Below are 144,179 nucleotides of genomic sequence, written 5' to 3' on the forward strand. Positions count from 1 at the left end.
CTTGCCCTATGGGCATACAGGCTTCTTGCCTCTGTTGGGACAGCAGCATCCACACACTTCGGTGGTGGCCGCTAGCTCCTCTCTCCCACTTTCCTTGGTTTTTGATTCCTCTCATCCTCCTCTCAGTTAGGGAATGAGCACAATCGATTGCCAACAGGAAGGACTTCAGGCTTCTGGCCTCCTCTCTTAGCGTCTTTGTCGGGTTCTTTTGGCTTTGAGCCATCCCCTTCCATTGTCACTTCGGACTCCAGGTCCGTTGATGATGAGCAGACGCTCGTGGGGGCTCCGGCCAGCTTCAGGGTTGCGCTTGAAGCTGCCGCGAAAGTCACTTCACGCTATTTTCCGGAAGAAGCTTCGTCTTCGGCCACGCCTTCGGCGTCCGGTCCGTCGGCGATGGCTGATTTCCGGTTGGCAAAGAGGAAACAGCTACTTCCGGTTTGAAAAATCACCTTTAGTAGCTTTTCACCTTTCTCGCCTCTTCGCCAAGCCCCCTCTTCGGCAGGGGGTTGCCTCCAGCGTCTGTTCCGTTGCTGGTTCCTCATGGTTCAGCTCCGGAGCTGGCATTGGAATACCTTGCCGCTCCTGCGCAGGCTTCCTCCTTCGTGCCCTTAGCAGCTCAGAGGAAGTTGCCTTGGCCAAGGTCGTCTCGAAACCTTCTGTTGTCCTTTGCCGGTCCGCGTGCGCCGTTTCCGGTCACGCCGGAACTTCTTTCGCTTCTTACGAAGCCGTTGAGGAAGGATTCTGTTCTGCCGCTCTATGAGCAGACTCTCCTATTCTCTGAAGAAGGGGGCTGACAACTTTTGGAACTCAGTTCCATTTCCGAGACTCTCCTGCGGGCGCTTTCTCGCGCTCGGGCAGATTCCTTGGCGCCCTTTACTCTTAGTAAAGAGCAGGACGCGGAGGAAGTGTTCTCACTCCTCTCCACACTTACAAGGGTGAACGAGGCACAGATGAGGCTGTCCTCTCTGCACTATTTCCATGCGGTCTCGTGCAGAAGGGACTTGTTTCTTGCCCACTCCCGGTTTTCTGAGGAGTCGACAAGGAACACTCTCAGATCGTCATCCTTGGTGGACGGTCTCTCTCCGGCAGCCTGGCCTCTCATGCCAGAAGCAGGGGATTGAGACCAACAGAGAACAGCGGTTCTCTTCTTTTGAGCTTCAAAATCTGAAAGCTGCAAAAGCAGGCCGCTCCTAAGCAGGCTATACCTAAGCGGACTCAGCCTAAGCAGCCTAAGTCCTCAGCTCAGGTGAGATTGTTTCTTTCACAGCCGTCATAGGTACGCTGGGTTTTTGGAACAACAGCTGGCCTTAGGGCTTCGGGGTTTTTAGCCTCAGCTGGAGCAACAGCCATTTCATCCGTTGGCGGTGGTGGTTGTTGCTTTCCTTGTGCTTGTGGCTTCGGGCTTCGACATTCTTTCTTTTTCCCAGCGTATGGGTGCTGAGAGGTCGATTTCCGTTTAAAGGGGGGTTTCTGCCTTTGGGCTTTCCCGTTTTCTCTTTGCCACGAGCTTCTGGACTTGGTCCTGGTTTGTCTTTCGCCGAGTCTGACTCTGTCTTTCTCTAGCGATCAGACGCGTTCTGGTGTTTCGTCCAAACTTAAGGTTCACTTGAGTTGGCCTCGGAAGTAACATTCAGATTTTCCTGAGGGTGCATTGTCTGGGCAATGCATGTTTGAGAAGTCATTCTTGGCTTGTCATTTTTTCTCAGGTTTTTTGGCTACTCCTCCCCTTTTGGGCAGAGGTCTAGTTAATGTTCCAGTTTTCTCGGTGCTGGCCTCTAGGCCAGCATCTTTTTTGGCGGCCGAAACTTTTGTTTCTTACTGTACCTGTGTACTTTGGGTACTTTGGTACAATGGCCGGCCTACGGGCAGCAAGGCTCTCGGCCTTAGCCTGTGTTATAGTCTCCTGCCCGTCGTGTTGCGACTTTGGCATTTTGGTTCTTGTGACTGCGGATTTCGTCTCTTCCTCTTCTCCATCATGCTTGCATGAGGTGAGTTGGGACGATTTCTGCTGGGTTGGGCTTCCGGCCTGGTCACCCTTTTATCACTTGCAACTATGACTATTACGTTTTTCTCCTGAGAACTCTGGTCTCGGGAGTCTGATGGCTGGTTCGCTTCACGGTTTTCCGTTTTTCTTACCAGCCTCGTTCTTTCTGTTTCGGGTTTTTTGATTCATTTTCAATTACCTACAAGCAGTCTGCTCTGCGAACACTCTGGCTTTTGTCATTTTGTTTCCGGTCTCCGGTCACATTAGGATTTGGCCACTGCGGGTCCGCATTTCCGGTGCTTACGCACTACCATAGGTCGCTTCATCCTCATTTTACCCCTCTCTCTGCTTTCGCAGGGATGGGTAGGGGACGACTGGTGACCGTCTCCCTTGAGTTTTGCTCATTGAGTTGGACTCTGGTACTTGGTACTCAGGCGTCTCTCTCTTTCCCTTTTTGGAGTTTGGTCACTCTTCTGGAGCTGACTGTTCTCTCAAAGGCCTTTCGGGCCTCACTCCATCCCAAAGTTTTCTTACTTTGGCATGTTTGCCTCATGGTCTCCGTGAGGGTCGGTCCTTTTCAGGGCTTAGCCGGCAACCTTACGCACGGATCTTTTCCAGGCCATTAGCATTTCCTTCCAATATAAGGGGGGGGGGGGGCAGCTTGTCCTTCCCTCTACTTGGTCGGGTTTATCCAAGACTGGGGTCCTTTTCCGGACTGTTTTACGGTTCAGAAGATTGGAAGAAGTGCTGGGCACAGCTTACTGATGTTGTCTTTCGCATTTCTTGCCTGAGAGACATCTCGGCTGTCAGTCAGGTTGGTTCTCGGTCCGTTTTCTGTCTTTTGGCAGTGGGCCAGTTCCTGGCAAGGGTTTAGAGTGAGTCAGAGGTTTCTTTCTCACGGGATCCTTTCCTGACTTTTGGCAGTGGGCCAGTTTCTTGGCAAGGGATTTTCTTTCCCTCCGCCTTGTCATAGCTTTATGCTATCTTTCCCTCGGCTCGGCCCGAGCTCATTTCCAGGGCCTGGGCCTCCTCCTTGGCCTTTTTGGTCTAGGAGGTTGGATGATGTCCTGCGCACAGCTTCTGGCGCTAGGATTTTGTCTTATCAGGTTCTGCAGACATTGCTGCCCTCTGTCAGGATGGGTCTCGGTCCATTCCTTCCTTGGCGGCAGCTGGTTTATGTCTCTCCAGAACTTTAGAGTGAGTTTGAACTTTTTTGATCTTACCCACCACCTTGTTGGAGTTATCTGCTATTATGTGATTCGGAGTAAGAATATGTAATTTAATCGAAAATTTTTAATTAAATTTTCATTTGATTAATATCCCACCTTCCCCGCTTTTAGTTTCTATGTATTCTAGAAGTCGAATGAGGATATCACGTGTGGGTTCAGTAGCTGTGACGTAGTGCACGCTACGGGAGGTAACCCTAGGTGGCAAGTTTGCTACTTTTTTGTTTGGGTTGCTTCCCTTATACTATGGACGGGATAGCGTTTTCAGACACCTTAGCATCTCGACTGCGTCAATGCTATTATGTGATTCGGGTAAGTATATTAATCAAATGAAAATTTAATTAAAAATTTTCGATTTACATGCATACTGCACAAACTCACTATCATCAAAACATGTGAGTATATATTTCACTGAACATATCTTGTACTTAAAGGGGAAAGTGGCAAAATTTAAACCTTGAGTAGAGCGATGTACACAGAAAGACTGAAGAAACTAACCCAAAACAATGAGCGCTTCTGCTGGAAACACACTTCTCCGGGTTTACCGCTAGGTGGCGCACGAGAATCAGGCCTGTTCTAGCGGCGCGCCCGCAATTTCGCTTCGCTGCAGAAGGGTAACACAGTCGTGTCACCGGGACACAGCGGCAGATATAATATTTTGCGGAAGAATGCCGAACAAGTGTTGTGTAGTGAACTGCAACAAAGCAAAGGGATTTCAGTTTTCCAAAGATGTTGAGAGGAGAAAGCGATGGAAGCAGGCCACAGTCATATTGTCTGTGTGCTTTGCAACTTCAGGAACAACGTCGTGTCTAAACATGCATAATGTTTGTTCTTGTTCTTTTAGTCAAATCCAAAGCTATTATGTTTTATGCAGGCATGCTCACACTGAGGTAGACGTGTCCTAACTTGATATGACTGCGTACTTTTCTTTCTACAAGTACTGCATAATAGGGCCTACTACAGTCATTTGTGTTTTCTTGAGAAAATCACAACTTTTTTTTCACATCTGTTTCTAAAGGCATCTGGGATAGTGGTATTCACCTGAACATCATAGGGCACAAATAAGCCCTGTTGCACTTTTTTGTTCACTGGTTATATGAATGCAGCTGTGGATCAATGTATTAGTGATACTAATGGGTAAATTCCAAAATTCATTATCATTTGAGTAAAGAAATGAGCAGAGGTTATTTAGTATATGTGTGAGTGTGCTATTATATATGTGTGACTGTTCACAGTTCAGTGTACATGTGTGTGCTCATCTATGCAGGTGTGAGCCATTGTGACTGACCAAATATCTGCTGCTAGCTGGTACTGTTTAGTTTGTGGTCACCACCACAGAGCCATAGTACCTGGAATGTCTGTGTTTAGTCAGTATGTGATATGGCAGGCTTTAATCTGTTTGCCAAGATATATTTCATATACTGAGTGATGTATAATGGTGCACATCACTGTTGTTCACTTTTTGTGCTGGTCTGTGTGTTTTGTTTAACTGTTGGTTATTACTGTACTAGTGATTAATCAACTGAAACTTTACACTTACATTTGTCTGTGTGTACAGTTTATTTTATGCATTGATTTTGTGAGCAGTGAATACTGAGTCTTGTGCGTGTGCTTATTTAGTTTTTTATATGCATTAGTGAGTGAGAGTTAAGCCTACTCTATAAATCAGTACATCTTCAGTGCTTTTTCTTGCAAGATTACAAGGATATATTAGCTATTCAGTAATTCATTCAATGCTCAAGTTAAGATCAAAGTGATTCTTCACAGATTAATATATTCTGCCAAATAGCACTACACAGTCTTATCAATCTGATTCTGAATTCATACTCACATTTTTTTTTAAACGATTGCAAAATGATTGACAGTGTGTTATGCATCCTCCTGATATTTCATATACAGCTAATGGATAAAGTTGAATTGACCGATCAAGTTCAGATAATAATTTTATCTTTTGCTGCAAACTGCAACAAATATCATTATCAGAAGTCTGCCCAAACACAAAATGCCATCCATGCATTGCACGATTCTTCGTTCATTTATCACTCTCATCACACACAGACATTCACCAATTCGTTCAGGCATAATATATGACACTTTATTCATCACACAGTGACACAAGTAAACCATGAACAACTGAAACTAACCTGACCTGCAACAACTCTTAAATTTAAAGAATAGGGGTTAAAAATCAAGGGTCTGCCAAACCCGGCAAATGCAGTTGGCAGCCCAGAGATCCATAAGTACCTCTCCCAAAGATGGTACTTTTCGGCTATATATACAGTTTCAAGCTGTTAGGACAACTTCTTTGAATGTGTGATTGTATAGTTTTTTGGGGGACACTGAAAGGTAGCCTCGTCAGGGGACAACTATTCAAATCCATATCCTTATCATTTTGTTTCTCGATTGAGAATAATCATTTATAGATGACTATTATTCATTTCCCTTGTTGGGGTGTACTTGTATGTACTGGTGGTTGATTATCCAAATATCCTCTCAGTGATTGAGGCTTATGTGAGGCTCAGTGATTGTAAATTTCTCTGTTCCTTTAACGGGTTTATCCCGTATTTTTATGTGTACTAATGGTACAGGTAGATGTGGGGAGTGATGTAGTTGTTTGTTCAGCCCATCCCATAGAACTCCAACCTGAAATCACACAATGGGTATGGAATTAATGTGTGCATATTTAAAATAAATGTTCATATGTAAACTCTACAAGCAGTAGAGCTAATAAATATATATACTAAATATAGCTGAATATTCTAAATATTGTCTTCTGTTATATATGTTCTGGGACAGTCCAACCCCCCTCCCTCCCCCCCCCCCAATCAAAAAAACAATTTCTCAATGCATCACTGGGCCATGACAATGACTCAATGACTATTCATAACTAAGTAATTAAGTTGCTAAGTCTGATTTTCACAATTTTAATTTTAATTATGATTTTTTTGTGTAGCAACGTGTCTGTATCTGCATTACATTTTAATTCAAACTAAGTCTTATCACACAGTGGAGGGAACATGACAGCTGATCGGTGGGAAGTGGAGTGGGAGAATATTTCACGAACGTCTCAAAACATGCCCACTCAGTCAGCAGAAGAGTGCCACTATCATAGTAATGTGGGCTAAATTTTAAACAAGAACCTTTAATTTTTTCCGCAGTAATTTTCTCCAAACTAAGCCCAAAATAAAGGCTACAAAACCGTGCCGACGTCAGTCTCAGTCAGTTTCGGCGATCACAAACTGACACACACTTGACAGAAATCACTGAACTTCAGTCTGAAGCAACTTTGAACTCACCTTTCAACCAAATCTGCTTTCCGACCCGAAGTTCGTGCATCCCGCTGTCGCAGTTCAGCTTTCAACTCGGACAAAGTCCAGGAACCATACGGCCTCGACATGTTTTGATGCGAAAAAAGTAAGAAGTGTCGAACTGAGCGTGGAGTGAACGAGTCCAAAGCGAAAGCGTAGATAGCGGACAGGCGGAAGTAAAAGCGAGTCCTGGTATTCGCGCGCCCCCAGCGGCGAAGTACCGAAGAGTTATCCTTCTTTGCCTAGCAGAAGCGCTCATTCTTTTAACATTTTTATTAAGCTTTAAAAACAGGATGCATCCGAGAACATTCTATAGACAATGCATTTTATGCAATAATAAATTGAGAGGCCTTGAACACTGAATAATCCCTGAACCCACACTACTGTCAGAAAAGTACTGCAAAGAAAATAAGATTTTCAAAAGATGACACTCACAGGAGTACTGTTACACCACCTTGACACAAATAGGGTGTGGGGGGGATAGCTCTGCTCTGAAATCAAGAGCACCCTTTCACTGCAAACTGAATGAGATTTTCATCAAGACATCAGGGGCCACAGGAACTACCAGTGAGAAAAAAGAGTAAACAACGCATGTCGCTTGATTTGCCATCTATCATCTGTTAAAATGTTGCTGGCTAGCTGTGCTCTTCATTGCTCCATTTCCCCCAAAAATGTGTGCTTTTTTGGTCTAGTATTTTTATACCTCTATGGGTTGCTTCTGCCTTTTTTCTGTTGACAATTGAACACCCTGTAGAAAACAACACTTCTGACCAAAAAAAATAGACAATGCTGCAGATAGATATTCTGTTTACAACAGATTGATTAAAGAATGAATTTGTAGAAATTGTGACCCTAAATACTGAACTGACAGCAAAGAAGACAAAAAGTGTAGAGTTCTTTTTGTGCAACACTAAAACATAACCTTGAATCATGCATTTCTGTTACAGCACGTTCTTTAAACTTATCTTTCTTTGTGCACCCATACTTAATGTCTTAGTAGTGAGAAAGGTGGGGTGAGAAATCCTGTGTATACATCTCGTAGCAAATTCAAATTTGACTTCTTTTTTTTGCACAAGGAAAGAAACAGACACAGTAGAAAAGTCTGGGTTTTTTAAACACAACCATTCTACACACATCAATCTGTACATTATTTTTCCCTGTACTTTCATGACTAGGAACATCATCACAAACTTAAAATGGAAGCAAACCCCAAGCTCAATGTGCAAAAAGCCCAGATCTATACCTACATTATGTTAAACTATGTGTCTACTCTAATGTCACCATAACCTAAAACATCTTTCACACTGTTTGGCGATGAATATGATATCTCAAGGCACCATGAGCAAACACAGAACAGTATACTACATGTATATCAAGCAAGGTAAAGATGCTACCATCACAGAGTCAATTACACTTCAATTATGTTCAGTCATTTATTTTCCCTTATACCCACTCAGACCCCTTCTGTGTGAGTGGGGGATGTGGATTCTGCAGGGGTGCATATCCTGTAGAAAAACTGCAGAGTTTAGTTAGATGGATTAAAATTCATGGACTTTAACTTTCTACCCAACCTATGTTGACCCAGTTTTTTTTTAGCCGAGACCAGCTGTGCTGCAGCAGGTCACTCAGAATTGAAGTAACTGGGAAGTCACTGTGTATCAACACGCTGGAATGCAGGCATTAAGATGGACGTTACAGGAAGCGACTGAAGGTAACAGTCTGAGCGGATATATCCGTTCCTGGTCAGATAGAGCCATATGATACCTGGGAGACTGGGCGGGGATATAGCTCAGTCGGTAGCGCGCTGGATTTGTATCCAGTTGGCCGCTGTCAGCGTGAGTTCATCCCCACTTTCGGCGAGAGATTTATTTCTCAGAGTCAACTTTGTGTGCAGACTCTCCTCGGTGTCCGAACACCCCCGTGTGTACACGCAAGCACAAGACCAAGTGCGCACGAAAAAGATCCTGTAATCCATGTCAGAGTGCGGTGGGTTATAGAAACACGAAAATACTCAGCATGCTTCCCCCGAAAGCAGCGTATGGCTGCCTAAATGGCGGGGTAAAAATGGTCATACACGTAAAATTCCACTCGTGCAAAAAACACGTAGTGTACGTGGGAGTTTCAGCCCACGAACGCAGAAGAAGAAGAAACCTGGGAGACAATGAGTTAAACCAGACCCTGCAGAATAACCACCTCCACTCACGCAGAAGGGGTCTAAGAAGACCAAAAGCAGGTGCATTTCCTGTATACACATGGGTGCATTTCCTGTAGGAAAACAGATCACACTCAGTCTTGTGTCCTAAGACTGAAGTACTGCTACGCCGATCTGAGTCAAGGCCCACCCCTACCTCCAAATGAGAGCAGATGTCGAATACATGTATCGTCAAATTACAGAGAAGTCTGTGTGAATAAATCTTCAGAAACTATTGAACTGACTGTGCTACTGAACGAGATTGAACACTGTGACTTTGCTGCTGGTGAACTACAGTGCACACGCCTTCATCACCAGTTATGCCTGTTCCATTCTCGTTCACTCCTTGAGTTCTTCCTATTCCACCACACATACACACACCACCACCACCTTTCTCTTTCACTTTCTTCCATGTGTCTTACAGTGACACTTCAGTGGACCCCCTCTTTTAACTCGTTGTCTCCCAGGTACGGATATATCCGTACCCACTCATATGGCTCTATCTGACCAAGTACGAATATATCCGCTCAGACTGTTTGCTTCAGTCGCTTCCTGTAACGTCCATCTAACGCCTGCATTCCAGTATGTTGATACACAGTTACTACACAGTTACTACAATTCTGAGTGACCTGCTGCAGCACAGCTGGTCTCGGGAGAAAAAAAAACTTGGTCAACATAGGTGGGGTAGAAAGTGTTAAGACCTGATTTAAGCCTGCAACCCCTTTCTAAGACCTTGCTTTTCAGATTTTCTGTTCACAACATTGTAAATGTAACTCCTTTCTTAGATTCCTTTCTTTCCAAGTCCTAAGTTTCTCAGTTTTTAAGAGTTAATAAAAAGGGGGTTCCACTGTATCATACTGTTTCTGTCTCTCAGTTTCTAGATAATCTTTCTTTCTTTCTTTTTCTTTATTTGGTGTTTAACATCGTTTTCAACCGTTCAAGGTTATATCGCGACGGGGAAAGGGGGGAGATGGGATAGAGCCACTTGTTAATTGTTTCTTGTTCACAAAAGCACTAATAAAACAAGAAGAGCAAACGCTCGATCGAGTCACTTTCGCAGTTCTGAATATTATATGAGGCATCAGATGGACAGGAAGAAATTGCTATTCACAACACAATGAGTCACGTTCACATAAAATTTGAGCCCGGTCACTTTTATAGTTTCCGAGAAAAGCCCAACGTTAAGTTGTGTGTTGCCGAACAGAAAAGGCTAGTTATCTCCCTTGTTTTTCTGATAACGTTCGTAAAAGGCTACAGATGTAAATACTTTGATGTAAAGAATAATCCTACAAAGTTTCAATCACATCCGATGAACTTTGTCAAAGATATAAAATGTCTAATTTTTCCTTTGACGCTGACCTGTGACCTTGAAAAAGGTCAAAGGTCAACGAAACCATCGTTAAAGTGTAGAGGTCATTGGAGGTCACGACTAAACAAAATATGAGCCCGATCGCTTTGATAGTTTCCGAGAAAAGATATAAAATGTCTAATTTTTCCTTTGACGCTGACCTGTGACCTTGAAAAAGGTCAAAGGTCAACGAAACCATCGTTAAAGTGTAGAGGTCATTGGAGGTCACGACTAAACAAAATATGAGCCCGATCGCTTTGATAGTTTCCGAGAAAAGTCCAACGTTAAGGTGGTGTCTACGGACGGCCGGCCGGCCGGACAGACTAACACTGACCGATTACATAGAGTCACTTTTTCTCAAGTGACTCAAAAATTGCTCCAGGGGCTTGCAACGTAGTACAATATATGACCTTACTGGGAGAATGCAAGTTTCCAGTACAAAGGACTTAACATTTCTTACATACTGCTTGACTAAAATCTTTACAAACATTGACTATATTCTATACAAGAAACACTTAACAAGGGTAAAAGGAGAAACAGAATCCGTTAGTCGCCTCTTACGACATGCTGGGGAGCATCGGGTAAATTCTTCCTCCTAACCCGCGGGGGGTGTTTCTAGATAAAAACTATTACAGAATTTCAAAAGTGTAAGAAAATGGGGTTGCATTTCATGCAGACAAAAGCCTGTAGCTACTACAGAAAAGATAAGCAAACAAAAACAAATTCAAAACCAACAGAACAAAAAATGCATTCAAGTAGAGATATGAGTATGTAAAAACCCTGAGCTAAAAAGTAATTAAGACTATGCTGTTCTTCTCCAGATACAATAACCACAATAACGAAACATGTTTCAAGTGGATAACCAAGCTTTTAAACTGACATGAACTTGTGTGTACTTATATGTTGCGCATTCTTCATCACAGACAACGTGGGTATCCATATTATAACATTCCAACACCACAAAGGTTACAATCCGCACCAGTATATCCACCAATCATTTTCTGACTAGTCACATAAATATGTTCCCATCTTTTTCACAATCTCTCACATTCACTCATCAATCAATTCTCATAGAACCCTCTTTCATATAGTAGGAATGAGCATGGGCACTTTCATACATAGATCTGTTACTTCTCATTTATACTTTATTACTTACCAATTATGCACATCTCACTCCAAACAATGGAATCAGCTGTTATGACTTTTCACTTCAGGGACCAGCTGACACTGTTTTGAGACGGTTCCTGACATCTTTACTTTCTAAATGTCAATCATATTCCAGATTTACACTTGAAACTGAACCATACTACCGTTATAAAAATGAATCATACCTTGCATTTACAGTTTGGACTCTGGTTCACATTATTCATTTACAATGTGAATCATTCTTGGCATTTGCAATTTAACTGAATTGATGGGCGCAGTGGCATGGTGGTAAGACATCAGCCTCCTAATCGGGAGGTCGTGAGTTCGAATCCCGGTCGCTGCCGCCTGGTGGTTCCGGGCACTTCCGCCTGCACAGGGTTCAAATAAAGGCGACCCAAACAGCCACGCACTCTTTGTAGTTTGTCCACTTCGTTCGTGTCCTAGTTGTGCTCTAGAGAACACCACATGGTGTCAGAAGTGGGGTACTCTTTTCATATACTTTGTTTTTGCGACGGGCATCAGTTCCTCTTGGCTAAACTGAGTGGAATGGCCTGCCGTTCGAACGGAATGAATGATTCAAATTTTTGTGGACGCCACTACTTTGTAACTTGCGTGTAACAAACTGCGCCTGTCGGCTATAGGTTGATTTTTTCGGTAAAAGAAAAACAAAATTAGTAAGATTTATCTCTACTAATTAGATAAATCAGCCCTGATACTTCGTTCTTCAGATTTGACAACTCTTACGAGAAGAGAAGCACATAAATTGCTCAGGACGATCTTTTGAACGGCGGTAGCGCATTGGATACAACATGGCAGCAGCTCCGGTAAAACAGTTCACAGCGAATGTCACCGCTCCAACAAAACTGGATGTCAGCGGCAATCTCGCCACTAACTGGAAAAAGTTTCGACGTCAATGGGATAATTACTACATTGCCAGTCGTCTAGCACTAGAGAATGACGCAGATGGAAACGAAACGGCGTTTCAGTGTGCAGTATTCCTTGCAACCATAGGAGAAGATGCAATGGAAATTTATGAAGGTCTCAAGTTTGCCACTGCAGAAGACAAAAAGAAACTCTCAAAGGTGTTGCAAACGTTTGAGGATCATTGCGTAGGCCATACAAATGAAGCTTACGAATCATACCAATTCCATTCCCGTCGCCAAGAAGAAGGAGAGAGCATAGAAGCATATCTTGCGTGCCTCAGACAACTTGCAAAAACATGCAACTTCAAGGACGAGGATAGGATGATAAGGGACCAAGTGGTCATGGGAATCCGAGAGGATACACTGAGAGAGAAATTGTTGGAGAAAAGAAACCTCACAGTGGAGGACTGTCTGGATACGGGCAGAATTCACGAGAAATCAAGGCAACAGCTTCAGTCCATGGCAACCAACAACCATACCCAAGTCAACAGGGTCAGATCAGATCGTCAAGGACAGAGACCGTCTGACTATAACCAAAGGAAGAAGTACGGAGAAGAGAAGCACTCCAAGTGCGGAAGATGCGGAAAATCCCCTTCACACAATAGACAAGATTGTCCAGCGAAAGATGCAGAGTGCAGAAAATGTGCAAAAATAGGACATTACGCCAATGTGTGCAGAACAAAAGCAGGAGTTAGGTACGTGGAGGAAGAAGATGAAGACGAAGCCTTTCTGGGCACAATTAGGACAGAATCAGTCAACCAGATCGAAGATGACAAATGGCACGCCAAAATAAAAGTCAACGGCAGGCTCATGAACTTTCGTCTCGACACGGGAGCTGATGTCACAGTTGTGCCAGATCGATGGTTCCGCAAAAACTCTCCTCACATCCAGCCTACCGAGAGGAAATGTACAGCTGCAGGGCAACTTCCGCTCACTATTCTCGGGGAATTTAAGGCAACCCTAGAAACGGAAAAGAAATCAGTCACCGAGAATCTGGTCATCGTGAGGGATCTGAAGGAACCACTGTTGGGGAAAAACGCATTGGAAGCATTACACCTGGTTGAACGCATCTACACGGTTGATGCAGATTGTGAGATCAAAGAGAGCTACCCAGAGCTTTTTGAAGGCCTAGGCAAGATGCCCAACAAATACACAATCAGAATGAAAGACAACGATTCACCCTTTTCCATCTCAACGCCTCGACGCCTTCCATTGCCTCTGAGACAAAAGGTCCAGGAGGAACTAAAGAAAATGGAAGAAGATGACATCATCAGACCGGTAACGAAGCCAACAGACTGGTGTGCACCAATCGTCGCCGTTCCCAAGCCAAATGGCCGAATCAGGCTATGTGTGGACTTCACCCGGCTCAATGAGAAAGTCCAGAGAGAGAACTTTCCACTGCCAACGACAGACCAGCTTTTAGCAAGGATTTCAGGAGCGAAAGTCTTTTCAAAGCTAGACTGCAACAGTGGCTTCTACCAAATTCCACTCGATGAGGAATCTCAAGAACTCACTACTTTTATCACACCGTTTGGGAGGTTCTGTTTCAAGCGTTTACCTTTCGGGATCTGTTCGGGCCCAGAAATCTTTCATCGAGAGATGACACACATCCTCGCCGGGGTACCGGGTGTCATTGTTGACATTGACGACGTTCTCATTTTTGGGAAAGACCAAGAAGAACACGACCAGAGACTCAAGATGGTTCTGCAGAAACTCAAGGAGGCAGGCGTCACACTCAACGAAAAGTGTGCCTTCTCACTCCACACTGTCAAGTTCTTAGGTCATTTTATATCACCGGAAGGCATTGAGATCGATCCTGCGAAAGTGGAAGCCATTACCAACTTTCCCAAGCCAACAAACATCACAGAGTTACGGCGCTTTTTGGGCATGGTAAACCACGTTGGAAAGTTTGCTCCAAACCTCGCGGAGACAACAGAACCCCTCCGACAACTTCTACACAAAGAGAATGATTGGATCTGGAATGAGAAACAGGAATCTTCATTTCAAACTCTGAAGCAGCAGCTGAGTTCCGCACCAGTGCTTGCTCATTACAGTCCTGAGAAGCCAACAAAAGTGTCAGCAGATGCATCTTCCTTTGGCATGGGAGGAGTTCTTCTACAAAAGGAAGAAGACGAATGGAGACCCGTCTTCTATGCATCAAGAGCCCTCACTAGCACGGAACAAAGATATGCACAAGTGGAGAAAGAAGCTTTGGCCATGACTTGGTGTTGCGAAAAGTTCAGAGACTTCCTCGTTGGACTATCAAGATTCGTGATTGAAACAGACCACAAACCCTTGTTAGCCCTCATGCAAACCAAGCTACTGGACGAGTTGACTCCGCGCATACAACGCTTCAGAATGAGAATGATGCACTTTTCCTACGACGTGATCTACACATCAGGAAAGAATCTCACGACTGCCGACACGCTGTCTCGGGCTCCTGGGAGCGTTCCTGCTGAACAGGATCGCCAAATGGAGTTTGAGACACAAATGCATGTCCAGCAAGTTATTGAGAGTCTTCCAGCGACGGACCAGCGTATTGAAGAAATCAAACTCAAGCAAAGCACAGACGAAACCTGCAGCAAGATCATCGAATTTTGCAAAGTAGATCATTGGCCGGAACATGCAAAGAAGAACCATGTGCTGAAACAGTATTGGACAGCAAGAAACGATCTGACAGTCGTGCAAGGAATTCTTCTCTACCAAAGTAGACTGGTTATTCCCAGCGAGATGAGAAAAGATATCCTGCAACGTCTTCACGGAGGTCATCAAGGCATTGTCAAATGCAGAGCACTTGCCAGAAGCAGCGTCTGGTGGCCAGGATTGTCCAAGGATCTGGAAACAATGATACAAAACTGCAGCGTTTGTGAGAAGGAACGAGTTCTACCGCTAGAGCCTTTGAGACCTAGTAGTACACCTGAGTATCCATGGCAACGCATAGGGACGGATCTGTTCGAATGGAAGGGTCACCAATATTTGCTGGCTGTGGATTACTACTCGCGCTGGATTGAAATCGCTCACCTGACACAGACAACCTCTTCCGCAATAATCCAGCATCTGAAATCCATCTTCGGTCGCCAAGGAATCCCAGAGGTAGTCATCTCGGACAACGGTCCCCAATACAGTTCCCGAGAGTTCGCCAAGTTTGGTGAAACATACGGATTTACGCACATAACCAGCAGTCCGCATTACCCGAAAGGGAACGGAGAGGCGGAGAGGGCAGTGCAAACGGTAAAACACCTCTTAAGGAAAGCCGAAGACCCCTACTTAGCAATGCTGAACTACCGAGCTACCCCACTCCAACAGGGATACAGCCCAGCAGAATTATTGAACGGAAGAAAACTCAGAACTACGATCCCGACCATGAGTTCCCACATCCCCAATCACCCAGACGTCGACAAGTTCAAGGAGAAGGATCATCAGCTGAAAATGAAACAAAAGGCATACTTCGACAAGCGTCATCGTGTTAAAGCCTTGTCTCCTATGGATCAGCCAGATCAACCAGTCTGGATCAAGACTCCTCGTGTGACCGAGGGTTCCGTCATGAACTCTCAGCCAAATCCTCGGTCCTACATACTTCAGACCCCAACTGGAAACCAACGACGAAACCGACACCATCTCCGTAAACGCAGTCTCCAGCCTTCTCCAGGACCTGGGGACATTCCAAGAGCAACGTCCCTCCTGCCAGCTCACGCTGCAACTGAAAACGATGTGTCACCAGGAAGTCAGCTGCCTCCACCGCCACTGCCGTCCACTGAGGAAGAGACAAAGGATACATCGACTGCAGATGCCCCTACTGAAGTCATCCGCAGCAGAGCCGGTCGGATCATCAAGCCGAGAGAAATTTGGGATATGTGAATGAACGCTAACGCTCACTCCAAAGAAAGGGAGATGTAGAGTAATCGGATTCTTGTAATCGGTTTCGGTATTCAGTCACCGGGCACTTCCGCCTGCTCAGGGTTCAACTAAAGCCGACCCAAACAGCCACACGCTCTTTGTAGTTTGTCCACTTCGTTCGTGTCCTAGTTGTGCTCTAGAGAACACCACAGAGAGTGGAGATTTTTCCAATCTCCCAGGTCAACTTATGTGCAGACCTGCTAGTGACTTAACCCCCTTCGTGTGTACACGCAAGCACAAGACCAAGTGCGCACGGAAAAGATCCTGTAATCCATGTCAGAGTTCGGTGGGTTATAGAAACACGAAAATACCCAGCATGCCTCCCCCGAAATCGGCGTATGCTGCCTAAATGGCGGAGTAAAAACAGTCATACACTTAATACACCAGAATCTTCAATATGCTGAAGGTGGGTGTGAACTAGAAGAAGAAGAAGGTCACATGTACACTTCCAATCATGTTAATGTTTTCAGGCACTTTTCTTTTTAACTGCTAGTCATGTTTCGCATTTACACTTCCAGGCACACCTCAAATGTCCCAATTCAAGTCAGGTATGCCTCACATTTATAACTTAACTGCCAGTTTCGCTCCACCTCAAAACTCACTTCATTAAACAGGAATTACATCTTACTTCAGTCTGCCACCGGTTATCATGGTCAACCAACAGGAATTAAATGGAAATGTTCATATTTCATTCTTCTAATTGTCATTTATACTTCTCGTCGTGGTCAATTAACAGCAATTATATGGATATGTTCATACTTCACTCTGCCACCTGTCATTTATACTTCTTCTCTTCATCAAAGTCAACAACAGGTGTGTCTGTGGCCGTCTGAGACTGCAAAGCAGCATTGTCACCCACAGAACTGTGGAAGTCAGTCTCACTCTCTAAACTGTCCACCTCCCATTTGTCCGTTGGGAGGAACCACTCTGTGGTCTGGTTCTCCGACACGGGGGAAGGAGAGAGGTCTCTGTGCAAGCTCCCTAGCTGCCTGTCTAAGACCGTGTCACTGACAGAGTGCAGGTGCCAGCCAAGTTCATGGTCAACACCGTCCCCGCCGTTTGCAAGGCCAAAGTTCGTGCACACCGTCTCCATGGGAGGGAAGCTGGGCCCCACACTGATACTTCTGATCCGTTCAGCGTGCTTCAGCGGGCTGCTTCTCTCCGAGCCCTGGCTGTCTCTGGGCGGGGGGTCGTGGTTGGCGGAGACGTCCTTCTTGGCGAGGACCTGGGAGTCGATGTTGCAGGGGTTAGTCTGATTGCCGTTATCCTGCGCCTCCTCCAACAGACGCCACGCCCAGCTGAGCAACAGGATGGACGTCAGCACCTTGGTGCATACCAGGCTGGAGGGAAAACACACATTTGTCAGATTTACACACAGGAAGGTCAGCATTTTGAACCCTAAATGGCTTAGTGGGATTTCTTTAAAAGCAACCTCACTGTGTATGTGGAATACAAGGCACAACAGCAATATGGTACTTGCATCCTAGAATACACAAAAATATGAGTTTCAAGCCTTGAAAACCTGACATATCAAATGTAAATATGAATAATTTTTACATACAGCTTAGCAATTTGATTCAGCTAATGATTGTCAATGGTCTGAGCTTCTGCCATAATCGTTCAAAAAAGTATGATGACTTTAGATTCTTTGACTTGCAGAAAGGCACCAGAGTGTGCATGCAGGCACACTCACATGCACACACCCCCCCTACACACACACCCCCCACCCCCCCTACACACACACAAACACACGCACACACTTTGTCCTTCAGAGCTAAAACCAGAATTGTATTTTCATGCACACACACACAAGGTGAACATTCATTTAACAGAAAACAAGCATGTAAAGTATCTGAACTGACCAGAGGTAGAAAAGAGCCAGCAGGAGGTATGTGAAGATACCGGTAAAGTGTATAGACTTGCTACACATCTGGACCAGCACACAGGCCAGGGGGATGGGGGCCAAGCCCAGTCGCCGACACACCTGGTCCGAGTAGTCCGTGTGAGCCTACAACATAATCATGGGATTATCACCTCGTATACAGTGGAACCCCTCTCAAAAATCTCAGAAAATCAGGTCTTAAAAAAGAGGGAGTCTTACAATGGAGGTCTTCTTCTTCTTCTTCTTCTTCTTCTGCGTTCGTGGGCTGAAACTCACACGTACACTCGTGTTTTTTGCACGAGTGGAACTTTACGTGTATGACCGTTTTTTACCCCGCCATTTAGGCAGCCATACGCCGTTTTCGGAGGAGGCATGCTGGGTATTTTCGTTTTTCTATAACCCACCGAACTCTGTCATGGATAACAGGATCTTTTTCGTGCGCACTTGGTCTTGTGCTTGCGTGCACACACGGGGGGTGTTCGGACACCGAGGAGAGTCTGCACACAAAGTTGACTCTGAGAAATAAATCTCTCGCCGAACGTGGGGACGAACTCACGCTGACAGCGGCCAACTGGATACAAATCTAGCGCGCTACCGACTGAGCTACATCCCCGCCCGCAATGGAGGTCAATTTACAGAGGTGAACAGAAAATCAGGTCTTAAAAAAGAGGGAGTCTTACAATTTTTTTTTTTTTTTTTCATTTTCATTACTTTATTGTCCCATCGCTGGGAAATTCGGGTCGCTTCCTCCCAGTGGAAAGCTAGCAGCAACGGAGTCGCGCTACCCAAGTGTCTGCGTGTTTAGGTGTATTCAGCCACCTGCACTTATGGCAGAATGACCAAGGTCTTTTATGTGCCATTGTGATGACACGGGGGTGAGACATGGATTCTGTCTCTGGGTCTGCACATAAAGTTGACCCGTGTCCGTCCCGGCCCGAATTCGAACCTGCGACCTTTCGATCACAAGTCCAGTGCTCTACCAACTGAGCTACCGGGCTGGAGGTCAATTTACACAGGTGAACAGAACATCTCAAAAAGCAAGGTCTTACAATGGGGGAAGTGTAATTTTTGAGGGTCTTGACAAACGGTGTTCCACTGTACACTAATGCATGGTATTGGTAAACTAGATTTAGATTTTCAGACAACTTGTTTTCAGGTAGTTGACTAACAAGAGGATAACCCCTTCTATTCCTACTCCTCTCTCTTCATGGTCTAAGTATTCAATACATTTTCATGCATGCTCATGTTGCATTTAGAGTTTCAACAACTTGTTTTCAGGTGGCTGACTGACCAGAGGATAACCCCTTCTATTCCTACTCCCCCCTCTCTTCATGGTCTAAGTATTCAATACATTTTCATGCATGCTCATGTTGCATTTAGAGTTTCAACAACTTGTTTTCAGGTGGCTGACTGACCAGAGGATAACCCCTTCTATTCCTACTCCCCCCTCTCTTCATGGTCTAAGTATTCAATACATTTTCATGCATGCTCATGTTGCATTTAGAGTTTCAACAACTTGTTTTCGGGTGGCTGACTGACCAGAGGATAACCCCTTCTATTCCTACTCCCCCCTCTCTTCATGGTCTAAGTATTCAATACATTTTCATGCATGCTCATGTTGCATTTAGAGTTTCAACAACTTGTTTTCAGGTGGCTGACTGACCAGAGGATAACCCCTTCTATTCCTACTCCCCCCTCTCTTCATGGTCTAAGTATTCAATACATTTTCATGCATGCTCATGTTGCATTTAGAGTTTCAACAACTTGTTTTCAGAGGATAACCCCTTCTATTCCTACTCCCCCCTCTCTTCATGGTCTAAGTATTCAATACATTTTCATGCATGCTCATGTTGCATTTAGAGTTTCAACAACTTGTTTTCAGGTGGCTGACTGACCAGAGGATAACCCCTTCTACCACATGCTAAGAACTTATCTGTAACCAAGAAAGCCCTGCTAAACTTGGAATACAAACCACAGAACATGCCTCCAGTAATGTAACAAATATTACCGGTGTTAGGAAACGCTACCGTTGCTGAGCTTTGGTTCAGTTTTGTGTGTTGCATGTAGTTGACTTATTTGTACTTTGTGGGAAAGTACCGATATTATATTTTGTAAACACAATATTTATGCTTGGACGAGAATGCAGGTGAACTTTCTAGTCCTGTCAAAACAAGTTGTTTACCATGCTGTTTTAGTCGTGAGTTCGTGGCGTTCGTTCGGATTAAGTGCGTCGGCGCTTTTGATCTACGTCACAAAGAATGTCGCTGTTCTAGTCCATGCACGGCTCGTATAATGTAGTTGTATCATGTTCGGTCTGGAATATTCTCGAGATTGAGTATTTACTATATATGCCAGCGCGATTTGAATGTTTAAAAAGCTTCTATTTGAGTTCTGCTACGATGTGCAGTTGTATGTATTGAATGCTGAATAAATCCTCGAACTCAATTTGACGAGTTGTTTTCTGTTGCTGCGAAGACGGGCGACGTAGAATAAAAGAACACAACTATACGACGTTTGAGAACTTGTGGCATCTCAAGTGTCGTGTAACAATTGCTGCTGGTTATCCCTTTGGCGTGGTGCCTCGTGCTCATTTTGAACACGCACCATTTCTGTCTGAAGCTCTAAACGCTTCGTCTCCATTTCTATTTGGAGCTCTAAGCGTTTCAGCTCAATTTGCCTTTCTCTTTCTTCACGCTGCGCTTGTCTTTCTTCACGCTGCGCTTGTCTTTCTTCACGCTCACGCTGCGCTTGTCTTTCTTCACTCTGCGCTTGTCTTTCTTCACGCTCACGCTGCGCTTGTCTTTCTTTTTCTTCTCGCTCACGCTGCGCTTGTCTTTCTTCACGCTGCGCCAGCAGTCGTGTCTGGGACTCGACGAACTTCGTCAACTGCTTGCCTTTTAGTCCCAGTTCAATTCCTTTTCCCCAGAACTCAGCCATTCTGGTCTTTTCCGGTGCGTTCGTCTGTATTCTTTCACAGCCCCGAACGTAGACGAATGTAGTCTTCTAAAAGAACACAGTCTCTACTGCACCTCCGATGCTTCTCTCGTCGCTGTTCACCTTCGTAGACGCAGGCTGCCACCCTCCTCGTCTAACGTGACGGCGCACTCTGCTCACGATACGTACACGACGTACCTCAGTCGTATTTCGTAGTATTAATGCACTTGCCCCGCGACGAAGTCCGTCTCGTCCAAACGGCAGCTAACCTCTGTAATCCCGATACACTCCGGCGTCGCTCACCGTACCGAGCTGCGGCGATTACCAAACTCTTCACCAGTCACACCGAATCCACGGTTCCGTAGTCTCAATACTGATCCCTCAGGATACACCCGATTGATGGCTACCTCCTGTGACTGTCTTGACACTGGTCCTTGTTACTGGAAAACCCTTGGCGTTAAACGTAGATCCTTGGCTTGGCCCCCAATTGTTACACGACACTTGAGATTGCCACAAGTTCTCAAACGTCGTATAGTTGTGTTCTTTTATTCTACGTCGCCCGTCTTCGCAGCAACAGAAAACAACTCGTCAAATTGAGTTCGAGGATTTATTTAGCATTCCATACATACAACTGCACATCGTAGCAGAACTCAAAGTAGAAGCTTTTTGAGTCACTTGAGAAAAAGTGACTCTATGTAATCGGTCAGTGTTAGTCTGTCCGGCCGGCCGTCCGTAGACACCACCTTAACGTTGGACTTTTCTCGGAAACTATCAAAGCGATCGGGCTCATATTTTGTTTAGTCGTGACCTCCAATGACCTCTACACTTTAACGATGGTTTCGTTGACCTTTGACCTTTTTCAAGGTCACAGGTCAGCGTCAAAGGAAAAATTAGACATTTTATATCTTTGACAAAGTTCATCGGATGTGATTGAAACTTTGTAGGATTATTCTTTACATCAAAGTATTTACATCTGTAGCCTTTTACGAACGTTATCAGAAAAACAAGGGAGATAACTAGCCTTTTCTGTTCGGCAACACACAACTTAACGTTGGGCTTTTCTCGGAAACTATAAAAGTGACCGGGCTCAAATTTTATGTGAACGTGACTCCCAGTGACCTCTACACTTTGACGTCTGCTTTGGTGACCTTTGACCTTTTTCAAGGTCACAGGTATGTCTTGAAGGAAAAAAATTGAAATATCATATCTCTGAAACTATTCATCGGATTTGATTCAAACTTTATAGGATTATTCTTTACATCAAATTATTTACATCTGTATTGTGTTGTGAATAGCAATTTCTTCCTGTCCATCTGATGCCTCATATAATATTCAGAACTGCGAAAGTGACTCGATCGAGCGTTTGCTCTTCTTGTTAAACATTCAAATCGCGCTGGCATATATAGTAAATACTCAATCTCGAGAATATTCCAGACCGAACATGATACAACTACATTATACGAGCCGTGCATGGACTAGAACAGCGCCATTCTTTGTGACGTAGATCAAAAGCGCCGACGCACTTAATCCGAGCGAACGCCACGAACCCACGACTAAAAAAGCATGGTAAACAACTTGTTTTGACAGGACTAGAAAGTTCACCTGCATTTTCGTCCAAGCATAAATATTGTGTTTACAAAATATAATATCGGTACTTTCCCACAAAGTACAAATAAGTCAACTACATGCAACACACAAAACTGAACCAAAGCTCAGCAACGGTAGCGTTTCCTAACAACCGGTACATCTTGTTGGGAGACAAATACCCTGACAGTACGCTCCGTCAACCAGGAGAATTTATAGTTTTAATAACTCTTCTGCACACACATAGAAGCAGAACATCTCTAAGTTCAACAGAACTAGAGATTCTAATTACTGTCTATAACACACTAGATATTTCGCTCTTTGTGACCGAGAGCAAATATCCTTGTGTTGTATAACAAATTTTTTTTTTTAAAAGGACTATGTAAAGTGCAAAGCAAACTCTATAAACTCACATATTTTTTTTGACTCGTCAGAATGTCTTGTGCCAGATTTAATTTAAAGGTGCGGTAAGTCTGCAAAGAAAAACGCGAAAAGATGATTAGACCATGTAAAGATCATACTGTATTTCACAAAAACAATAAATCTTCAAATATTTGAAAACAAGCCTTATTCCAGCAAGTGCTTGTAAATATTTTGAACAGAAGTATTTGTAAAAACATTAAAAAATTTAGACAGATATATATATACAAGTATACAGACAGCCTGATAAACTGCATGTACTCAGAGTTAGATACGCATGTTTAAAAGATGTGTTCATAGTTGAAAAGTACTCACATCTGCTGAGATCTCATTGAACTTTGTGATGAAAGCGTGTTTCACTGAATCCACAAGTATCTCGGCAAGTATCACATAAACGGTGTCTGGCAGAATCTCCCACGCTTGATCTAGTAACAAAAATTATGTTAAAAATCATTCAGAAGGATGCAGATAATCTTAATATATAGAACCTCACACACACACACACACACACACGTGTAACGCACATACTTGCAACATCAAAAATAGATAATGATAGGTTAATAAATCTACACTGATCTACAAAACTAATAGTCTTTGTAAATATTTTGACATTATCCACTGAAGTAAACAGTCTCTCACAGTCGACATGAAACTTTTTAAACCAAATGTTTGCCTCGCATTGAGTCAGGAAAATCCTTACCAGGGTTCCAGTTGAACTCCGTCATGTTGCGGATGAAGACGACAAAAAGCAGGACAGCTAAATGAAAACGCTCCTTCACGTCACTGCAGGAAATCTGTAGTAGATTGTTCTTGTCCATTCTCTTGAACAGGTTGCCCTTGATCTCCACAAACTGAGGATCAAAAACACACACAATAAATGCATAAACATCAAGAAAATCTGCGTCTATTCAAGCCATTGCAAAGCCAGTTTTTGTGTTTCTGAAAGAGTCAAGTTCTGACAAACTCAGCATTGATGTTTGACAAATATAGCTTTGTAAGAATTATAACAGGCTTACACAGCTATTCAAGCCATTACAAAGACAGTTTTGGTGTTTCGGAAAGAGTCAAGTTCTGACAAACTCGGAATTAAACTTTGACACATTCAGCTTTGTCAGAATGGGAATAGGCTAACATTACAAGCGTGCAGTCATATCTCTTTAAAATTGTACGTACACAAGTGACAAAGGTGTTACTTACATTATTAGATATCATGATGGTGAGCAGAGATTTGTTGTGTGAATTGAAGGCCACATTCAGCACTGTCGCCTGGGCCAAGATCACCATAGTGTGCAAAACTTAAAACAGTTAAGAAAAATATGTGTGTGTATTTGTGTGGAGAGGAAGGACATAACCACATACCCAACCGCAAACACATGTACACACACAAACAAACACAAAGCCAGACAAACAGACATACAAATACGCACACGCATGAACATGCAGACACAATCAAAAAGCCAGACGAACAGACACAAACATCAGAGATGAGATTCCCTAAAAGTGTTTTGGGAGGAAATTATTACAGACCTGTTTACCCTTACGATTTTGGCGTAATTTATTACGATTTTCTGCAAAAAATACGCCATTCCGCTATCCGTGTCAAGACTACGATTTTCATAAATAAAAAAAAATGTAAAAAAAAAAAAAAAATTTTTTTATCAATTCACATGTTTGGCATTGTTTTTTTCAATGGCAAAATGGGGTGAAAAGGCACAGGACTGACCAGAGATCATGTCTGTCTGATGAGACGCTGGAGAGCCTTATTCTAGTGGTGAAGTCTCGCCCTCACTCATTCGGCAAGCGCAAGTACAGTAGAGAAGTGCTTGACACACTGAAAAAGGCCTACTACGAGCAAAAGAAAAAGAATCAGTGATGCATGTGCTTTTGATGTGATCTTCTTTGAAATTATGATGACTACAAAAACTGACTGATGTGTTTTGTTTGTGAATGATGGATATATGTGCATGATTGCGTTTCGCAGACACAGTTGTCATGTGCGTTGTAATTGGCGACGAATGCTGGATGATTACTATTTTTGTGCCAGGATTACTATTTTTGGGGCTGAGCATTACTCCAAAACACTTATGGGGGTAAACAGGTCTGTTATTAGGCGGGTGTCTGGTGGCCGGTGAAGGCCCCCAGTGGGGTCCAGGGGCAACGCCCCTGGTGGGGGTCAGGGGGCTTTGCCCCCTGAAACTGAAGATTTTTTGACACTTTGACCACAAAAAAAGACTTGGAAATGAGTCCGAGCAGTAGAAGCATACAACATTTTGTCAGTCATATGTGCAAAATTTAAGTAACTTTAGCTCAGGAATGTTCACAAATTTTAGAAACGGCACAATTTACTTGCACAATGACCAATGGTGCTCGTAAGGTATTGATAAAAGAACTGGACCTAAATAAATTGCTTGAGTGCCATACATGATGTTAGCTGAAGAAGTACTAATAGTTTAGAGGGAAGTAAACTGCGGTCACAATTGCACCAGAGAGAGAGAAAGAGAGAGAGAGAGAGAGAGAGAGAGAGAGAGAGAGAGAGAGAGAGAGAGAGAGAGACCTGTTCAAATGAAGAACCCAAGGTTTGGTTTGTTGACCAAACCTTGGGTTCTTCATTTGAACAGGTATGTGTCTCTCTCTCTCTCTTTCTCTGCTGCAATTGTGGCCGCAGTTTACTTCCCTCTAAACTATTAGTACTTCTTCAGCTAACATATGGCACTCAAGCATGGGTTAGATGATCTTTAGTTGTCAAATGGCCTTTCAGCGTGGTATTCCTGGTAGCTGAGATCAAATTTACACCACGTGCATCTTGCCTTTCCCCGAACAGTCAACTTTTTAATAGAATTTCCAAGTCGGAGCGACAGTTTTCTCCCGCGTAGTTCAGACGTGACGATTTCTTCCTGCCATTTCGGAACCCACTTATTCTTCACACCCTGGTCGATCTCCGACGCCAAAACATGTTCGCTTTCCGTCAATGTTCTCACCGACGCCATCTTTGTTAAGCAGGCTAAAGCCAACAGCTGAATCAGCCCGTTTATGAATTTTCGGAATGAAGACACTCGGTGAAAGGGAAACTTAGTCCCAAATGGAAAGTTTATATTCGGGTCGAAGGTCCACTTCCTTCGATACGGAGGTTATGTTGTCATTATTTTATCGGAGATTTGATCTGGAAAATCGACTTTAGGTTTGTAGGTAGGACTTTACAGATCGAATCCAATGGAACCACAACAACTACTCTACCCCCCCCCCCCCCCCCCCCATTTTTCTCAACGGATTTTGACGATTCAGAAAAATGGTCCTGGGAACGAACTTTTGGGCGGAATTCCGCCAATTGGCGGAAGAATCTCATCCCTGAAACATGCACGAAAGAATGCGCAACAATGAACAAGAGGAAGAACTGTTAAAAAAAAAAAAAATCTGCTGCCTCATTTATCATGCTCATTATTTTATTGTCACTGGTGTGACTATGCTTACAGCTATTAGTATTATTGTAACAAGTATAAACTTTAGAAGGTTATACAACATATGGTCAATACTCAGACCATTCTTCTTGCAGAGTTTTACTGCTCTCAAAAAGGATACGAATGTAGCCAAGCGCCAACACGAAGTGAAAGACAACAAAAACATAGCGGCGCCGTTTGCGTCCTGGTTCAGTGGCCGTCCAGTAAAGCGCGTCCAACATGTCTTGTCCTGCTCCTGACACCAGACGATCAGCCAGCTGTGAAAGAAACATTCTACACATAAAGACAGTTATTCAACGTACAGGATTTAGCTTTAAAACACACATTTGCACACACACACTGTTATAATTCTCTTTATGGTTTCATCAGATCATGTAATTATAATACATGTAATAATAAATAACTTTTCTATTGCGCAAGTCACATTAAATGACTCCATGTGCGTTACAATTTCATTTTAAAACAAACAAGTTGTGTTCAGCAAAAACAAAACATTAAGTCAACCTGTCGGCCTGAAACTAAATCAACTAAAATTTGACTAAATGTAAAAACAAAAAATCAACAATAGTACAAAAAGCATACACATAACTGAATAAAACAAAGCAAACAGGGCTTACCTAACACGGATAATAAAACACACACACACACATGCACATATCCACACACACACACACTTTTATCACTCACATCAAGCATGTTGTAGAAGACATAGAGCTTGATGACGGCCTGACCGCGCACAAGGTGGTACATGCGTGACGTGTCGATGTAGTCAATGACGAAGCAAGACAGTCCCAGCAGCAGCCCCTTCAGCAAGTCACACATCTGTGCCGGCTGCAAAAACTGCGGCCACCTTCTGCTGCGTGCCTCTTGAAACCTGTATGTGTACAGAGTCAAAATTACCTGAGGATGACATGCGAGACATGCATGATAACGGGGATGAAAGTTAATACATGTATTTTGAAATGGTTGAAATCAGGCAAATCTGCCGGGAGACTATAGGTAGCTCTGTCTTTTTCAAGTTTGTTCTATGATTTTCACCCCCTGGATGGTTTACACATCAGGAAAACCATCTGGAAATCACTTTTAAACTCAGTAATTCCTGATATCCTGGTTGGAACTTTCATCCCTTTGATAATTTATTTCAATTATCATTGGTGAATTTCTAACAAGTTAAGACGCCCATGAATCGCTGCTGGTGACAATAATGCTTAAAGGAAAATCCTTGTCATTATTGATATTTTTCAAATTTGGATATTCAGGTTTATATCTATGATAAATATAAAAATGATGTATAACATTTCCCCTGAAAACAGGGTATGGCTGCCTAAATGCAGGGGAAAAAAGGCCAAACACGCCAAAACCCTCTCGTGCAAGAACATGAGTTTCAGTGCCTGAATGAAGAAGATGCATTCCATTAATAATAATAATTGCAAAATTAGCCAACTTAGCAAACAAAGCCTTTACATGTATGTAACTTCTGAGACATGTGATACACGAAGAACAACCTTGGCAACAAGTAAAACGTAAGAAACAACATAAAAATGCCTACACTACAGCTGTTTTTGTGTGTAAAATGATTGCCTTTTGTTGCATGTGGAACAAAACTCACAAAAGTGACATATATATATAAGTTAGAAAGAGTCTCCTTTCTAGACATTTCAGTCAGTCTGAAGGATGGATACCTTCAGACTGACCTGTACTCTAAACCTACCGACAGCCATGCCTACCTGTGCCAAAACTCGTGTCACCCAGCTCACGTAAAAAGAAATTTGCCATACTCACAATTTCTGAGACTCAGAAGACTCTGCTCAGAAGAGGAGCAATTTCAACAAAGGTGCGATGAGATGGAGAGACAGTTTTTTGCCAGGGGGTACAGCAAAAAGACTGTTAAAGATGGCAGGAGGAAAGCTACAGCTAAAATCAGAAAGGAGACTCTTTCATATCGCAAAAAAACTCCCACAAACAGAGTCCCTTTCGTCATCAATCATAACCCACTCAACCCTCCCCTCGGCCAGTGGTTGCATGGTTTACAGGAAAGCTTGATCAGCGAGAGTGAACACATGAAAAACGTTCTGCCTGAAACGCCCATTTGTGGGGAGAGAAACTGTAAGAGCATACGCAATATCCTAATGCCGACAGTTCTTCCTCCTAAACACGACAACAACCCTGGGTGTTTCAGGTGTGAGCGTAAAAAATGTGTCATCTGTGAAAAACACTTGATTGAGTCCACCACATTCAATTCATGTAAAACAGGTGAAACTTTCACTCTCAGAGAACACTTCTCTTGTGACACCAAAAACATTATCTATCTCATTTCGTGTAAAAAATGCCACAGTGCCCAGTACGTGGGGCAGACTCAAAACAGTCTCAGAGAAAGGTTCTATCTCCACCGCTCACACATTGGGAAGAACACAGGTACTCTTCTCACAGTGCACTTCAACCAGCCCGACCATTCTCTCGGTGATATGGAGTGCATTGTGATCGAAAGAGTCTTTTGTTCGACCCGGGATGAGAGGTGGAAAAGAGAGTCTTTCTGGATTGCAAAATTAAAAACTTTGGTGCCGAGTGGACTCAATTCTGATCCGTAAACACTCTATTACAGCTTTCGTTTAGACCATGCAATGTGTGTGTGTGTGTGTTAGTGTGTGTGTGTGTCTGTGTGTGTGTGTGTGTGTGTGTGTGTGTGTGTGTGAATTAGAGAGAGATAGAGAGAGAGAGAGAAAGAGAGAGAGAGAGAGAGAGAGAGAGAGAGAAAGAGAGAGAGAGAGAGAGAGAGAGAGAGTAAAAATTTGTCGTCGAAGAATGTTTTGTCGGAATGTTATCAAAAGTTCATGAGCATGAAGATGTCTAAATCTTAGTGTATCTTCTCTATTGATCTTCGAATTCATATAGTTGAGATACATATTGTTTATGTATTCTGTCCGAAGGGTTAAGTGTTGTATCTTTATGCAAACCTTTGGCATAAACAAATGTGTTAAAGTACTTACGCATTTAATTGAAGAGACATCAGAATGATACTTTTGCCTGTTCACGGCACGAATAAGTATCCATTTTGTTCGAACTTTGAAATTACGTCATCAGCGACGAATACGTCACTACAAGATACGTATACCTTTGACGTAATAACTTTGGAATTCGCACGTGTACATTTGTTTTGATTACAATCAAAACGAAAGATCTAAGCTTGAATGTAAATTTTATTTTTGAAATATTTGCTTTGTGATTCGTAACTAAAATAACCATGGTATTGTGTTGCTTAGTAATTGATGCATGAATTGGCGTCTCGCAGAATTACACGCCCCTGAGGAAGGCCTGGCAACAGGTCGAAAATTTGGGCTGCCACTTGACATTCTTTGTTTGGCTTTTCTTTTCCTTGATTTTGTTATATATATATATATATATATATATATATATATATATATATATATATATATATATATATATATAATGTATATTGATTTGAACCTTTCATTGACCCCCCTTCTCCCTATCTCTCCAGTTTCCTGACCTTTCCAATTGTCCACTCAATAAAGAAAGCATATTATATGACAATGGAGTTTTATGCTTCCTTGCCAACAGGGGTTCCCGTATGCAGTACACCTGGTAAAAAGAGTATTTTATGTGAATACGTGGACCAGATGTGAACGCGGTATAATGTAGAGTGTGTGTGTGTGTGTGTATGTGTCTCTGTGTGTGTGTGTGTGTGTGTGTAAGTTCTTCTTCTTCTTCTTCTGCGTTCGATGTTGTGTGTGTAAGTGAGTGTGTGTGTGTATGCAGTTCTGTTTGCACTCTGTTTGGTTGTTGTGTCTGAATGTACTATGTATTGAATGAACTCAAACCAAGATATATTCCTGTGTAATGCACATGGTTGAAATAACATTTTATGTCTTATGTCTTACACAGCACAAACTCACATGGTGGATATCATGGCACAGGGGAATGAAAACATGTGCATTGTAGCTATCACCACCCTGAGGGGCAGGAATGCCGTGAAGAACAGAAAGGTGTCCACACACTGCAGAAAGCCAAACAGGCAGAACTGAAACAGAAAAAATCAAATGATGATACAGTCCAACCTGCCCTGGAGACCACCTGTCCATAAAGACCACCTGTCCATAAAGACCACCTGTCCATAAAGACCACCTGTCCATGAGACCACCTGTCCATAAAGACCACCAGAGTTTAGCCTGGAAGAAAAACACAATGGGACATTTGTCCCCCTCAACCAAATTCTCATGGGACATCATAGACGAAGGCAAGAAGCGCAAAGCAGGCCAGATGCTTTAGTCGAAAGATGCAAAATAGTTGTATTGGGTGCCATATGATGATATGCGAATGTGCCAGTGTATCAGGTTAGTGTGTGTGTGCGTTTTTCCTAAGGTCTTTCCGAACACTGTACTCCCGTGAACAGTTTGCATGGGGTGGCGCAGTGGTACGTAATCTCAATGCGCCCTTTGACGCACTAAAGGGAATTCCAATGGGACATTTTGAGATGTTATGTGCCAATGGCGCAAGGCGCACTAATGAAATGAAACCCTGGACCACCTGCCCATTAAGACCATCCCAAAGGATCTCCGACGGTTGTGACGACTATATAAATCACATGTCTAAAGAGACCACCTGTCTAAAGAGACCACCTGTCTAAAGAGACCACTTTTTCTCAGTCCCTTGGGTGGTCTCTTTAGACAGGTTCGACTGTAGTACAATTACTCAAAACAACTGATGTTCAGTATTCAACAACAAAAAACAAATGGAAGTAAGTGTTCTAAATGCATACGTTATATGAAGTCTTATATCGCGCGCGTATCTCCAGACTCGGACTCAAGGCGCAGGGATCTATTTATGCCGTGTGAGATGGAATATTTTACACAATACATCACGCATTCACATCGACCAGCAGATCGCAGCCATTTCGGCGCATATCCTACTTTTCACAGCCTATTATTCCAAGTCACACGGGTATTTTGGTGGACATTTTTTATCTATGCCTATACAATTTTGCCAGGAAAGACCCTTTTGTCAATCGTGGGATCTTTAATGTGCACACCCCAATGTAGTGTACACAAAGGGACCTCGGTTTTTCGTCTCATCCGAAAGACTAGCACTTGAACCCACCACCTAGGTTAGGAAAGGGGGGAGAAAATTGCTAACGCCCTGACCCAGGGTCGAACTCGCAACCTCTCGCTTCCGAGCGCAAGTGCGTTACCACTCGGCCACCCAGTCCTTCGTCCACATACGGCATGTGTAATAGAGTTTAAGTGAGAGTTGTTTGGAACCAGTCTCTTAGCACCTGAGAGAATCAGAATAGCAAGCATTGAAATAAACAAGCAACTTTCACCCTAACAAAAATCTTCCCCATCACCACAAGAAAAGAAAACATTTTATTTTGCTTGTTTGTTTGTGTATTTCCTAAGATAAAACTTGACCTTTGATGTTTTCCTAGCACGAACATTGAATATTTACTGATATTTTTTTTTATCACTAATCATATCACTAGAACATTATCAATGAAGAAGTTTACCAATGTACTTCTTTATTTGTAAACATGTTAAAGCTAATCTGAAAAGAGTAATAGCAGCAGCAAAAAAAAATGTATTCGCCCCAAATTCATTTTATCGCCCATACCCCTTATGAGACAACTAGGAGGAGAAGAGTTCCAAACTATTACGAAATCTCTTGGTTCCAACTGTTACAAATCTCTTAATAAAATGCAAGACTGCATTTACAACCCCTCACTCCTCAGTGTGGTTTCAATTCCATGGTTAAAAAAATGGGCTACTTTTTCTCTCTTCATTGCCTACTCTCTCTCTCCCTCTCTTCCTACCTTTTCCAACTGGATGGGTGTGGACATGAAAGTGTAAACACGCTCCCTTCGCTCCTCATAATGACTCTCGTCGCCGGACAGGTAGTACCCTCGGGTCAGCTCAAAACCCAGCAAACTCAGCACTGACTTATCTGGATGAAAACAAGAGGTTATGAGTCTGACAGGGGGAGGGAGAGAGAGGGGAGGGGGAGAGACAGAGATAGAGAAAACTGGGGACAAGAGAGCAGGGGTTTTGTTTTTGTTTTGGGGCAGTTTCTGTGTTTGCTCTGAACAGGAAACCCACCGATAATATTAACTTTTCTGTTTGAGTTGATGTAAAAAAAAAAAAAAACACCATCAACACATCTTTTTTTTCTGGGGATAAACGTGCAGGGGGGGGAAGAGAGATGAGGATGGTTGCATGTGGCCTGGAACTTTATTTTTTCCAACATCAAAATGTTCTTATCTAACATCGAATTTACACTGCTTCCAAACTTTTCAGGAACCCTTCCCTGTGTGCACAAGTTTGACCTACAGCTGGAATTGCGTCCCCTAATACATTCCCTTTCAGTATTAGTGCACAAACAGGTCAATGTCAATGACCCCATGCAGCTGACATTTAAAGTGCAATGGCCAGAAAGTAATCCATGACAAAAAGACACTAAAAGGACATCACGCCCTTATGGGTAATTTTCAACAGCGAAAGAGGATCAAATCTAAGAACTGAGAAGGTGGTAAAAGGAACATATGAAAGTCAAAGTTAGGCGTGTCCCCGTATCAAAACACTGGATTGTTTTGACAAAAAATAACAATATGGGTCATCACTCACAAGGCTTCATCCCTTGCTTGCTGCACCCAGGAACGTCTCCTGGATTTGGCGGAGGCTTTGCTGAATCGTGTCCGCCGTTGGAATCCAACTTGAGCTCTTCGCATCTGCTTTTGGGCTGATCGCCGTCGGCCTGCGGTCCTTCTGTAGGTGACACATTGCCACTCATCTCCGTCGTCCCATTTTCGGACTCGGAGCAGCGCGACCGATGGCGCAGTCTGGGAGGGATTTCAGACTTGGTGGGCAGTTTGCTGCTCACTTTACTGGTTTGAATTATGTCGGCCATAACGTCAATGACTAGTGCATGGTGTGTAAGGTTGGATGGTCCGAGAAACTCTCTGAATTACGATTCCGTCTGCTACAGATGACCATCACCTCTCATGTTTGGCAATTACACCTTTTGCAACTCCCAGCCCGAAGAGTGAAGAATAAGCTACTAGAGTAATTCCCCGTAACATCGAAAACAACACTTCCCCTGCACAGACACTAAAGTTCTGCGTGCGTGTGTGGCTGCTGATGTGTACAGCTCGTGAATGGTGAGATATTCCCGAATTCAACCCCCAAGACACAGTCACAAACCTTTCTAACAAAAAACCGGTGCTGCTGGCTAGAGACTAACCTGTGAATTTAGTATGTATACACATTCGTGATGCAGTAAAGTGTCAGTAAATTTGCTACCAGAGTCAGCTGCCGAGCTGGTTCTGAAGTAAGACGACACGGTTTATGTTGAGCCGACAAACAAGAGTGCAGCAAATCAGATTACAACATAAGCAGAATAAATGCTGAATGCTTAGTCTACGGTAGAGGTTTTTTCTCCATAAGGATGTGCATATAAATATGGCTCACACTGGGTTTTTTCAAATGATTTACAGCAAAACAAAATCAAGCTTCTTCATTTTAAAAATGTATTTTTCCCTCTACTGTCATGTTACAGAGTGATGTGGGGCTGAGGCTGGACATAGCAGTAAGGAGTGAATGAATCGTCATGCTGGTGAACTTTGCCCTCAGCACCCTTGGCACGCAGATCAGCTGTGACAAAGTGAGCAGTGATGGCTATGAGCCAGACAACTTACTTCAAGCTGGGGGAGGGTGGCGGCGCCAGGGCTTCCTTGCGGAGCGTTTCATCAAACCTCCAGTCACTCTAACACTCACGTTTCCATGCCCTGTGCATATCAGCCACATTGTTTTAGACCCACAAGTGGGAAGCCAGAGGTCTTCAGCTATTGAGATTTACACAGCTACACGCGGCATAACTCAAAGACAGTTTGGGAGTACAATAAACCACAGTGCTCTGTCCGAACGGACGGTCACATTTGATGGTAACAGAGCTGCAGAAGGCAGCTGTCATGTGTCGCAACCTGAGCCAATATTCAAAAAGGCAGCATTCATCCGCTGTTCAGAACCTGGTCGCATCTGCTTCAGCAACCTCCGTTTCCGTGGCAACACCTCATCAAGGAACACAGAGTCAGTTGACATATGCCCACACAGGTGTGAGCTCCGCCACCACCAAGGTGTCATGTTAGCAGCTGCAGAATTTCTGTCAGTTCGGATCGTGGGGACCATCAATGGGAAAGTCGCTGCTGTTGGACAACTGGAAGTGTGGGGTCTGCCCGCAAGGTCATGTCCTGCGAATGTCAAAGGCGACATTGTACAGAGGTATATGACGGCGAGTGGTTTGTCAGTGCAGCAAAGTTCTGACACCAGTAGTTTGAAGGCAAACTCTGGAGAAACAGAACACAGTAGCAGTTCATCACACACAAAACAAGGAGATGGAGCAGCAGGCACAGCGTCAGTGCAGGACAGATCATTTAGCGGAGCATCAGAACATTGTCTTGACAAGGCTGAGAGCAGTGGAGTTGACATTCCAGAGGAGTTCCTGGATGAACTTACATGGGAAATGATGTCCACTCCCATGCTGCTGCCAAGTGGTCACTCAGTCGACATTTTCACTCTTGACAAATTCTCAGATGCTGAGGCCACATATGGAAGACAGCCTTCAGATCCCTACACTGGGTTGACATTCACAACCACACGAAAACCAGTACTAAACAAAGCTTTAAAAATGCGTATTGATCGATTCCTTTCTGAGCATGCAGATGAACCACTTCTCCGAAGTGTTCCTAGAGTTTTAGGCAAAGCCCCACAGGTTTTCTCAAATACGGTTTCTATTGACCAAAGTGGAGGAAACCTGGTTTCAAACATTGTTGATAAAAATGGACTCAGAGGTGTCAAACGCAAGTCTGCACATGAGTCACATGTGAATAGCTTGCAAACAATTGTAGGTGTGAGACAGCAAAGTTTGGGTTCTAGCGAAAATACACTTAGAGTCAGCAACGTCTCTCGTACCAATGTAAAGAAAATCAAAACAGAAAGAGAAGGAAACATGCACAACAGTAGTACCGGCAGCTCTGCACAACTACACAGCAAATCTGAGCCAAAACCAGACAGTGGCACAATGGGATCAAAATCTAGTTGTCCTCAGCTAGGGAACTGCAGTTCAGCCCCACCAAATAATACATGTACCCCTGTGCCTCAGGCTAACAGCAGCAGTGAATCCCACGAAGAACAGTTACGAACCAGTCTGTCAAGCTCCCTGTCATCAGTACTGCGCAGTCTGCCTGCCTTTAGTTTCACCCCTACTTCAAGTCAGCAGATCACAAGTCCTGAAGTACCCATGCCAGATCAACAGTGCAGTGTGTGCAGAACTCCGCTAGCTCAAGATGCCAATGGACTGGGAAGGTCAGAGCGTTTGGCGGTGTACAAGTTTCCGTGTGAACATCTGGTGTGCAGATCATGCTTGACAAAAAGTGGAAACACAGGTGGTGTTTTGTGTCATATGTGTAAGAAGCAATTTACGAGAGCTGACATAGTGCGAACACATGTTTGATTCTTGCAGTCTTACACTTAAAGTTAAATACACTTAGAATAGACGATTTTCGGACATAACTCTGTCAGGTTTGTATGGGTTGTGAAAGAGTGAGTACCCTTGCTTTTGCTCGGACAAATACTGACATGTGCTTCCTGTACACGTTTTTGAGACACACCCCCTGGCTAGTGACTGGCTTACAATGTCACGTGGGAAACAATGTCGCGACAATACAGGCCAGTCACTAGCGAGAGGGTGTGTCACAAGCACGGATACACAGAAAGCCGCACATGTGAATATTTGTCTGAGAGAGTTTCTGATCAGGAAAACAAAAGTTTGTTTCAAGGCCCCCAAAAATTAGGGAAGGTAGATCTGACAAATTTCCAATTTTTGTTACGATCAAAGTCTTCTTTTATATAAATTACCCAGGCAAATGCGGCTCTGTTTTGGCCAGAACTCGTACAAGCTGTGTCCCCTAAATGTCACTGAAGAGTAGATTTCCTCATGAAGTCTGCTAAATGGAGTTTTGTAATAACATTTTGCATTCATTTTTTTTTTTAATTTTCAAAAGTTCGATGGTTGGGAGGACAAAAATAGGATCAGTTGGGGAACCAGAAACATTGAATGTTTTTTTCAGCTTCTATATATATATCTATATATATATATATATATACGACTTGTGTCTGTCTGTGTGTGTGTGTGTGTTCGCGATGCACGGCCAAAGTTCTCGATGGATCTGCTTCAAATTTGGTGGGCATATTCAGGTAGACCCTGGACACAACCTGGTCCATGAGAATTTTCAACACGTGCTCTCACCGATTTTGGTTTTTCTGTTCATCTTCCCAGATCCATTCACAGTAACTCTTCCTTATCTTCTCCAGTGTTTTGCGTTTATCTCCCTTCCTTCGTGTGGCGTCAATCCATATTCCCGTTACTATTTTTAGAAGGTCACTGTCCACAACGCTTTCATCCCGGCGAAGCCGGATATTCCCGTTACTATTTTTAGAAGGTCACTGTCCACAAGGCTTTCATCCCGGCGAAGCCGGGTATTCTTCTACTTCTTCTCGGCCTTGGCTCTACTTCTTCCCGGTGAAGCCGGGTATCCCGGCAAAGCCGGTACCCGGCGAAGTGGGTAATCATCTAGTGCCGGCCGGGAAGAAGTAGAGCCGAATACCCGGCTTTGCCGGGGGTGAGTGGCGCACCGTATGCCCGCTTCGCCGGGTACCCGGCTTTGCCGGGTGAGTGGCGCACCGTACGCGATTGACGCCACACAAAGGAAGGGAGATAAACGCGCAAAACACTGGAGAAGATAAGGAAGAGTTAATGGGAATGGATGTACAGAAAAACCATAAAAACCAAAATCGGTTCAGCGCTGTGCGCTGAGAGCAAATTTTCATCGACCAGATTGTGTTCGGGGTCTACCTGAATATGCCCGCCAAATTTGAAGCAGATCCATCGAGAACTTTGGCCGTGCATAGCGAACACACAGACAGACAGACACACACAAGCCGTATATAGATATAGATGCAATATTTATAATTATGGTATCTGCAAACAGTGGGGATGGTTTCAGAGTGTTCAAGAGTATGTGGAATTTTGAAGATGTATCAAATACCGTGCCTGTTTGTGTGTTGTAAAACTCATAAACATGATTGTATGTGTGTGCATTGTAAATATGACCTTGCAGAGGCTGTGTATCAAATTAAACCAATGCGCACATGCAACTGTATTTCATGGGATATTTGTGTGTGTGTGTGTGTGTGTGTGAGAGAGAGAGAGAGGGGTACTTTTGGAGCGAAGCAAACAAAAGTTGCATGAAGCGAAATTACTATATTTAGTCAATCTGTAGAACTTGCAGAATGAAATTAACAGACTGCATTTTTTTCTCTCACCAAAACAACATGGCTTTGTCCCTCGCAGCCATGCGCCAAAAACGCCCTGAACGGGTTCATGAAAAAAAATTTGCAGAAAGTGACAAGCCAGTATAGAGCAGTGTAGTGCATAGCTCTTCACAGGAAAACACTTTTCTCTATTCTTTTCAACTTTCTGAGCTTGTTTTTAATCCAAATATAACATATCTATATGTATTTGGAATAACAAAATCATGAAGAATAATATGTAATAGTTTTTGTATTGATTAAAATTTTCAGATTTTTAATGGCAAAACTCATTATTTAATTTTTAAGCTTACAAGCTGAAATGGAATCCCATAGTCCAGGTTTCGTCGAAGCTTACTTGATCAAAAATTCAATCTATTTGATAAAAAAAATGAGGGGGTGACAGTGCCGCCAAAACATTCACCAAAAGTCTGATATGTCGTCTTCAAATACTTTTTTTTTTGTAAATAAAAAAAACACTGTCTGGGGATTATCATTCTCAGGAACTCTCATGTAATGTTTCATGAAATTCTGAATCTTTCTACACACTCACACACACAGACCCATACACCACCACTCTCGTCTGTATTCCCCGTCAATGAAACTATGAAATGATCTTATGTTGAATCATAGATGTGTATGGATATATATGGTTGAATGTAACAAAAACAACATGCAAACAAGCAAGAGCATAATGCAAGGGAAGTAACTGCAGTCGAGTTGGCAGTGAGCCAGATTACTATTTAGCTCCCTTGGCACCTTGATCAAAAGCTCGATCAGTCATATTGATTGTTGTGCAGAACCTTTTTGCCATATTACACAGAATTCTAGTGTAAATGCACATAATTGTTGCCTTGACAGTTTTCGTATTGAAACGTAGTGGTTTTTTTTAAAGTGTTTTGTTTGCCATTCTTATTTACCCTAATAAATACATGCATGGTTCATTTTTATGTAGTACAATGCCGGACTGTGGAGAAGATGCTGGTGCAGTATGAGGCAAAATAGCAACGGGGGGGAAAAAAAATCTCAAAACAGAAAATTGAGCAAAAATGGTTTAAAAATAAATTTCTACTAAATGAAACTGTGGAGCTCAGTGTTTATAGCAATTTTTCGATTATTTGCTGTTGTATCATTTACTCCATTTCTACCGTCTAAACAAAATTTACTGACAATGACATGAGACCACGATAATTGTATGTTTAAGTTTAAGTGCTTTGTTCATGCAGTCACTCCACCAGGCACGTCAGTGTTCAAAGAACTTCAGCGATCATGACCAAGCCAGCTTATAAAAAGGTAAATGCTTAGTGTTTGCACTCTCCTTCTCAATCGCTCATTAGGCATTTAGCGCGTGCCATGCGTGATGGAGAACCGTGTCACAGCTGTCAGCTGCCACTCACCTGTCGCACACTGACGCGCACTGACACTTCAGCTCCGTCTGCGCATGCGCAGAGCACTACCCCCCTCCTTTCCAAATGTTTCCCCCAAGCAGACAGACAAGATGGCCACGTTAAAACGAAGCGATATTCTGCGGAAACACGCAAACAGAGGGCGGCCACCCAAACCCGAAAAAGAACGACAGTTGAAGCAGAGAGCTGCGTATCAATGGCGGGATGCTCGCAGAATATATCTGGCTGCTTCCTTCGAAAGGTGGAGGAAACTGAGAAGTCGTCTGCAACTAAAAGATTCGAGCCTCGCTTGGCATTTGCTGGAGACTCACGACAAAGGCTGTTACGATTGCAGGTACAGTTTCAGACTTAACACCAACATATTATCCTCAGATAATATATTAAAATTGATTACGAACTCGGCTTAATTGTAAGGTGTGAAATTTGATTGATGTCATCTGGTTTTTCGCGATTCTAACTGAAATGAAGTTGCGAAGCGGCCAAGCATGACCCAGTTTTTGGCCGTGGCACGCCGAATCCGCAAGCGGGGAAATTCCTTTCGTCAACGGCCATCTTTAAAATTTCAGCTTCTTGTCTTTGTTTGAAACGGGATCAGCGGATGTTGTGCTGTGCTGTGTAGTATGCTGTGTGTTGTATTGTTGATGCATACGACTATGTGTTAGCCCTGACCGGATGGTGTCATTTGATCTGTCATCAGCTGTCACGTTCCTGTGTTTTGAACTGGACCTCAAGACAGTCACGATCACGTGATCCACCTTATTAATAGTAATCAAGAGCCGAGTCGACTTGAAGGATCATTGCGTAACACTTCCATCACTCAAGCAAGTTTCCTGATGTCTTACTATATGACTGGACACAAAACCGGTCTCAGTGTCAAACAAACACTCTCTCAGTCTCAACACTCCTACACACATAGTGACATACATTTTACTTGTAAGCAAATTTTGCTAGAGCTCTTCTACTTTGCCAGCAGAAAAATAGAACATGTAGCTATGCACTGATAAAGTGTACAAAGACATGTATATAATATAAAACAAGACCTTAATTAAATATAATTACATCTGTTAGTGTTAATAACACTGTTATTACCCTTTGTAAATAAATGTGCATTCATTTAATAACTATCATCATAAAACTGCATTGCGGTTTGTATGGTATTGGTAATGGCCCACTGGAATCTATTCACTGATTCAGTATGCTTCACACAGGTAATGTTGGCCTGCATAGAAAGTGATATTACTTACAACATCGATCAGAGTTCAGACTATTGTTTCTTTGAAAATATCTATAATTGAAATGCGGGCTCAATTACATTCTATCATCATGCTGGTGGTGTTAAACAATAACAGCTGGTCCTGTGATTACATTTCTGAGTTTGGAGTGGTGGCATAGGGTAATTTGTGAGCATATGTGTTAAGATTTAAGTTCTATGCGGGTTTGTGCACAAACTACTGTCAGGTTTGTGCACAAACTACTGTCGGGTTTGTGCACAAACTACTGTCGGGTTTGTGCCTTACTATCCTACCAACTTTTTTTCTTCTCTTTATCAATCAGTCAATCAATATGAGGCTTATATCGCGCGTATTCCGTGGGTACAGTTCAAAGCGCAGGGATTTTTTTTAATGTTTTTTTTTATGCAATTTATATCGCGCACATATTCAAGGTGCAGGGATTTATTTATGCCATGTGAGATGGAATTTTTTTACACAATACATCACGCATTCACATCGGCCAGCAGATCGCAGCCATTTCGGCGCATATCCTACTTTTCACGGCCTATTATTCCAAGTCACACGGGTATTTTGGTGGACATTTTTTATCTATGCCTATACAATTTTGCCAGGATAGACCCTTTTGTCAATCGTGGGATCTTTAACGTGCACACCCCAATGTAGTGTACACAAAGGGACCTCGATTTTTCATCTCATCCGAAAGACTAGCACTTGAACCCACCACCAAGCTTAGGAAAGGGGGGAGAAAATTGCTAACACCCTGACCCAGGGTCAAACTCGCAACCTCTCGCTTCCGAGCGCAAGTGCGTTACCACTCGGCCAGCCAGTCCATAAATATATATATGGGTTCCTTTATATTAAATTATATCATATGGGTAGTCAAGTGGAACTTCTGAAAGAGTTGCTTTCCCTTGTTTTCTCTAGCTTTTCCATGGGAACACCGAACACTGAATCAAGCTACTTGTGATATTTTAGGCCATTCACTAGCGAACAGCGTGTCTGTGCAAATGCAAGCTGCGACACTGACAATTTGTGAAAGTGAAATCATGTGGACGACTGACATCCCGGTGATGATGAGCTCATCTGGGCTTTCTACTTTGTCCGCTGAATATAGCGCTCTTTTCTGGCAAAAGTAAGCACATCGGAGCTGACACTCGTCATTGTGGATGCGATCTTGTCCCTCAGTGCACAGATTGAGTGAATTCCTGTGGAGAAGGCACGTGCAGCTGGACCCATTAAGGCCTGTCCAGACACTCCAGGCTGACCCTGTCCACATTTGACTTATGCTCAAAACGGTCCCGCTGGGCGCGCCGCGGCGGGCTATGATCGCGAAGCGTTATCTGCAGAAGAATAGAGCGTGTTCTAATTTCTCTGACACAGAAATAGAACGACGGAAATTTGACCAATCAGAGAAAACCAGAGCGATGACGTCAACCGTCAGATCGAGTTGGATTGTGGGTAGACCCTAAGTATCTCTTCGACACAGATCGGCGAACTTATCGATCTATACAGAAGCCACGAATCCCTGTGGAATACATTTTCCAAGTTATACAAAAACAGGGACGCAAAGTTCGCGGCGTGGCAGTCGATGCGACTGTCACTGTTTTGTATGTACGCAGCCATCTTTGCAAATTACCGCTAGCGTGTTGACCTTCCTGTCAGGTGACCTTGACGCTTGCGCTCCACTGATACCGCGTTGTGAAAAAAGTCGTCGATGTGTGGCCACTCGGCAAAATCCCGCGCGACGCACAAAACGGCCTGCGGCGCATATATAGTGTAAAACGGCGTCCAAGTCTGGACAGGCCTTTAAGCAACAGTTAACTAACGTGCAGCTTTACTCAATGTTTGCAAGGAAAAGCAACTGTACAATCACGGCGGAGTTATTTCTGGAAATTCCCAATTGTCATAAATTTCTGACCATATTTGGCTTCAAGGATGTATTGCTGGAGATAGACTGGGGATTGATTGAGAGAGAGAGGCAAGAGTGTGTGCATGTAGAACGATCCCCACTCCCAGGCAGCTACTGGACAGATGGTTATGAAACTTTGCATGTGAATTCTTCCTTCAAGAGTGATAATAAACATCCAGACACTTTAAAAAAAAAAGTTTTACCCAGATGTGTTGTGCTTGAAAATATGCTCAAAAATAAAGAAAATGCATTTCATGTAAATTTGGTTCACTATTGGCTACTTTTACCAAGACCAAGTCAGCACAGTCTCAGTCAAAGTGTTTTGGCCAGCCTAGAAGTACTAGGACTTCTAGTCATGGTGACTAATGCTCCATTGTGTTTATTTTCAATCTTTTACTTTTAGGCAGGCAGATTCACAGAATGTTATGAAATCTTGAAGTTTTACCATTTTTCAGCTGGGTACACTTTGCATGAAGGGTTTATCCATTACTTGAAAAGCTGCTCACGCTGTTATTTTAATTTGACAATTTGCTTTGAATCACATTTTGAATCACATATTGTGTAAACTTGCTCTTGGGACGGAAGGTAGCTTAAATTTAGCTTGGCATACTACAGAATTCAATGTTTGAATAGCAAAGCTGACTTCTGTAACATTCTGAAAATGAATTCTAGAGGAATATGTAGTTTGCTGATAGATATGTAACACAAACACTGAAAAAGAACCTGATTTTAGGTTGCCCAAAGATTCAAACTAGAGAACAGAGTGCACACTTGCACTTGTAATTCCTTGTGCTGTTGTCAGTTCAAGGACTTGTCAGTGTTCATACATTATTTTGATACTTTTGGGTAGCTTTAAGTTATTCCAATCTTTCGTTTGTTTGATGTTTTTCTATATCTGTAGAGCACAATTTCAATAAGCTGAAGCTGACAGTAGTAAACTTACGGTATACACCTCTGTTGCAGCTTACAAGGCCTGCTTGAAGAAGAGAGCAGTTTGACAGAGCCACAAAATGACTCAGCCAGCAAAGACCCGTCCAAGTTCCACCCGGCGATGGTGAGAATGCTGCGGCAACTGTGCCACACCTACCTCAACTTTGAGGACTGTGTGGAGCTGGTGGGGCTCGTCTGTGTGGAGAGGGACCACAAAACTAAAGAAACACACAGCGTCAATGAGCTGGTGAAGCGAGGACTGTTACCGAAGCAACGCACGCACGAGCGACACCAGACTGACCTTGAGGCCAGTGAGGCCGACCTTGTAGCTGCTGCGCTCAGTCGATGTGAGCGTGGGGAGGAGAGTAACGGTACAGATGTGAGCAACAGTGATAGCATGCATCAAGAGATCTGTGATGACGAAGCCAGCATGAACTGTGATGAGGATGATAGTGATAATGATGATGATAATGTTGCCAATGGCACAAGTGATGAACTGCATTCTGCTCAGGAATATGGTCAGGGAACGAGTCCTTGGGATGGTGTTGCTGTTTCTGTGGAAACACCAGTGGCGGTGTCTGCATCTACCAGTACAACAGAGCCACAGAGTCTTGTTGCAAACTCCTTACCCCAAAAACAATTTGAAGCTTTTTCACAAAGTGAAGACTCTGGGTCTGCCAGGGCTGATCAGGAAACAGTGTCGTCCCATGTTCATCCTTATCACAACTACGATGAAACTGACCACTCGGCACAGCCAGGGTTAAGGTTGCATCACACGGACCACTGCGACTCGCCGTCAAGGGATCTCAGGTTTCAGGGGTCATCTAGCCCCTGGCACACGCACGACCCCAGCGTCGCCTGCAAGACAGGCGAGTCGCACAAAGTAGTGCTGTCTGACGACGGCAGAGTTTCCCACGTTGTGCATAACGGACCTGCATCAGGACAGGTGTATCGTATTGACCTGTCCAACCATGAGGAGAATAGGGCGGAGACAGGCGGGGGACCTGCGGTTGACATGGGAGAGGAGTCGCAGGGTGGCGTTGGAAGCAGAGACAGGGCGGCGTCCATGGAATCCAACGACAGCTTCATGGAGGTGGGGATTGTGTCTAAGATCCACCATGCCCAACAGCTGCTTGCTTCCCCCCCACCTTCTCCCAAGTCTGACCCCTCCCACTCCGCAGATTCCCAACCCTCCTTCCCTCCTGCCACCCAATCCTCTGACTCCTCCCATTCCTACCCTGAACACCCTCCCCCTCCTCCCGTCCACCCCGCCCACACCTCTGTCATCAGAGAAGTGTTTAGCCCTCAGCGTAACACTGAACTGAAAACTGAACCTGCCCCTCCATCCTCAGGGGAAGAGAGGGCAGAGCCAGAAGAGGCTTTGCCTGATGACCGTGACCTTCCCCTGGACATGTCACTGGTGAAGGACGAGACTGACAACCCCCTCGAATCACATGAAAATGGAGGGGAACACACACGGGATAGGTATGATAATGGACATTTCACTTTCAGGCATGCGATTTTGGGGGTAAACTTGTAAATAAAAAAATATATAAAAGTTTACTTCCCTTTTGTTATTTGATATCGTAACATCGCTCTGCCTCATTCTGTTTGAGATTCTAACTGATACTTTCGAGGCGACCCTGTAACAATGTGTGTGTTTGTGTGTTTGTTCTGTTTAAACCAGTCTTGATCTAAGGACTAAGTCCGGTCGAGAATAAAAGCTGGTTCTTGTATATATATGACTGTGTACGTAGGTGTTAGTTGGAGTGCCTTAGAGAATGATGAGCATATGACTATGAGCTTGCGGTGATCATCCTTTTTTGAGGATGAAAGTCGCTTGTTCATTTCAATGCTTGTTATTCTCTCAGGTGCCAGAAGAAAAGGTTCCGTACATCTCTCGCTTACTCTATTACACATGTCGTATGCATTAAGAGCGATTACTTCCCTTTGGTTATTTGATATATAAAAGTTTGACAATAGTCGGGGTACATGTACTTTGTGTGTGTGTGTGTGTCTGCATGTGAGTTTGTCAACTGAACCATATGTAGCATTAAATCGTCAAGCATCTCAAATGTTTTTTAACATGCTAGCAAGAAGAGCACTAAGCTGGTCTTTTTGTTAAATTTGCAAGTATGGTGAATGGTCATTTTAATGATCTAGCAGTGAATGGATACTGTTACAAGTTCATGGATAGAGGATTTACACCTGAAGACAGTGTTGTCTGAACTTCAAACAAAAACATCAGCAGTAAAGACGGCGCTTCTGCATGTGCACAGCTCCCCTTCAAATCAATATAAATTAGATAATGAGAGAAAAAAGGGGAAAAAATAATTTTGCAGTATTCTACAGTTCATTGCAGTAATTTGCATTGTTAAGGTGTTGCTAACAATGATAGTATATTTACTGTGTTGCTATTATACTTATCTTTTTCGTTGTTTTTTTCATTTCAGTGGCAGACAAAGTGCTGATCAAAACATTTACAGAGCTCATGGCAAAAGCTCCAACAGTGCCCAGGTGAATTTTACTTATCTTTGTTTTAACTCCTTCAAGATTATTGTTGCAGATGATGAGAATTTTTATCAATTTTGTAGGTGTATAATTTCTTTCTTAGTGATGTACAGGGAGAAAATTGTAAACATGCTTAAAGGCACAGTAAGCCTCCCGTAAACCATCACAGATACTCCATCCTGAACTCAGGTCAAAAATGAGTTACTTCCCTTCAACTGGCGATAGCCGTGGAGCGATGATTGTGCGTTTTGGCGCTAGACCTAACTTTTCAAATCTAAATAATAAATTGACAGCTTGTTACACAAACATTCTTTAATCATAAAAGAATTATTTTTTCATCAAGACAAGATCAGTAAAATTCGAAGTTTTGAAAGTTTGAAAAAAGAAAAGCCCGGAAGCAGGGTTACGCAAGGTCGTGGTTTTTGTAGCAGACGACGGTTTATAGGCAGTCAAAAGCCATCGCTCGAGTTCTTATGAACCACATTTGTTTGTTTCGTGAAAAGTCCGAGGTACATAATTACGTGCTATTGCGGATAAGCTCACAGCGAGCCGCAGTCAAATTACAAACTGACGACTGCATTGTGAAAAAGGGAAACTGGATCACACAGGTTCACGATGGCTCAGGGGTAAGATAAACCACGCAAAAATAAATTCTTTGAAAATTGCTCGCTCTTTACGTAGGGCACCTAGGATGTTCCCGTTTGGTGAGCGTTCAAATGGAAGGGTGTTTGTACTGTGTGTAAAAGCCTGACAGTATCTGTGATGGTTTACGGGAGGCTTACTGTGCCTTTAAATGCAAATTTGTGACTATGAATAGCACTGATACTCATCATTGTCATCATCATTAAAATCATTGTGATCATCAAAGATTTTGTGAACCACCAGAATCAAAGCTCAAGGTTGACCTTTTTTTCTAAGACTGTGACTGTGTGAGTAGCAAGATGTTTGTGATTATTGACATCGTAAAATCTGTAGAATGCAAGATATCCTCAGCATGAAGTGTATGACTTTGTCACTGTTAGGCAATGTTGTAAAGTGGCTGAATGTTTGTTTCAGGATGACTTCTCCCCCTCGGCCTCACCCCCTACGACTACAGCGGACGACTCTCAAATGGGGAGCCACGAACTGCCTCAGCTGCCGTACGCAGCGTCCTCCATGCAGCTGCTGCAGCACTATACAGACCGCATCCTGCAGCAGCAACAACAAGTCAACGCTGACCTGTCTGCGCTTCATGCATCTCACGCACAGCTTTTGGCAGCTGACAGCGATGATTCGACGAGAGCTCGAAAGCGAAAGCTGTCGGACCTGGACGATCGAGACGGTGAGGGTGGGCGTGGCAGCATCCCGTGGCCGCGGAAAGACATGACACAGAAAGAGGAGTACCAGTTCCTGGAGATGGACCCCTTCATGGACTTTGCCGAGATGTCGCGTCTCTTCCCCAACATGCAGCAGCGCACGTTCTACCGCTGGAAGCGACGAATCAAGGACCAGTTCATCTGCGTGGAGCAGCAGCCCGGCATCACCTACGCCCAGTTCTCCCAGTACTTCCCTCAAGTCAAAGATCAGGTGTTCGACCACTGGAAGGGCCTCATGACCAAGGGACACCGTTTCCTTGGCGACACTGGCAAACCGAGCATGTCGCTGAGCGAGATGAAAAGCCTGGCCAGCAGTGTGGCAAAAGCGACCAGCAGGGAGGGGGAGGGGTCTGCGAGCCACAAGGAGGGGGAGGGAGGGGGGAGTGGTCACCATGAGGACTACATCTCACAATACATCTTCCTGCAGAAAAATCTCAGTCTGGACGCTGAACAGTTTGCACAGGTGAGACTTTGTTTACATGATGTGTTGTGTGTGTTTCACGGTTGTTAAGAGAAGTAACCAATACTTCTTTACCTATGTCGCTTGGCTGAAAATAAAGTGGTTCTCTTCCAGTAGCCCTATGTTTAAAAAAAAATTCATATCTATTTTTTATTTTCTCTGGTTGTACTACTTAGTACTATTAGTCACTAGTTTGACAAAAATGGTGGGTTTAAAGTTTGCTTGATAAGGCTGTTTTGTGCTTTCTTTTCATTTGAAATACAGTTTTGGCGAAGAACTTTCTAAGTTTGATGTTGAATAGGTGGTGTGAGTTTTTGAAGTTGTTTGTGTTTAAGACTAAGAGTTGCATTCTGTGATTCGCAGGTATTTCCCGAAGTGCCTCAACAGTTGTTTTACATGTGGAAAAAGCAGATCTTTGCTGACTTCCTCAAACTCCAGGCAAACCCCAAGGTCAGTAAACTAAACAAAACAAAAATTAAGAATAGAAAGAGTATCAACATCTTGCGTGTTCGCAGTGTGTGTGAAGCTGTGATGACTTTATGACAATGTACTCTGATCAATGTTCTCTGCTTGTAGGGTGTCCATCTTCTTTTTTTTCTTCAGCGTTCCAGAATTTTCTGGTTACCAGGGATGTCGTTGGGCGTCGGACATCGGACATAGACCGATTAAAAGGCTCAAATGTCCTATTCACTTAGCCGCATAGCGGTCAGATGTCTTATCGTTTTTAACTGAGCGCGGTCATTGTCCGATAAGAACTCCATTCCTTCGGACAGCGCGTTATTTGATAATTTTCCTTTCATAATAAAAACCTTCAAAAAGTGACCGAGCGCTCTCGCGTACAGGTGCACTGAAGTTGTGCAGTGCAGATCTTGCGTTTTCCGAACCGTTTGCGGTATGAGCTGTTTGCGTACATCCGTCTTCTGACAGCACGCTAAAGTTAGGAGTACGGGAGACAACTTCAACTGACCAAGGCTCGCGTATGCTTTAATTTGCTTTCGGTTAGAGTTGAAGCGCACGGCATTGAAAAAAGCTAAAGCCTGCCAAACAAACAAAAAAGCTGAACACGTTTGGCGTTTCAACGGCATCGTGTGCTACATTAGGGCCAAGAAGAACATGGGAAAACACGGCTAGCAATAGCATAATTCCAGAAAATGACAGCGCCAATGATAGTGTCGCCGCTGAAACCTCCACAATCATGGAAAGTAAAGTTTCGTGACTTGAAGATGTACGTGTCGGTACAACAGGACATTCGCACAGACAGTCTTTTAATAAGGTTAACTATTCATGTTGACCCTGTTTAGTACTAGTCGGTTAGAATTTGACAGCAAAGAGACCATCTATATAGGTACAACTTTTGTTTTGTCGAATATGTCAAGAAAAAGCTCTATCAGGAAATCATGCAGTTTGTGTGCCAATCAAAGTAAGAGTGCTGAAGTTTTTGGTTGCTTTTTAGTTTGTTTGTTTCTTTTTTGTGTGTGTTCTGTTTGAAACAAAAGTGATAAAACAATATACGCACACAATGTTGGTGCATATAGATATGTGTGTGTGATCATGATTTTGTGTTTTGCACAAAATTATAATGTCCTATTAAAATGTCTGAAAGCAGTCAAATATCCTATTGATGCCAAAGAGCTCAGGACATTTGTCCTATAGGTATGAATTTGTGGCAACATCCCAGGGTTACGTGTGAGCTCGTTTGCCCATTTCAGATTTGGGTTCCCCAAACTATACTCTGAGAGCATAGTCAGCTTCACTCCGCTTTCGTTGAGTAGGCATGCTGGGTATTTTCGTGTTTCCATAACCCACCAAACTCTGACATGGATTACAGGATCTTTTCCATGCGCACTTGGTCTTGTGCTTGTGTGTACACACAAAGGGGGTTAAGACACTGGCTGGTCTGCACATAAGTTGACCTGGGAGATCGGAAAAATCTCCATTCTTGACCCACCAGGCAGCAGCGACCGGGATTCGAACTCACGACCTCCCGATTAGGAGGCCGACGTCTAACCACCACACCACTGCGTCCGTCTAGGGTGTCCATCGAACGCTGAAGAAGAACTGCTTGTAGGGTGAGGGTGGGAAGGTTTTACATGTTTTGCTTAAAGTTTATACTGAATCTGTTCAGAATAGAGGAAGACACATTGTCATTATTTATTTCACTTTCAGTTTGACTAAAGTGCTTTGACTCCTGGTAGACTCAGCAGTTGTATACATGTATGTGTTTATGATTCATGTTTTCTTTTACCTGCAGCTGACGTACCAAGAGTTCCGGAAGCAGGCGTCTGTGACGCAGGACGTATTCTCACTGTGGAAAGCTCACTTAACGCTCATCAACACCTCCACTCCCCTCATATCCACCTGCCCCAGCCTCGTCCCCGCCCCCTCCCCCCTCACCTCCTCCACCCCCACCCTCCCCCCTGTCAGCCTCCTAGCCGGCAGCAAGGGGGTGGGAGCGGATTTAGCGGCCTGGTACGCCAGTTACGCCCCATTGCTCGGTCAGATGGCCATGCCGTTCTGGTCACCGCTTAGCATCATGTCCAGTCCCCCTCTCCCCTCCTCGCTCCCCTCCTCGCTCCCCTCCCTCAGAGACGGCTCCAGTCAGGAACGAGAGCATGATCACGATTCAGTCCCCAGGGACCAGCCGTCTACGAACAAACAAAGCGATCGAGACAGAGTCAGGCGAAAGTCGTCCAGTGAGTCGTCCAAATCCAAAGACACAGAATCACAGAGCCGAGGCGACAAAGGTGCCGAGCCTGACAGCCCCAGCCCCCACACGAGCGAGGGAGGGGAGGGGGTGGTGGGGCACCGGGGGAGGAGACAGAGCCTGAAGCCGGAGCACTACTACTATCTGATGAATCCCGACACCCCCTACCTGGCCCTAACCCATCTCTTCCCTGGCGTTTCTGCACAGCGATACGGCCGCTGGAGGCGCAAGGTAAGTCTAGGAGACTTGATTTGGTGAAGTTGTTTCAAATAGTCAAACCTGCCCTGGCGACCGCTTCTTGATAAAAAAGGATCACCTGCCCATGACGACCACCCCAAAGTAACCCCAACGAGACTCTTTCCTATATCAATCACCTTACCATGACGACTACCCCAAAGTAACCCCAACGAGACTCTTTCCTATATCAATCACTTTACCATGACGACCACCCCAAAGTAACCCCAACGAGACTCTTTCCTATATCAATCACCTTACCATGACGACCACCCCAAAGTAACCCCAACGAGACTCTTTCCTATATCAATCACTTTACCATGACGACCACCCCAAAGTAACCCCAACGAGACTCTTTCCTATGTCAATCACTTTACCATGACGACCACCCCAAAGTAACCCCAACGAGACTCTTTCCTATATCAATCACCTGCCCATGACGACCACCCCAAAGTAACCCCAACGAGACTCTTTCCTATATCAATCACTTTACCATGACGACCACCCCAAAGTAACCCCAACGAGACTCGTTCCTATATCAATCACTATACCATGACGACCACCCCAAAGTAACCCCAACGAGACTCTTTCCTATATCAATCACCTTACCATGACGACCACCCCAAAGTAACCCCAACGAGACTCTTTCCTATATCAATCACCTTACCATGACGACCACCTGTCTGTCAGGACCAGCTTTGCCAAATGACTGTGTTTCATGTTATTTCTTCCATCTAAGCTTAATGATTAATGTGAGAGAGAACAAAGGCAAACCATAGTCTAAAGTTTGCTGAGAAGACTTTACGAATTGCCATGTAAGATGTTATTCATGTCAGATACCTTTGTGTGATTTTTAAGTCTTTTCTGAAGATCTTTTTTGTGCATTTTAAGTTTTGATGTATAGTATGGTGTTCACCCTTTGTGCTGTTGTTTTGTGCAGGTGTCCTCGGCCCTGGCCCTTTTGGAGAGAGAACCCAATTGCACGGTGGACCAGTTCGCTCTGTCCTTCCCCAACGTGCCTGACGAGATCCTGTCCAGCTGGCGAGACCGGGTCAAGCACGGCCACGCTCGCTTGATGGTGGCTGGGAACGAGGCAGACGATGACCTGGCCACCTCGCACCATCAGCTGTCTCCGTCTCCCAGCCCGGCACAGAGCGACCGACACTCGCAGGACCTGACCACAGACGCAGGAAGTGCCGGCAACGAAACACCAAACTTTCTGTTGGAGAAGTACAGGGACGGGGAGGGGGAAAGAGTCTCCAAAGAGGACAGAGGAAAGGACTACGCTCACCATGACTCCCCAGCCAGCATGTCGTCACGGAAACAGTTTAAGCTGAACAGGGAGGAGTTCCACTTCGTGCAGCGCTATCCTAACGTGGACTTTGGCACCTTCAGCAGGTACTACACCAACATCTCCGTTAGGACTTTCTACCGCTGGCGGCGACAGATCCGTGACGCCATTGACATGCTGCGTACCAACCCCTCGCTCACGCTGCCGGAGTTCCAGAAGCTAGTTCCTGAGGTTACGGAGGACGTGTTTGACGCGTGGCAGGCTCTGGTGAGGGAGGAGGCCAAGGACCAGAAGGAGAGAGGTGGGGCTGTTCTTGATGGGATTGGGGAGGAGTCCAGTGCTTCTGCTACAGATACTGCAGCGCCTACCCCCAGTTCCAGCCAGTCACACCTACCTACTGCAGGTATGTTGTTTATCTATAGGGTTTAGTCTGGGAGAAAAAGGCAATGGGACATTTGTCCCCCTCAACCAAATTCCGATGGGACATAGTCGAAGGCAAGAAGCGCCAAAGAGGCCTGTACGCGTTTTGGCCAATGCAAAACGGTGCAATATGGTGCCATCTGAGAATTAGACGCTATATCGTGTTATCTCTGTGTATGTGAAAGTGTGTGTGTGTGTAATCCGATGTAAAGTGTACATTTGGTGGCGCAGTGAAGGGAATTGTGATGGGACATTTTCAGATTTAATGCGCCAATGGCACAGGGTGCACTAGTAAATGAAACCCTGTATCATTAACGATGAAAATCTTTTGCATGATTATCACTTGTGATTGTGAATGCTGAAATAAATGTCAGGTTTTAGCAAGGGTTTTGTTTGGTTCTGCTGTGCTTATGTAAGTAATGAAAAGCTGTTGAAGTTGAAAGTATTTTTCTAAGCCCTGTCTTTAGTTGAAGTGTCTGTGAAGGTTGATGTTTTAAGGATTATGCAAACACCTTAACTAATGTAAATAATGAAAAGCTGTGAAATTTGAAAATATTGTTCTAACTCTAAGCCCTTTCTTTCACCCAAGTGTCTGTGAAGGTTGATGTTTTAAGGATTATGTAAATAATGAAAAGCTGTCTGTGAAGGTTGATGTTTTAAGGATTATATAAATAATGAAAAGCTGTCTGTGAAGGTTGATGTTTTAAGGATTATGTAAATAATGAAAAGCTGTCTGTGAAGGTTGATGTTTTAAGGATGATACTAACACCTTACCTTTCTTTGTCTTTCCCCACTTGACCTTACGTTGCATTGCATTCGCTGTGTGCAGAGAGAGCTGCAGAGCTGAGGGACGTGAGCGGTCAGTGTCGACCAGAGCAGTGGTTGGTGCACATGAACCCAAACCTGGACTACGCCGAGATCAGCCGCACCTACCCTCACGTCTCTGAGCGCACCTTCTACCGCTGGAAACAAGAAGTTAGACAGATCATGGACTATATGCGCGACCGCTCCGATGTGCGGTACGAAGACATCGCCTCGGTCCTGCCGGCGGTTTCCAGAGAGGCTTTCCTTATGTGGCAGCACCTGCTCAACCTGGAGAAATTCGCACAACAGAACGTCAGCAAGGTGAAAACAGAAGCAACTAGCCAACCGTACGAGGGCCTATCAGCATCCAGTCTGGTGGGTGATGTGGAGGAGGGTGGGTCTCACTCACTGTCTGACAGTTTGTTGAGAACTGGTCAGGATGCTGGTACACGAGAGACTGGTCAGGATGCTGTGACCAGAGAGACTGTGCCTGCTGTGTCCTCCAGCTCGTCCCTGTCAGAGGCAGCAGAGCCACATGTTAGTGTTCTGTCACTGGGAGAGGATGAGGAAAGCTCCTCTGCCAAAAGCCGGCGCCAGACTCGGGACGAATTCATCCACGTCATGTTGAATCCAGCCATGGACTATGCTGAGTTTGCGCGTCGTTTCGGCACGGTGTCTCAGCGCACCTTCTATCGCTGGAGGGCGCACATCAGGGACTGGCGAGCAGCCATTCGAGCAGACCCTCACATGGACTACGCAACGTTTTCGCGTTCAGCACGGGACGTACCGGAATCTGTGTTCCAAGTCTGGAGGGAGTGGGAAACGCGAGCAGAGAACCCTCACAATACAAGCTCATCTTACGACGGCTATGACAGCTTGCTGCACCCCACTTCCCAGCCCACACCAACACAAAGCCAGCCCACACCACCACAAAGCCAGCTGACGTCACAAGCAGGAAGAGGGTCAGGGGAGAGTGAAGGGTGGAAGAACCCCCACCCCCACGCCAGCCAGCTGGAGGTGCTGTGTGCGGCGTACGACCACTACCAGCGCCACCCTGACATGCAGTTTGAGGCGCTGACACCGCAGTTCCCATCGGTGACAGTGGACGTGTTCCAGCAGTGGAAAAAAGGCGTGGACATGAAGCTGGAGTACATCCGCAGCATCCCCACTACAAACTTTGACGATTTCCACAGCCTTTTCCCAGACGTCAAGGAGGATATCTTCCTCATCTGGAAGGCCAAGGTGCTGAGCGGGCAATCGTCAGGGGAAAACTTTCTGTTCCCACAGACATCAGGAGGGGAATCTGCGGCCTCTGCCCTTCCCACACAGTCGTCTGCCTTCACTGCCAGCTCTCACTCTTCTCAGTCGTTCTATCCTCAGACTGCGTCGCTGTACGCAGGGTCTGGCGCCAAACATGATGAAGGCTCCTCTTTACACTACAGTCTTCAGTCCAGGCGCGGCAAGTCTCCTCTGCCCTCTGTGTACCAGACTGTGCCGTCTGCTTCTCACTCGCCGCGCCTGCAGCCAAGTCCCGCCAAATTGGCAGAGGAGGGGCTGACTGCGGAAGACTTTCACGCGTCAGGTACGGCCAGGGTGCGAGTGAAGCTGGAATCCTCACCCAACACCCCCCTGCCCTCGTTTACAGAAACGGTGTCCAACCTGGGCCGCCTGAGTGCCATGGTACAGCACCGCCTCCCTCAGCCCAAACAGGCTGTAGCCCTGACCCTCACTCCAGCCTCTGCTCTGCTGTACCCTCACACCACATCAGCAGCCAGTGTGGCCGACACTCTCAACTCCAGCTATTCCAACACAGCCAGACACAGCACGCCCAAATCGTCCACAGCCCCAAGTCATTCGGCCACCAGTGGTAGCCTTCACCACGACTCTCAGTTGTACGCATCTCTCGCTCACGCTGCCGTCTCTGACAGCGTGGTGGGTGCTTCACACCTGGAGGACTCGGTCGTCGCAACGTCTGACGCTGGTTCTGGTTCGGCAAAAGACGAGGATGGGGGCGGGGAGGAGAGGGGGATGGAGGGGCTGGTTTACAGCTCACAGCGACAGCGCAAACTGCAGCGCGTGGAGTACATGTTTGTGGAGCAGAACCCGGACGTTGACGTGCAGGAGTTTCTCAACCGCTTCCCCAAAGTGTCCCTGCGCACTTTCTACCGGTGGAAGCGGGAAATACGTGAAGAGCAGCAGGCTGCAGGCGGTGCCAACATTATAATGTAACATTGCTTGTAACTGTTGCTGCTTGGATTGGTTTAGAAAGGGCGGTGGTGAGGGGTTTCTGTAAGAATGTGTGTGTGAGTGTGTCAATGTTTACACTGAAGTACCGTACTTTCCGGGTGACAAGGCGCTTCGTTATCTAAGACGCACCCCCTTCTTTTTAAAAAAAATTGTAATCCAGTCACCCATTGGACGCAGGGGGCCGATAGGGCGCACCAAAATTGAAAAAGTATACCGGTTTTTAACCGGCGAGATCAAAGCCAGGTCCATTGTTTATAGACACGACCTTCTTCCCAGGGGTCAGTGACCCAGTTTTTGCCATGAGAGGTGGTTCCTGTCATATCTGAGAGAGGAAACACTTCCTGCTTCGGGGTCAGTGACCGGTCAGTGACCGAGTTTAACAGAGTCGAACTCTGTGTGCGGCGAGATCAAAGACATTGTGATAGCTGGGTGGCCTTGTTTATAGACACGACCTTCTTCCCAGGGGTCAATGACCCAGTTTTTGCCATGAGAGGTGGTTCCCCTGTCATATCTGAGAGAGGAAATACTTCCTGCACCGGGTCAGTGACCGGTCAGTGACCGAGTTTAACAGAGTGGAAATAATTATGTGTGCTCTGTGTGTGCGGCCAGATCAAAGGCAGGCATTGTGATAGCTGGGTGGCTTGAGAGCTGAGGAAACTTGGCCAGGGCAGTACCTAGTAGCTGAAACATGCATTATCACAAGTTGTTTGACTGGTACTCAGGCGGTCTCTTTGATTTTTTTCGTATTTCATACACGGATTAGACCTTCGTTATACAAGACGCAGGGGTCGAACTCGAGGAAAAAAGTCGCGCCTTATGACCCGGAAAGTACGGTACAGTACACAGCATTAGCGGTGTATGAATGATATCGGTTTTAGATTGTACAGCGACACATGCTTCATTATCCTCATTTTTACATTTAGTCAAGTTTTGACTAAATGTTTTAACATAGAGGGGGAATCGAGACGAGGGTCGTGGTGTCTGTGTGTGTCTGTGCGTGTGTATGTGTAGAGCGATTCAGACCAAACTACTGGACCGATCTTTATGAAATTTGACAGAGTTCCTGGGAATGATATCCCCGGACGTTTTTTTCTTTTTTTCGATAAATACTTTTGATGATGTCATATCCGGCTTTTTGTAAAAGTTGAGGCGGCACTGTCACACCCTCATTTTTCAATCAAATTGATTGAAATTTTTGTAAAGCAATCTTCGACGCAGGCCGGATTTCAGTATTGCATTTCAGCTTGGTGGCTTAAAAATTAATTAATGACTTTGGTCATTAAAAATCTGAAAATTGTAATAATTGTTTTTTTAATATAAAATGATCCAAATTTACGTTCATCTTATTCTTACATCATTTCCTGATTCCAAAAACATATAAATATGTTATATTTGGATTAAAAACAAGCTCTGAAAATTAAAAATATAAAAATTATGATCAAAATTAAATTTCCGAAATCGATTTAGAAACAATTTCATCTTATTCCTTGTCGGTTCCTGATTCCAAAAACATTATACGTTAATTGGATCTGTGATCCAAACATGGCTTTTGGTCAATCGAGATGGAAGTTTATTCCACAAGGGCGAGTGGAATAAACTGCCATCGAGATTGACCAAAAGCCATGTTTGGATCACAGATCCAATTAACATGTATATATATCTCGACATTCACTGGTCTTAGGGGTTTGTTTTCAAAGAAGAAAGAAACTTGCTAGAACACGGACCACTTCTCCGAGCAAAATCAACAAACCTAATCACTCGCATTCCACCTCAAGGTCTCGGCCAACTAAGACTATGGCATACTCGTAGCAAAGCCGCCGAATGGTACCGTAAACCAAGAATAGTGACGTAAGAGAATAGAATGTCGTCTTTTGATTTGGAACGTGACGTGTTTCAGAACTTCTTCTGGACAACTCGGATGGTCTTCTGCGTAGTGGTTGGCACGAGATTCTTTTTCTTCTTCGACAATTCATCCTCCGATACTGTAGCAAAACGTTTCATCTTTTTTTTCACTTTCGAGTATGCGGACGACTGAACTTGACCGCTAAAAAGTAGTCCTTTTGGAATCATTACGCCGAGTCGGAACATGTTCTTATCTCTGTATACAGTTGAGAGAGAGAGAGAAATACATGTCGAGACATATAGATATGATATGTTTGGATTAAAAACACGCTCAGAAAGTTAAAGCGAAGAGAGGTACAGAAAAGCGTGCTATGCAGCACAGCGAAACCACTACCACGCTGAACAGGCTCGTCAGTTTCACTCTGTTATGCACAAGCGGCGGACTACGGTCATTGTGAAAAAATGCAGTGCGTTCAGTTTCATTCTGTGAGTTCCACAGCTTGACTAAATGTAGTAATTTCGCCTTACGCGACTTGTTTTTTTAATATCATTTTTCCTTTTTTTTCATTTTGTATAACTATAAGGGGTATGCCAATTACCACAGGTAATATTTTGCTGCTAACTGACGGGCGCTGTGGCGGGGTGGTAAGACGTCAGCCTCTTAATCAGAAGGTTGAGAGTTCGAATCCCGGCCGCGGCCGCCTGGTGGGTTGTGTGGAGATTTTTCCGATCTCCCAGGTCAACTTATGTGCAGACCTGCTAGTGACTTAACCCCCTTCGTGTGTACACGCAAGCACAAGACCAAGTGCGCACAGAAAAGATCCTGTAATCCATGTTAGAGTTCGGTGGGTTATAGAAACACGAAAATACCCAGCATGCTTCCTCCGAAAGCGGCGTATGGCTGCCTTAATGGCGGGGTAAAAAACGGTCATGCACGTAAAATTCCACTCGTGCAAAAACACGAGTGTACGTGGGAGTTTCAGCCCACGAACGCAGAAGAAGCTGCTAACTGACTCTCGGAAACATATTTTCTCTGCATTTGTTTTTTTTCCATTTTCAAGAGTTTAGACAGGGGGGATAAACATTAAAGCAGCCACTGTAACATGCCCTTATAAGCAGAGTTGGTAGCACTACTAGCAGCTGGTCAGTAGCAGATGGCCATGCAGTTCCAAGTACATGTAATAATAGTTATAAACTTGTTTGAGCAAGTTGTTTTCATAAACATTTACAAGAACTTGTTTTGTTTCTGAATAGTTTTAGAACTTGTGTGTGTGTGTGTGTCTGTCTGTGCGTGTGTGTGTGTGTGTAGAGCGATTCAGACCAAACTACTGGACCGATCGTAATGAAATTTGACATGAGAGTTCCTGGGAATGATATCCCCGGACGTTTTTTTCTTTTTTCGATAAATACTTTTGATGACGTCATATCCGGCTTTTTGTAAAAGTTGAGGCGGCACTGTCACACCCTCATTTTTCAATCAAATTGATTGAAATTTGTGTAAAGCAATCTTCGACGAAGGCCGGATTTCTGTATTGCATTTCAGCTTGGTGGCTTAAAAATTAATTGATGACTTTGGTCATTAAACATCTAAAAATTGTAATAATTTTTTTTTTATATAAAACGATCCAAAACTACATTCATCTTATTCTACATCATTTCCTGATTCCAAAAACATATAAATATGTTATATTTGGATTAAAAACAAGCTCTGAAAATTAAAAATATAAAAATTATGATCAAAATTAAATTTCCGAAATCGATTTAAAAACAATTTCATCTTATTCCTTGTCGGTTCCTGATTCCAAAAACATATAGATATATGTTCGGATTAAAAACACGCTCAGAAAGTTAAAACGAAGAGAGGTACAGAAAAGCGTGCTATGCAGCACAGCGAAACCACTATACTGCGCTGAACAGGCTCGTCAGTTTCACTCCGTTATGCACAAGCGTCGAACTACGGTCATTGTGAAAAAATGCAGTGCGTTCCACAGCTTGACTAAATGTGATAATTTCGCCTTACGCGACTTGTTGTTGGTTTTGTTAGTTAGTATAGCAATATGTAACAAAATTTCATTTGCTGATGAAGTTATAGGAATGATCAATCATGCTATGTGCTGTAATTCTTATGGTGTCTTCGTACATTACTAACATTGGTTTGTCTGCGTAACATGTCAGAATAAAGTTGGGGGGGGGGGGGGGGGGGAGGGGGAGGGGAGGGGAGAGACTTGATCTGTTTCATTACACAAAGAGAAGAACGGGTTTAAAATTTGTTTGTTAATTCCATGCAAGATGTGCTTTGAAATCATGAATCATGTAAAATTGAGAAGGCTTTTGTCATATCTCTAGACATGTGAGCTTCAGTAGCCACTGTCAGTGTCAGCATTAAGAAGCAGATAAACAGTGGACAGATATTTGTGGAATACATAACACTGTCTGGATGCATCTGTGGCAGTGAACACCATGGTCTAGGCACGGAGATCTGAGACTTCTCAGAGTTCTCTTGTCGTTAAGTACTGTAGGTTTTGGTTTAGAGCGTTAGGTTATGGTAGAACTTTCTGAGTGGCTTGTTCATCCCAACAATGAGTGACAAAACAGGCAAAGGCAGCTGTGTTGAATTAGCTGTGCACAAAGCGTTCTCAATGAGAAAAGTTGCCTCAGTCAGAGAAGACAGGTACGGCTTCATCCTATGTGGGTTGTGCAGCTGAGCATAGGATTTAATGTAAAATTGAAAGTGTGCGAGGAGTTTATGAGATGCTAAAACAGGAGTTGTAAAATGTTGATCTTTTGACGCCTGTTAATCAAATGTGCATACTTGCTTTCTCACACTCACACAGTTGTACAAGAACTATGAAGATTAATACAAAAGAAGGGAAATAATCTCGCAAACAATTCTTGTCATTTTTGAACGCTATACATGTTGAACTTTTTTGGTGCTTTTGATGCTTCAGTTATGAAACGGCCATGTGATGATGGTAGACTAACTTAAATTATGTTTATCATGTTGGGGAACTTACCAATCATCTGGCTTCATTGGGATGCTGTAGGTGGATGTCTCCATGTATGTCAAATTATGTGCTGAGTGAGTTGAGGTTTTGTTTTACACCCAACTTATTTTGTTTGGTGCTGCAATTTCGGGTCAAATATCAAGTGCCTGTGTAATGGCAATGTATGTACACTTATTACGCAACTGCTTTGATATCAAAGTAAAATATTGTACAGTCTGTACAGCTGATGAACAATTGTTAATTCACGTGGTTAGAACAATGCCAGGGATGTACAAAGTCTGGGAGGAATTACAGCTTTTTTTCTAAAGCTTGTCCGCTTGAAAGACATGCTGATTGGTCATCTAGTCAATCCAAGGTGAGGCAGAAACAAGTAATTGTACGAAAAAAATCCATTTCATTCGTGGAAACCATGCATGCAATAGAAGTACAGGAGCCCGAGTTATGAAACTGAAATTGAAGGACTCCTTACGATCGCTCTGGCTGCTGCATTTTCGGAAACACAATGTATGCATTCTGTCCTGCCTCGCCTGTGTTGATTTTTAGACTTTCTGCTGAGGAATGTCAACAAGTTGAATTATACATTCATTTTGATTGTGTGTACCATGTTAAACAGTCTCAAAACATGTGAAATGAACATGTATGCGGAGGAAGAATGAAGATGTCTGCTGCTCAGCTGAATGAACTTAATGTGCAAATGTCAGGATTTGCTATAATTTGTATTTGTAGTTGGAGATGCACTGAAATTGATAGTATCAGTGCGTCTAGAACAAGCTGTTGACTACAGCAATACACAAACTAATTGTTTCTCATTGTGTACTCTTATATATATGTATATATGAGATTTTTGTTGATACATGTACCATTGTTGATTAGTTTTACATTTATATTCGATGTAACAATTTTACTATCATTTTTTTAAAAAACAGTTTTTTGATGTAAGTGTTCTTTATAATTACTTACCTACTTTCAAGTACATGTCAAGTTTACATATCGATGGTATGGGCAAAATTTTATGACAACAAAACCTGCAGGAAGATACTTCTTTATTTGGTCATTGTTGCGAAATGATTTGTTTGCAATAACGTTTCGACTTTTCATAAAATCATGACAAGCTGATTTGCTGTTATTGATTGATTGTGTGTGTGTTTTCAGCTTACCGTTTTCTATCGTCAATCTATGCTCCTCGATCATATGTGACCACAAATACTAAGCCATGAAAACAATCAAAATAACTCACAAATGATTTTGCTTCAATTTTATTTTAAAGAAAAAGCTCAAGAGTTCCAAGCATCTTTGACTGTGCCTGATGTCACTATTAATGTTTGTACACTTTACGTCTGCTGGTCACTGTACTTGGACAAGGTGCTTAGGAGTTGTACATGCTTATGAATTGACCATGCTTAACCATTCAGTGATTCACATCTCTCTCTCGCTCTCTCTCTCTCGCTCTCTCTCTAGCTCTCGCACTCTCTCTCTCTAGCTCTCTCTCTCTAGCTCTCTCTCTAGCTCTCTCTCTCTCTAGCTCTCTCTCTCTCTAGCTCTCTCTCTCTCTCTAGCTCGCTCTCTAGCTCTCTCTCTAGCTCTCTCTCTAACTCTCTCTCTCTCTCTAGCTCTCTCTCTCTAGCTCTCTTTCTCTAGCTCTCTCTCTCTAGCTCTCTCTCTCTCTCTCTCAGCCCACTTCCCATCTAACAAAACAATGTCCACACTAAAAATTTCGTTTTTCATCAAACAATTGCAATTTCAAAATCATGAGTATACAGTCGAACCTGTCCTGACGACCACCTCAAGGGATCCCCGGCGATATCTTTCCAACATAATTCACCTTTTCACAGCGACCACCTGTCTATACCGACCACTTTTGGTCAATCCCTTGTGTGGTCGTTATTGACAGGTTCCACTCAATTATAACGATTCAACTTCTTGACACAGACAATGGTTACAACAAGAAGCACAGAGTTTAACATGAAATATTACACTTTTCATCAAGAAATTCACCCAAAAAACTATTCAACATATAGGGCTCCAAGCTCTTGATGTGTTTATCTCGGAAGTCCACATGCAGTTCAACATCTTGCACACCTCAGAAGTCCACATGCAGTTCAACATCTTGCACAATCACATGAATGAATTCTTCAGTTAGCACTCTTCCTCTATCCTGGATCGTAGCCTTGCCAGCGTGTCCTCGGTGCCGTGTTTCTCTTCAAACTGCAGGTACTTCTTGTAGAAAAACTTGGTGTTCTTCAATGTCAGTGCACGCTCAAACAGCTCCCTGCAAAAAAAAAGAGGTTCAAGAAATGACCCTTCTGTGTTTGCTCTTTTAGTTGTACTGCTGGCTTGTACACACTACCAAGTAAAAAGAAAGGGCACTGACAATGATCTTGTAGTGGAGTGAAACACACTGCTGATCAAAGGCACAGGCACTGACAGACACACGCATACATACATGTAGTGATAATTGTTATACTACATGTAACACATTCTGTGATCTTTTCTTAATGAACTCAACAAACGGTTACGCGCACAAACACAGGCAATCACCAACACACACAAACATAAACCAACACACAAACATACAACAACAAGCACACACACAAACAGATACACAGTGAGCCCAGTATTCTCTCTGACACCTTGCACAATCCCTGCGCCTTGAATATGTGCGCAATATAAATTGCATAAAATAAAAATTAAAATAAAAAAACAAATCCCTGCGCTTAGAACTGTACCCACGGAATACGCGCGATATAAGCCTCATATTGATTGATATTGATTGATTGACACCTCTAAACATCAACGTGAGCCCAGTATTCTCTAACACCTGTAAACCTCAACATAAACAAATAAATTAACACACACAGGCACAAACAACATACCTGGCCCTGTCCATATCGCCAGCTCTCACCACCATGTCGATGTAGACTGACATGACGTCAGAGCGCTTGGGAAACTCGGAGATGGTTTTCTCCAGCATGGTGAACCCGCGCTCCGACTCTCCATGCTTACACTCCAGGCTGGCAAACTGTGTGATGGTCGCCACGTCTGTAGGAAACAACTTCACACTTTACCATCTTGACTTCAGTTCATTTCCAAGAAAATAAATGCCAAGTGTGAGACTTTTAACTTACTTCATCTGATTTTCTACAAAATAATAAATGCCAGAGGTGACCTTTATACTATCAATTTGACTTCACATTATTTTCTAATGGAGTAAATGACAGGTGAGAAGTTTTCATCTCAACTTGACAACTTGTTTTTCTCATCAAATCGATGCTAGAGGTGAGACCTTTAAACTGTCATAATGTGATTTTAGTTCATGTCCCACTTCAATGCAATTTTAAAATGATCATAACATTTGAACAGCAGGGAATCACTTTGTGCCTTCAAATTTTTATGACTTTGGTATAAGGTAAGGAAACTTTAAAATCGATGTTTATTTTATTGCAATGTAAACCCTTGCGTAAAGCCACAGTAGTGTTGATTTTAGATCTGTGTCCAAGTGGCGAGATGGCCTTATCTCATGTAAAAGCCTGGTCAGATCCGAGATGCTGAGCTGAATCGTTTACATAGCAAGGCCTATGCCTTTAACAACGCACAGCCCCAAACCATCAAAGGTATCACGCATAATCACAAGTTATGAAACTATCAGAACAACTGTTTGGCAACCTGGCGGCCCTAAAGAAGACGGCGGCATTCGTGTGTGCCGCAGGAGTGAATGTCTAGAAGGAGCGAACGAGAAGAAGAAGAACTGTACATTCTGACAACAGAAAATTCATAAAACAACAACATGATGCACACTCACGGTCTCTGCTCTCCAAAAAGAACTGTACATTCTGACAACAGAAAACACATAAAACAACAACATGATGCACCATGATGTACACTCACGGTCTCTGCTCTCCAAAAAGAACTGTACATTCTGACAACAGAAAATTCATAAAACAACAACATGATGCACACTCACGGTCTCTGCTCTCCAAAAAAACTACATTCTGACAACAGAAAACACATAAAACAACAACATGATGCACACTCACGGTCTCTGCTCTCCAAAAAGAACTGTACATTCTGACAACAGAAAACACATAAAACAACAACATGATGCACACTCACGGTCTCTGCTCTCCAAAAAGAACTGTACATTCTGACAACAGAAAATTCATAAAACAACAACATGATGCACACTCACGGTCTCTGCTCTCCAAAAAGAACTACATTCTGACAATAGAAAACACATAAAACAACAACATGATGCACACTCACGGTCTCTGCTCTCCAAAAAGAACTGTACATTCTGACAACAGAAAACACATAAAACAACAACATGATGCACACTCACGGTCTCTGCTCTCCAAAAAGAACTGTACATTCTGACAACAGAAAACACATAAAACAACAACATGATGCACACTCACGGTCTCTGCTCTCCAAAAAGAACTGTACATTCTGACAACAGAAAACACATAAAACAACAACATGATGCACACTCACGGTCTCTGCTCTCCCAAAAGAACTGTACATTCTGACAACAGAAAACACATAAAACAACAACATGATGCACACTCACGGTCTCTGCTCTCCAAAAAGAACTGTACATTCTGACAACAGAAAACACATAAAACAAGAAATTTCTCCGAGGTAGGAAAAACACCCCCGTCCTTACCATTCTCACTGCCACCAACTGAGAAGGTTATTTCCAGACCTGGGAACTCCTGTTTTGCACTTGGGGTATTCTCAAACAAACTTGGTGTATTTTCCGAAAGTGAGCGTACGCCACACAATATTAGATAATCCATGATTCAAACATACTTCACAGGCGTCCGCCGCACCATTAATTAAGTTCACCAATACATTTAAAACAAATGCTTCTTTCAATGTTTACGGACAAAAACTGCAATCATGTGACAAAATACTAGATCGGCTTCGGGATGGGCGTGTGAAGAAAAGTAGTCTAGGAATTGTTCTCGTCGTATTTTGTTTACCACTGACCGTACTGATCGTATTCTAGACAATCGTGCATACAAAATACGGCCAAATCGTATGGGTTCCCAGGTCTGTATTTCCCTTTGACCATTAATATGTCCCTCTATAAGTCCTTGTAGAATCTTAATCCACCAATAACTCCCTAACCGTGTGTTTGACTGGTCCCAATTTTTGTAAGGACCGTCTCAGGAATGTATAGAACCTGTTCACCAAGTTTGGTGACGATCGGTCCGTTCATTCTTCAGATCTATATGCGAACACAAACACACAAACAAACAAACACATCGACCGAATCCTATACACACCCCTATACCGGGGGTGTAACAACAACATGATGCACACTCACGGTCTCTGCTCTCCAAAAAGAACTGTACATTCTGACAACAGAAAATTCATAAAACAACAACATGATGCACACTCACGGTCTCTGCGCTCCAGGCTGAGTAGCGCTCGCTGCAGCAGTTTGCGAGCGGGTTCGAGTCGGCCCTGTTTGAAGAGGAAGAGGCCGAAGTCGATCCACACCTGGCGGTCCTGCTTGAACTTCCGCACCAGCGTCTGGTGGATCGTCTCCGCCTCCTGCATAGTCCACACAATTGGTCATACAGTGGAACCCCCCTTTTAAGACCCCCCAATAAAAGACTCTCCCCCTTTTTTTCACACCTCAGTTTTTCTGTTCATAACCTCAGTTGATTTACCTCTATCTTAAGACTCCCTCCTTTTGAAGGCCACATTTTCTCCAATGTTTGGAGGTCTCAAAATGTTAATGGGTTCCACTATAGCATAAAATCAAAGCTAGCTTGCAGGCGGGTGGGTGACGGGGACGAGGGTGACAGGGATAAGAACTCCACACACTGACAACAACAAATGTACAAAGAAAATATGTAATGAGTCTAATGAAAGGTCATTTGTTTTGTTTTCACATTACTTGTCCTTGCACACTTGCAAAGTTCACTGCTTGTCATTCCTGATCTTCTTGATCTCATTCAACTGGCAGGGAGTATAATTATTTCCATAGAGCACTTTAGCTAACACAAACACACATACCTCTGCCCACATTCCCACTCCCTAGCTAACACACCAACACACACACATAGTATCCACCCCTAGCTAACACACACACACATACCTCTGCCAACATCCCCACCCCCTAGTTAAAACACCAACACACACATAGTATCCACCCCTAGCTAACACAAACACACATACCTCTGCCCACATTCCCACCCTCTAGCTAACACACCAACACACACGCATACCTCTGCCAACATCCCCACCCCCTAGCTAAAACACCAACACATACATGGTATCCACCCCTAGCTAACACAAACACACATACCTCTGCCCACATTCCCACCCTCTAGCTAACACACCAACACACACGCATACCTCTGCCAACATCCCCACCCTCTAGCTAAAACACCAACACACACACATACCTCTGCCAACATCCCCACCCCCTAGTTAAAACACCAACACACACACATACCTCTGCCAACATCCCCACCCCCTAGCTAAAACACCAACACACACATAGTATCCACCCCTAGCTAACACAGACACACATACCTCTGCTCACATTCCCACTCCCTAGCTAACACACCAACACACACACATAGTATCCACCCCTAGCTAACACACCAACACACACACATACCTCTGCCAACACCCCCACCCCTAGTTAAAACACCAACACACACACATACCTCTGCCAACACCCCCACCCTTTAACTAACACACCAACATACACACATACCTCTGCCAACACCCCCACCCTTTAACTAACACACCAACACACACACATACCTCTGCCAACACCCCCACCCTTTAACTAACACACCAACATACACACATACCTCTGCCAACACCCCCACCCTTTAACTAACACACCAACACCTCTGCCAACACCCCCACCCTCCTATCTAACACACACACACACACACACACACACACACACACACACACACACACACACACACACACACACACACACACACACACACACACACACCTCTGTGTTTCCAGAAGCAGAGTACATGGCTGCCACACGTCTGTAGAGCTTGTGCGGGTCTGTGACCTGAAGCGCACGCTGCATGGTCTTGGTGACGTCCTCCTTGCTGCCATACAGGTTCTCCAGGTTGAGTAGCGCGATCCACATGTTCAGCTTCTCCTGCTCCTCTCTGGAGAGAACATCACCATGTAACCAAGTGCGTGAAACACTCAAATCGCCTTTGGAGGCAAAGGCAGACAAACAGGAGTGACTTCAGGCTAAATTAATAGCCCTACAGAAATCTGCTGTTGCTGAACTTGAACGTTTACAAGCGCATACAAGGAGAAAACTGCAGCCAGACCCACACCCTATGATATCACAAACAGCTCTCTACATATGATGGGTTTGCTGTCACCGAAGTTCAAGAAACGTAGAGCTACTATAAATAGGTCAAACACAAGGCTAGCAACTCCGTCAGTGCAGAGCAGCAGTTGTAAAAGGGGGACAACTGCATCACTCTGTCACAACCTTATTAGGCCTAAACAAAAACATAGGTGTGGTTACGGTAACCCGACCTACCCTATTTTTAGGGGCCTACCCTATAACTTTTTATTACATTTGTCAACAAAAAAACAAAAAACAAAAAAAACCCAAAAAAGTGCAGAAAACGCAATGAAAGCAAAAGCGCAAGCGCTCGAGTCGCACACTTATTTCCCTGTCAAGTAGGTTTAATTTGTACACATTAGAAAAAAAAGTTAAAAAAAAAAAGTGATTGCCTACCTTCCTACCCTATTTTTTTTGGCTATGTTACCTTAACCACACCTAATTTTTTTTTTGGCCTTACTTCATCAGTCACACCAAACTGTTCAACTGGTTGTCTCAACATACAATTTAGTACAGAGAAGAAATCAACTGGGCGTGGTGACCTTCTTTGTAGATGGCTGAATACTGAAACCTAGCTGCATGATTTGGCAAAAACTAAACCACCATTTTAATCGCATTAATTTCTATACAATACAGGATCTGTAAGTTGCTTACTAACACCTACATAAATTCATAAAATGACAGCCATAACATGGTCCTGTCATGTCTAAAACTCAAGAAAGATTACAACAAAACAACTGATTAAAGACAGATGCTAACTGCAAGTAGAAGCACAGTCCTTCCCGTGTAAACAACTTTCAGCATCTCGAATGTGGCAAAGCTGGACACATGGTCACCGTATCTAATAAAAACACCTGGACAGATCTGAACAAGCAGAGCTGTTGTCAGGGGAAGGACTGTGCCTTTAATAGACGAATTCTGGATCTTTATGGGTAGTGAAAGAGTGAATTCTCTTGTTTTTTTTTATTGAGGCAAGCTTTCTACACATGCTCCTTGTCCGCTTGTTTCAGACACACCCCTCGCTAGTGACTGGCCTATAATGTCAAGTGGAAACGTTCGACTCACTAAAAGCGAAAGTATTCACTCTCTCACAACCCGTACAAACCCGACCGAACATGGTGTATTACAGCCCGGAAACTCCCAAAAATGGTGCCATACAAATTTACTAGCCAGAGAGCAAATTTTACTAGCCAAACCAACTTTACTCGCAATTTTGGCGAGTAGATTAACCTTTCTAATTGCCAGGTACATGTTTCAGGCATGGGAATTGGAAAAAGTAAAAAAAAGCTGAAAATGTGTAAGTAATATCAAAGTCGACGGCGCGATGCGCCTAGCCTGGTCCGGGGGCATGCTCCCCCGGAAAAAAATTCTCCAAAGAACCCAAATTGTGCAATTTGGTGTCATCTGAGCTCCAAGTTTGCCATTAAATTCAGTTTTTAGAACCATTTTTGCCTCCCCCATTTATTTTTTCGGCGGACACTTTTGCTTTTTTGGCGGAACAAATAAAATAATCGGCGGAAATTTGCCTTTCGGCGGACAATTACCATGCCTGATGTTTCCACTGGCCATGGCGAGTAAAATACTCCCCCCTTTCAGGGCTGTGTTGACTTTGATGTGCATGAGTGAGAATAATGAGCAGAACTGACGTGAGTGCGATGGTCTGCAGGGCCTGGTTAGCGATGCCCCTGGCCTTGTCCACCTTGCCCTCGTTCAGCTGCAGACACATCCACTCGATCCACAGCTGGGAGTTGTTGGGCGTCGTCAGCAGGCGTCTCTCGTAGTCCTCCTTTACATCCTCCTGGCTGGCCTGAAATGTGCAGTACACTAAGGATAAGAATAAGGTATCATATTGTCCTGTTCTTCTTCTTCTTCTTCTGCGTTCATGGGCTGTAACTCCTACGTACACTCATGTTTTTCTGCACAGGTGGGTTTTTACCTGTATGACCGCTTTTACCCAACCATTTGGGCAGTCATACGCCACTTCCGGGGGAATATTGTCCTGTAAGGTTACCCTCAAGGAAATTGGGGCTGCTTTCTCCATAGTGGGGAAAGAGAGCTGCCATACAGTACAGTGCTACCCAATTTGTTCACTTTTTTTCCGCAATGCGTGTATTCATGTTTCCAAACCCTGAGACTTTCGCTGTAAATTTGGGATCTTTGTCACGATCGGGTGACAGAGACCAAGAAAGTGTCACTCAGTGGAGTGCCTGTTCTTGGTCGGTTATGATAGAAAGCGCCTGTGCGTGATATTGGACACAGCAGAGTTTGCTGACAGTGCCTAACGAGCACGGATGTTTTGTAGCGCACGAGTTTCACAGTGGAGGTTTCTGCTGTCATAGCTAGGGCTGACGGTTTTTCGCTGACAGCGCACACGGGATTTTCACGGATTGAGTTTCTCGTGTCTTTTTCTGCTTGGGAGGCAGAATTGTGTATAGCTGGACTGGTTTTGTGACAAGGTCAGTCACGTGTATTTGGCTAGGTGGTCTGTCAGAGACTCAAGGACGGCACACTTGACACCCAGCGGCAGAAGGGGAAGGATCGTATACACAGTTTCTAGAGTATGATGGTTTTTCACCGAGTATTATATTCGGCACTCTAGGGGAACTTCCACGAGTTATTTCTTCTCTCTGCCACGTATTTTGCTGAGGACAAGTCGTCAACTTTCCTTCGTCGGCGATGGCTTTCGCATAAGGATTCGACAAGGGGTTCTGGACGGTTTTGGTCACTGTTGACGAACAGAGGCTGGTCCAGGGAGGAAGCGGACTTTGCTTCCATTGAGAGTACAATCATAGGCTTTTGAGGTAATAAATCATTATTTAACGCTGTTGATGAGTCTGTGTTGTGGAATGAAATACTCTCTGTTGTTCTTTCCAGGTTAGCGCATAATTTACTCTCTGTGACGCTAAAATACTAATCTGTATATGGTTTTTGCAGATAGGGAGAGAAGGACGGAAAATGACTGTTTTGTTGTTGTAAAAAGTCCGTTTTGTGCAGGCCCACGTGCTCGATGAGATATTTAAAGATGACATGTTTAAAGGTGGTGGGTGAGGGGTAGCTGACATGTTTAGTGCACCGATGCTTTCTGTTTGCAGCCTTCGTTTCGTTTCGTTCGTTCGTTCGTTACGTTTTCCTGTACCTGCTGCACGGCTGCCTTTGGCGGGACTTTGCTAGCTGCAGACGTTGGAGCTGGGACCTGAGGAAGCTACGCTAACCGGCTAACCAGCAGACCGGCTAACCAGCAACCCGGCTAACCAGCATACCGGCTAACCAGCATACAGAAAGAAAGCTAAGTGCACCATGTCGTACGCACCCCGTTGACCACCGTTGTCTTTTCTTATCTGTGATTTCATTGGAGTAGTGACAACGTGGGGTGTTGACCCCTGCATGAACTAGAGCTTTTTGAACAGAACATTCTCATTTGACTGTATTTACACGGGATCAGCGTGTTACTATAATTTTCTATATACTACTGGCATTTTGTCAGTGATCACGGGTTTTTTACGTGTTGAGAACGTAAAAGGAACATATTTTGAGTGAAGGCTCGAGGGAGGTGGCGAGTTTATACATAAACAGGCGTCTGAAACTTATACTTTTGTTGACTCTATTTAATTGTATGACTGCGAGAGTGGATCGTGGTGTGGTTAGTTAATTAGTAGTAATTAACCGGTTCATAATCACCTTAAGTGATATATTGAAACGTGACAATCTTTATCCTGCGCATGCTTGCTCACAGGGGTGTTCAGACACCGAGGACAGTCTGCACGAAGTTGACTATGGGAACAAAATCCCTCGCCAAATGTGAGGGTCGAACCCACGCCGATAGCAACAACTGGTTCAATTCCAGCGCCTCTACCCACTGAGCTATCTGCACGCCCCTATTCACAACGTGCTATGATTATCATCAGCAATCTCCTCTTGCAGTCATTTTTCTCTTCATACTAGCATGGCTCAAGTTATTCAGTAGAGCATTCAGCTTGTTCAATGATTACACGTAATCTTCTTTCAGTCATCTTTCACTTCATCCTTGTAAGATATATGGCTGACATGACTCAGCACAGCTTTTGTGTTGTAATTTAGAAGAGGTTTGGAAATTATATATGTACCCTGTCAATGTTCTAACATTATTTCTACTGAAGTAACCAAATTACATCTCCTGGGACTTGAAAAGCAGCATGCAGATAATATATTTTGTCAACTAATTTGAACGACCCAAACAGTGCCGTTTCTTAAAACACCAGCTGACGTACATGCCCATTACTGTATCCACCTCTCTTTAATAACAAAAATCTGTAATCCTTTCTTACAAGATTTAAAAATACTAGTCACATACTTTTCTTATGAACAAATTTGAAGCTTACTCAATAAAAACGTCTTTTTTTTTTAAATCCCCAATGATACTCACGCTGCTAACTGCACTAGGCTCAGCAGCAGCCTTCTTTTTCTTTTTCTTGGGTGGCTGAAAAGCAAAAACACATAATTATTGGAGAAATTCACACTCATCAAAGAGGGAGCAATTTTCTTTCAGTTTCATGGGAATGGCACTTAAACTTACAGTCTCCCAGACAAAACCAAACAAACAACACCCCATTCAAACAGCAAAAACACTAAAGAAAATAAACAGACAGAGAGACAGACAGAGAGACAGACAGAGAGACAGACAGAGAGACAGACAGAGAGACAGACAGAGAGACAGACACACACACACACACAGACACACCAGAAAATGTTTTCTTCTACTGAAAACTGACAAAACTTTGCCACTACCACCATCACCATCAACAACAACAACCACTACCACACCTAAATCATAACATACGCACCTTCTTTTCTTCTTCTTCACCATCATCATCTTCTTCATCTTCCTTGCTGTCCTTCACCTTGGGCTGGGTGGGAGTTTCGTTCCACGTAAAGCCAGAGTCCACCTTCAGAAACTCCTCCCCTTCTTCTTCTTCCGCTTCTGTGCTGGGGCTTTCCGACTCCTCTGAGCTGGCGGAAATTGTTCTTCTCCTGGCTCGCTTCTGTGATGTGGGGCCTGCTGCTGTCTGAGGAACAGATCATCCATTTTCACAGTGAAATTCGATTTGTGCGAGTCATTTTGTTATGTTTAGTCAAGTTTTGACTAAATGTTTTAACATAGACTGGGAATCGAGACGAGGGTGGTGGTGTATGTCTGTATGTGTGTGTGTGTATGTGTGTTGTATGTGCGTGTGCGTGTAGAACGATTCCGAGAAAACTACTACATTGATCTTAATCAAACTTGACATGAGAGTTCCTGGTTATGATATCCCCAGACCATTTTTTCCTTTTTTTGATAACTGTCATTGATGCCGTCATATCCAGTTTTTTGTGAAAGTTGAGGCGGCACTGTCACGCCCTCATTTTTCAATGAAATTGATTGATATTTAGGTCAATCAATCTTCGACTCAGTCGGGACTATGGGATTGCATTTCACCGTAGAAGCTTAAAAATTAATGAATGAGTTTGGTCATTCAAAATCTCAAAATTGTAATTAAAAATAAAATTATATAAATCGAACCAAAAATGATTTCATCTTATTCTTTATTATCTCCTGAATCCAAAAATATATAGATATGCCTTGTCTATTCTGAAAATGTACCTACAATTAACGAAAGTATGTTAATTAGGCAAAATCATGATAATTAAAATTAGAGTAATTGATACAAAATTATTTTACCTTATTTTGTATCAAATCCAGAAATATATAGGTATGCCATGTTTACTCCAAAAATGTGCTCACAATTAAAGAAAATAGGTACTACGTTGGCATGCTTCGTGGAGTCGAGCGTGACCCATCTCGGTTTTCTGCTAGCCAAGACTTCCTACGTCTAGTCTCGGTGATGCATGGCTGGTTTTTAATGCTGATCTTTTAGTTTTAACCCGACATATTGACTAGATGTTTTGATATCGCTTCATGCGACTTGTTTGTTGTTAATTTCATGCTGCTTTTGCTTTTGTTGTTTTTATTTGTGTATTTGGTTGCTTTTTGTGTTCTTCCTCCTTCCCCTTTTACAAAATGTCATCCTCCTATTGTTATCCGACATACGTTATATTCGTCCGCCAAACCAGATATTATATTGCTTTTAAGAGAAATTCATAAGCTTAGTTTGTTGTGCTCCATTTATTTAATGGATGCAGCATTGTTATCTGTAATTACATGTATCTCAATAAAAAATGTTTAAACCAAGTTTGATGTGCAGCATTTGAATCATAGGAATAATATAAAATCACTGAATAGTTTAAGATGATGCAAAACTGGCATTATTGTGAAAGATCCACCCAAGTCAACATTCCGACTTAGTAGACAATAAGCACAAAACTGATATACTTACCTCTGAAGCTATCTCGGACTCTGAATTTTGCTTTCGTTTTTGTTGGCGCGGTTTCTTTTTCTGCCCTTTCACTGTCATGTGTATTTTCTTCAGCTCATCCTCAGATCTGAAAAATCATCAGGTAAATATCTGAAAAATCATCAGGTAAATTCAACATTTTTATCACGGGATTAAAAGCTTACCACATTCATTCTTTTCAGAATGTTCAATTAACCTTCATTTGACACTTTTCAGAATGTAAAATTAACCTTCATTTGACACTTTTCAGAATGTAAAATTAACCTTCATTTGACACTTTTCTAGAGTGATGCACACACATCTATTTGAAAACTCTTTATTTCTTTTTCTCTGCAGGTTAGAGAAACAAAACAAAGACCCATATGCAGAGTCGAGGTTAGACACACCACACTCTCCTACCTGTGTGTCAGGTTCAGCGACAGCATACACCGGTTCGTGTGCCTGCAGCACAGCACCAGACACCTGATGAAGGCGCCCACAGACAGGTGATGCCACGCTTTCTGCCAGTCCTCCTCACTGTCTGACGGGGGCACCATGCCGCGGAAGTCACCGGGCAGTCTTAGCGCCACCCCCTGGTCTGAGACACTTGTCACCTTGCCTGTCACCACCTGGTTCTTCTTCACCGCCTCCTTTTTACCTGTTGGGGTGAACAGGTGAGGATGAGAAGAGATTAAGAATACTTGTTTTGTTACCTTATTGAGCTGTGTGGAATGCACCTGGTAGCTTATCAAACTGTGGTTAAAAGATTCTTTTGTTGTGTTCTCAAGTCATGTTTTGATCAAAAATGTGGTACAATTTTGTCTGCATTTACCTGCGTTTAGTTTTTTTAATACTATGCGCTGATTTTGATCAGAAATGTGGTACAATTTTGTCTGAATTTACCTGCGTTAAGTTTTCTGAATACTATGAGCTACAAATATACGATCTTTCTACCAGGTGTGAATACTGAGTTTGATAAAATCACTGGAAAAATGCAAACTGGTATGGATGAAGAGTTGAACATGACAGAACACACACACACACTCACACACACACACACACACACACACACATACACACACAAACACCATAGCAAAGGGACCTACCAGTGAGAGAGAGGTGAATCACACCATCGTCATCCTCCACCCCCAGCACTGTTGCTAGGTAACCGTGACCAGGGGCAAAGTTCTTCTCTGCATATTTGAGGACCTGCACAGAAGGCAACTCAGATCTAACCAGCCCAAACAAGTCACCAGGATTCTCTGCACAATGCTGCACAGAAGGCAACTCAGATCTAACCAGCCCAAACAAGTCACCAGGATTCTCTGCACAATGCTGCACAGAAGGCAACTCAGATCTAACCAGCCCAAACAAGTCACCAGGATTCTCTGTACAATGCTGCACAGAAGGCAACTCAGATCTAACCAGCCCAAACAAGTCACCAGGATTCTCTGCACAATGCTGCACAGAAGGCAACTCAGATCTAACCAGCCCAAACAAGTCACCAGGATTCTCTGCACAATGCTGCACAGAAGGCAACTCAGATCTAACCAGCCCAAACAAGTCACCAGGATTCTCTGCACAATGCTGCAATTACAACACTTCAGGATATCCGAAAGCACACAACCGAATTATTTGACTCTGGAAAGTGGACTGTCCATTTTAAAATCGCTATCATTTATCTGCACCCAAACCTCATAATATAATTAGGTTCAGACAAAGAAGGTATCTAAAACCCTAATCATAGTTTCAATGGGGTCTTTTGTTACTATAATTGGTTTTTTTTTACATCCTTGATCATGATAGATGAGTTGATAGGCTGACTCCAAAACAAGAAACTGACTGAAGAAAAAACTTCACATAAAGCTACTCTGTGGACAGAATAAAATATCTGATATGTTCTTCTTCAATAAACTAAGTTAACTCCAAAGTTCATCCAACCTCGATCAGGCAATTCCACACTTTGTTTACAATACGTGTATTTCAGAATAAAAAATGACGGGGGGAAAAGTGAAGGCAGACAAAAAAGAAGAGACTTACCCCAAGATCTCGTGAGAGATCAAAGACGGAGATGACCCCACTCTGTGCTGGGGTGATGTTCACCCATAACTTGTTGTTCTCATACTGAAACACACAGATAACATAGATAGCAAAAGTTGAATTAGAATACTTTCCAGGTGTTCAAAGAAAAATTGTGTTATCATGTTGTTTTAGGTCAAAAATCGAGTTTCATAATTTTTCATTAAATTTTTTTTTTAATGGTAAAAAAAAAAGTTCTTGAAGAAAAAAGTAAGGTCGGTCGGGGAATCAGAAACATTTTTGAGGCCTTGGCCTTGGTTTTTTTTTTGTCTCTGCAGTACCAGCTCATTTGACATTAGCACTGTTTGAAGCATACTCATCAATTCTCTTCCGCAGAGTCCTATTTTTGGAGTGACAATTCTTGCGTATGTTACAGATTCTAATTCCTCCCCTTCGCTTCACTAGAGCAGCCATATTTCATCTGCAGAGAAAAGTCTGACAAGCAATCTTACCTTGATGGCAAAGACAGGAACCTTGTCCCCAGGCTGGTAGGAGTGAGTGTGGGATGCTTGCTGTTCCTTGGGACATCCAGCCTGCTGCACTTTACTGAGAAAAGCAAGTAGACGAAGATATCATATACATGTACCATAAGGCGGCTGAAATAAATTGATAGCTACCCTCATACATGTACCATAAGGCGGCTGATATAAATTGATAGCTACCCTCATACATGTACTATGAAACCCCAATTTTAAGATCTACAAAAATCTTAAAAAATCAAATCTTAAAAAGGAGGGAGTCTTAAAATGGATGTGAATTTACAGAGGTTATGAACAGACAATCCGAAAAAGTAAGATCTTAAATAGGGAGGGGGGTCATAAACAGGGGTTCCATTATACTGCAAAGAGGACTGTCAGCGTGGCTTGGACTTATCATTATAAAGCCTGCAAATAAAATGAGAGACAAATAAAATCTGAAAGGCTTTTTGATCTTTAAGATCAAAGTAATACTTCCATTTTCTGCAGCCCCCCCTTCCCACCAGTATATAAATCCATCCCACCAATATATAAGTGATGAATAGGTCAACACTTGACTTGACATGGCTATCAATCAATCAATCAATCAATCAATATGAGGCTTATATCGCGCGTATTCCGTGGGTACAGTTCTAAGCGCAGGGATTTAATTATTTTTTATTTTATTTTTTATTTTTATGCAATTTATATCGCGCACATATTCAAGGCACAGGGATTTATTTATGCTGTGTGAGATGGAATTTTTTTACACAATACATCACGCATTCACATCGGCCAGCAGATCGCAGCCATTTCGGCGCATATCCTACTTTTCACGGCCTATTATTCCAAGTCACACAGGTATTACAGACTCACACCCGCAGCTCCGGGCAACTGATAACTAATGAAGCAAAACAAGCACATCCCTTCTTGATATTCCAAACTAATCTTTCTGTGAAATAGTTTCCCATGGATGTATTGAAGCGCTGAACTTACCTTGGTTTTAAGGTGCACTCCGGCATGGCTTTGTGCAGACGTGGGTGTGAGATGGGGAGATACCTGAAAATCATCAATATCAACATCACCAATCAAAATACTGAATGTACATGAGGCTATCTGTGGCACTGGTTTCACTTCAATCTTGTTTTCAACTAATTGGTTGATCGTCTCAAAGAAATGTAAAATCCACACTATTTTCCTTGGAAAAGTGCTTGCCTACAGGCATGAAAACTGGCAGGTGATATTGTTGAACGTACAGAAGCATCTTGACGTGATCAACAAAGAAACAAACAATGATGACAACAAATGCAAATACTTCAAAATGTTGAAAACTTACTTGAAGGATTTGAAATGCCTGAAGCCAACGATCTTGACCTTGACCTCCTGGCCTTTCTTGTAGTCTTTGAACGGGAAAATTCCCTGAAACGAAAAGATGCATGTATGCAGAGCAGTCTCAGTACTTGAATACGATTCTATTCAAGTGACAAGCTTAGTATAACAAGGTTTGATTGTCTCTCTCCTCCCGTGTGGTCATTGCTTACACTCGTCACTCTCGTAGGAAGGCTTTTTCTTTGCCGCTGCTTCGACCATTTCATCCTTCTGTGATTGACTTACGTTTTCAACACGGTCAACAGCTTCAGTGACATGGACACGAGCGCTGACACCTCCTATCTTCAGGTTCATCTGGGCTGGCAGTATCGTCTGGATCCTGTGATGGAGAAGAGAGCATGCTCCAAATGAAACCATTATGTGCTGCAGTGGAACCCCCCTTTTAGGACCTCAACAAACCTGAGAAAATCAGATCTCAAAAAGGAGGGAGTCTTAAAATGGGGGTACTTTTACAGAGGTTATGAACAGAAAGTCTGAGAAAACAAGGTCTTAAAAAGGAGGGAGTCTTAAATTGGGGGGGGGGGGGGGGGGTTCCACTGTACTTCTAGATCCAGTTATCACTGGTACAGTGGGGCGGGGATGTAGCTCAGTCGGTAGCGCGCTGGATTTGTATCCAGTTGGCCGCTGTCAGCGTGAGTTCGTCCCCACGTTCGGCGAGAGATTTATTTCTCAGAGTCAACTTTGTGTGCAGACTCTCCTCGGTGTCCGAACACCCCCCGTGTGTACACGCAAGCACAAGACCAAGTGAGCACGAAAAAGATCCTGTAATCCATGTCAGAGTTCGGTGGGTTATAGAAACACGAAAATACCCAGCATGCTTCCTCCGAAAGCGGCGTATGGCTGCCTAAATGACGGGGTAAAAACGGTCATACACGTAAAAGTCGTGGGAGTTTCAGCCCATGAACGAACAAACAAACAAACTGGTACAGTGACAGAAACATTCATCATTCTTCCTGGATGCCTGGCAGGGATTGACAGGAGTCTGAATACTTGCAAGTTGAGAAAGAAATCACTGAGGGAAACAATGTTAAACTGAACAACTGCAATGCAGGTGCTTGGCACAATCTACACTCCCAAAACTGCATAGGATCCCAGACACTTAGACCAAAAGGAGAGAAACAGACAAACTGGGACAGAGACAAATGGAGAGATAGAGGGAAAACTACTCACTGAGCTGTAACAATGTCCCCCATTTTCAGTGTGTGCCTGGGACGTTCCTCCTCCTCCTTGGCCAGTGAGGACAGAATGGCCAACACTCTGTCCCCTTCGGATCTGTTACACACACAAAACATGCACGTGACAAAAACATAACTGCAGAAAAATACATGCATCACTACGCACAGTGAAGATCCTGTGATCCATGTCAGAGTTTGCAGGGTTATAGAAACACGAAAACACCCAGCATACACTCCCTGAAAAATGAGTATGGCTGCCTAAATGGCGGGGACAAAACGGTCATACAAGTAGAAACCCGCTTGTGCAAAACGCAAGTGTAGGTGGGATTTGCAGACTATGAATTCATCCTCAGAAGAAGAATGCATAAGAACAGATCTTGGTATGACCGAGCATATCATGATGTAGACGACGTACATCTTTAAAAACAACTGTTGGCCGACTGCATTGTAGGTGGGGAAAAGTGCAACATTCAACACAAAATTCAAACCAGTTTTGTCTGGATGGATTGGTGTGCTTACATAGGCAGGCTTAGTCAGAGGCTATACTCTCCTGTCATAAGTCTGCTGCAAGCGGATGTCAGCTTGGTAAAGGTCTATTGGTTGTGAAGACACTACAGCAGAAACTCCCTTGAGACCTCCAAAAATCGGACAAAATAAGTCTTAAAAAGGAGGGAGTCTTAAAAATATAGGTAAATTTACCGAATTTATTAAAAGAAAATCTGAAAAATCAAGTTCTTTAAAAAGCGGAAATCTTAAATTAACCCTTAGCCTGCTATTCACTTTTCTTAGCCGTATGCTAAGACTGCTAAGCACTTTTATAAAAAAAATCGCATATATAATTGTAATATGCCTATAACTCCTGTCATGTTCAAGATAAACCCATAAAAGTATATATCACTGGAAAGAGAATTGAACAAAGATTGATTATTTTAGCATGTCATTTCCCCCCAAAAAATGTGTGTGATTACAGGTACATCATCTCCATGGACCATTTCTGAAACAAACATGCACGGACACCTGTACACTTACGTAAAAAAAAGATAATGCCAATAGTAAAAGCTAGTAAAACAACTGGAAATTTGAATAAAACACTATTTTATGCAAGTAAAACAACAACATCCTTTACCACTTTATTACACTAGGCCCAAAGCAGTGAATTTAACCAACAAAACACACCTGAAACAAAGGGGGCACGCCCACAAAATGACCAGCTGCAGTTTGCACAACATCTTACTTCAGACCCCCCACCACCCATTCCCTCCCGATTTGTGTGCTTACCCCAACCTTTCACACGTTTTACAATACCTAACAAAACTCAAAGGCAATGCAAAAAAAAAACCAATCGAACTGTGAGTGGAAAAAAATCTCTACCCAAGTCTCAAAGTAAACAAAACACTGAACCCAACGTACCATCGTCGGCAAGATTTTGCAGTTGGCGATCTTCCTCTTCATGTGAAGAATAGTCAGACACTACCGAAAAATAATCCACGTCTCCATCAACATCATCAAAGTCTTGATCACCACTATCGGCATCGTGCAAAATTTCATCTTCAACGGCAGCCATTTTTGCCAAGAAACACTGATGGCATTCCCGAAAACACGGCAAAAAACAACATGGATTTTTTGCATCACTTGGCTGTAACCTTATTGGACTTCCGAAAGAAGATCTCTAACAAGGGAAGCAACTCGCGTGCTTCTCTGCTTCGTTTTCTTGCTATGCGAGCCGTTAGTGTAATAGCGTTTATACTGGACGTACGTTGTACGTCTATATAGCATTGGAAGCCGGTTACAGCGGACGTACGTTGTACGTTCACAGCGTAGGCTAAAGGTTAAGTGAGTCTTAAAAAGGGGTGTTCACAATAAAGCTTTCTGGCTGTTTCTGCTCTTTCCTAGTTTTGAAAAGAATGCGTTTTTGTAATGGACTGATCTGATGTCAGTCAGATGATACATGGAAAAACCAACCCAGTAGGGTATGAGGCACTACACTTACTCCTGAATGGCAACCTTCGTCTCCTCCCCCACTGTCAGTCAGATGATACATGGACAAACCAAGCCAGTAGGGTATGAGGCACTACACTTACTCCTGAATGGCAACCTTTGTCTCCTCCCCCACTGTCAGTCAGATGATACATGGACAAACCAAGCCAGTAGGGTATGAGGCACTACACTTACTCCTGAATGGCAACCTTTGTCTCCTCCCCCACTGTCAGTCAGATGATACATGGACAAACCAAGCCAGTAGGGTATGAGGCACTACACTTACTCCTGAATGGCAACCTTTGTCTCCTCCCCCACTGTCAGTCAGATGACACATGGAAAAACCAAGCCAGTAGGGTATGAGGCACTACACTTACTCCTGAATGGCAACCTTTGTCTCCTCCCCCACTGTCAGTCAGATGACACATGGACAAACCAAGCCAGTGGGGTATGAGGCACTACACTTACTCCTGAATGGCAACCTTTGTCTCCTCCCCCACTGTCAGTCAGATGACACATGGAAAAACCAAGCCAGTAGGGTATGAGGCACTACACTTACTCCTGAATGGCAACCTTTGTCTCCTCCCCCACTGTCAGTCAGATGACACATGGACAAACCAAGCCAGTAGGGTATGAGGCACTACACTTACTCCTGAATGGCAACCTTTGTCTCCTCCCCCACTGTCAGTCAGATGACACATGGAAAAACCAAGCCAGTAGGGTATGAGGCACTACACTTACTCCTGAATGGCAACCTTTGTCTCCTCCCCCACTGTCAGTCAGATGACACATGGAAAAACCAAGCCAGTAGGGTATGAGGCACTACACTTACTCCTGAATGGCAACCTTTGTCTCCTCCCCCACTGTCAGTCAGATGATACATGGACAAACCAAGCCAGTAGGGTATGAGGCACTACACTTACTCCTGAATGGCAACCTTTGTCTCCTCCCCCACTGTCAGTCAGATGACACATGGACAAACCAAGCCAGTAGGGTATGAGGCACTACACTTACTCCTGAATGGCAACCTTTGTCTCCTCCCCCACTGTCAGTCAGATGATACATGGACAAACCAAGCCAGTAGGGTATGAGGCACTACACTTACTCCTGAATGGCAACCTTTGTCTCCTCCCCCACTGTCAGTCAGATGACACATGGACAAACCAAGCCAGTAGGGTATGGGGCACTACACTTACTCCTGAATGGCAACCTTTGTCTCCTCCCCCACTGTCAGTCAGATGACACATGGACAAACCAAGCCAGTAGGGTATGAGGCACTACACTTACTCCTGAATGGCAACCTTCGTCTCCTCCCCCACTGTCAGTCAGATGACACATGGACAAACCAAGCCAGTAGGGTATGAGGCACTACACTTACTCCTGAATGGCAACCTTTGTCTCCTCCCCCACCGTCAGGAAGGATGTTGTTCGGGCCAGCACGTCGTTGGGATGCTGAAAACACACACACACTACAACTGTCAAAATAACAAAAGCACATGTTGCCTTTACAATTTCTCTTGTTTTTGAAGTACCAAATGCGCCTGGATTTTTTTTATTTAGTTTTTTGCCTGTAATTTTCATGCTTCAAAAGTGTTTCTAGCCACTGCTCTGTGTTTCAGATTTGTATTCCTTTATTTCTTTAATGGAACACACACAATCACACAAACATATTCCTTCTCTCTCACTTTATCTCTCTTGGCACATACACTCATTCCAGCTACCAATCCAGACCACACCAACAAAAAAATAGAAAAGTTTTTGTTTTGTTTGATAAAGAAATAGACAGGGACAAACGTCTCAATCTGTCTGTTTCTTTCAACAACAAAATCAATAAAAACAAATAAAAAATCAACAACAGAAAGTATAAACCCAGCAGTACCTTAAAAAAAAAAAAAAATCTTGTTTGAAAAAAAAGAAAGACAGACTGAGACAGGGACAAACGTTTCAATCTGTTTCATAACAAAAATAGTAAGTACCTTTTTCACACACAAAAAAAGTATAATTACAGCAGTACCTGTCGTCTGGGCACAAAGGCCAGCATGCCCACAGCATGTTGCTTGAGCATCATCAGTACAAAATCGTCCTTGACCAGCAGCACCTTGGCCTTGATGTGCTGACCCACGCGCGCTCTGTCCATCGTGCGTTTCTCAGCGCGCCGCGACACCCAGCTCACCAGGGATTGGTCGGCACTCAGCTCCAGACACACCTGGGATTGGTCGACCGCGATGTGTAGCACCACTGCCTCCACTGCATGTCCCACTGTCAGCTCTGCTTCTGTGGAACGTTGACATACAGAACGTACATAATAAATCAGCCCAGTCATAATAATAATACATAATATTTATATAGCGCGTGTATCCAGGGTTAAACCCTTCTCAAAGTGCTGTACTGTACAATCATTGGGGGGAAAAAACAATAACATAACATTACCTTGCTTCTGGGCAATATTTACACACAGAACGTACATAATCAATAACGTCATACCTTCAATTCAACGCCCTTCCAAAGAGAGAACTCTTCCAGATAAAGACAGATTTCAAAGAACACACACACACACACAAAAATGGTTGAGTCAGTTCCAAAGAATACTCTCACATCACAGGTATCAAGGCGCTGTGCTAAAATCCCATGATCCAACCAACAAAATGAGGTCCTAGGCTCAGATGCACGAAGCGAAACTGGGTCCTACCCGACTGGGTCTTACACAGCTGCGGCATAGGATTAGTGTGAAGGTCAGTGATGATAGCCGGCAGACCAAAGGTCGTGTCACAAACAGACACAAAGAGCCAACGTACCCCCAGTGTGAAGGTCAGTGATGATAGCCGGCAGACCAAAGGTCGTGTCACAAACAGACACAAAGAGCCAACCCAGTGTGAAGGTCAGTGATGATAGCCGGCAGACCAAAGGTCGTGTCACAAACAGACACAAAGAGCCAACGTACCGTACCCCCAGTGTGAAGGTCAGTGATGATAGCCGGCAGACCAAAGGTCGTGTCACAAACAGACACAAAGAGCCAACGTACCGTACCCCCAGTGTGAAGGTCAGTGATGATAGCCGGCAGACCAAAGGTCGTGTCACAAACAGACACAAAGAGCCAACGTACCCCCAGTGTGAAGGTCAGTGATGATAGCCTGCAGACCAAAGGTCATGTCACAAACAGACACAAAGAGCCAACGTACCCCCAGTGTGAAGGTCAGTGATGATAGCCGGCAGACCAAAGGTCGTGTCACAAACAGACACAAAGGGCCAACGTACCCCCAGTGTGAAGGTCAGTGATGATAGCCTGCAGACCAAAGGTCATGTCACAAACAGACACAAAGAGCCAACGTACCCCCAGTGTGAAGGTCAGTGATGATAGCCGACAGACCAAAGGTCGTGTCACAAACAGACACAAAGAGCCAACGTACCCCCAGTGTGAAGGTCAGTGACGATAGCCGGCAGACCAAAGGTCGTGTCACAAACAAACACAAAGAGCCAACGTACCCCCAGTGTGAAGGTCAGTGATGATAGCCGGCAGACCAAAGGTTGTGTCACAGATGTAGCCGTCCCTCGTTTTCTTCTTCACTTTAGCCGTGATCAGGCTGCCTGTCTTCAGTCCCTCAGCTGGTGAAAAAATACAGTCAAATGGTGAAAAATACAGAACAATACAGTGAAAGGGTGCAAAATACAGTATGATGGTGAAAATACAGTATAACTGTGAAAAATACTGTATAATGGTGAAAAATACAGTAAAATGGGGAAAAATACAGTAAAATGAACAGAACTTTTAACACAGGAGATGTCAATGGGTCAGAAACATGTGAAGGTGACTACAGTCCTTTGCCAAAATGTGACCTAGAGTAAAAGGCACGAAGATGTGAGAGTATGGCTGGTGAAGTAATGAATGCTCACAATAGACAAATTCTGGAAATAACTCGGCCGGGTGAACAAGCTTGCTAATGATTGGGACACACGGAAAAGCATGCCTCATATTTTACAAGAGTATTCACAATACCATACAAACCTGACAGAGTTATTTTCAAAAAATGTCTATTTTGCTATGTCTGTTGTGTCTGCTCTAATACTTTATACAGTACTCGCAAGAGTCAGCTGGATCATGTTTGGTGAATGCAAAGTGATGCATGGTCTAAACAACCAAAGACTGTTCATAACATTTGTAACATATGGCATCATTTAATGCTGTCTAGGGGTGAAATCATGAGTTTCGGGATCTGTTGGCTGAATGGCTAAGTAGGCTGAATAAAGCCTTGCAAGTAGAGTCAAGTATAGAAACGAATCAGAAAAACAGGTTTGGGGTGTCTCACTGCTAAGATCTCACCACTTTGCTGACTGAGCAACAGAGCGGGAGTGGCACAGTGGTTGAGTGCTTGCCTCTCATGCTTGAAATCGTGGATTGATCCCCAGCATGGGCAAATACAAATACCCGTTCCCCCCCCCGAGTGCTCTCCAGTCCACTCAGCTGGAAATGGGTACATGACGCTATTCAGGCAAAGGCAGTGAGGAAGACTAAGGGAGACGAGTGGGCACCACGCTGATAAAGCTGGCCCGAAAGTAATTGAGATCTTTAACATCTTGCTTTCCAAAAATTGGTTATGGGACTACCGTAAAAAAAACTTTTTAAGACCCCCAATTTAAGACACCCCCCCCCTTTAAGACCTTGTTTTTTCAGACTTTCTGGTCATAACGTCTGTAAATTGACCTCCATTTTAAGACTCCCTCCTGTTCAAGACCTGATTTTGGCAGATTTGTGGAGGCCTTAAAAGGGGGGTTCCCCTGTAGCTACAAGTCACAGCCTACTGCCCACCTTTAGTATTGAGCACACAGTCCAGGTACTGATCCCTCTCACTCAGGTAGGTCTCCAGCATCTCCACGCCCACTGCAGGGTCATCGTGGTAACAGTCCACCATGCGCAGACTGCACAGGAAACGACCTTTGTCCTCCTTGACCTCCACGACCTTGACCACCACAGACTGGCCGCAATCAAAGACCTTGGTCAGGTCAGGCGCTGGGCGGTCCATTGTCAGCTAAGACACACAAAACAGAAAAGTAAGAGGGATTGCGAGGAACTGAAAGAATTTAATATCCAGCAAAATGTAAGAAAAGGGTCATTAACAGCTATATTGGAAATTCATTTTATTTTACACTTTTACTTTTATTTTTTCTTAACTAGTTTTACAAAGAATGAGTAAATCATGGGAACCCCATTTTGAAAAATGAGAAAAAATGTCAATGTATTTTTTCTTCAAAAGAAAGGTTGCTGCTGCTTCACAAACAGACGGACAGACAGACAGACAAACAGACAGACAGACACAGAGACAGAATTCGACAAAGGAGCATCAGACTCACAATTCACCTCTTTTATGCATATCTTCAAATAAGCAAAATTCAGTCGTGCAAGATCTACGACTGAACAAGATGGAAGTGAAAACTCACCTTGTGAGGCGCCAGACCCCCCAGGCCTCCAGGCAACTCCACAAAAATGCCATAACTCTGGTGGTTCTTGATCACACCAGGCAGGAGCTGACCAGGCTGAAAACAAACACACATCGTTACTTTGTGCACGTACCTACAGCATGCTGTCTGTCTTTATACATACAGACAGACATTGCAAAACAGAAAGAGAGAGAGATGAGATTAGACTTGTTGGACACATAAGCAGAAAGACAAGACAGATTTATAGATAATAAACAATACAAACTGACAGAGAAAACAATAGACAGATTTATAGATAATAAACAATACAAACTGACAGAGAAACCAATAGACAGAGAATTCTCTTCAGTTTTGCAATCGTGCTGATACGCCGCGGCTTCGTGCTTTGATCTGAATACTCCGGAATATGACGTGAACCTGCTGAGGGATGCAGACGCGGCTTGTGCTTTGATGTGTTGTAGACGAAATGTAGCCGTTTTAGTAGACATGCAGTGATGACATCGAGATTGCTATACCGTACTTTCCGGGTGACAAGGCGCTTCGTTATCTAAGACGCACCCCCTTCTTTTTAAAATAAATTGTAATCCAGTCACCCATTGGACGCAGGGGGCCGATAGGGCGCACCAAAATGACCCAGTTTTTGCCATGAGAGGTGGTTCCCCTGTCATATCTGAGAGAGGAAACACTTCCTGCATCGGGGTCAGTGACCGGTCAGTGACCGACTTTAACTGAGTGAAAATATGTGTGCTCTGTGTGTGCGGCCAGATCAAAGGCATTGTGATAGCTGGGTGGCCTTGTTAAAAGACACGACCTTCTTCCCAGGGGTCAATGACCCAGTTTTTGCCATGAGAGGTGGTTCCCCTGTCATATCTGAGAGAGGAAACACTTCCTGCATCGGGGCCAGTGACCGGTCAGTGACCGAGTTTAACAGAGTGGAAATCTGTGTGTGCGGCCAGATCAAAGGCAGGGCAGTACCTAGTAGCTGAAACATGCATTATCACAAGTTGTTTGACTGGTACTCAAGCGGTCTCTTTGATTTTTTTCGTATTTCATACACGGATTAGGCGCTTCGTTATACAAGACGCAGGGGTCGAACTCGAGGAAAAAAGTCGCGCCTTATGACCCGGAAAGTACGGTAATTCTTTTTTCTTTTAGGGGGTAAGGAAGGGGTTGGTGTGGTGGTGATGGGGGATGATGGGGGTGCTGGGGATGGTGGTTGGGTTGGTGTTGATGATGTAGAGCTAGTGGGAGTGGTAGTTGTGGAGTCGGCGGTGGTGGTGGGAATGGGGGTGGTGGTGGTGGGGGGGGTCGGATCTGGGGATTGAAAGGGGGGGGGGGGGGGGGGGGGCAAGTTTACTTTTTTTTTAGAAGAGCCAAGCCACAACTAAAAGTTTCTCTCTTCGGGGGGGGGGGGGGGGGGGGGGGGGGGAGGCGGAGGAGGATTGGAGGGCTGTCAGCGCAGCGGCGTCGGCAGCGGCGGTGGTGGTCAGGTGCACATCTTCACAGTCACAGGAGTGCACATGCACGACATCGTCTTCTTGCCCCCTCCCTTCTCGGAGCTTTGGCGATCACAGACAGACAGACACACACACACACAAACAGACAGACACTCTCCTTTATTTATATGTATAGATAAACAATACAAACTGACAGAGAAACCAATAGACAGACAGATTGATAGATAATAAACAATACAAACTGACAGAGAAACCAATAGACAGACAGATTTATAGATAATAAACAATACAAACTGACAGAGAAAACAATAGACAGATTGATAGATAATAAACAATACAAAACTGACAGAGAAACCAATAGATAGACAGATTTATAGATAATAAACAATACAAACTGACAGAGAAACCAATAGACAGACAGATTTATAGATAATAAACAATACAAACTGACAGAGAAACCAATAGACAGACAGATTGATAAACAGACAGGCAGCCAGGTGGATACCCAACCAGACAGAAAAATAGGCAGATTGACACACAGACAGACAAACAGTGATAGGCAGGCTGATGGATACTCAACCCAACAGACAGACAGACAGACAGACATATGGAGTGAGCATACCTGCCAACCCTTGTGAAGCATCAAGAGTAACAATTTAGAATGTTCAGCGTAGCAAATGGTGTTTGAGAGTAGCATTTTCTAAAATGTATTCCAACATCCGCATTTATGCCTTCTTGCACAAGAATAGACATTTTTAATAAAGGTTCAGGAGAATGCAGGAACATGAAATGCCATTTAGAGGGTATCTGCAGTACCACCTTTCAGTATAGACGATGTATTATGACCCATTTTGTGATAGCCACACGGAGTGGAAGGCAGAAATCAGTACCAGGACTCGCAAAAAGAGGGAACTGTTGCTTCCTTGTCATTATTTGTTTAAGCGTAGCAATCCTTAGTTTGGCAAAGCAATTGCTCTTAAAACGTAGCATGCTATGCTGAAAGCGTAGCGGTTGGTAGTTCTGAGTGAGTAATAGACAGGCAGGTAGATGGATACTCAACCAGGCCGATAGATAATCGGACAGACACATACTGTCCGAGAGATAAATAACCAGCCAGTTAAACAAGAAAGATAGAGACAGACATGCCAGACTGTGTGAGCCAGACCTACCTCAATATCTTCAATGGATTTGGGAATCAGGCCCTCCCTGGCAGCGGACACAAATGATTCTTTCAGCGTCACAATCTGTGTGGTAAAGTTAAGTGGAACAAACACAAGTCTGATAAAGTATTTCACTTCAATACTGATGATCTAATGTATGGTTGTCATTCTCTGTGTGTGTCTGTTTGTGTTTGTGTTTGTGTGTGTGTGTGCGTGTGCGTGTGCATGTGTTGTGTGTGTGTGTCTGCGTGTGCATGTGTGTGTGTGTGTGTGTTGTGTGCCATAATTGAACAAATCCTTCCCAAATTGTGTGTGTGTTCATGCCACTCATGATTGGGTTATGGTAATATGTAAGTCAAGATAGGTTGAGTATAATTGGTAGATACCGATCACAAAAGGCTTTCAACGACTGTCGACCAGCAGCCACACACTCGGGCATCAAGGTTTTAAATTTCCCTTCCAATGTCACATTTTCTTCAGCGGCCTTCGTGCTCAGCAGAATTATTTGTCACTTTCCAATCAATGCGTCCTGCGTTTCGACCTCCAGCAGGAATTAAAATCTTAAAAAAAAAAAAAGTGTTTTGTTTTGTTTTGTCGCTATGATGTTTGAGTAAGTGGACAGGTATTTGGTCAGTCAAGGATCACAAGTCCAGTGCTCTGCGAACTGAGCCACCAGGGCCGAGGTGCACGACAAAGTTACCAACCGGGTGGGAGCCAGCCGTGGTGTTGGATTGGTTGACATTATAAGATGTTTGGTGGCTTGTTGACAGACCAGCTTTTTTGTTGGTCCAAGGGGACCATATCGCCTTTTGTTTCATCTTTATCGACCAAGGCCGAAGGCTGCGGTTGATAAATATGAGACAAAAGGCGGTATGCTCCCCGAGGACCAACAACAAAATGCTGGTCTGACGACAAGCCACCAAACATCGTTTTTGTCATCATTTTGGTTGTGCAACAAAATGCACAATAACCCACAGGGAGACGAATTTTTAGAATCCAACTCCGGGCCACAAAGCATCGTCACAGTAGCTCGAGATAACACGTCAACCTTGTATGTGACGTCAAACGTAGCTTGTTGACGCTTTTCTTCCAGTCTGAAAATGTACAGAGCTGCGATCATACGTGTGAGTTCAGTAAGTGTTGAGCATATTTCTTTTCTTTTTAAGTGTTTATGACTTTTCGTTGTGGATTTTACGATTACAGAGATAAGTTGCAAATTGACCATGAGTCGCCGCGGTAATTATCAACATTGATTGGGTCTTTGAGAGTGAATGCTTACAATCGTTGTCCTCGGAAACAAATCCAAAGCCGCGATGGTTCCACACATCAAACAATCAGCCTGATTGGCTTTTACTTTGACAATCCACGTTTCACCTGAAAGCTCAAACCCATTCACCACATCGATTTATTGCATGGGGAACATGAGATTTATTTCCCAGGTGTTTGTGAATGAAAACTCGTGAAAATGATGACAATGAGATTTGTTGTGGTTTCAACGAATCAGATCCCGTGGTTTGTTCTCTCCCGTTTTGATGGCACACGCTTTTGGTTCATGTACCTCAGCCCTGCGCCTTCAACTCTGTGCAACTGAATTATAGCAACACAAGAACATTGACTTGTTTTCAGCAAGGATACAGTGACGTTGGTCTGTTTGAGCAGCATGATGGTGCCCACAGAGTCGCCTGGTTCCAGTGCTTGCCACAGCAGCTGCTGGTTGTCTGGGGAGTCGGAGAGGTGTTCCCGTGGCAACAAGGCCTTGGTGCCTGACGGCAGCAGCTCCACTTCCAGGTTTTTGTCCAGCTTCTTCTTCACCTTCGCCTCCATCAGCTGGGGAAAAGGAGAGCCGGTTAAAAGTTGAAAAACATATATAAACTACAGTTGATCCTGTTTATCACGACCATCCAATACAGTGGAACCCCCCTTTTAAGACCTCCAAAAATCTGAGACAATCAGGTCTTAAAAAGGAGGGAGTCTTAAAATGGGGGTAACTTTACAGAGGTTATGAACAGAAAATCTGAAAAAACAGGGTCTTAAAAGGGAGGGAGTCTTAAATTGGGGTTCCACTGTAGATCAAAGAAATGTGATCGTTCCCGACAGGTGGTCTGTTGAAAGGTGAATAAAATGGAGAGAAAAACACCGCATCGAGAATCTTTTGGGCGGTCGTTGTGGGCAGGTGGTTGTTATCTAGAGGTGGTCGCCAGGGCAGGTTCCACTGTTCTAAAATGCAATCTGGCTCAGGCTTGATTAGCCACAACACCATGAAGCTGTCTATGGATCATCCTTAGGTCATGTGCATGCTGTTTTTAAGGAAAGTGCAGCATGCCTGGTGAAATTCTGGAACTCTCGCTTCATGGGGGGAATCATGTTTTTTTGTAGTCAGGCACTTGAGCTCATTCACACTTTAGTGGGGTGGCATGCAGAACAGCAGTTGTCTTTTCCTGTGCTCCATCATTCTGAGTGATGTGTGTTTCTGCTTCTACCAACTTCACTCCCCCAAAAAGAAAACAAGACTCAGTGGTTCCCTCAAGCTCATTTTGAATTGTAAATAACCCTTCAGACATTTATATCACATAGATTTTTTTAGAGATCTCAGTAATGATGGAAGTCACTTATGAACCAAACATCCAACACCTTATGATGCTGTTTATATCTAAACAAAAATCTCATTTTGAACTCGCTCATTCATTCGCTTGGCTTCCTGATGAGTGGGCGAAAACTGATTCTATCTAGATAAGTTTTGTGTGAATATTTGTTTGTCTGTTCACTTAAAAGACCGTTGGGTCGAAATATCTGTGAATGTATTGTTTTGTCAATAACAAACGTTCCAACAACCTACCTTTCTTGGGTTTTTATTCTTATTTTGAACATATGTGACCCTCCACCACGAAATGAGTCGCATGTCACCTCATGCGGTTCTGCGCTAGGCATAATATAAGTCCGCGGGGTGTCTAGTAACAGTGTGAGGGTCACCATAGTCACTGGCTTATAACTCGAAAAGTGTTCACTCTTTTCTAAAACGGTTTTCACCACTGGATAGAGAATAAAAAACTCTTTAAGAAAATGTAAAAATATGAAAATCATGAAAAGGTGACATGCGACTCATTCCGTGGTGGAGGGTCACATATTCTCTTCTTCTTACCTTTCCGACTTCAAAGTCGGCCATCTTCTCTGCTTTGCTGGCGATCGCTGCTTTTCCTGTGATCTGTGGGGGGAAAAATGACACTGTGTGTACACATCATTTTCAAACCAGCACATTATTCTATGGAGTATACTTCTGGTTTTTTTTTATATGAGGTTTTGTGCTTTCAAAGCAAGAAATTACAACCATGAAACAGCAAAATATCTCTTAATTTTGACAAAAAAGCACGTACAGAAAAAACACACATGTATTATGCCAAGTACATAGCGCTATGTTAAACAGCAACCACAAGCTTAAACACAAAGAAAAGTAGCTGAGGCCAAAGTGACGTACAATAAGTGAGAGACGCAAGTTCTGTTGCTCAGGGCGGCACGAGAGGACGCAGCATCGCACCACCTGACCTTGGTAGAAAGCCGTCTCCGGGTGAGTGATCTCCACTGTGCTTAGCTCTGATCGTGGAACCCAACCCTGCACACATTATATTTCAAACATCTAAACTCTTCTCTAATACCTTTTAACTTAAATAGCCAGCATTTCTGAGATGCCTCCAAGCATGTTTTCTTCATTCCCTTCTGTCTCCCCTGTCAATGCGCGCACAAAAGTACACACACACAGACGCGCACACACACACAGAGGCATGCACGCATAAACACACACATGCACACACACACGCACAAAAATTAACACACACACACACACACACACACACACACACACACACACACACACACACACACACACACACACACACACACACACATGAACAGTACCCCTACATCCAGGTACTGACCTTGACATCAGCACAGAAACCCACGGCAACCCCGTTGTCCTTGACGGCAATGATGTACCCCTCTATCTGCATGCCGGCCTTCAGGTCACTGAACGATGCAGGCACATCCTTCGTGGTGTTCACCAGGGACTTCTTGTTGCTAAGCAACACCTTCTTGGTCCGAGGATCCGCTTTCAGCACCTGAGTCAGCAAGTCATGAGTCACATTTCTCATTAATTAAAAGTTTTTGTTTTTGTGTGTGTGTGCAGGGCAAAACCTTAGCAAACATGTCATTTGAGCATGCTGTCCAAAATTGTATTTCTTTGTAATCTTCTTCTTCTGCGTTCGTGGGCCGAAACTCCCACGTACACTCCCGCCATTTAGGCAGCCATACGTTTGTAATCAAGTTCAACATCTTTTCACTTCAAATTGAAAGATACCAAGCCAACTGAGGACAAACATTTACATGACCCAGGCTTACTCTGATTTATGCACATATGAAGAACGACCATTGGGATTTTCAAATTTACTGAATTCCATAAATGTTCAGAATCTCATGTCTCATCACTGTAATCAGACATTAGAATAGAAAATGATCACAAAGGAAGGTTGCCAAATCCAAAATAAGATTGTACAATGAAGATTTTATCACATTTTCTAAACCCTGATGTAAAAGACGAAAGGAAATTGATTTACACACGAGGAGTGTTGCTTACAGCTTCAAAATGAATTTAATCTGTTGAGTTTCGATATCCAACATTGAAAATGAGAGAGTTTCAATAGGAGGTTATCCTCCAAGAGGAGGGAGATTTTCATGCCTGTCTAATGTCTACCAACCTACTTTAAAGCCTTTCAACTCACCCGACATTTGACCTTGTTGCCTTTCTTGAACTTCTTGTCGAAGTGTTTGAGAGGAATGTCTGCCACGTGCAGCTTAGGAATGAGTGCTGTCAGTCCTCTGCTCAGCGTCACGATCACCCCGCTGTTGTGAATCGTCTCCACGGTGCCCTGTACACAGAATATTCCACACTTACTGTTATACTGTCAGACCACCCAAGGAACTGAACTGAAGTGGTCGATATACAAAGGGGCCGGTGGTCGCTATGGAAAGAGGAATCATACAGACAAATAATCGTCAGGGATCTTTTGGGATGGTTGTTGTGGGCAGCTGGTTGCTTTCGAGAGGTGGTCGCGAGGGCACGTTCGACAGTAGCAGCTATACCCCCAAACATGGTCATACGATACGACACCACTTTATTGTCTTGTGTGGGGCGCAACAAGAATTTGTCTTTTGATTTTGGGTTATATACACACAAATAGGATACACAGAGAGAAATATACAATCACAGCACATATTCATTTATTAAACTTTATTGATACAGTTGTATGCGTCTTGACAGGTCACCTTGTAGACAATGTTTTTCCCTGAGAGAGATATGCTGATCACTGAGCCACATTCCTGCCTATGCAGGCATGACAGAAACAAGAAGAGCAAACGCTCGATCGAGTCACTTTCGCAGTTCTGAATATTATATGAGGCATCAGATGGACAGGAAGAAATTGCTATTCACAACACAATGAGTCACGTTCACATAAAATTTGAGCCCGGTCACTTTTATAGTTTCCGAGAAAAGCCCAACGTTAAGTTGTGTGTTGCCGAACAGAAAAGGCTAGTTATCTCCCTTGTTTTTCTGATAACGTTCGTAAAAGGCTACAGATGTAAATACTTTGATGTAAAGAATAATCCTACAAAGTTTCAATCACATCCGATGAACTTTGTCAAAGATATAAAATGTCTAATTTTTCCTTTGACGCTGACCTGTGACCTTGAAAAAGGTCAAAGGTCAACGAAACCATCGTTAAAGTGTAGAGGTCATTGGAGGTCACGACTAAACAAAATATGAGCCCGATCGCTTTGATAGTTTCCGAGAAAAGTCCAACGTTAAGGTGGTGTCTACGGACGGCCGGCCGGATGGCCGGCCGGCCGGACAGACTAACACTGACCGATTACATAGAGTCACATTTTCTCAAGTGACTCAAAAAGGGGGGTAGAGGAGGGGAAAGAGAGAGAAAGAGGGGGGAGATAGGGAGCAGGAGGGGGAGACAGGGAGAAAGAGAGAGAAGCGATAGAGAGAGTAAGTACGAGGGAGAAAGAGAGTGGAAGGGAGAGAAAATGAGATAGGATGAAGGGAACAGAGAGAGACAGAGAAAGAGAAAGAGAGAACTGAGAACTTTATTACATAAGGATAAAGGTTTTAGGCTTAGCCTAATCTTCCAACCTGTCCTTGGAAGGGAGGGAGGGAGGGAGGGAGGGAGGGAGGGAGGGAGAGAGAGAGAGAGAGACAGAGAGAGAGAGGGGGAGGGGGAGGGAGGGAGGGAGAGGGAGGGAGGGAGGGAGGGAGAGAGAGAGAGAGGGGGAGGGAGGGAGAGAGAGGGAGGGAGGGAGGGGGAGAGAGAGAGAGAGAGGGAGGGAGAGAGAGGGAGGGGGAGGGAGGGAGGGAGGGAGGGAGAGAGAGAGAGAGAGAGAGGGAGGGAGGGAGAGAGAGAGAGAGAGAGGGAGGGAGAGAGAGAGAGAGAGAGAGGGAGGGAGAGAGAGAGAGAGAGAGAGAGAGAGAGAGAGAGAGAGAGAGACAGACAGACAGACAGACAGACAGACAGACAGACAGACAGACAGACAGAGAAAGAGAGATACAGAGAGACAGAGAGAGAGTTAATGACGGACTGACCTCCACGATCTGCCCAGGCTGGAGGTCCTTGATGGAAAGAAGCCGCTGTTTCATGACACTCCTGAAATACATTCAAAATCAAATCAAATCATGATACCTTGCCTCAACTCCACATTTAAATCAACCACAGCACACAAAATAGCTTTTCTCAACAATCTTCACCTCAACCCGAAAGTGTTTTGCAAAAGAAAGGATCCGGATAGCTTTATTATAACAAATCAAGAAAAACAAAAGAAATTAAAACGCTTCGAAAAAAAATGGATTGGATATGTAACAAAATATGCAAAAAAGATTATCAAACTGACTTTGACTTTATTTGTTTGTTTTGATTTATTTCCATCATTAGCTCTGCATGTATTATATATATATATTTCTTTACTAGATATGCAAATACATCATCCTTTTTCTGACTACAGACAGCATTTTGTGAAATCAACTTCTGTGGAGGAAACCTAGTTGTTCAACTCACTCTTTGAGCGAGACTAGTAACATATCATCGGCTGGCTGGAATCCGATCACTCGACATCTGTAAATGAAAGGGACAGCATTAAAAACCAAAAAACTTTAAAGTGAAATATTTTAGAATCTGTATCAAATAAAGAGGAAGAAGACAAAAGCTCAACATAAAAGACACAGGAACATAACAAACAAGAAATCCTAACCCCCCCCCCCCCCCCACCCCTCCATACTCAGTACAACAAAGCCAAAACTAGACTTCAAGCACCATGGTATCAAAAATATAATATAAAACCCCATCAAAGAAATAAGATTTAAAGGTGGTCGTCTACATTTTTGCTTTTTTTCAATAATCTTATGGTTAGATTTCGCTAAAAAGTTATGTCAGATGATGAATGAACCATGGGGAAAAAAGTTATAGAAAAAAAAAATATGTAAAAAAAGATTTTATTTTTGGGTAGCGTGACTCACGCTTCCAATATTTTGTTTTCTGTTTGCTGAGAACATGTGCTTTGCCTAAAAATACTGACCAATCAAATTCATATCACTATGCTTATAGCCACGCCTAAACAAGTGCAGCAACAGTTTGACGATGTCAACGCTTTTTTTTAAACGCACGAAATGCACGGGATTTGAGAGGAGTTTTGCGCTTGGCATTTTCCAAATAAGGATATCCTACTATGAGTACTACGCTGGAATACTACAATGAATTTTCAAACGGCTACACTGGCTTCGTCTTTCCTGATCGAAAGGGGGTGTATTGTTGATATTTGTAGATAATAGACTCTGCATTTTAATGGTCAAATGGCGATTTCGGTATAAAAATGTAGACAAGGACCTTTAAAGTACACACACACCGAACAGGTGCAAAACACACTCCTGAAAAAGCCCTCAAAAGACAAACAGACTAACAGACAGTAAATAACACAAAAACAGCAGACAGACAAACACACAACATTCACATACTGAAGTTTACTTAAAAAAGCATCAAGACGACTGGTGATGTTGTGATTTGCTATTACAATAGCCGTTAATGCATTTCTGATTTCGGGATATGTATGCTTTGAACATAAAACAATACCAACTGCCATGTAGCTTGTCATATGTGTTTAACTCTGTTACTGCTGCAATTTACTATCAGTATAAGTATCAATGCTTTTGTCATTGTAAATCTGTGTTTGCCTGAATAAAAAAACTGTTGAACAAGAAGGGCAAAGCCCATACGACTCACATGCTTTACACATTTTTCCTACCAAAATACATGTGACCTTGACCCAAGGTCAAGGTCATCCAAGGTCATGCAACACAAAGCTGTTAATTCAAGACATAGGAAGTACAATGGTGCTTATTGGCTCTTTCTACCATGAGATATGGTCACTTTTAGTGGTTCACTACCTTATTTTGGTCACATTTCATAAGGGTCAAAGTGACCTTGACCTTGATCATATGTGACCAAATGTGTCTCATGATGAAAGCATAACATGTGCCCCACATAATTTTTAAGTTTGAAACAGTTATCTTCCATAGTTCAGGGTCAAGGTGACTTCAAAATATGTATACAATCCAACTTTGAAGAGCTCCTGTGACCTTGACCTTGAAGCAAGGTAAACCAAACTGGTATCAAAAGATGGGGCTTACTTTGCCCTATATATCATATATAGGTGAGGTATTCAATCTCAAAAACTTCAGAGAAAATGGGAAAAATGTGAAAAATAGCTGTTTTTTAGGCAACATTTATGGCCCCTGCGACCTTGACCTTGAAGCAAGGTCAAGATGCTATGTATGTTTTTTGGGGCCTTGTCATCATACACCATCTTGCCAAATTTGGTACTGATAGACTGAATAGTGTCCAAGAAATATCCAACGTTAAAGTTTTCCGGACGGACGGACGACTCGGGTGAGTACATAGACTCACTTTTGCTTCGCATGTGAGTCAAAAAAAAAAAAAGCATCAAGAATCCCAGACAGACTGGAATGCAGAAATAGCAATGGCAGTCATACAAGAGACTAGTCTACACCTTGTGGCTTGGTAGCAACAAGTTTGTACCTGTGTTTTGATCCCCTTGGAAATGCTCGGTTGATGTCTTTTATCTTGTCATCACTCAGATGCTGAATCTGGAAAGGAAAAAAAAGACTAAAATCCTAAACAAGAATACTTTGCATACTCAAGAATTAGCCCCGAGTGGTGTCATAGAATGAAAGAAAAGTTATCTTTTTGAGATTCACTCAGTGTGACGGTGAACCTCACATGGGGCTAAATTGGGATACTGAAAAATACTTTTCAAAGCAACTAGATACACATTTTGTGATTTACATTTTTTATTTTTTCATTTTTTTTCAAATGCTTAAATGAACCCATGTGTACCTCCTACCCAGGGCCACACAGAGAACCACCCATACTCACACTCACTCAAAATATCTCACAAGCACACAGACACACACACATCCACAGAAGAAACCAAACCAAACCCATATTCTTACCGGGGCCAAAGCAGTGTAGCCTTGAAACCTGAAGAAGACGGCATCATCTTTGTCGACATACAGGACCTCAGCGCCCTCTATCACGTCACCAGTGGACAGACCAGCAAAGGGCGCCTCGTCTGACTGAACGCAGTGTAGGAGTCCAGGGAGGAGGGAAAGGGAGATGACTTTGTTGGTGGGGTGGATGTAGAGAATGCGCCCTTCAACCTGACAAAAACAAGATACATGTATATTGTATTATTATCAAATTATCCAATGGTTGGTTATTGTTTGTTAATGTCATTTTAACCGATAAGGCTATCCTGGACAATAAATCAAATACTTGCTGTACCATCCAATATAAAATAAAAGCTATGTTATCTTTTCTCAAACTCAAAGCGTCTGTTAGTACTTGTACCAGCTTGGCACTGGGCCCTTATTCACATTTTCACTTTCATCATTCTCTTCTGTACACTGGAAGGGAATGTGCCAATATGATGGGTGTGTCTTTAGGTGGTGACATTCTCTAAACGACATCTTTTAAGACTGCAAAAACTTGAATGAGGATAGCATACTGAATTTTAAGTCCAACAAGCATCAATTTCTACCACAACTGCCCTCTCACCTGATAAAAAAATTGAACTGCAAAGGTGTGAAACAAGAACAGTAACTGACCGAGTACTACTCATCTGGGCATGATCCGGAATGATCCCAGTGGAAGCGACATCACATACAGAAAGAAGATCAACCGTTTGAGATCCACTCAGCGGTACTGTGAAACTCACACAAGGCTTAACTCATTGTCTCTGAGGAAAGGATATATCCGTACCCACTCATATATATGGCTCTATTTGACCAGGTACGGATATATCTGCTCAGACTGTTAGCTTCAGTTGCTTCCTGTAGCGTTGACAGGGGCGGATCAGTTCATTTTATGGGGGAGGTTTCCAAAAGTATATTGTGAAAATATGGGTGTGAAGGCGCGAAGCGCCGAGCCGACGGCGCAAAGCGCCTAGCTTGCTAGGAGGGTCCGGGGGCATGCCCCCCCGGAAAATTTTGAAAAAAAGGATGCAAAATGGTGCATTCTGAGGATGATCATTACCAGTTTCAGGCAGCAGATTTTGTCACTGATTAATACCCCAAAAATTGAAACTCAACCCAAAAAAACACAAACAAATATTTTTATTTTTTGGCTGGGGGGGGGGTTCCGGAAACCCCAGAAACTCCCCCCTCGTCCGCCCCTGGTCGATCTAACGCCTGCATTCCAGCGTGTTGATACAGTTACTACACAGTTACTACAATTCTAAGTGACCTGCTGCAGCACAGCTGGTCTCGGCTAAAAAACCTTGGTCAACATAGGTGGGGTAGAAAGTGTTAAAGGATTATTGCCCTTACTTATCAAACCTTTCAGGCAGGGATGTAGCTCAGTCGGTAGCGCGCTGGATTTGTATCCAGTTGGCCGCTGTCAGCGTGAGTTCGTCCCTACGTTCGGCGAGAGATTTATTTCTCAGAGTCAACTTTGTGTGCAGACTCTCCTCGGTGTCCGAACACCCCTGTGTGCACACGCAAGCACAAGACCAAGTGCGCACGAAAAAGATCCTGTAATCCATGTCAGAGTTCGGTGGGTTATAGAAACATGAAAATACCCAGCATGCTTCCTCCGAAAACGGTGTATGGCTGCCTAAATAACGGTCATACACGTAAAATTCCACTCGTGCAAAAAACACGAGTGTACGTGGGAGTTTCAGCCCACGAACGCAGAAGAAGAAGAAGAAGAAAACCTTTCAGCCCCTTCCGTTAATCCTTCTGACTAGTCAGACCTGAAATGAAAGAATTTGTCATTGTGTGGACTTACCTCTTTTCCCACAGAGTAGAGGGCGAGCGCCTGTGTAACGTGTGTCTTGTACACGCAGCCTTTGTACTTGATACACTTCACGTACAGTCCGTCCTTCAACACCTGCAACATAACATTTCAAAAATGATGCAAGGTGAAAATGGGGGGGGGGGGGGGGGGGTGGGGAATGGGAAGTAAAAAAACCAACAACAGAGGACCCACAAGCACATCTGTGTGCACTCTCTACCATAGAAATAACAAAAGAAACTAACTTCACACAGCATTCCAATCATTACAAAGAATCAAAGGACAGGGCACTGCGTCGTTACCTTTTCTATAGTGACCTTGACCTTCATGCCCGGATGCAGACAATCGAAGGAAGGAATCGACTGTGGACTGACCTGAAACAAAACAGCAGCGTATCAACAGCAATTTCCAATACCATTCAATTCAAAGGCAATCAATATATTTTTGTTGCTAACCACATTTGCAAATCTTCCTTTGAAGTGAAAGAACTAGGCTCTTGCTTACTATTTTTTGGCAAAATGTTTGAACAATTCTCTGATTGATTGGTCATGCGCTGAATGAGGATACTTTATTATCTAATAGTTGGAAACTCTTGTTCATAAAAGATATAGCCAGCCCCCCCCCCCCCCCCCCCCCCCCCTCCCCAAGTGAAAACAGAGGGAAAAAGTGACACTACAAGAGACCTCATTAGAAATAAACAAAATGTTTATCAACGATTACCTCTGAAAAGAAACAATACAACACAAAAAAACACTCACCCAGTTCCGCCCTTGTGAAAAATAGGCAGATTATCCTTACCTCAGATTCCAGAACATCAGTTGCTGTGACCTTGATCACCCTGGTTTCCCTGGCAATGACCTCAAGACCAGCTTCAGGGGTCACTGTGCACCACATGCATCTTCCTACTGACCTCTGCGTCTCTGCCATCACAATTAAATATGCTCACTTAGTAATCAGTTAATGAGGATAAATAAAATATAGATAAATTGAATGGCATAAAAGAATACACAAGGGAGACACAGAGAGAACATAAAGCATGAGAAAGAGAATAAGAGAGAACGAATGAACTTTATATTACAAGGATAAAGGTTTAAGGCACATTGCCTGTCTAACAACCTGTCCTTGAGAGAGAGAGAGAGAGAGAGAGAGAGAGAGAGAGAGAGAGAGAGAGAGAGAGAGAGAGAGAGAGAGAGAGAGAGAGAGAGAGAGAGAGAGAGAGAGACAGAGACAGAGAGACAGAGAGAGAGCGCAAGAGAGAGAGAGAGAGAGAGCAAGAGAGAGAGAGAGAGCCAGAGAGAGAGCGCAAGAGAGAGAGAGAGAGCAAGAGCAAGAGAGAGAGAGAGAGAGACAGAGACAGAGAGAGAGCGTGAGAGAGAGAGAGAGCGCAAGAGAGAGAGAGAGAGCGCAAGAGAGAGAGAGAGAGAAGAGAGAGAGAGGGAGAGAGAGAGAGAGAGAGAGAGAGAGAGAGAGAGAGAGAGCAAGAGAGAGAGAGAGAGAGAGAGAGAGAGAGAGAGAGAGAGAGAGAGCAAGAGAGAGAGAGCGAGAGAGAGAGACAGAGAGAGCGAGAGAGAAAGAGAGAGGGAGAGGGAGAGAGAGACTGAGACAGAGAGCAAGAGAGAGAGAGAGAGAGAGCAAGAGAGAGAGAGAGAGCGAGAGAGATGACTGCAGACAGAGCGAGAGAGAAGTAAACACAGAGAACAGTCTGACAGCTGAATCAACCGTGAATACAGAATGTTGCCCATACTTGTTTCGTAAAGAGATATAACTTCACAAGACATGACTTTAACAGCCAGGAAGGCCTTAATGCCTGGGATTCCCACATCTAACATCCCACACCTGTCGTGTTAAGAGACTTCCCTTCAGCTGACAGGCCTGTGTCGGCCAGAAAGGCCTAAATACCTGGGATTCCCACATCTAACATCCCACACCTGTCGTGTTAAGAGACTTCCCTTCAGCTGACAGGCCTGTGTCGGCCAGAAAGGCCTAAATACCTGGGATACCCACATCCAGGGTTCGACACTAGCGGGGGCGGAACGCCCCAGAGTTTTGTGTTCCGCCCCAAACATTGCCGAAACTTAGGGCCCACTCCGCCCCAGGATAAATTCCAACAATGACAAACCGAAAATTCTAATGCCAGAGCCAATCACTAAATATCGCCAGTCAAAGTCGTCACTAAAATTTGCGTTACGATCAATGCCGCAGTCAAGAAAAAAACACACATTGAAATCGTCGAAGGACAATGCCGCAAGGGAAATAACTCCCAGATTGCGCTCTTTAGCGTGAGAGATAAGTATCGCCTTCAAATGCCAAACGCAAAATGTGACGACACATCCCTGGTGTAAAAAGACATGGAAAGAAGAACAGGGTGGAGAGAAATGAAAAAAGGAGACCGATGCAGCCAAAAGCGCGAAGCGCTGTCGTAATTTCAATGTCAAAATAATGGTTGAAAGAATTTGCCTGGCTTCAGTACGATGAAGAAAAACAGACAATGCATTGTCGCCCGTGCAGATCTTATAGCGGAGAACCACTTGGAAAAAGTGGTGATTCTGAAGGTATATATACTTAGCATGAATAAGAGTGGGGCCCAGATTTTTGTTTTCCGCCCCAGCAAATTCCATCTCTGGGGCCAGTGTGGCCCCAGGCCAAATAAGTTAGTGTCGACCCCTGCACATCTAACATCACACACCTGTCGTGTAAAGAGTTACCTTCAGCTGACAGGCCTGTGTCAGCCATTAATTCCTGGATACCTGGGTTACCCGCATCGTCTTCTTCTGCGTTCATGGGCTAAAAGTCCCACGTACACTCGTGTGTGGTTTTTTTTTTTTGCACAATTTTTTTTTTAATGTGTATGACTGTTTTTACCCTGCCATGTAGGCAGCCATATGCCTCTTTAGGGGGATGCATGCTTGGTATTTTTGTGTTTCTACAACCCACTGAACTCTGACATGGATTACAGGATCTTTTCTGTGTGCACTTGGTCTTGTGCTTGCGTGTACACATGGAGGGGGATAAGGCACTAGACTTACCTTCAGCTGACAGGCCTGTGTCCGTCAGGAAGGCCTGGATACCTGGAATACCCACGTCCATCATACAGCCGTGCTCCTCAACACTCTGAACGGCTCCATACAGCACCTAGCAAGAAACAAAATTATCGAACACCTTACTCACGGAGTATTAAGACTTGAGTAAGCTTAGGCAAAAAAAAAAAAAAATTGTCTGTTTCTGGTAACATGGCAAAAAAAAATAGGGTCGGTCGGTAGGGATTTTTTATTTTTATTTTTATTTTTACCCCAAATGTAGACCAATAAAACTAACTTTAAAAATTGCGCATAGAGACTGGATTCACTATACATAGAGACAAGACACTCAACACATTTACAAATCGTCAGTGGACTTTCGTTTTCACACGTTTTTGTTGTTCATTTTCTCACCCTGTCCTTTACCACCAAAAAAAAAAAAAAAAAAAAAAAAAAAAATTGAGTTTGGAAAAAAAAAGTTTAGGGTCGGCGCTGAAATTTAGGGTCGGTCGGGTGACCAGAAACAGACACATTTTTTTTTTTTTGGCCTTACATGCAATCTAAAAAATAGATAAAATACAAAATGAAATAGACAAATTCCGGAAATAACTCAGTCGGGTTTGTATGGGTGTATACACTTGCTTTTATGGGTGGACTGGGTGGCCGAGTGGTAACACACTTGCGCTCGGAAGCGAGAGGTTGCGAGTTCGACCCTGGGTCAGGGCGTTAGCAATTTTCTCCCCCCTTTCCTAACCTAGGTGGTGGGTTCACGTGCTAGTCTTTCGGATGAGACGAAAAACCGAGGTCCCTTCGTGTACACTACATTGGGGTGTGCACGTTAAAGATCCCACGATTGACAAAAGGGTCTTTCCTGGCAAAATTGTATAGGCATAGATAAAAATGTCCACCAAAATACCTGTGTGACTTGGAATAATAGGCCGTGAAAAGTAGGATATGCGCCGAAATGGCTGCGATCTGCTGGCCGATGTGAATGCGTGATGTATTGTGTAAAAAAAAATTCCATCTCACATGGCATAAATAAATCCCTGCGCCTTGAATATGTGCGCGATATAAATTGCATAAAAAAAAATCCCTGCGCTTAGAACTGTACCCACGGAATACGCGCGATATAAGCCTCATATTGATTGATTGATTTATTGAGGCAAATTTTCCTTTCAGACAGACCCCTTGTTAGTGACTACCATATAAAGTCATGTGGGAAAGTTTGCCTCAAGAGTATTCACTCTGTCACAACCCATACAAACCTGAACACCATCAATAAAAAAAAAGTATAAAAAAAATAAAAATTAACAACTCATCTTCGCTGTACACCATCATATATTCACCACAGCACTTTCTTTGCAGTATGCAGTTTCTTCTTCGAATTCATTGTTCAGACCTGCAAAAAAAGTTCAGGATTTCCTGGTGAATACTAACACTTTTAAAGTTTCAGTAGAAATGATGCCCTTGCGGTGACTAAAACAATGAATATAATAACAGTCCTTACACAGCCAGCCTTGAGTGCCATGACAGGCAGGTCTTTGTTGACCACTCTGGGGTCGCAGGACAACTCCACCAGACGTTTTTTGCCCTTGGTGGTCACCTTGGTGATGCAACACGGGACACCATCACCAACTCTGAACAGCTCCTTGGGCGATGCTACCTCCTGAAATAAATGAACAGAGACGAAAAGATGAAGAACAACTACCTGTGGCATGCTGTTCTGGTTTCAGGAAATACCTAGGTTACACCTGTATAAGAAATCTTAACAGATCTGTGCTGCAGTAATGCATACAGTAAATAAGTTCCAATAAAAGATTGTTACAGCAAAACATACAGCTAATGTATCACTTTTAGTCTAGTATGCCTGTGCCCATGACATCATCCAACCACTTCTCTCCCCTTTCATTCATTTCCGTTCCTAGAGTTCCTTCCCTTTTTTGCGTGTTTCCCCTCCATTTTCTTTCAAACCTTGTTCGTTCCGTGTTGCGTCTGCTTTTTGTTGTCTTTTGTGTTCTTGTATTTCCTGATGAAACTTTCATAAGCGAAAATTCGTTCCGTCTTGTGTCGTTCTTGTATCGGTGAGTACAGTAATCCTTTGTTTTTTAACTTTACAGCTAATGGGTTACAAAAATCGAAAATTTTATAAGTAAATTTTGATTTGATTAATATACTTACCCGACTCACATCTAGCATTAACCTCTGGTTTAAGTGCCGGGACGCTGAACTACGCTTCACCCCTTAAGGGGAAGTAACCCTAAAAAAGAACAGCCTAGACCCCGTAAACTGGGTCACAGGTCAAGGCCATACCGTCACGTGACTGAGCACGCGAGACCGCCGCCGCCATATTGGAATACTTCACTCGAAACGAAGCGAAACATTCATTTTTAGGGTAAATTAGAGCGGGGTAGGCGGGAGGGTATTAAGGATGTGAGTCGGGTAAGTATATTAATCAAATCAAAATTTACTTATAAAATTTTCGATTAAATTACATATCTTATCCCGACTCACATCTAGCAGATTGCTAATGTAGGTGGTGGGAAAGAAACTCACTCTACAAGTTGGAGAGAACCTGCCCTGCGGCTACCAAAGCCGGAAAGGTGTTGGTCCCATCCTGACGAGTAAACAGATTCTCAGTGAAACTCACTTATTTCTGGTAAGAAACCGGCCTGCTTCAACCATGACTGGTAAGCAACCACTACCATCCCAGCGGGTATTAGAAAACCCGCCAAAAGTAATAAAGAAAGACGTCCTAAAAAACGTCCAAAACACCTATGTGAGGCCGATCGAGATTTGCCTGGTCGCAGAACCGCCGAATAAAAGAGCCCAAGCTCAGGCCCCATGAGTTCTAGGCGAACTCAGAGGAAGGACAGAACGCTCCCCCCCCCCCCCCCCCCCCATTGACTGCCACACTCATAAGCTTGTTTAATGAGTGTGAAAGCCCATCTAGCCAGTGCTTCCTTGCACAAATTCGATTCTATCCGTCCAAAACGAAAGAACCAAAGAACTGGTCTGGCACTCCAAAATGAGCCATGCAAGAATGAGTATGTCCAAAATACTCAATATCTTGCGTGAGACCCAAAAAGTACGTAAATCACTGCCCCATCAAGGAGAAGTGAGCACCGACAAAAAAAGAGTATACGAGCCTTCCTATAAAAGAAAGGCTTGCATGTCTCAAAAATTCTATGTCTCCTCAAAAGAACTCCAAAAAAAAAAAGAAATCCCAAGCTGGGACTGAAAAAGAAAAGACAAAAGGCTTGAAGACAGGGCCCTTTTCACTCTGGGCGTAAAAAGAGAAATGTCTTGTCTAGTTCTGAACGATGTTTCTCCAGACTAATGAAACATCGTCTTCCGTCAACAACAAAAGTTCGTGGAACATCTTAGCATCCTCGTGAACTTTTTTTTTTTTTTTTTTAAAAAACCACCAGATAAGGTCAAATTAGATAAATAACCCTTTCACATAAAGTCTGTTGAGACCTGAGTGAAACAGCCGAGTGAAAAACCGTGGCCTTAAGATTCGTGAGTTACGTCTTCCAGAAGCCGAAAAGAGCGCCAACCTCACTGACCTGTCTTGATCGTAGCTGACGAAAAGAGTGAACAATCTCTTGCAATCAGCAAGACCAGGAAGACAGTCCTAACTCAAAAGAGAGCTGTGAAAGTTCGGAAGACAACAAGACATGTCTTCCGATGCGAGCGAGTAAAACAAAACGAACCTGTGCGTCTCCCGCCTGAATAGAACAAAGAGTTCCAAATGACCACAAGTGAAACACCCTCCGAGGAGTGAAGCACTAAAGGATTATGGCTTGAGTAAACCACAGCACCATAGTCCCATGAGGTAGACGCTAATGTTCGTAATGAACCAGAGACAAACACTTGTCCCTTGTTCAATGAAAAGATGCAAGACAAAAAACCATCTGACAAACTAGACTCTTTACAAAGAAGAGTCGAAAGAACGTCTTAAAACCGTAAACAAAGGAAATAATTTGTAGACCGGCGAGACTGCAACCTCTCATCAAAAAATGAACCGAGATTGCTCATCAACAAACCAATGCGGCTTAAGCAAAAGCGGCAAAAGTCTTAACTTAATTTTCACTACTGAGCAAGTAGCTATGAAAATTTAATCGACAAGGAAGGGAGCAAGCGTCAAAGTGGGCGCTTGCTGTTGTGCCGAACACGGAACGATCAGTACGTAAGGCTGTCCGCTCAAAACTGAATAGGACGAACCCTGTAGGCTACCGTCAAAACATAATGTGAAAGTATGTGAGACCTCGGGAAGGCGTGAAGCCCCCCAGGCCTAGGAGATAGACGTCAGCTCAAGAAAGACGTGACCGATCTCCTCCCGATAAACGGGTGATACCTGAGTACAAGATATCAAGCCCTCATTGGCGAGGAAAAAACCCTCAAGATAGAGCATAAGTGTCCCTGAAGTTCCTAAACTATAAGGGACAAACACCTCCAAAGAACCAAGCTGTGAATCCAGCTTGATCCAAACGATTAGCCAAAAGTAGGCTACTACTGGTGCATGACCTGCTTTGAGTGTCTACCCAAGCAAGACCGAGTGTATGACGCAGTCCTGCTTCCTGCGTTAAGAGTCCAAGTCTAAGAAAGACAAGGACTCATAATATAACCCTCATGGGTTGTGACAGAAAAAGCCAAAGAAAGACCATGGCTATGAACTGGACTGTCAATACCCGTCGAGTAAGTTAAACAAGAGTGCCAAAACCGGCAGTCCTGTTGCCCACAAACTGACTTTAAATCTTCTTGCCAAAACAGAAGAAGTTAAAAGAAAGTCCGAAACGACCTCCTAAAGAGGCCAAAAAAGAGTGCATTCAAAGGCCGACAGCTGTCGTGAATGACCGTCTATCTCAAACAAAGTCTGTCATCCGCTTTCTACCTAAGTAGAATGCTGATCAGACTCGTAGTAATTCAAAAAAGTTTCGTGATAAAAAGAGGTCTGTGTGCTCAGCGAAACAGAAAACGATAAGTCCAACTGACTACAAGTTATCCTCTCCAGTCCATGCATGAGCAGATGGAGATAGTACGAGGAAGCCGCGATTCTGGTTGAACGTCAGCAACCGAACGTGCGGGAAACACAAAGGCCGAAGCCTGGAGTGGCATGAACAAAACGGCTGAAGCCGCAGTGCCCGTAGGTCAGTCTGCTTGTAGGCAAATGACTACGTAACAAAGCCAAAAACAGAAATCAAAGCAACTACTGGTCGGCATACCGAAAACCAGGAAGCCAACCTGTCAAAAGATTCAAAAGACGAAGTGTCTTCAAGAAAAAAACCTGGAATTAATTTTGCTGCCAAATCGAGAGTAACCCTGAGTTTGGCCGAAAAACCAGAACTAGTCTGTTCATCGATGAAAAACCAAAGGTCAGACGCGGGGACCGATGCAAACTGTATAAAAGATGCCATCACGTACAAAACCTTATCATCCGAGACAGGCGAAGCTGAACAGGAAGTAAGATACAAGGCATCACTGCCCCCAACGACCTAGAACCCCAAAGGGTTGACGTCGTAAGTTGCGGACAGGAAAGAACAAAGTGCTACGATTACACGGAACGCCGGAAGACGAACCAGAAGTAGCCGAAAAACTCCAGTGCAGAAGTACCCGCAACACCGTGGTGGTGCGAACTGATGCTAATCGGAAGTGAGAGACCTCGTGTAAACACGGCGTGGGAGAAACGGCGTGTCGGGACAGACCTCTGCTCAGTGTTGACCTTAGCTAAGGTCGAAACGTCTTTAACACTTGCGTCATTCCGGAACTCAAACGGATCCAGGGAAGACCTACTAGAACGAGAGAGTGTCCAAAGGAGTGTCTCAGAGAGAGAGGCAAGATCAAGAGGGTACCTGCCTGTCTCTTCCAAACCAATAAGAGAACCTTCTGTGTAGACACAAGGTCTGTCTTGACGGTAACCGTCCTCCCCAAGAGTGGACAGCTACGGCGTGACCGGAAGCGCTGCACTCAGTAGGGCAAAAGTGTCAATAAGGTTCTGAGGCCGACGGCTGAGTGAAAACCTGCGCGCAAGGGCAGATACACTAGCCTGTGGAAGTAGGACAGTGGCAAGCCAAGGCTTAGCAGCGACTGGGGCCTGACCATGAGCAGAGAGGAGAGGCACCGTGCCGACAGTCAGGGAGCTCGCCGTGCCTGGAAAGCTTGCTAAAATATTAGAGAGCTCATAAGCAACTAAAGAAGACTCAGAGAACTGAAAACCTTCAGCTGCTGTTGGTGCTGGGCGGAAGTCACCCACCGCTGATGGTGGGGGTAAGACAAGTCAAGCCTATGAAACAACGCCGTCAGAAACATATTGTAAGCGACCCGTGCTGCAATAGCTAAGGTTGGCTTCAGCTTTGACGGTAATTGGAACTCAACGTCGTCATCATAGAATGAGAGATGATCGTCGAGCTCCGACTCCACTTCCGTATGAGACGAAAAGTCCGCGGGACTCGCCGAGTCTTGGACATGATCAACCGGAAGCGAGGCTGACTGCAAACCGGAAGTAGAACTTCGGTGCAGAGCCTGCATGGAGCCAAACTTCCTGCCCAGGCGGAAGTGGTGACGCAAGTACACCGACGGGGGAAGTCATAGACAGCCCGTGTGCACCTTGGTCTCCAGATCAATGTAACATCGATTGCATTCCCGCGTCAACATCCCGTGAGCTCCGCTTCGTATGAGTCGTATGCCCCGGGTATGTCGAACTTTCACTCCCTGACCTATGAGGCGGGGGAGCTACTAGTTGCGGTCTATGCGGAACGCTTTCGCCAAAGAGCCTGGCTACCGGCGAACCCATGTAACATCGATTGCATTCCCGCGTCAACACCCCATGAGCTCCGCTTCGTGTGAGTCGTTTGCCCCAGGTATGTCGAACTTTCACTCCCTGACCTATGAGGCGGGGGAGCTACTAGTTGCGGTCTATGCGGAACGCTTTCGCCAAAGAGCCTGGCTACCGGCGAACCCAACGTACCTGAGGAGAGTGCCTGCTGCGCAGAAGCAACAGTGTCCCGAGGGACCATCTCTCCGAAGCTGGCGTGCGCCAGTTCTCCCGCCCGCAAGTCCGCTGACGTGACTGTGGCCGAAGGAGGCAACCGGATGTGGGAAAGTGAAGAAACATCGCCAACACCCTTGGGCAGCGAACGCAACTCATCTCGCGTAGCCTGTAGATCGGCGGCAAGTTGCTGCTGTTGAGAAAACATGGTATACATATGCGAGGAGAAAGAAGAGAAAAGGGAAGAGAAATCTTGCTTATCACTCTTCTTAGGCTTAGCCGAACGAGCCCTACTCCTGTTACAGATTCTTTTAGAACAGGCATGGTAGGGCTTGCTGGTACAACAATATCAACCGAAAGCGAAAAATTAGACACCGGTTTTACAAGAGTAACCGTTGTCCCTTTGGGTTTATCTTTATCTGACTGCTAGCAGGGGAAGAATCAGCAACTAACTGTCGAGTATTAGGCTTTATCTTCTCTTTGTCCGTCATGTTGAAAACAACTCACAGAGAGTAGAACAACAACAACAAAGTTGACGGACACAAGGCAAAAATTCAAGTAAAACAAACAAAGAACGATCTCACCAATACAGCCGTAGAAGCAGAGACCGTGAAGAAGAACCGGGGTGAAGATAAACTGCCAACCAGGCAGCAGGCTGAAAGCCAAAATGCGTAGCTCGAGAGAACAACGTCCTAGCGCTAGGACCGCTGAGGAAAGAGTGAAGTATTCCAATATGGCGGCGGCGGTCTCGCGTGCTCAGTCACGTGACGGTATGGCCTTGACCTGTGACCCAGTTTACGGGGTCTAGGCTGTTCTTTTTTAGGGTTACTTCCCCTTAAGGGGTGAAGCGTAGTTCAGCGTCCCGGCACTTAAACCAGAGGTTAATGCTAGATGTGAGTCGAGATAAGATATGTAATTTAATTGCAATTACAGGCTTCTTGATTACAACTTATCTTTATATTTTCTCCCAAACTAATAACGGACTGTCACCGTCCTCAGTCAGCTAATGTTTGCAGACAGACGATGACTTTCACTGTACTTTTGAGAGAGGAGGGTAAAGCAATGACAAATGTATAACTTTTTCCATTTCTAGTTCCTTTCTGTTGGTTTTGACATTGAGCATTTATAAGTTTAAACAAGTGGCAGTATCTACTTTGCTACGATTTAAAAAAAAGTGATATTGACGGAGTTCCTTACCAATAACAATAACAGCACTTTATTGTCCATTCAAATATTACATAAGAATGGAAAATATTCTTCGGCACACCCTGCCTGCCTGTAAACGATTATAACAACAATGGTATAGGACAACACAATGCTAAGGGAGAAAAAGGGTTAACAGAGATCCTACCTGACTGTCATCTTTGTCAGAGTCGGCCAGAGCCTGCAGGCGTTGACTGTAGGCGTGAGAGATGGCGGTGATTGGCAGCGTGCCCAGCAGACCGTGCGGCAGCGACACCATCACCCGGTAGTCCTGCACCTCCTTCACCCGCCCCAGCAACACCAGGCCTTCAGACAGCGTCTGGCGAATGCAAGCTCTCAATTAATGTAACATGGGTGCAAATGCTGGAAAATTCAACAAGAAGAGCAAACGCTCGATCGAGTCACTTTCGCAGTTCTGAATATTATATGAGGCATCAGATGGACAGGAAGAAATTGCTATTCACAACACAATGCATACCTGAAGAATGAGATTGCATGGATCGAGCAACAAAATATTTACCTTGGCATTAAAAATACTCTCATTAATCTCACATAAACAAACCCCATCAATAACTTAATTCACATAAACTAGCATCATTAATTTTTTTTCGAAGCAATCATCTTAACAGTAGACACACTAACATTTGTTACTCTTAGAGCTGTGTCACTTTTATAGTTTACGAGAAAAGCCCAACGTTAAGTTGTGTGTTGACGAACAGGAAAGGCTAGTTATCTCCCCTGTGTTTCCGATAACGTTTGTAAAAAGCTACAGATGTAAATAATTTGATGTAAAGAATAATCCTATAAAGTTTGAATCAAATCCGATGAATAGTTTCAGAGATATGATATTTCAATTTTTTTCCTTCAAGACATACCTGTGACCTTGAAAAAGGTCAAAGGTCACCAAAGCAGACGTCAAAGTGTAGAGGTCACTGGGAGTCACGTTCACATAAAATTTGAGCCCGGTCACTTTTATAGTTTCCGAGAAAAGCCCAACGTTAAGTTGTGTGTTGCCGAACAGAAAAGGCTAGTTATCTCCCTTGTTTTTCTGATAACGTTCGTAAAAGGCTACAGATGTAAATACTTTGATGTAAAGAATAATCCTACAAAGTTTCAATCACATCCGACAGGGGTGTACCTTAACTTTTTTTGCTACCGGCCAGGGGGGCCGGTAAGTCAAAATTTGAACCGGCCCCCCAAAATTCCAACCGGCCCCCAACCAGCCGGGATTTCCAACCATATCAACGGCTCGTAGATCGCGCGTTGGCCGCGACAAACACACAAAAACCTACATTTATACAAACAATGCTCACATGCTTATTTTAAATGCCACAAACAAACACAAGACAAACAAACTTTGTATGTTTGGGGTGCTTTAATTATTCACTATGGTTCAATAACAAAGCAAACAGTAAAGTATCAATTCAATGAAGAAAACATTTTATCAAATCAACATTCACCCACTCACTGTCACTCAGTTAACCTCACTCATAGTAGTCAAATGCACACCCTCATAATTATATAGTCATACCATTAATCATTTACATGCAAAGGGAAACAATCACACACAAGTCATCCCCTTTCTCAGTGTCACACAATCACACATTAACTTTCACTCTGTCTCGTAATTGCCAGTCTTAAAAAGTTGCAGAATCTTTGGCACATCTAAATCTCTAAACACAAATTTACCTCCTGGTATCACATTCTGATCACAAGTAAAGTTGAACAAATGAGTTTAAAAAGTCAATAACACGGTGTTAAACCACCACCAGGTCTAAATCTCTAAACACAAATTTACCTCCTGGCAGTCAGGCACACATTAACACTACACATAACTACAAGTAACAAATCACAATCTATTGCAAGAATAACAGTTACTGAAAGTCCACACAAACTCACTCGAGTCACTGGCACATAACATTTTAATTTAATACATAAAGTATCACATTCTGATCACAAGTTGAACAAATGCACATCTAAATCTGAGTTATCTCTAAACACAAATTTACCTCCTGGTATCACATTCTGATCACAAGTAAAGTTGAACAAATGAGTTTAAAAAGTCAATAACACGGTGTTACACCACCAGCAGGTCTAAATCTCTAAACACAAATTTACCTCCTTTTCGACACACAGCACAATGCATCTCCTGTTTCGTGTCGTCGTACACGAGCCATTCTCTTTCTTCGCCGGTATCTGTCCTCTTCCATCTTTCCTGCCATTTTCTCTGCCGTGTTTCGTTATCATACTGTCTCTTTTTACCTCTTTTTTCATCGTCCGTTCTCTGTTTTTTTTTGCGGCGGGGGAGTGACAGTGTCAATAAATCTCCACATGTTTACAAGCGTGTGCACAGCCGTACAGTACGAAGTTTGAATGCGAGTGGGGAACTTCCGGAGGTGGTCGCGTTAGACGCGAGAAACATGGCGTCCGATATTATAGCAGACGAACCGCGCGAGATCTTTGTTCGCCGGCCGTTCCGATCGACTGCGTTCATCGAAATTTGAACTCGCCAGGCGGGCGATTTCAGAGGAATTTCGAACTCGCCCGACGCGATTTGAAGTCGCCGCTGGCGAGCGGGCGAGCGCCAAAACTCAGCCCTGCATCCGATGAACTTTGTCAAAGATATAAAATGTCTAATTTTTCCTTTGACGCTGACCTGTGACCTTGAAAAAGGTCAAAGGTCAACGAAACCATCGTTAAAGTGTAGAGGTCATTGGAGGTCACGACTAAACAAAATATGAGCCCGATCGCTTTGATAGTTTCCGAGAAAAGTCCAACGTTAAGGTGGTGTCTACGGACGGACGGCCGGCTGGCCGGACGGCCGGCCGGACAGACTAACACTGACCGATTACATAGAGTCACTTTTTCTCAAGTGACTCAAAAACTGAAAAGGTCGTGGTCCAGGGGCCGTCAAGGCTCCGGCGGGGTGCAGGGGCAGCGCCCTTGCTGGGGGGTCCAGGGGGGCAGCGCCCCCCACCCGAATTTTTGTATTTCGGGGAGGATTTGAATGGCCTCTTTTGACTCTAAATCTATTTCAGAACAAACAGGCTTTGCGGATATGCATAATATGAACAATCTTGTAAACCTGAAAGTATTTGTAACCACCCAGCCAAAAATGAATGTTAGCATTTTAAGAGGGGCTATTTGAGCCTCTCCTGGTTTTAAAACTGAAACAAAATTTGGCAGGGGGGGGGGGGGGGGAGGAGGATGCACAACATGAAAAACCTCTATACTTGAAGGTGTTTGGTTGCATCACTCTTGCTAGAGGGTCTACAAAGAACAAGGTCAACACGTTTGAAGAAGAATCCGTCTGCAGCCTCCTGAGAAAAACGGAAATTCCGTCCTAGACGGAAGAGTTGCACCCTTGATGTAAACAACCACTTGTATTCTTTAACCCCCCAGCAGCACTCTACCCTTACTCTGCGTCTTAGAAATACAGCATGCTGACGAATAATATACACAATGATTTGTCATCTTTAGTAATCAGTGTCAGCAGACTACAAGTACAACAAGTTGAAAATGAATGCACAAAATGACATTTTATCTTAAACTTTTTAGTTATATAAAAAAAATGAACAAAAAAGAAAGTTATTTTTTATTATGGGCACTCTGTCATGACATTTCTGATTCAATGTTGATATAAAATATTGACCAGTCAAAAACACAAATGCACACACAGCTACACACAACACTGAAGAAGAAACAAGAGGCGAAGCCATCAAGGCTCACGTAAGAAATCGACAAACAGTAACACAAACTCAATCACTCCGTCACACATACACACATAACACACACCACACAGAAAGAGCATATCTATAGGTGAAACTGTGCAAGAAAGCGAGACACTAGATCTGTCTGTCTGCATGTAGCCTACTTACAGGGACACGACTGCCAACAGAGTCTCGGCCCGCTCAAAATAATAATGACCGAGACTTTCAGTGCTTCCTTCGCGTGACGTCTAACCCTCTTACGTCATAATGTGACGTCAATGTAATGTGACGTCTTCAAATGTTAGAGTTTCTACCACAGACATACACACGCACAAACACACGCACAGACAGACAAAGTTACGATCGCATAGGCTACACTTACGTGAGCCAAAAACAAACTTTCTTGTCAACTAGAACCATAGATGTTACCACAACCAACTGTAACTTATATCTCTGAAAAAGACACACAAGTGTTACATTGCAGCAGACGCACACTGAGTAGGTAAAATGTATACCTGAAAGTTGAGAACCTCCACATGTGTGTGCTTTGACCGGTGAACAGGTTTCAATTTCTTCCTCCCCTTTGACTTTGGCCCCGGGGCCAAGGACTCGGCAGTCTGCAAAGACACCACGTAAAATCAAACTTAACATGTTCATTTATGCAAAAGAGAGAAAAAATTAACAAACAAACAAGGACCTACCAGGACCCTACTATTTTCTCATCATTTTAGTACTATTATTGTACTCGTATATATATATGTATTTGATGTTATGATAAATAGTATGTTCTTAATCTTATGCATAGTTAATATGTAAAGCGTGGAGAGCATAGACTACTGTGGTTCGCGCTATATATAAGCTGTCATTATTACTATTAAGTATTATTATTAATACCCTAATCAAACATTTGTTGTTGTTGCTCTTGTTGTACTTTTAAGTTTTTAACTTGTGCTCCTTCTTAATTTTTATGTCTGGGAATATGAATTTTTGTTTTGTTGACAATTACACAAAGTACAGCCACCGAAGGTCAACCTCAGAGATAAGACACTGATGTGAATGATAGTTGTTGATTTTTTTTATTGCTGACTCTTGCAGCAGATTACAAGAACAATATGAAGTTTAATTTCAACTTACCTTGAACAGATCCTCTTCTTTGTCATCCTTCACCTCCTCACGAACACGCTTTCCTCCACGCGGAAAGATGGCTGGCATTGTGAACTTCAGATTTATAGATCCGCTTATCTGTGAATTGTATGTATCTGAAAATATGAAAATCAACTTGGTGACATACCACTCATATTCATAATTAAAGCTTCAGCTTTTTCCTTTTAAAAGGTAGTACTAGTATGGTAAAAGTAAACACTCCGAGAACTTGCCCTTTCCTGCAAGATAGCAAGGCTCTCATGTTTACGTGATATTGTTGATGGCTGTCACCCTAGTGGATGTTGTGCTACAGGCAAGTCAACTGATTCAATACTAGAAAGCAACACTGCTTACCTAGTACTTAGTAGAAAAACTAAGTTGTAACACAAACTAACATTGAGCATTGCTTTGTGTGTTGATTTTATGATTCTTAGAATCTTAGATTCGTTAAAGCCTGTCACTGTCGTGTCCACACTATATCACAAATACTTTAACCGTAGCAAAGTCACAAGTATTCAAAAACTTGTTAATTCTTACAGAAGTTCTTAACAAAGACAAATCTGTTACTGAACGTACACAAGTTACTGGCACGCTCTGCAACTGTAACGTAAGTGAAAGTGTTGGAACATAATTCAGTTGCTGTATCTCGCTCTCTTTTCGCTTGGAATTAAGAACAAATTCTTCGTGATTGTCCATCTTTAAAAAGGCGAACAAGCCAACACAAATCTCATAGCAGCGGCTAAAGCAGCTTACCTGCAAGCGATGATGCAGTGGCGTCTTTCACCACTTCGTAAACATCGTGTGGATCCACATGTTTTAGGACCGGAAGTACGAAAGTTACACTTCAAGGGAAGTAAGTACCAGAAACTAATGAATAGAACAATGAGATTGTCTCCCTGAAAATGAACAAAAGCAATAATTTTTATCGTAAATGACTAACACACAAGCAGATAAACAGAAGAGAAAAACGAAACAAGAAACGAAACACAAACGCACAAAACCAGAAAGGAATTATGTAGAGGTTACATGCCGAGTCTCAGTGAATATTAAAAATAATGGTCGAAGTTGGCGGACCATGAAAAATGCGAGCTTCACTGCGAGCTTTTCAAGTCATGACCGCGAACTGAACTGCAAATCCCAGCCCAGATCTTTTTTTATCTTCTAAACATTTATCATATAGACGAGGGTAAAACTGGCTGCAGTTGCTGTTTTGTGTACATTTTGCATGACCCAATAGAACTATGTTTACCGAATTTTTGAAATAAGGGATCTGTAGCCTAATTTACTCATAAGTAAGTATTGTGATATAAAAAAAAAATTATCGTATAAACCGGGCATGTTCAGCACTCAAGTTAATATTGAGAGAGAGAGAGAGAGAGAGAGAGAGAGAGAGAGAGAGAGAGAGAGAGAGAGAGAGAGAGAGAGAGAGAGAGAGAGAGAGAGAGAGAGAACAAGAACAAGAACAATTCTTTATTTAACGAGGGTAATAGACGGTAAGCAGTGATCTGCTTTTTTACATCTGGCCCTCGCCCTAAAGAGGGACTAGTCTAAAATTGCAAAAGAATAAGCAAGTAAAGAAAACTACTGCTACATGATTAAAATAAAATGAAAGTAAGAACATAATTATCATCAATTTACATACAATACATTGCTTAAATGAAAAATGTAAGTTCATTTGACATGAGTTAAGAATTATAGAGTAGATTGCACTGACGCAACAAAGCTGTACTGAATGCCATGCCCATTGACATACACTGCATTCGAAAAAATCAGTGTATAAAAATAATAATACATTGTTAAAAAGCACCGGTTGTTGGTTTTAACAACCATTCTAGCGACAACAGATGTTTATTTAGACTTCATGAGATAAGACGTATATCTGGTCTTATTGAAACGTTTGTGCTGCTAGTTTGCCGTAGGATTGTCGGAAGAGTGTTCCAGAGACTGCTACCTGAATAGACTAAACTAGATTTGAATAGGTCAATCCTAGGCAGAGGCTAGGCATGTTCAGTCTCATCAATTGGCGTGAAGTTTTTAACGTGAATTTGGAAAATATGGTTTGAGGTACACATCCATGAATAATTTTATGCATAAGGGTACCTTTATTATAACTTAGCCTTGCCTTCAGAGGAAGAATGCCTAAGTTCATGTAGTCTAACTCAGATAGGGTTGTTTTCTTTAACTAAGACTACTTTAAGCGCTCGTTTATGTAATCTAATTAGTGGTTTGAATGAATTTTCACTGACTTGCCGAGTCCCACAAGGTAGACGCGTAATCAATAACAGACTGAATATGAGCATTAAAGAATAATTTCCTGGCTTCCAAATTCAGAAAGTGCTTGATTCTAGATAATAGATAAACCTTCTTGGACACTTGTTTAGACAGTTGTTCGATGTGGTGTGACTAAGACAGGTTGTTATCAATGGTCACTCCCAAAACTTTATGATGGTCGACTTTTTCAACAAGTTTATCATTAATCGTTAGATCGTGAAATATTGAGGTTATGTTCTGTCGTTTTTGCCTAGTTGTTATTATCATGCTTTTTGTTTTTTGGGGGTTAAGGGACATGTGATTTAGCTCAGTCCATTCACTCAACTGGTTTAAACTTTCTTGCAGTGTTTCTGATAAACGACTTAAATTGGTGTTACTAGAATGTATGGTTGTGTCATCTGCAAAAAGTTCACATAAATTATCAATGTGAAGGGGAAAGTCATTTATGTATATAGAGAAGAGGAGAGGGCCTAAAACTGACCCTTGTGGTAGGCTACGCCATATCGTACATCCTGCATACTTGATGCTGAGGCGTTTGCGAATACAGCCTGTTGCCTGTCACTAAGAAAAGAAGTTATAAGTTCAACAGAATCAATCCCGAGTCCATACAATGTGAGTTTTCTCAGTAACAACTTGTGGTCAATTACATCAAAAGCTTTGGCAAAATCTACAAAAACAGCTCCACAAAATTCATTATCGTTGATCTTTTCCAACCACTGATCAACAAGAGAGACTAAGGCAGTGTGACAGGAGTGATGAGCTCTAAATCCAGACTGGTTAGGGTGAAATAATTGATTGTGGTCAAAGTGCGATAATAGGTGTTTGTTTATATGTCGTTCCAGTGGTTTTGATAATACTGACAGTATAGAAATCGGCCTATAATTTGAGGGGTCTTTCTTTTCGCCAGATTTAAACAGAGGAATGATTTTAGCCTGCTTGAGGGCTATTGGAAAATATTTTTGTTCTAAACAGAGATTATAAATGTAAGTGAGGGTGTCAGAAATTACAGGGGCTGATAACTTTAGAATCCTTCCATCAAGCCCGTCTATTCCCCGGGTACCCGTTTGCTTTAAATGAGTGAGTGCGTGAAATACTTCAGGCACCGTAAGCGGAGGAATATTTAACTGAGATGAAATTTGTTTTGATTTACAGAAGTCTTCCAAAACTTCCAATTTATTTAAGGTTGTTTTATCGTTTATAATAACCTTTTCAGCTATTTTGGAAAAATGTGTGTTTAAATCATCAGGTGATATGTCCTTTAGGCAACTTGAAGTAGGTGCAGTCGTTTTATTTGTAAGTTCATTTATTGCTTTCCAAATGTTCTTTGAATTTCGTTTTGAAGAAGCAAGGTCTTGAAAATACTTTCTTTTTTTTAATCGTTTCATTGAATTAACTTTATTTCTCTGTTCTCTATACTCCTCTTCTTTACCGATTGACTTTAAAAAATCACGATGATCAATTGCATCTTGTAATTCATCATCAAACCACGTAGGTTTTACTATGTGTTTTACTCTCTTAATTCTCCATGGAGCATGTCGATCATAAATGTGTGTGAGAGAGAGAGAGAGAGAGAGAGAGAGAGACAGACAGACAGACAGACAGACAGACAGACAGAGAGAGAGAGACAGACCCGAGAGAGAGACAATGACAATGACGTGACAATGACAATGACAATTCTTTATTTTACGAGGGTAACAGAATAAGCATTGGTATACTTTTTTGCATCTGGCCCTTGCCCTAAAGAGGGACTAAATCTACTATAATAACTACTACTACATACATACATAATTAGTGAAACAGTATAAGTTTATGTACATAAGCGCATTATATGAAACATTGTAGTTTATAAATGTTCATGACCAGGTGCAAAGCAAAAATTTCGGCAAGTCAATTAGAGTCAGAATACTATGCAATAGTACATCAACTCTGCAAGACAATGGATATTATGCAGAACATCATAAGGCCTAAAAAAAAAAAAATAGGTGTGGTTACGGTAACCCGACCTACCCTTTAGGGGCCGACCCTATAACTTTTTATTACATTTGTCAAAAAAAGAAAAAAAAGAGAAAAAAACGAGTGCAGAAAACGCAATGAAAGCGAAAGCGCCCGAGTCGCACACTTATTTCCCTGTCAAGTAGGTTTAATTTGTACACATTAGAAAAAAAAGTTAAAAAAAAAAAAAAGTGATTGCCTACCTTCCTACCCTATTTTTTTTGGCTATGTTACCGTAACCACACCTATTTTTTTTTTGGCCTAATTTCGTGAACAAAACAATAAATCAAAAGTGAGTGACTGTGTCCCAAAGGACATAACAATCAAGAATATACTATTTTCATTAAATGGGATATATATTTGTTTTTGAAAGAATCTGTGCTGGTAGCTTCCCGTAAGGCATTCGGAAGAGCGTTCCAGAGACGACCACCTGAATAAACTAGACTAGACTTAAATAAGTCTATCCTAGGAAGAGGAGTGTTAAATTTCATAAGGTGGTGTGAATTCTTCAAAGAGAACTTTGAACAAATGGTTTGGGGTAGAGTTTCGGATATAATTTTATGCATAAAGATTCGTCATCATCACCACCACCGCCACCACCACCACCTCCACCACCACCATCCGATTCTCGGCTAGAATCTGTTTACAGTATAGGTAGTACAGCTTAAATTGCCCCAGATGGATACTCCGGCGGTTTGAATCTGCTAGCAGTACAAGTACAGCTTAAATTGCCCCAGATGGATACTCGGTTTGAATCTGCTAGCAGTACAAGTACAGCTTAAATTGCCCCAGATGGATACTCGGTTTGAATCTGCTAGCAGTACAAGTACAGCTTCAAATGCCCCTGATGTATGCTCGCCTTCAATTTGCTTACTGTACAGCTTAACATGTCCCAGATGTATACTCGGCTTGAATCTGATTACAGTACAGGTACAGATTAAAATGTCCCAGATGTATTCTCGGCTTGAATCTGCTTACAGTACATGTACAACTTCAGATGCCCCACTGGCTTCCGGCAAACGTGACGTGCATGAGGTCCCCAGCGCCTGTGCAGGTCCAGTGTCCGTTCTGTCAGAACAACGTCATCACCACCATAGAGAAGCATGTGGGACCTCGATCGTGCCATCGTCTTTGCCTGTTCGTTCACTTTCGCGGGGTAAGTGCACATTTTGTGGTGTACTATTCAGTTACCTGTTCAGCCTACACATTTGCTGATGTTTTAATCAAGCCGCTTTAAGCGACTTGTTTTGTTTTATCATTTGTGTGGTCTCCATGCGTGTGTGCGTGCGTGCGTGCGTGCGTGTGCACGGTCACAGGGTGCGCGCGCCGCGTGTGAGTGAGCGACTGTGTCTGCGTCCCGCGTGTCTCTGTGTCTGTTTGTCTGTTGACGCTCGCTCGTTCGTGTATGCGTATCGTGTGTCCATGTGCTGCTGTTTCATACCCTTTATGTGGGAGTGCATGAAGGATGTGACCCACTGCTGCGGCAACTGCAAACAAGAACTGGGCACTTAGCCTACTGCGGAGGCAGTGGGGGTGGACGAAGACGACGATGAACATCAAAATATACATTTTAAATGTCAATGACACACAACCAATACAGAGTAAACGCAATGTGTGTTTTAAAACTAACATTTAGTAAATAGAGGAACTGTGGTAACCGCGCGTGAGAACGATAAATAAAAAGACCAAAATAAACTTTTTTTATTTGGTGTTTAACGTCGTTTTCAACCACGAAGGTTATATCGCGACGGTCCAAAATAGACTGTACTCACGTGTAAACAAAGACTTGAAGACACAACAAATAACAGCGACGTCTAGACCCGGGCCTAGTGTCTTCTTCAGGCACATAAACAAAACAGATACAAAGAAGAAGACAGACGATAGAACAGAAAGAGAACTACAGATGTTACGATTCCCTATCCAAAACAAACGGATAGAAGACCCTACTAGGTTCGAAACGTCGTGTGTGAGCTCGATCAGGAAGACAGCGTAACAAGGGAAATAAATGCTTTTGTTTTACGAACTGTAACGGTTTTCTCCCTTGCAACTGCAAGAACAACCTCATCATCATCAGCAGCAGCAGCAGCAGTGTGGTCGTCATCGTCGCTGTGGTTGTCGTAAGACTCTTAGTCGTAGTAGTTGAAGAAAGTAAGAACAGAATTAATGTCTTCACAGTCGTATTTTTGACGTTGATGCGGGCGGTAACTATTCAGGGCCGGACCAAATGAGTTGTAAGGGGGGGGGGGGTTCCTTCTTTTTTGGGGGGGGGGGGGGCAAATCAGCGAAGTGGCGAAGCCACAAGCGCGCGCCTGCAAAGCAGGCGCGCGAAGTAGGGGGGTCCGGGGGCATGCTCCCCCGGAAAATATTTGAAAAACGGTTAAAATCTGTGCAATCTGGTGAATTCTGGGCCTTGTTTTGAGGGTTAAGGCCTGTCAGCGTGAGTTGGTGGGGATGGGGGGGGGGGGGGGTACCTTTTTCTCATCGGATTTCACATTGAATAAAATTTGTTAGAGACACACACAAAATTTATTTAAAAAAAAACAAAAACAAAAACCACTCAAAGCAAGGTACATGCTTTTTCCAGGGGTGGGGTTCCGGAACCCCTGGAACCCCCCCCTGGGTCCGGCCCTGCTATTTACATACGTCGTTAAATAGCAGGGCCGGACCCAGGGGGGGTTCCAGGGGTTCCGGAACCCCACCCCTGGAAAAAGCATGTACCTTGCTTTGATTGTTGTTTTTTTTTTGTTTTTTTTTAAATAAATTTAAACAAAAATAATGACATACGGTATGTCATTATTTTTGTTTTTGTTTTCTTTTGTGTCAGCGCTGGAATAGCCGATCAAGATTGTTTTGATATATCGGTCACATGTCAAAGAGTCACATGGGGTTGAAACTTAAATGTTTACATGTGGAAACATTCGTAGATTAGCCTTAGGGACACCTTCCATCGCGTGTTAAACATAAATTATTGAAGATCCAAAAAAAAAGAAGGGTAGGTTGTTGGAACGTTTGTTATTGACAAAACAATACATTCACAAATATATCGACCCAACGGTCTTTACAGTGCACAGACAAACAATGAGTAACGAGAACTTAGCTAGACTTCTTGTTGTAGTTGAGAACTTAGCTCATATTGAAGATCGCTATAAAACCGCCCACACTTTTACATAGGATAAGGAAATCCTTCCCCTTGGACACATACTACTAATCTACGGCCTGGGTGCTACCACATTCTGATAATCATCGGTCCATGCCGTATCGCCGGCATGTCTCTCTGACCGGGTGCATAATTACTGCGCGGAATCTATCAAACCAAGAATACAGAGTTATCTCCCATATGTTTTTCGCTAATGTTTCTGAGAGACGAACTGAGACGAAAGTGATTGCAGATTGGCCGCCTTCGACAGTGATCTCCGTTCTGTTCTTCACATTTATGATAAAGACATCGTTCTAAGGTTAAAACAAGTCGAAATGTTGAGACTGCTGTGGGAAGGAGACCGTGATATTGTTGCATCACTCCCAACTGGTTACGGAAAAAAGTATCGTCTGCTTCGTAGCCAAAGTTGATTATCACGTGACACTTTTGCCATATTTACAGTTGTTTGCACAGTAAATACACCCGCGAAAGATAGCTCGCTTGAAACTGTCTTACATATCAATTCCTTTGTAATTTAAAAATTACACAACACCATGAAAAATCATTATCGACGATCGCGAATCTGCTTATATCAATAACACATTACGAAAAGCTCTAAATATGTAAAAAAATCGATTTCTTACCCACAGAAAGAAAACCAAGGCATCCTGTCAGGGATAAATGAGACCCGAAGGGAAGTAACTCGTTTTACCTGAGTTCAGGATGGGGGCTACCAGTGCTGAGCGGGAATATTTTGTTCCTTTTGACTAAATTAGCTTCTGAACACACACTTATGTTAATTTGTACATGTAATTAATCAAAATACCAAAACAAACTCTTTTTGGAGAAGAAGAGAGCAGAATGTGTGTGCCGGTGTGTGTGTGTGTGTGTGTGTGTGTGTGTGTGTGTGTGTGTGTGTGTGTGTGAGTGTGTGTGTGTATGTATATGCCCCTCGGGGCAGATTCTCTTTGTGAAACTCGGTCCCGTCCGAGGAGGGTCTGATTTCCCCAATAGGTCTGTCTGTGAAGGGACACAATTTTTTTTCCTCTCTCTTTTGCTCTGCTAAGAGATTTTACCAAATCTCAGAAGAAAGTCTCTTCTGACTTTCAATTGTTTCTTTCACAACTTCTGATCGATGTTTTATATATATAATTTCAATTGTTTCTTTCACAATTTCTGATGTTTTATAATGTGGTCACCGTGAAAGTTGCATCGCCTTTAAAGCGATCCAATTGAACAAGTCTTGCAGAAAACTTCTTCTTTACCAAGTCCTGTGTTGAACAGCAGTGAAAAGTTGACCGCTTTTTCTGTTTAACCTTTTCAAAATTAGATCTAACTTGTTCGCGTATCCATTTCTGGATCTGCAGGCTGGTACAGAGTTACCTCCCTTTAGGCTTTTTCAAATTTCCCTTGTTTTAACCTAATTTCTTGGTTAAAACTTGTCTAAATTTCTAAATTCTTTCTTAATAAATATCAATTCCACACTTTGGCCTTAAATCAAAGTGTTTCCCTTCACAGATATCCCCTTGGGGTTGTCAGATGAGGGTAGTCTCCCATGCCAACAGAAGCTACCATTCAGAGAGTGGTTTGCTTCTTAGTTGGATACCATGGGTTGACAACTCTCGCCATCAGTCCCTCCTGACCACTGATGAGACACAATAGTGTCGAAACACGTGCCTGGCCTAGGTACAAAAACAATGGTCCTCCTCAGGACTAGATTACCGTGCGATACGTCCCCCACAAGGGGACTTTGCACTGTAAATCTCGGTCCCCCTTGAGGAGGGTCTGATGCTCCCAATAGGCTGTCTGCGAAGGAATACTTATTTCTCTGCTAAGAGATTTTAACAAATCTCGGAAGAAAGTCTCTGCTGACTTTCAATTGTTTCTTTCACAATTTCTGATGTTTTATATATAACCCTATATATATACGACTAGTGTCTGTGTGTCTGTCTGTCTGTCTGTCTGTCTGTGTGTCTGTGCGCGATGCACGGCCAAAGTTCTCGATGGATCTGCTTCAAATTTGGTGGGCATATTCAGTTACACCCGGGACACAACCTGGTCGATGAGATATTTCAACACGTGCTCTCAGCGCGCAGCGCTGAACCGATTTTGTTTTTTGTGCTGAACCGATTTTGTTTTTTGTTGTCTGGATCCACTACCAGTAACTCTTCCTTATCTTCTGCAGTGTTTTTAGCCGCGATTATCTCCCTTCCTCCGTGCTGTGCGCCGGCAAAGCCGGCGTACACCCGGCATAGCCGGGTCCCCGGCGCAGCCGGGTATTCGGATCGACTTCTTCCCGGCGCAGCCGTACCCGGCGAAGCGGGTATTCATCTAGTATATATATATATATATATATATGTGTGTGTGTGTGTGTGTGTGTGTGTGTGTGTGTGTGTGTGTATACATGCGTGCGTGCGTGCGTAGTTTACATGAATGTTAACACACACAAACATCTTTTACTTTGCTCTGATAGTTCAACTCTTGCGATAAGCTTATTTGAGAACATTCGGCGTTCTCCATAGAAAGGACAAATTAAACTATGCTAAGCTCAGATCGAGTATCGGAATACGTTTGATTTCTCTGAATTGTTGTAAGGCCAAAAAAAAAGTCTGTTTACGGTAACATAGGCAAAAAAAAATAGGGTCGGTAGGTCGGGATTTATTATTATTTTTTTTTTCCCAAAAAACCATGTTAAGTTATTTTGCCAAAAAACAAAGACTTTTTTTTTTAAACATATTTTTTTAACATTTTTTTTCTCTTTTCCCCCAAATGCCAAAAAAAAAAGTCTAGGGTCGCGCGAAAAAATAGGGTCGGTCGGGATACCGTAAACAGACTTTTTTTTTGGGGGGGGGGGGGGGGGGGGGGGGCTAAATGTGTACATAGCTTGACACTCTTTAAAGACTCGTCAATGCAACATGATGTTGCTTCTTGTTGTAGTTGTTGCTGCCTGCTAAAAAATATTTGTGTAAATACTTTGTGTAAATACTATACGAATAAAATGTCATCAGGCTTGTTTCAGTGTTAAAAGAAAGGCAAGTCCTATCTGGATGGGTAAAATATAGATGGGCTGAGGGAGGTGTTGCCAACGTCCCTTGATTTGTGAAGGGTGTTGCCAACGTCCCTTGATTTGTGAAGTAATCGTTCATAGTTTCTAACTTACCGGCAATACAGCCTCTTGTTACAGTGAAACAGTGGACAGCGAGTGACCAGTGGGCAGGGCCCCAGACGGTCAGTCAAGGGGCGGTCAATTCCAGCCACAGACGATTGATCGACAGCTGAGCCCCAGTCGTGGTCCTTCCCTTGGGAAAAGGCGAGCTTGGACCTGAATGGTACGGGGAATGGGTTTGTGAAAACACGCCCTTTGTTTTGCCGAAACACCGGACGTTGGAATGCACGTGACTTGCTTTGTTTTCTTGCAAGTCAGTAGTTAAGCGTGACATGAACTAGTCTCCTGAAACAGTATGTCTGTGTTAATCTAAAGTGCTGTTCACATGGGAGACTTCCCCCCAACTTTACTTGGTTTGAAGTCGCTCCCGAGTCGCTGAGGCCGAGTCTCCGATTTAGTTCAGTGCCGGTGTCACGATTTCATCTTTCGCCTGTGTACATATTTCCCCCTCGACATATACTCAAGACTGAAATGTTGTTTCCTGGTAAAATTAAGAAGTGAAATTATTTATAGACGAAAAGCATGTCAGTTTCTTGCATGTGAAGAAAATTGGTGGTAACTTTTTATTTTATTTTATTTTTTTTATAGATTTCACCCCCAAAATCGAATTCTTCGAAAACGTGTACCGAGTGGTTACGTCGGCCTTGAGTAAGAAGGGAAACATTTTAGGATGAATCAAATTTCTAAGTTAAATAAAAAAAAATTGGTTGGACAAATTTGGCCCCATGAATGTAAGGTACACAAGGTCGCTAATCAGTACTATCGAAGGGTGTTTTATTGTTCAGTGTAGAGTTTATACTAGATCAACGAGGCCGAGAAGCGAAATATCAACACGGCGAAAGATGAAAACGTCACACCGGCAGTTGATTGCTGTCATCCCAAATGGGGAAGTGCTCTACTTGGGGGCGTGTCAGTGGTTTTTGCTGCTTTATAATTCGGACTGCTAATTGTGCGCGCACGTGCACACTTCGACAGATGCGTACATACATGCAAGCACACAGACAAAAACACGGAAGCACACACGCACGCACAAACACGCTTAAAACATTGCACCCCCCCCACACACACACACACACCCCACACACACCGGAGACAGTTGTGAACAATTTAACACAAAACACATAATTGGATGCACAACAGAAGTGCAGGTTAGTGTTTCGACCAGCGTGGCTTTCTCTTTTTTCATATTCCTTGATCACAATTATTGTTTAGTAGGGCAGTAACATTTGCAATGTACACCATTTCTGAGATATTGATTACAAACAGATTCTTACGGGTGCCATACGGATAATTCAAGAGAAGTATGGGACAATGACTTTTGATGGAGACAAATTATTGGCGAATATGCTGCGAACGGCTATTCTGCTGAAAAAAAATCACACACAAAAATCAAAATAAATCCCAAGACCAAACAGAAATATAAAAGAAGACTTGTTTCGTCAGTTACTCCTGGTTTTTGAAAGCTGAACCGAATTTGTAATGTACTGTTTAACGTTTTTAACACACACACACAAAACCAACACATTCAAATAATCTTTTGTGAAGCTGCTAACTTTGTATCTAGAATCTGACACTTTCCATGGTGTTCGGCCAAAATCTAATTAGTGGGTACTTATTTTTTCTCCCCGCCTAAAACACAAAAGATTTGACATGAAAGGGAAAATCCGTGGAGGTGACGTAATATCGTACCGAAATCTACAAGGCGGTCATTTTCTTTCCAGCGAGAAGGTCGCCAAGACGTCAGCTATGACGCGCTACTTATGCGTCTATGACGTGGGTGCGAAACAACTGATAGCAACTGAAATGAAAGCTGACCCTACTACCTGAGGATTTAAGAAATATAATTGATCGAAAACATCAGAAGTTGAAGGAATAAAGCACTGCAGCCTTTTATTTTCAAACTCATCTGTTTGAGCACTACACTTTCATTTCTGCTGGAGATTTAAAAAGTTTCTGTGGAACCCACTTATGAATTATTTATATCCACTGCAAAGATTACAAAAACAGCGTGCGGTTTCAAAGGTTTTACAGATAAGGCTTGAACCATTCGATTTTTCGTGCAAGACAAGGACGACTTTTAGTATGTGTGTGTGTGTGTGTGTGTGTGTGTGTGTGTGTGTGTGTGTGTGTGTGTGTGTGTGTGTGTGAACAGTCTGCGGTGTACTTGCGTAGTGAGGAACCCAATCGTACCTGACTGTCAAAACAAACCACTATCTAATCATCCTGAGAGTCAAACGTAGTTAGATTCGTTCATCGGTACAGCAGGTGTTCTTCAAACAAATATTTCAAATAAGAGTCAAAATAATAATAATCGAATAATAAAACACAATAACGAAATTGTTTGTTTTCTTTTTTTCCCTTCTGTAATATTTCGTTGCATTCTGGAAATGAAATGTCTTGAAACAATTTGTAATGATTAAAAAACAAAACCCACCCGAAAGCAAGTGCCGTTTGATTACAGCGAAACACCTACAGCACAAAGGTATACAACAAAAGAGACCAAAAGCATATTAAAATAGGGTACGTTTCTAATGGTGAAAGAAGGGTGCCTTTACCCTCTTATACGGAGAAAAAAATCAACATTTTTAGAAAAAAACCATATACCCCCTAAATTAGGAAATATTGTTATAACGTGGGGAGTATGTTTTTTTGTTTTGTTTTGTTTTAGAAAGCTTTACCAAAGCTAAATACTGCTGTAGCTGTAGTAACTTTCATTTCGGCCTATTTGTTCTTCAAGTATGCTCTGAAACTGTCAATGGTAATTTCGTAAAAAAACGGTCCTGTTTTGTGTAATTTATTAATCTAACTTCAAGTTAGCTTTTTTTATGTTCAAGAAAGGCTTTTAGCTTATGTCTTATGAACCTTTGAATTCCAGTTTTGCTAGGAATTAAGCACACCCCGAAACCAATAATGTAGTCTGTTGGACTTTTGCACGTCTTGTATGAAACCGGTGCAGGTTTTATGCACAAGTATTAGCGGTGAAATTCATCACCTTTTTTCAAACGTGCGAGAAAAAAAGCAAAGTACTAACAAAAACCACAGCGTTCATGGCTTTACTTTTATTTCAGAAACAAAAATATCATCGGGAGATTTTGTGGTTCGGAAAACTTATTGTAAACGCTGAATGGTGGTAGTAGCATTTCCAGGGAGGGTGTATCCATTGAAGAGCGTAACGTGACCAATCACAGCAAAGTAGAAAAAGCGGAAATGACGACGCTGCTCGGAAGATCCAAGCCACGCTTTTGGCAATCGCCTCTGCAGGCACCTGCAATGGAAAGAAATCGATCTTATCAGACTCTCAGACAGTGTACACTATTGTCAACAGATCCAGACGTATTCTGGACTGAAGGGATTCAGCGGGACTAACTAATTTTACGACTTCCTGAGGATTGTCAACTGAAGCGAATGAACACTTCGGGTATGATTATTATTTTTATAGTGCCCCGCGGCTGAAGATTTTCTTCATGATTTTCTGTGATTTTAGCAACCAAACTAGGCTTAAATCAATATTTGAGGGGCGATAACTTTTTAATGGTTCTCTGTGTCCTTTGCAATTGAAACAAACCAGTTATTGAAGTGCTATTGTACATTTCTGTGGCCTGCTTCTTCTTTTTCTGTACTTCTATTTTCTTTGAATGACAAGTACGCATCTAACCCCTTTCTAAAAATGTCCATATTTATGTATTCTCGTCGTGTAATATTTTTTACTGTGCATTTTTGTCGCAAAGCTAACGTTTTTGCTGAATGTTGAGCCTGTGCTGTAAAGTTTGTCTTTTCGTATATTGCCTATTGTGAGAAGTAAAGGCTCTGGGGAAAATTACGGCAGGTCTGCACATTCTCAACGACATTATGAGTTATTTCTAATATGCTGACTGTTAGCAAATGATAAAAAGACATGTCGAGAAAAAAGATATCAAGCATGAGCCTTTTAGGCGAATGCTGATATCGTTTGTGAGACATGTCTGTTATCATTTGCTAACAGTCAGCATATTAGAAATAACGGTTTTATTACCGTTTAATTCGACCAAAAGAAATTTCGAAGCAACCCCGCGAATTAGACAGAACAGCCGCAATGGGAACTTGAGGGCTTCTACCTGATTATGCCTGTCAGTCAAAGAATTCTCGTGACCTGAGTCAGCCAATCAGAGTAACACACCTGACGTGATGAATATTCACAGGTCAAATGCGTTTGACACACAACAATCTCACAAGATAAACCATGTTGAACATACGTTTCGGTTTCTTCTCTTTTTCTCGTTGAACAGAGAGCGACAGATTTAGAACCGACTCCAGACGGATGGGAAATGACGTAAAGATACATTTGATGTGTAGAAAGTGACGCAATTTCACTTGATTTTTGTGAACTTTGATCATTTAGATTTCAAGTGAGCGGTCGGCATTGCACACTCAGACGATGGGCGGTGCCTTGCTGTTCCGTAACGCACCCACCCACAAAACTCGCTTTTAGGTATTTTTTTTAGATAAAGAGAGTATTATCTGACAGCATTTGAAGTGTCATTCTTTAGAATAAATCACGCTGATATTGTTGAATTACATATTTACTTTGTCTTGTTAATTTTTAGCGTGATAAACAAAAAGGGTCCCTGCCTGAACGTTATAACATTTAGAGGGTCACCTAGAATCCGTCCTGATTGGTCAAAAAGCCATAAGGGGCACTGAATTGGTAATAAACAGGAATATTTTTCTTCGAACACGCACGCTTTTGTCGCGTACGTTTTGTGTGACCCAAGCATTACTACCGTTGACCCTTTGAGAAGCCTAAAAATACAGCAGCCGAGTTTTTTCCCCTTTCTTTTATTATTTCTCTTCAATCTGATTTGCATTGTGTTTCTTGTTACTAGCAGGTAAGGTCCACAGGGTACGGCAGACAATAGTTGGACGGGATTGGACATTGCTGGGTTTCAACAAGACAGCGTAGAAGAGCGACAGGGGCTCAGCTGCACGAGAGTCTTGTCTTTCTCTAATTATTCTCGCTAAAGACACATCGTGAATTTTCTGCTGAACTTTTTATTCAGCGCTGGGACAACACCGCACAACGCTCTTTGTTCTTCTTTTACTGAAACATTCTTTCCTTTGGGTCGTCTAGTTTCGCTGGGTGTGTTTGTTGGGGGCTTCAAAACTCTCGTACAAAAAGTCAGAGGTACGACTTTGTCATTAGCATGCAAGGACGTTGGCTTCTGTTTCTATTTGTAGTATGTCTCTGTTGGAGATTAGTCTTAACTTACATTTTCTATTGTCTCGGTGGAACTTGTAAATGTACAAGAACAGCTGACTCACAAACAGTACATGTATGACGAAATAATTGTCTCTTCCGATCTTCGTTTCGATGTTTTCGAAACAGTGATTTTTTTCTTCTTTTCTCTCGGGGGAATATCTTGCAGTCGTCATATATCTTGATTGATTTATCATTTATACGCAAGAAAAAAATCCGTGTTAAATGCGCCTGTTGTATGTAATTATTAATAACATGTTATCATAAGAACAGTTTTTTGAATGACCAGTTTTAATTAACGTTTTATGAGATATATAATTATGTAGTACGAGGCACAATAAATAACGCCTAATGACAGCAGCTTTCAATCATAAAGCTATGTTTCCATATAGCGACGCGATAGCGGCACGATGGTTGTGGCGTGGTGGCAGCAGCGGCAAAAAACGATCGCAGCAGCAGTAACAAAGAACGCGTGTTTCCATATATGCGCGACGGTTCGGCGGCAAGATTGTGTTCGGTCCAGGGAGGGACATTTGTCTCCCTAACCCTAACCCTAACCTTAACCCTAAATAAAAGAGTTTTTTCTTACATTTTTCGTCTTTTCAATTTTCTAACCAACATAAGTAGCTTCAAATATAGTTTCTCTTAATTACTACATGGTTGTGTGAGATTTTGACCGATTTGTCAGAAGAAGTCAAGCCAGATTAATGGAAACACTCACGGCGAAATTCGCTAGCGACATCGCGTTTTTGTTGCCGTCGCGTTGCCGACGCGCCGCTAAATGGAAACGTAGCTTAACACTGTATTAATACAGGTAAACTGATTATTTCGACGCTATGTTTGTATGTGATTTATTCGCAGACGCGAGGGCTTGCGTATGTATATGTGTGTGTGTGTGTGTGTGTGTGTGTGTGTGTGTGTGTGTGTGTGTGTGTGTGTGTGTGCGTGCGCGTTCGTGCGCTCGCGCGCGAGTGTGTGTGTGTGTGTGTGTGATCACGACCACCACCATCATTCCCTCACCTGAAGTGTGACAGACTGGCTCAGTCGGAGTAGCGGAACTGACGCTTTTCCTTGTAGGGGGGCATGGGCTGTCCTGTCTGCATACAACCGCTCAATCTCTCCGCCTCGTGCTGCACACCATAATAATGCAAAGTCAACTCTTGTTGTATCAAACAAAACATTCTAAACTCAACAAGTGTTGACCTTAACGGGGTCAAGAAGCCGCCCTTGGTAATATGGGGGTGGGACACGGAGACAGACAGACAGACAGACAGAGGGAGGGAGATTTTTCACAGGACCAATGATATTACTCATGAACAGCCCATACTTTCTAAAGAAATATTCAACATAAAAAGTATCCTTCTACACAACCCACGCCATCCAAATAGAAATAAACAAAGTAAAATGCCTTCTTTAATTCAAAAGTGGGTCGTCCACAACCCACCACATATAGACTGTGTAGTTCAAATGACGTCACTATTTATTTGTTTATTTACGGAATAATTCTTCAAAAATCGGTCGTTATGAAGGATCTATGGTGTTTGAGATTTACATGAAGTCTCGATCAAAAATCCATGTCCCACCCCATATTACCAAGGGCGGGCTTCTTGACCCCGTTAAGGTCAACACTTGTTTTTGTCCGGAGTTCTAATCCAACGCATGCTGTCAGAGAACGAGACTCAAAAGAAAGTAACTCGGAGTTCTGGGTGCGGGAATTCCCGCAAACGTATCAGTCTGTCAGTGGGTTTCGTCCCCTGGCTCGGTTTGTAAAAGCGTTAAAAGCTAATATCTTCCGTTTGACTACCGTTAGGAATGTAATGTTTTGCATACACCCGTCTAACCCTATTCCTAACAATTTCACGAAATTTGAGCTTAATTGACCCAGAGATACAAGTCTTACCCGACAAACACCGACCGACCGACCGCCCGCCCGCCCAGTCAAACAAACAAAGAAACAAACAAACAGACAGAGCAAATCCATTATACTAATGGCGGCTTAAAAAAGAAAAGCGCGATGACTCACACTCCCGCACAAACTGCACATCTTCGAACACTGTAAATGAACATCTCCCTTTGTCTGAATTTCATCTTGGTCGTAAGAAGCGATTAAAAAGCTTCAGCAAAAACAAAACAAAAACAAACAAACAAACAAACAAACAAAAACAAAACCAACGGCACAACCAAAGACAACCTTCTTCAATACGGGACACCTTATTGCATTTCCGGATCGAAAAGCATTCATATTCAACAACAGCATTACACTACTGGTCTTTGAATTCAAATGACACAACGAGCAAACATATATTTTCTTCGTGAGACAGAAACAAATCCAAACCAAAATGATTTCACCAATTCGCCATACTTCATTACTCGACTTGCTTCATATGTGTTAACTGTAATTTTAGAATATGTTTTAACAGTTCATTCAAAGGCCTCCTTTGAATAAATCAGCGGAGTCTCTGACTCCATTTTTCACACAGGAATCAGGGGCGGATCACATCATTTTTAGGGGGTGGGGGGTTCCAAATTTATTTTAGGGACAATTCGACGACGCGAAGCGTGTAGTTGAGAGCGCGCGAAGAGTTCGAACCTCTTAGCCTTAGGGGGTTCCGGGGGCATGCTCCCCCGAAAAATGTTGATAAAAACAAGGAAAATGGAGCAATCTGAGCCAAGAAACTTCCCCTAATACACCTTCCAAAAAGTAAACTTAAGAAGACAAATTTGGATCAAAACAAGGACAATTAATCGATCTGGTGCAAGCTGAACCAACAAATTACCCAACTACTTACCAAAACCGTCATTAAGAAGACAAAGGCCGGCTCCTAGGGGAGTCCGGGGGCATGCACCCCCCCCCCCACCCCCGAAAAATGTTTGATAAAAATCAAGGAAAATGGAGCAATCTGAGCCATCAGTTTTTCTTTATTCTCATTTTTTTAAAAATGTTTAGGCTAGGGGGCGGGGGCGTTCTGGAAACCCCCTGGATCCGCCCCTGGGAATGAGCTTTCCGTCTTGGATTTCGTCCTTTTTCTTTTGAACACCCACTGGCCGACAGACAAGACATTCAGGTGTCGCCTCTGCATACAAAAGTTGAGCATCAGCGCATGCGCCTAATTTGCATGTGCAAAGAACAAGCGGTCTGGAACTAAACACAAAAAAGGTCCTGCCTTCAAGCCTGTTGGCAATGCAGTGGGACGTTCATTGAATTCGGAGCGTTTATGCCATGCACATGTCCGTCACATTTGGGCTTCACTGCTGCACTCCACAATGGGTCAGTGGGAGTCGCGAGCGATAAGCCGCCGTCTGTTCAGTTAAGCTGCGCCACGTGGGTTTTGCACCGTCCACAAATCTGCCGTCGCGGTTTGCGTCATCGCGGACAATTTGAAAGAGATCAGAAGTTAGAAAGAGGGTTTGACGCCTTATTTTTGTGTCGCGCGTCAGTCCTATTGTTTTTCTCCGTGAAAAAAGAAGAGAAAACCCGTTATCGCGTTGAGAGTTCGAATTACCGGGACAGCTTCATGCAGGATATTTCGTTACACATTGCAATTGCGGTGCAGACATATTTGCCATTTCTTCGTCTTCTTCTTCTTTTTCCATTTCGTTCGTGGGCTGTAACTCCTACGTACTCTCGAATGTCTTCGACTTTAATGTGCATGACAGTTTTCTACCCTACCATTAGGACAGCCATACTCAAACATTTGGGTAGGCATATTTAGGCCTATCTGGCAACGATGTCTTCATTCGCGATACAACTTCTGTCTAAGTTTGTATTTATTTATTTAATGATTTATTTATTAAGTTATTATTGTTCAGTTTCAGTTGTTGTTTGTTTTTGCCAGTGTCGGCGTGTGTTGCTTTTGGTAATTTGCACATCTAATTATCCGATCAGAAAATGAGAGGCCATACAAATCAATAATGTCACCTAAAATCATATGAAACAAACTGACTTGGAACTCAGTCTTGGTTAAGATACGGCTTTAGTATTTAACTCTGGAAAAAGGTCAGGCCTTGGAATATAAAGGGTCACCTTGATCATCTGAGCGAGCTGGCTGACTATGCGCAGGTCATTCTGTGTCCAGCAGTTGTCGCTGTTGGACTGTACTAGGGGGATGGGGCCGGGAGAGTCACCGCGACCTGACCGCTTTCCCGTGCCCCACGTGGGCGAGAAGTTGATTTGTGACGTCACGGGACACGTGACCGACAGCAGCAACATCAGCGCCATGACGCACATCATGTGACCTCTAGACACCATAGTTGAAGGGTTGTTGGAAGGCAGCTGAAACAGAGACAAAAGTCAGATATAATATTTTGGGTTTCGATTCGATAAGGAAGAGCAGTAAGTGTTCTTAATAGAAACATATTTATCTATCTTCTGTATGTTTACGTTTATGTTGGCGAAAGCCTAGTAAAGGTATTCGGACAGGCTGGGAATCGAGAGGAGGCACGTTAGGTGTACGTGTGTATGTGTGTGGTGTGTGTGTGTGTGTGTGTGTGTGTGTGTGTGTATGTGTGTATGTGTGTGAGTGTGTGTGTTTGTATGTGTGTGTGTATGTGTGTGAGTGTGTGTGTGTGTGTGTGTATGTGTGTGTTTGTGTGTGTGTGTGTGTGTGTAGCGATTCCCAGTAAACTACATCCGTATTCGTACATCTGTCAGTCTAACCATTCTTGTTACTTCGTAATTAATTAGAGAATAAACGGGTAAGTGCTCATCTATATATTGCCATCGTCACCTGGAACAGAGGGTGATTCAGGCCTTCAACACTTTGCCCCCAAGTCGCTTGATAGGTAAAGTACTTTCCTCATGAACCATTTTCGACCGATTTTGAAGACTATTTTTGTGTAAGAAGTCGTCAAAGTGGTTTTTTTTTTAAAGTTATCCACGTGAACAGTCTCCTTGATTTAAGTCGCCAGTTGGGAAACTGTCAGCTAACTTTGAAGCAAAGTTAAACAGCATTTTGACTCTTAACCGACTTTGGGACGACCATTGCTGACACGCTCGTTGTCTAGATATATTTAGCCGAGTGTGTGCGAACTCTTCCATTTCGTCATGTTTCCCTCTGCAACCCGGCCCTCGATGTCCAAAATGGGTCGGTATTCGCCGATCCATTTACAACGAGACGAACTTTCCAAAGATTTTGTACCAACAAAAAAACGTTCAGAAGTTGATGGTAAATCGGCCATGTGAACACTACTTAAGCTTGATGAGGTCCCATGAGGGTCACTAATGTCCCCCCTGTGCAGTGTCCCTGTCCTGGTCACTAACGCCAATAACACATGATGACCGGTTGCTGTGCTCATGTGCAAGGTAGCCTTGCGTACCCTACTTTCAAAATAAACATTTTGGCTACACCTGAATGAATAGTTAAAACTAATGAGTTCATTGCCTTGACATCTAACGAGCGTGGCATGGCGATCTGAAGAAAGTGTACGTCAGATTTCATAAGATATTGTAGAGGAACGTGTTATTTTGTTATTGGGGGGGGGGGGGGGAGGTCAGTGTTAATAATTGATTTATAGACGAAATATTGCTAAGACAGATTAAGCACAAAAGCCAATGTTAACTTTATGTCTTCGACGACAACAACAACAACAACAACAACGACGTCAAAGACAACAACGGCAACAACAATGACAAAGACGAATTAAACTGCCTGAGAAAAAAAATCACGAGGAAACCAAAATCAAAGGCAGAGAACAACAGACTACAGAAATCACCACAACTTCTCATGCATTATTGCTACATTTTAAATATTTATAGAGACCGGCACAATTAGCACGAGATCTATCGCAGAATTATCCAGATGTGTACAAGCTTTACAGTAAAGTCTTCCCAGTGAACGTTAACAAAGTGCTAAAAACACGATAGGCTTTCTTTTGGACGTACTCACAATGCAAACATATTTATGATTTAATCATCAATTAATTTATGTTCTATATATTTTTTGGAGAAAATAATTAAAACAGACGCTCCCTAGCCACTCGCATTAACACAAATCATACGCATAACTTACACGCATCATGCACACACCTTGTTCTCATCACCTGTTGAATACACATTCATAACACTTCAACATTGATGTTTCTGTCGCTGAAGTTTATTTTCAGCGACTAATATAGCTATTCTGATGAACACGTGGGGGAATTCGGGGGCTGTGATTGGATGGTCTCTTCCGATCATCAAAGCATAATGCGGCGGAAGTCGGCCATTTTACTCAATATCCAAAAGCATATTGTCGATAACAAAGACGCATGGTTCCGGTTTCTTCCACGTGTATAAAGTACACGCATACCTCGCCAGGTTTGTTTCTGTGACTAGTCGACAGACGATGCCATTTGCTTTGTGTGTGTTTTTGTTGTTGCTTACTGTACATGACATACATTACGTGTAAAATCCAGTTCTTTAACAGGCAACAAACCTTGCAAATTTCCAGAAGCTGCTATCTGAAGCGACCTATCTCTGATTCTAGCAGACGATCTCTCCAATGTTTAACACAAAATCAGCAAACTCTCCTGTCACATAGAACGTCCATTGTATAGTGCAATGTTGAAATGAAGTTACAGGTCTGAAACATTTAGTCGTTTCTTCTGAGACAATCCTTGTTCTCTTATCATCTACAGATTTACCGCAGTTTTCACCACGCGAATTCCCAACAGAAGTCAGACTTTCGAACATACTATATACGTAGGCAAGCATGATACGTCATGACGTCATATGATTCCTAGCATATTGACGTAATGCTAAACATCCGGTTATCTCGAGTTTTCTCCGTAATACATGTCCGTGGGTTTTTCAATGTTCGGTTATTTCCGTGGCTTCATGCGGAAAGGGAACCGTCGTCTGCAATCAACGACATGGACCATTCTGGTACTTGTTGCTGACAAAAACATGATTTGAACACAGAATTTAATGTCAGAATAGCTATATAAATGCTATTGTGTTTTCATCGTAGCAATAGGGCCCGATATTTAGACTCGAACAAGTATAATGCGACTCGTCTTCGACTCGTCGGCATTATACTTGTCTCGTCTAAATATCGGGCCCTTTTGCTACGCTGAAAACACAATAGCTGGTACTGATTACCCCCCGCGGGTTAGGGGGAGCCCCATATTGGTTGGGACGAGAAAGAATTTACCCGATGCTATTTAGCATGTCGTAAGAGGCGACTAACGGATTCTGTTTCTCCTTTTACCCTTGTTAAGTGTTTCTTGTATAGAATATAGTCAATGTTTGTAAAGATTTTAGTCAAGCAGTATGTAAGAAATGTTAAGTCCTTTGTACTGGAAACTTGCATTCTCCCAGTAAGGTCATATATTGTACTACGTTGCAAGCCCCTGGAGCAATTTTTTGATTAGTGCTTTTGTGAACAAGAAACAATTAACAAGTGGCTCTATCCCATCTCCCCCTTTCCCCTATCCCATCTCCCCCCTTTCCCCGTCGCGATATAACCTTGAATGGTTGAAAACGACGTTAAACACCAAATAAAGAAAGAAAGAAAGACTACTGATTTTGATAGAGCAAAAGCTCTACCACAGTAAAATCATGACCAAAGAACATATATATATATATATAGGTTACAACACGAGTGGTTTTTTATATGGCTTGTATTTCAGTCAAGACTCAGCGGATGAATATCATCGGGAGACACGAGCCTCTGGCGAGTGGCTCTCGATTGATATTCCCGCTGGGTCTTGACTGAAATACAAGCCATATAAAAAACCACGAGTGTTGTAATCTGTATATCCCATTCTACCATCAAACACAAAGTGTAGACTACTAGCGGCACTGTTGCGATCTGTGCAGGGTAAAACTGTTGCCAGCGAGACTTAGCCCTTTTGCAACCTTAAACTAAGTGACCGTCGCTGAAAAAATAAAACGAATGAGTGCATCGATAAGTACGCGGTAACACTACTTTCAGACCATTTAAAAGCTTTAAGTAAAGGTTCATAAGTTGCAAGAAAGTAATGAAGTCGAATAGAAATTAATTTAGTTGAAGCGCACAATTCTTTTGTTTTGCGTTTCAGGTCGGCAGAACGGGCGAAACGGGTTTGGGACCCATTTGGCTTACTCGATTCAGAATCGATTCCACGTTGTTTTTCTCGAACGTGTGTAATTAGGCTTATTGACAGAGAAGCAAATTTTAGGGAACAAATATGTAGGTTTAGATTTAACCATTTGCTCCCTATTTGAAATGTATCTACGTGATAAACTGTTTTGCGAGTGTGTTTGCATGGATGAACTTAAACTGGTATGGGTGTGTGGAAAACGCGACCGACACGTCTGTCACCGCCGATTGATTGCATTTTGAAGGAATATGACTGGATTACGGAAAAATATGTGGACTTACTGCAGAGCCAGGCAAAAGAGTAGACTTGCTCGCAAAACACGTGAAACAGCCGATGTGTGATAGCTGAAGGCGCACACCAAAACACACTACCGACAGATTCTCAAAAGTCGTCTGCTAACGATGCAAGGGGAGGGTACTCGTGTTTTTGTTTTGGTTCGCTAGCATCTGGTTATCTTGTAAGTTGAATGTTCGTTTTTTTCGACCTGCATTGCTTTCATAATGAAAGAAACTTTTGCTTATTGCATCTCATACATCAGATCAGTTCTGAGATTCATTTTTGCGTGCAACTGATATGGTTTTCTGAGCCGTGCAATACGATTTTAGAACTTCATACAAATGTGTCACATTGTTCGGCGCGAGGTCAAAGGTCGGGAGGAAAGTAGTCCTTTGCCCAAATCGGAATCTGCACTATCATATATTTTTTGGAGTCCATGATGTATTTATTGAGCTATAAAAATACAACATATATACCCATACTGAAGTAACAGAGACAAAGAAGGGAGGTCATGGGATATATATATATATATATATAATGGCACGTGGGGAAACTTTCCCACGTGACATTACAGGCCGGTCACTAGTAATGGGGTGTGTCTTATACACGTTTACAGGAACCACGTGTCGTAAGTTTGGCCGAGAAAAAGCAAAGGTACTCACTCTTTCCAGGGCTCCCCACGGACGCCCCTCCTAGTGCGTCCCGGGAGCCCAACTTTTAAATCTTAGAGGGTCCATGGACCCCCACTGCAGTATTTTAGAGGGCCCCAAGGATCCAAAAGCCGAAAAGTCCCAGTGTACTTGTAAAACATTGTGGTCACGTATAGTGTATTGCGAAGTGTCGATTGCAGTCTGAACATGATATCTACGGTACGCACGATAGAGGAAATTTAGCGCGTCCTAGGACCTGCTCTTTTAAAATCTAGTGCGTCCAGGGACCCCTTCCATATATTTCTAGTACGTGTTTTCGGCTTCTAGTGCGTATAGGACGCAGGGACGCGCGATATGGGGAGCTCTGCTTTCACAACCGAAACAAACCCGATAGTTATTTCCGGAATCGTACAAAGAAGCCAAGACTCTTCTACAACGGAAGAAGAAAGAAAACTGGAAAAAGAGAAACGGAGACTACAACCCACAGGAAGACCCCATCAACAAACTAGACCGGAGAAGCCAAACCACCATTTTCCGTCTAAAGACAGGGCACTGTGGACTGAAGAAACACCTCAAGAGACAGGGCCTTGCGGATGACGCACACTGTGAATGTGGCTCGGAAGAGCAAACTCCGGAGCACATTCTCCAGAACTGCCCCCATCTAGAGACAATACGCCAGAAGTTCTGTCAAGAAGAGACCAGTGTTGGAGCCAAACTCTGGGGTCCTGCCGACGAACTGCGCAAGACTGCGGACTTCCTGGCAGCCACTGGTCTGAGGATCTAGCACAGCCACCAACATCGAACGCAGAAGAAGAAGAAGATTTCCGGAATTCGCCTATTTCCCAAACTTGTTGACGGTGGGGAGAAGGGTATGCCTAGGACTACCACTAAACTTGTTGACGGTGGGGAGAAGGGTATGCCTAGGACTACCACCAAACTTGTTGACGGTGGGGAGAAGGGTATGCCTAGGACTACCACCAAACTTGTTCACGGTGGGGAGAAGGGTATGCCTAGGACTACCACCAAACTTGTTGACGGTGGGGAGAAGGGTATGCCTAGGACTACCACCAAACTTGTTGACGGTGGGGAGAAGGGTATGCCTAGGACTACCACCAAACTTGTTCACGGTGGGGAGAAGGGTATGCCTAGGACTACCACCAAACTTGTTCACGGTGGGGAGAAGGGTATGCCTAGGACTACCACCAAACTTGTTGACGGTGGGGAGAAGGGTATGCCTAGGACTACCACTAAACTTTCAAATTTGCGGAAACGTTTTTGGTCATTTGTAAACTTTTTTCAAAGAGAATAAATCGCATATAATTGTGACCCTCCACCACGAAATGAGTCGCATGGCACCTCGTACGGTTCTGCGCTAGGCTTAATATAAATCCGGGGAATGTATGGTAACAGTGTGAGGGTCACCTTAGTCACAGGCTTATAACTCAAACAGTTTTCGCTCTTTTCTAAAACGGGTTTCACCACTGGATAGAGCATAAAAAACTCTTCAGGAAAATGTACAAATATGAAAATCATGCAAAGGTGACATGCGACTCATTTCGTGGTGGAGGGTCACATAATTATAGTAACCTACATGCACAGCCCTGATAGATGAACTCCAGAAATAACGGGTTTGTATGGTTTGTCAAACAGATTCTGAGGAGAAAATGGGGCTGGATTGGACACACCCTCAGGAAACCAACATCCAGCATCACCCGCCAGGCTCTCGCTTGGAACCCGCAGGGGAAAAGAAAGAGAGGGAGGCCGAGAAACAGCTGGAGGCGGGGCACAGAGGCAGAACTGAAGGGGCAAGGCAACAGCTGGGCAGAAGCGGAGAGAACAGCCCAGAACAGGGTGCGATGGAGAAATGTCGTCAATGGCCTATGCTCCGCTGGGGGCAAAGGGCCTAAGTAAGTAAGTAATGGCTTGTCAAAGAGTGAAAACTCTTGCTTCTATTGAGGCAAACTGTCCACACGTGCGCCTTGCTCACGTGTTTAAGACACAGCCCTCGCTAGTGACTGGCCTATAATATCACGTGGGAAAGTTTGCCTTTACAAAAGTGAGAATATTCACTCTTTCAAATTGTATAGGCTTACAAACCGGACAGAGTTGTTTCCGAAAATCTTCTATTGTTTCCACACCAAGTGTCAGATCGCACGTGCGTGACTCTTTGTATTCACTGTCCCTGACGAGACGGAGGTCGGTGGTTTCTCTCTTGTGCCGGAAGCTTGCAGTATGACATCACGCAACGATTTCTTTTGTTGAGGTCTATCTCAGACTTGTAGTAATACTCAGCGTACTTGTACGTGTGGTTTGAAGACGATCTGAACACTCGTGTACCTCCTGCAGGAACAATCTTTTACCGACTGTCGTAATGGAGTGTATTGAAGGCTTTACAACACACACAGACACAGGTTGTCTGGGTTAGGTTCCGGCAGGACCCAGCCATCAAGCAGTATGACATACGTGCAGTTACGAGAGCTATTTTTCCATACTCTTTCTTTGATCATAAGGGCGAGAGCATGACCCCTAAATGAAAAACCTGTTCTCCGTAATGTTCCAACTGCAGCACTGCTTCAGACGGTCTTTTCGCAGTATGCAGTAAGTACTTGAACAAAAGTATCGTCGAGACTACATTCGCCTCTTGGGAAAAAATGTAAGCTGAATCAAAATCGTTAGTCGATGAGTTGAACATTTGGACATCAAATGAACATAAGAACATATGCCCGGCGCGTAAGCTTGATTACTTCAGCAGGCTTACATTGTGAAAACATCAGGCGCCAGTTCTGACGTATTCAATAGAAATGTGATATATGTTCTATATTTTGCCGTCAAGAAAAAAAAGTCCGATCGCGTCTTGAACTGTGCACCTTTGCCTACACGTTCGATTAAACTGCGTTGACATGCTCCTGTCTTCATTGGAAACACTTTTTCACAGAATTTTTTTCTGCTCAATTCTTTTCTTGTTCAGTATTTTTTTTCTTTTTTTTTCTTCTTTTTTTGTATGTTGTGGGATTGGAAAATAGTTTATGCTTTCTTTCACGCATTTTTTTTTTAACCGTGCCACTGTCTCGTCAGTCGT

General features: G+C 43.2%; 5 protein-coding genes across 6 annotated transcripts in view; 2 read left to right on the top strand and 3 right to left on the bottom strand.

Moving 5' to 3' along the window:
* Nucleotides 1-16,180: 16,180 nt before the first annotated feature.
* LOC138982804 (transmembrane anterior posterior transformation protein 1 homolog) lies at nt 16,181-33,343 on the bottom strand. The gene is made up of 11 exons (XM_070356155.1): nt 32,931-33,343; nt 32,123-32,253; nt 30,213-30,337; nt 26,986-27,172; nt 26,420-26,555; nt 24,041-24,138; nt 23,544-23,694; nt 23,159-23,268; nt 22,837-22,896; nt 17,886-18,031; nt 16,181-17,363 (listed from the first exon to the last, which is right to left on the bottom strand). The coding sequence occupies exons 1-11, from the start codon at nt 33,211-33,213 to the stop codon at nt 16,799-16,801; spliced, it is 1,992 nt and encodes a 663-aa protein (XP_070212256.1). The 5' UTR covers nt 33,214-33,343; the 3' UTR covers nt 16,181-16,798.
* LOC138982805 (RING finger protein 37-like) lies at nt 33,337-37,517 on the top strand. Its single transcript, XM_070356156.1, has 2 exons — nt 33,337-33,463; nt 33,862-37,517. Exon 2 carries the CDS (start codon nt 33,913-33,915, stop codon nt 35,812-35,814), a length of 1,902 nt encoding a protein of 633 aa, XP_070212257.1. The 5' UTR covers nt 33,337-33,463; nt 33,862-33,912; the 3' UTR covers nt 35,815-37,517.
* A 1,640-nt stretch (nt 37,518-39,157) lies between these two features.
* LOC138982807 (uncharacterized) lies at nt 39,158-58,249 on the top strand. Its single transcript, XM_070356158.1, has 8 exons — nt 39,158-39,410; nt 43,181-44,632; nt 45,601-45,664; nt 46,715-47,476; nt 47,837-47,923; nt 49,725-50,408; nt 51,352-52,105; nt 52,952-58,249. The coding sequence occupies exons 1-8, from the start codon at nt 39,169-39,171 to the stop codon at nt 55,153-55,155; spliced, it is 6,249 nt and encodes a 2,082-aa protein (XP_070212259.1). The 5' UTR covers nt 39,158-39,168; the 3' UTR covers nt 55,156-58,249.
* Nucleotides 58,250-61,260: 3,011 nt separating this feature from the next.
* Nucleotides 61,261-117,135, bottom strand: LOC138982806 (protein RRP5 homolog). Its single transcript, XM_070356157.1, has 40 exons — nt 117,069-117,135; nt 116,307-116,431; nt 115,688-115,789; nt 111,611-111,781; nt 104,779-104,937; nt 103,281-103,386; nt 101,053-101,174; nt 100,557-100,628; nt 100,249-100,350; nt 98,415-98,621; nt 97,981-98,048; nt 95,947-96,003; nt 95,478-95,538; nt 93,613-93,759; nt 92,773-92,952; nt 92,316-92,450; nt 91,983-92,045; nt 90,479-90,670; nt 88,853-88,927; nt 86,227-86,322; nt 85,598-85,817; nt 84,277-84,396; nt 82,808-83,067; nt 82,172-82,245; nt 78,812-78,913; nt 77,867-77,960; nt 77,589-77,671; nt 77,249-77,311; nt 76,250-76,343; nt 75,759-75,842; nt 74,825-74,927; nt 74,139-74,376; nt 73,722-73,827; nt 72,192-72,413; nt 71,774-71,827; nt 69,018-69,178; nt 67,009-67,177; nt 65,423-65,576; nt 62,894-63,059; nt 61,261-62,289 (listed from the first exon to the last, which is right to left on the bottom strand). Exons 2-40 carry the CDS (start codon nt 116,382-116,384, stop codon nt 62,157-62,159), a joined length of 4,893 nt encoding a protein of 1,630 aa, XP_070212258.1. The 5' UTR covers nt 116,385-116,431; nt 117,069-117,135; the 3' UTR covers nt 61,261-62,156.
* Nucleotides 117,136-128,005: 10,870 nt separating this feature from the next.
* The window catches only part of LOC138982808 (uncharacterized), a 26,468-nt gene continuing 10,294 nt past the window's right edge, over nt 128,006-144,179 (bottom strand). For both annotated transcript variants that reach the window (XM_070356160.1, XM_070356159.1), the window contains exons 2-4: nt 136,138-136,386; nt 133,134-133,243; nt 128,006-130,145 (exon numbers count right to left, since the gene is read on the bottom strand). In XM_070356160.1, coding sequence (XP_070212261.1) covers nt 133,154-133,243; nt 136,138-136,362 — 315 coding nt within the window. In that variant the 5' untranslated portion in view covers nt 136,363-136,386 and the 3' untranslated portion in view covers nt 128,006-130,145; nt 133,134-133,153. The remainder of the gene's footprint in view (nt 130,146-133,133; nt 133,244-136,137; nt 136,387-144,179) is intronic.

This window comes from Littorina saxatilis, linkage group LG12 (assembly GCF_037325665.1).
Source record: "Littorina saxatilis isolate snail1 linkage group LG12, US_GU_Lsax_2.0, whole genome shotgun sequence".
In the NCBI taxonomy this organism is placed as follows: Eukaryota; Metazoa; Mollusca; class Gastropoda; order Littorinimorpha; family Littorinidae; genus Littorina; species Littorina saxatilis.

What these genes read in the sequence shown, in the direction of transcription:
- LOC138982805 (XM_070356156.1), top strand. Translation starts at nt 33,913, where the DNA reads ATGCTGGTGAACTTTGCCCTCAGCACCCTTGGCACGCAGATCAGCTGT.
- LOC138982804 (XM_070356155.1), bottom strand. Translation starts at nt 33,213, where the DNA reads ATGGCCGACATAATTCAAACCAGTAAAGTGAGCAGCAAACTGCCCACC. An exon ending in CAAGCAAGGGATGAAGCCTT is followed by an intron (nt 32,254 to 32,930) that starts GTGAGTGATGAC and finishes GTTTTCATCCAG; the next exon opens with ATAAGTCAGTGCTGAGTTTG. An exon ending in TGACGAGTCAAAAAAAATAT is followed by an intron (nt 18,032 to 22,836) that starts GTGAGTTTATAG and finishes ATTATGTTGTAG; the next exon opens with GCTCACACGGACTACTCGGA.
- LOC138982807 (XM_070356158.1), top strand. Translation starts at nt 39,169, where the DNA reads ATGGCCACGTTAAAACGAAGCGATATTCTGCGGAAACACGCAAACAGA. An exon ending in GGGGAACACACACGGGATAG is followed by an intron (nt 44,633 to 45,600) that starts GTATGATAATGG and finishes TTTTCATTTCAG; the next exon opens with TGGCAGACAAAGTGCTGATC. An exon ending in ACGCTGAACAGTTTGCACAG is followed by an intron (nt 47,477 to 47,836) that starts GTGAGACTTTGT and finishes TGTGATTCGCAG; the next exon opens with GTATTTCCCGAAGTGCCTCA.
- LOC138982806 (XM_070356157.1), bottom strand. Translation starts at nt 116,384, where the DNA reads ATGCCAGCCATCTTTCCGCGTGGAGGAAAGCGTGTTCGTGAGGAGGTG. An exon ending in CTGTGTGCTCAATACTAAAG is followed by an intron (nt 84,397 to 85,597) that starts GTGGGCAGTAGG and finishes TTTTTTCACCAG; the next exon opens with CTGAGGGACTGAAGACAGGC. An exon ending in CCTTTGTGCCCAGACGACAG is followed by an intron (nt 82,246 to 82,807) that starts GTACTGCTGTAA and finishes GTGTGTTTTCAG; the next exon opens with CATCCCAACGACGTGCTGGC.